Consider the following 139,828-nt stretch of genomic DNA (forward strand, 5'->3'; position numbering starts at 1 on the left):
CTCCTGCCTGAGGGGGATTTGCTGCAGCACTCAAGGGTTCTTTTCCCTAGTAACTTTTCCGTGGTAGCTTTTCCTGCTGCCTTAGATTAAAGTGCTTGGCAAAATCAAGTTGGACACCCTGGAGTGGAACCTGCAGCAGGTTCTCCTGTCCAGCTCCTTCAGTTGTTCTGAAGACCAAAGGAATTGTTTGTGTGTTCACACTCAGAAAAGGAGTTCCCCAGTGTAAGAGAACAGCAACATTTTAAATTATAAAGGTAAAGAAATCATTGCTTGGGAAAATTTTATAACTTATAGGCCGATTCCTGCTTAGTAGCACCAATTTTTCTCCTGCTCTGTTTGCTCCAGTGTGAGATTTATTCAAAATTGTGCTTTGAGGTTTAGCTTGAGGTACAGAGAGTCCATGCAGTACAGAGAGGCCATGCCTTCCTTGTTGTCCTCACTTGTTTTCCCTGCTTATTTCCACAGGCCTGCCACCTCCAGGTCCAATTCCAGGTAGGTGTTACCTTGTTCTTAGTAACAGCAGCAATTTTGATCACACAGGTTCAGAGCATTTAGACTAAGTAACATGAAATAGGATGTCACCAGTTTAGAGCACAGCTAATTTAAGATCAATAAACTCCAACTGAGCATTGTACCTGAGCTGCTTATCTTCTATTCTGACACAAATCTGTAGGTCAGAATAACTTGATTGTTACATTCTGATCAGAATGCAACATGTCTGCATCCCAAGGACCACTTTTTCTCCCTAGGGCTGTAAGAGTTAATTGTTCTTCCTTGATGAATCTTATGTTCAGTATTTATAAGCCAAAATATAAGGTAGCTTTTGCTTTGTTTTTCTTTCCATATCCCTACAAAACTAACAGAGCTTTAGGGTGTGAATTTGGGGAGAAGATCCTACCCTGAAGGAAAATTATTCCATTTTAAACAGGGCCTTGTTTAGAGTAAAAAGATGCTTTAATGGTTTTTAACTGTGAACAGCACTCATGAAGCTGCAAGATCTTGGTGCTCATTTACCCTTCTGTGTCTAGGGCTGTTCCCACCACCTCTGGCACCACCACCAGCTCTCCTCATCCCAACCTTGGATGGGTAAGACCACACCTGGGTAAGATCATGCCATGGGAGCAGCTGCCCTGGAGGGAGGAGGGAAGGAGAACAGATCCAAAATCAGTGCTGGGGATGCACGGTCTGGTCTTGAGTTGGGGTAGGGGAGAGCAGAGTCTGTCTGAATCCTCTGTGCATTCACCTGGATTTGTCATATTCAAGGCACAGGGAGGAGCCAGTAAAATCTAGGTAAAGTCTAGAGCAGTTCACAGCCTGATTTCTTACTGCAGATACTTTCTCCAAAGGTGCTCCAGATAGTTTGTGAGCAGTGGTGCTTTCCCAGGGCAAGCAGTGGGATTATGGCAGGTTTGGAAGCTGTGGCAAAACCCATGAGCTTTTCTGGTAGTGGGATTCCCATAAGAATGCTCCACAGACCTCCAGGAGAAACAGGGTGAAGCTGCAGCACAGCCAGAGCTGTGGGGGTCCCTGATGTCAGTAACTCACCCCCTTTTCTCTCCCAAAGGCAGCCAGCCAGCTACAGCAACAGGCAGCCACCTCCCTTTGGCTACAACTCTGCAGGTGAGCATGGGACAGGACACATCCCACTGCTGCTCTCTCTTCCCTGGCTCTTGGCAGCCCTGGCTTTTCTGAGGCTGACACTCACCATGTCTGCTCCAGCTCCAGGCTCTTGCTGTGTCCCAGATGATCCCAGTCAGGGGCACAGGCTGGGTGTGCTGCTCTGAGTGTTTTGCAGGTGTGGTGATGCAGTTTTGTGGCCCAGTGCTGAGGCCCAGGTCACTGTTCAGGGCAGATGCCCAGCACAGAGAAGCTTCCCTGGTGCCTCAGCAGTGTGTTCTGCCTGTTTGCACACACACATGCTCACCCTCTCTCACACTCTCCCTTTTCCCCACCCTCAGGGATTAGCACAAGCATCCACAACTACTGAGCTTGGCATCTCCTCCCCGAGCTTTTGAATCTCTCCCCCACTTCACCCTCTCCCTTGCCACAGGCACCATCTCCTGTGGTTTTGTAATGGGAGAGGCAGTGCCAGGATTTCAGCAGATCCCTTCCCTGGTGCAGCCCCAGTTCTCTCCCAGTCCTGTAGTGACCAGGAGTGGCTCCTGGCTGTGCTGAGCAGTGGAAGCACAGGCAGCCCTGCAGTGCCTCCCTGCAGGACAGGGCTGGAGGAGTGGCAGTGCCAGCCCTTCCCAAGGAGAGGAGCCTGCCGTGCTGCCAGATGTGGCACTGCTTTGGGATGTCACCTCACCAGTCCAGCTGGCCACCTCTGCCTGCGAAATGCTGGTGGCTCTGGGCTCCCCAGGTGACATCTTTCACTGGCAGGTGGTGCCCCTGGCCCTCCCCAGGTGCCACCCTAGAGCAGAAGGTACCTGGTGGGAGGTGGGACCTTGTAGAGGTGACCAAGAGCCCAGGGCTGACAGAGACTGTGCAGTGCTGCCTGCTCTTGGGCCTTCCCCAGGGAGGAGTTCCCTGTTCTTAGCAAACTGCTGGGAATGAAGGGGAAGCACAGCAGGGAGCTGGGCCGTTGTCTCCTTGGATCCAGCTCTGCTGCCAGAGGGGATCTTTGGAAAGGGCGGGACAGAGGGGGTGCTGGGCATGCTCTGGCTGACAGAGGATTCTGCTCTCTGGCTGCAGATTCAGGTTTCATCAGCTACCCCCCCATCTCCACGTCCCACACGCCCTGGGTGACCACGGTGGACAAGGGCACGAGCAGCTCCAGCAGCAGCCACTGGGAGTACTCGGGCTCCAGGCGGGACAGGGAGCGCGAGCGCGAGCGGGATCGGGACAGGGAGCGCGACCGCGACCGGGACCGCACCCCGACCACCAGTGAATACAACAAGTGAGTGCTGCCTCCTGCTGCTCCCTGGGCAGCCCTGGGCCACCTCAGGGTGTCTGGCCAGGGGCTGGGTATAGAGGACACCAGCTGAATTCTCTGGAATGTCTGGGGAAGAGCTCCTTTGGATCAGTAACTACAGCACAGACCAGGAGCTGTGCCACTGGCTGATTTCCTGTCTCTGGGTCTGGGATTTTTGTTTAAATCCAGCAGAACCAGTTCCTCTTGCTCTCCCATGGGGCCAGTCAATGAAATAGCCCCTCTCTGTTTACTCAGTGTTTCACAGCTCAGTGTGAAGCACTGGCTGGAGGAGCTGCTGCTTCTTGTCTTCTAAATGTCACTGTCAGATCAAAGCACAAACAGCCTGCTCTGCTCCGCTCTCCTGTGGGGCTGGGAGTGCCATTCCCTGGCAGTCAGCCAGGAAATGGGAGCAGGACTGGAGAGACCACCTTGGTGGGAGCTGATGTGGCCTCAGCTGACAGCAGTGCTGGGAGCACTTGGGAAAGAGCAGGAGGCTTGGAGCCTCCCTGTGTTCATCTAAGGTGGAGGCTGGGCTGCAGAGACTTCCCAAACCAATCCCTTTGGTGTTCAGTCAGCAGCAGTGTCGGAGTTTTGCAGACTCCAGGCTCAGAAATTCCAATAATCATTCAAAACATGATTAGAATGTGCATTCCTGGCACAGGGTACTTCCTGCTGGGGAGCTTCCCAGCCCAGGGAGGGAGCTAACAGGGCAGTGTGCTCCTAATATTTTTTTTTCCTTTATAAGCTTTTGGGTACTGTGGATGGAGCGGGGGAAAGAGAACAGAAGACAAACTTGCTAAAATTGGGAAGATCTCAGACTCCCCCACTTCCTGGTCCATGCTGGAGCCAAGGCCTGGGATCAGCACTCCTTGAGCACATTGCTGGCATTTCTGGGTGGTGTGGAGCACCCTGGTGCAGGTCAAAGCAGGTCAAGAGGCCGTGCAGTCCTTTGAAGCACTCCCAGCTGATTGATCCTGGACATTTATTTGTTTCCAGGAGTGTCAGAACAATGTCTCTGACATCCTGTCTCCCAAGCCTTGAGTATTGTTCCCACAGGGGGACTGTTAACCCTTCTGGTTTTGGCTTTCAGAAGTTGACCAGGGGGATGTAAAGGGGAGTGTGGGATGTGTCGCAGTTTGGGGTACACCCTGCCCACTCCTGGGGATTGAATGAGGTGCTTTGAGCAGGTAGAGGGGCACAGACAGAAAGCTGTGCTCACAGTTTGATGTTTTGAGCCCGTGGGGAAGAAAAGAGCCCCTTACAGCAAAGGATGGGAGGTTACCTGGGGTGTCTGTGCTGAGGGAAGCCAGCAGCAGGGAGGGAGCGCTGGAGGAGCGTGTGCGCTGTGCTCCTGCTGCCGGTGTTCCAGGAGCACCCCGCTCAGTTGCAGGTGCCAGATGTTGCCGGTGAGGGCGGCTCAGCTCTGCCCGGTGGCTCAGGCCCGGGGGCCGTGTCCCTGTGCCCACGTGTCCCTTGTCCCCCCAGTGACGACGAGCGGTACCGCTACTACAGCCGCGAGCGCAGCTACGACTTCGAGCGCGATTACCGGCGCAGCCGCGACCGCAGCCGCGAGCGCGAGGAGCGGCACCGCGAGCGCCGCCACCGCGACAAGGACGACGGCAGCAAACACAAATCCTCCCGCAGGTCAGTGGGGAATTCCTGTTCTCGGGGTGGAATGGCAGCATGGCTCATCCCAGCTCCCTCTGTGGGAGCTGTGGGTGGGAGGAACCTCTGGGGCAGGGAAAGGAGACCTTGGGGTTGAGTTGCCACTCGGTGGTGAAGGAGGGATTGAGCTGGGCTCAGCCTCCCAGCAGAGCTGCCATCTTAATGAAAGCACACACAAAGGAGATGCAAGGCCACGACAGAAGCATCAGCTTTTGGTCCTGCTGTTCCTGTGCACCAGGGCAGAGCCCAGAGAATCAATTAGGTTGGAAAAGACCTGTGAGATCGAGTCCAATCTGTGACCCAGCACCACCTTGTCACCCAGACCATGGCACTGAGTGCCACATCCAGCCTTTCCTTGAACATCTTCAGGGACAGTGACTCCATCACCTCCCTGGGCAGCCCATTCCAGTGCCCAGTCACTCCTTCTGTGAAGAACTTCCTTCTGCCTGCACTCAGAAATTGCTTCTTGAGCAGGAGCAGAGCTCTTGCCCAGAGCCTGATGGTGAGGGAAGTGATGATCTGATAAAACTTCTGGGGCAGAGTAGCACATCCTGAAATCACAGCTATTCTGCAGAAAATGGGTTTGCAACAGATGATCTTCCTGGAAGAGCAACCCCCAGCAGAGCAGCAGCCCTGCTCTCTGCGCTGAGGCAGGTTCTGTGCTCAGGTCCTGTGTCACTTCACATCCCATTAATGACTTGTTCTTGCTCTTTTTCCTTGATGTGTCAGCTCCCTTCTTTTAGGGGAAACTCCTGTCAGCTCTGTAGGTAATTACCCTTCTTTTGAAACTGGTATCAGAAAAACTCCTGTGTACTGACTGGAGGAAAAAATTTTTCCTTAAGGAGATGAGTAAGTTTTCAAGGAAGGACTGATTGCTAAAGGGTTGGAAGCAAAATGATAGGAAGAAAGACTAAGACCATAATAAAAACTTAATACAGACAACTGGAAGCTGAGCTGGTATCAGACAAACAAGCCATTGGCTTTAGGGTTATTTCTCAGCTTCCTCTACTCAGAATTGAAACCTTGGAGTAGATACCTCACTGTAAGAATCCCAGCCCATGGTCCCCTCCAACCCAGACCTTCTGGTATTCCCTGCTTGAGGCACACTGAGGTTTGAGCCTGTGTGAGGCACCTGCAGATGAAAGGGTTTCATTTCCAGCTTCCTGCAAACTGAGCAGTCTGCAGGAAATCACTGACGCTGGTTTCAGTATTAAAGGATAGTCACATTGTCCCAGCATAAACCACTGACACAGCGGCCACGAGGTGGCTGAAGGTGTTTTGTGGAGAGGCAGCAGCCTTTTATTTTTCCCTATTTTTCTTGCCTTTAATGGCTGTGAAACCATTTATTAAACCAGCCAGAAAATTACTTGAAGCCAGGAGCTTTTCAGCCAGGTTCAGCCAGTTCAGTGTCTGCTGCTAAACTGGAATTCCAGCTGTGCTAGGAATTGGTCTGTACACCTGATGCTGTCCCTGCTCATGGAGCTGTGCCTGCACAGTCACAGTTTATCCTGGGATAAATTTATCTGCTTGTTCCTGTACTCTGGGCTGTGCTTTAACTCTGCCACCTTCACACCACAGTCAGCTCCTTAGAGCTCCTGTGGTTTGAACCTGTGAGAGAAGCAGCAGAAAATCTTCTTCTGGGGGGGCCAAACCAGGACTCTGCCCTTTTCCTGGTGGGAGGCAGAGCTGCTCCTGGGGCTGTGCTGGCTGCATGGAGCAGCTGGCAGGGCACAGGCTCAGGGCATGCACAGCCTGCTCAGGCCTCTTCTGCCTGGGATTGCTCCCACATCACAGAAATCCTGGGTAAACATTCCCAGTTATCACCCACATCTGGAAAACTGGGGGAGATAAAGAAGTTCCAAAGCACGAAGCCAGTGAAAAGCCAGGTCAGGTGTGAGTCAGCAGAAGCAGAAACAGGATCTGCCTCCCAGATCATGGGGAACCCACTTTTCTCTCACTCCACTGATCCCTTTGCTGCCTCTACTCTAGGGATTTCCCCAAAACGTTAAGAGGAGTGAAAGTTTTAAACACGTCTCGGGTTTAGGACTCCTCCTCTTCTCAGCCTTGGTGCTGTGTCAGAATTGTTGGAGCTCGCTCAGGAGTGGAAGAACAGCAAGGTGTTGCCTGTGGGCACTGCCAGGAGTGGCTGGGCAGTGTGACCGTGGCAGTGTGTGTGTGACAGTGGCAGCGTGGCAGTGCTGATCCTTCCAAAAATCCCTACCGTGCCCTTGGCATTGCTGAGGTGGCTCCCTCAGGTGGGGATCGAAGCCCTGTGTCCATCACTGGGTCCCTGCTGTGGCAGAGCTGTGTCTGATGTCACTTTGTCCCCTCTGTTCCCTGCTCAGGAAGCAGCACGAGAGCGAGGAGGGCGAGAGCCACCGGCGCCACAAGCACAAAAAGAACAAGCGGAGCAAGGAGGAGAAGGAGGCCAGCGAGGACGGTGCCCAGGAGGGCGAGGAGCAGGACACCAAGGAGTGAGCCAGGCCCCCGTCAGCCCTCGGCAGGAACTCTCTCCTCTGGAACCAGCATGGAATTGGTGATGTTTTGTTTGGGGGGTGATTTTTTTTTATTATTATTTTTTACTTTTTTCCAAGGGAAGAGGCTGACTGGGCGAGCCGTGGCACAGCTGGAAGTGCTTCAGGAGCTGAGGCTGCACATGCCCTTAAACTTCCTTTTTTTGTTTGTTTTTGATACAAGACAATACAGCAGTACTAGTTACAAAGCACTGAGCTACTCTACTCATCCACATCCCTAGGGAGAACTTTGGTGTATCAGATCCTATGGTTTCTGATGGAAGATGGCTTCAGCTGAAAACTAATGCAATTAGGTCATAGTTCTTTTTGTCATCATCATTCCTTTTTGAGAACTAGGACAGTAAGTGCAACTTGAAATTTATTGTCCAAAGAACAGCGTGACTTAGATCCCAGGAGCCAGCTTAGAGTCTGGTGTCCAGTAGTGAAAAGTCTCATCCCTGAATAAATTTCTTTATAGCTACAAAAACAGCTTCTGATTTCTCCGTGGCCAGCTGGGCGTGTCAGGAGGAGCTGCAGGATCTGCTCCAGGTGGGCACAGAGGCCTGCCTGGATGTGACAGCTTCCAGAAGCTGCTGAGGGCATTCACACAGCGTGTGCAGAGACTCCAAAACTGGGTTTTTTTATCCATTGCAAAGGTAGTTCTGTCATGTTACACCCCTGTGTGGGGAATCAATGAAGATCCATAGCAAGAGCATGAATTTCTCTTTAATTCCTTTTGACTTAACTATTTTATTTCCTTTTTTTACTAAGAGTTGACTGAATAACCTAGAGTACAGTAGAGAACACCGAGTTCCAGTTAGCAATTTGCTCTCGTGGGACTGGTGTTTCTATTTGGGTATCACCAACACTCCTGTCCGATGCATTCCTTTCCCTTAGATCCCAAAATAAATTTAGTCAAATTCCAAAGTTTCTTTGGATTTAGTATTGGTTGGGGAAGGGGCAACAGAAATGTTTCTGGGTGGGAAGAACAGGGGAAATAATTTTGAGGGGTTTTTGTCTGTCTGGTCATTAGGATCCTGCCCTTCTGTTTGTGTGAGTCCACAGATGTCTCATTTTCCTTTGACTTGTTATTTAAAACTGTCTATTTGTCCTAAAATAATATGGTTCTGAAATGTTCTGTATTTTTTGGTACTGTAATCTTGGAAGTCTTGAGTGTGCCGGGAAGTGCCCAGCCTGTGCCAGGAGAGCCCTTTGGTTTGGGTTCAGCATTGTGACAGTGCAGTGACGGGTTTGTAGCTGCAGAGCCCAGGGGAGGAGGAGGAGAACTGGGACTTCTGCTGGTTTTGGTTTTCATGGAGGTTTTTTAATGTGCTTGAGCTCCTGGGAGATGTGTGTGCACTGAGCCAGGGTTAGCTGGGATCAGGCTGCAGGCTCTTCCTGCCTCTGCAGCCACGGTGGAGCCCAGATTTAGGAATATCACCCACTGCCCCCTGGGCAGCTCTGCGAGCTGCAGCACTCCCAGCTCCTGGCACTGGGTGTGCGAGGAACAAGGGAATGCTCCTGGCAGCTTCTGCTCAGGGCTGGGCTTCAGCTGGGAGTGCCCAAAAGCTTTTAGGAGAATGGGATGAACTTAGAGGAGAAATCCAAGCCAGAGTGGTGAGGAGGATTCAGGAGTGCTTGCTCTGTGCCCCTGGCACTGCTCACGAGAGAGGGGCCCCCCTCCCCTGCAGAGCCCAGGGCAGTGCCAGGGGAGAGGGGCCCAGAGCCCTGGCCAGCCGCCCTCGGGAGCCTGCAGTTGCTGAGGGTGAGACCTGCTGGCTTTCCCAGCACAGGAGCTCTGACCTTGCTGGGGCAGCCAGTGCCAGCGGGGGCCTGGCAGTGCCCCCAGCCCCCTCTGAGCTGGCTTTCCCTGCCTGGATCAGGAACGGTGCTCCACTGGAATGCTGCACCCAGGGGAGGAGGGGTTGGCCCCAAACAAGGATATTTCTCCCACCTTTGCATGCTCAGGTGTCCCTGGTGGCTCTCCGGGGGCGGCCAGGGCTGTTCCACACCCACTCCCTGACCTCCTGCAGAGTTAATGGTGATCACATCCAGTCTGCACCCCGGGTGGTGCTGTGGGACTGGGAACAGGGAATCCAGCATGGATTCAGTCAGGGCTGCACCTCCTCCTGTGTTACTTGAATGAGCTGGACCCCAGTCACAGAATATGCTGAGGTGGAGGGGACCTTCACAAACGGGGGCAGGCTTTTGGGGCCAGGAGCAGCTGTGAATTTGAGGTAAGTAGTTTTAAATTGGTTTATTTTCATTAAATAGAAGTAAAATGTTTGCCTTTACTATCAGAGAAATGTAAAGGTGGGGTGTTGGAAATAATCTGTACTTGGCAGCAGAAAGCTGCTGCAGGTTTAGTGGTGTTGGGATGTGGAGCTTACTGTTGTTGAGGGATTTTTCCCAGCCACGGTGTATTTCAGGATAGTCCAGCTCCTTTCCTGGGAGAAGCAAAGACAATTACACTGTTTCCTGCCACAGGGTCACTTTTTGGAGCAGTCTTGCTGAGGTGACCTGTTCTGGGGGCATTAGTTACTACATGGAAAGAAAGGGTAAAAACCACACTTCTAATGCATATTTTTCAGCAATATTACAATAATTTATAAAGGCATCAAAACAAACTCAACATCTATTAACAAGCTGATTTTGGAAACAAAATTTAAATTATGAGGACAGTTTGGTGAAGTTGAAGGCACCTTGAAAGGAGATGGTGTCAAAATGGTTCTGCAGCCTCCTCTCTTCACTGCCAGCCCAGCAGCGGCACAGCTCTTCCCTCCTGCCCTTTCCCCACATTTGGGGCAGGCAGTGGGAATCACCCTCTCTCTGTCCACATCAGTATTTACTGTTCCAGGCACAGATTCTGCACATTGATTGGAAAGAGATAAAAAATTGCTTCATGTTTTTGTGTCCCAGTGAGGTCGGTGATGAGTTTTCTTTGTGGATTATTTTGCTCTCAGCATTGCCCAGTAGGACAAGAGGAAAGCAGCCCTGGAGCCCAGGTAGCCCCAGCTGTGCTGTCAGAGTCCCCAGAGGTGTTGCTGAGCCCAGCCAGGGCTGCTGGGAGGATGGAGCTGAGGTTCCTGCTGTGTCCTGGGCTCTGGGACAGGCCCTGCTGTCCCTGCTGCAGCTCCCAGCGCAGGAAGTGAAGTCACTGTGTGTAAACAAGGCCCAGGGACAGCAAATGACAAATTGCCAGCCCAGGAGAAGCTTCAGCCAGGCCTGGGCTCTTTCCTGCAGGGCTGCTACAAGCAATTAAACATTCATTCTAGGCAGCATTTGGACAGGGGACAGACTTCTTGGATTCTTACAAAACTGGTCCTGCAAAAGGTGCAGCAGAGGCAGCACAGGAGGAAAGATCTCTCAGTGCAACCTGCTTTGAGAAAAACCCATCATCTCCACTGCTGCTGCTGCTAAAAAAGGGAATTGCTTCAGGTGGAGTTTGCAAGTAGGAACTTTCACAGTGTCAGAGGTCAAAGCACCCTGCCTGGGCTTCAGTTCTTTAATTGTGAATTTTAACTGCACAGTGGGTTTGAACTGAAGCCAGGCTGGGCACAGTCTCCTTCTGGAGGTGACTTTTCCTGCAGCCAAGGATTCTTTGAGCTTCCCCTGATCCCATAAGTTGATATTTTGCTCCAGCTGCAAGAGGGACATGAAGGGAACTGCAGGAGAAATCTCACCTGCCTGAGAGTACAGGTGCTTCTGCCCCTGCCTGAACTCTGCCCTTCATCACTGGAAACATAAAAATAAGACAGGCATCGGGCTGGGCCAGGGATGTCTGACACCAGCCCATTCCCTTCCTCATCTTCTTTCTGGGCAAAAAGCTGCTTTTATCAATCCTAAAACCAGGGAAACTGGTGTGCAAGTGAACCTTGCCCCTGACCTTTGGTAAAGTCACATTTTGCATCATATTTCAATGAAACCCCTCTTGCTGCTGCCTTTGAGAGTGGTTCTTTGAGCTGTTGAAATTGTCCCTTTGCAATGAATCAGTGGAGTTGAGAGGATCCTAAACTGGGATTTGTGCCAGGACCCTCATACAGGTAACACAGCTCCACCAGGCTGCCCCAGCAGCTCTGAGTTACCGTGGGCTTTTCATGTTTTAACACATCCCTTGGGTTACTGACACCTAAAAATGCTCCTGAAAATCCTGACAGACAGAAATGCCTAAATTGGGTCCCCATCCTTACAGATCTAGTAGCTGCTTCTAAAAGCCTCTGTTTTAACCTGTTCAAATACTCAGTGGAAAGCGGAGCCCTAAAATCAAGGCAAGCCTCAGCAGCCTCCAGGGCAGGTTGTGGAGAAACACTGGGAGGAACTTTCTGTGCACCGCCAATCCTAAGGAGCTTTAATGAGCCTGGGAAGCTCCAACAACTGTTGGATTAACCCTTACTTTGAATTCAACATCCAGATTTGTTGGTAAAATGTTTTCCATAAAAAGGAAGCAAGGAGTCTTCCATGGCAATGCACCGGGAGCAGGAGTGGAGCAGTCCCTGTTTTCCTGTCAGGTGTGGCTGGGTGGTGCCCAGCTGCTGTTGGATACCTGGAAGTGTTGGGGGTTTGTTGGAGCTGTCACACCAGGCTCCCTGGCCAGGACACCACGGTCAGGGTGACTTTGTTCCTCTGCTCCTTCAGCATTGGGATTAATTCCGAGTTGCTCATTCCTATTGCTGGCACTCCGTTCACTGCCACGATTTCATCTCCACACCTGCCCAAAGACAGGATCCAGTCAGGACTGGGTTCATTATTAAACCTGCACCAAACCATCAACTCCTCCTTGAAAGACTTTTTCCCTTGAGTCAGAGGGCAGGGAAGAGGAGAACACTGCTGGCCCCGGTCACTGCCACCAGCAGAGCTGTGGGAGGGACCTGCCCCTCTCTGGCACACCCAGCCCCTTCTGGGGCTGCAAGGGGCTGAGCCCCCACAGCCCCATCCCAGCACTCCAACAGGAGCCCAGCTGAGCCCAGCGCTCCCACTGCAGCTCTGGGAGCAAAGCCCAGCTCCCTGCACCCAGCTGTGTCCCCTCCCTCTGCCTGGCAGCCCTTGGTGCCCAGGAGCCAGCCCAGCCCCCCAGAGAAGCCTGTGGGGTCCTGCAGCCCCGTGCTGCTCCTCTCACTGGGATCTCACCAACAACCACCTCAGCCAAGATCGAGTTACAGTTCCTGCTCAGGAGGGCTTCTGTTGCTCGTGTTGGGATACTTTTCCTAATCCAAGAGGTTTTATAGTCTGGAACCTCCAAGATTCATCTCAAACATCCCCCTTCTACTTTTACCTAATGCCTCAATTAAACCCTTCACAGTTAGGTTTTAAAGGGCTGTAAATTTCTTTTCCTTACACCTTTATGGAGAAACCAAAACACTGCTTAACGCAGGCCTTAGTTTGTTACAAGTCTGGCAACAGTATCAACTTTCAAACGAGTGCAAGACCGACCGAGTCATTAAGTTGGAGCTGAGCTCCTTCCAAAGGTCAAGGTGTGGGAAATCCCCCAGCCCTGGTGGTGGTGATGGTTCCCCGGGTACCTCACACCTACTTGAGTTTCCTGTCGCGGAATGCAGGAGTCCCGGGCACGATGGTTTTGATGAAGAAGGGTTGGTTTCCTTTGCTTTCCTCAAAGCCTCCCACGATGCTGAAGCCCCAACTTTCCAGGTTTCCTTTACTAAGGACAATATCTTGACAGAAGTGAAGGTAGCTGTGTCAAAAACAGAGAAGTTATGAGGAAAATTGAGCAGGAATTTATGTTTTCCCTCATGGAAAGCACAGCTATGAACAGCCTAATTTTCTGTTTTTTAGGATCTGAGACACTCCTTTGCAAGGCGTGTCAGGGGGTTAATTCTCCAATGGGATGATGCCAGTCCTTTAGAAATTTTTTTTTGAGTATTAGTTTAAGAGGAAATCACCTGGCTCTAAAGGGGTTTGGGATCTTCAAGACTCCTGAGTAACTTCATGAATTCTGCTAATGAACACCCCCAGCACCAGAGACAAACCCAAATTACCAGTGAGCAGCAGCTACACCCATGCAAGCGATGAGAGCAGAGGATTTTTATCCCCTCTGTGCACTGCACTGGCACAAGGGAGGCTTTCAGCATCACTGGCAGCAAATGTGAGGTGCAGCAGCTGCCAGATCAGAGCAGGGAACGGCTTTCCTGTAGGATCCAGGATGTCCAGTTCCAATACTGGGCTCCTTGGAGAGAGCTCCCTGCTTCTGGATGGCAGCCAGTGCAGTTTGTGTCCTCAGGGAGCCTGGGCACTGAGCTGGCAGTGCCAGCAGCGCTGCCCGAGCTGGTGGCACACAGCCCCTCCAGGTGACACGGAGGGTGTGGCAGGAGCTCTCCTGTGCCCTGGCTCCAGCTCAGGTTGTATCCTGGCACCGGAGCTGTGAAACTGCTGCTCATCATCACCCGCTGAGCTATTCCAGCAGCTAAACTTTTCCTAATAAACGTTTTTGCCTCAAGGGCTTTGCTTGAGCAGTTTGCCGAGCAGTTTCAGATTTCAAAAGCCTTCCCAGTTAACTTCTCACCAGGAGAAAGATCCAATTATCTACTTTCAAACTGTAATTTACTTTTGTAGGAGTTTTTCACACATTAACACCAGGAGACCCAGCTCGAGCGCACTGATTCCTCCATGGTTTCCTTCCCCCGGTACCACACAAGTGCAAAAACACAGCTCTGAGCCATGGCTGTGGCAGCTTCTGCAAATGAATAGCCCCAAGAGCAACAGTGGCTACGTCAGCACAGAACATAAATAAAAACATCAGGCACCGTCTCCAGGAGCTGGAAAGGGCTGTTCGCTAGGAATCCGTTTTCCATATTAAAAAGGGGTTCTAGGAAGAGAAACTTTAATTTACCACAATCAAAAATGACTGTGGGAAAAGAATTGGAGAGTTTAGGGAAGGTCGAGGTGCAGGTTTTATGGTGCCAAGCACGCTGCTGAGCTGGCAGTTCCTGGTCCCTGCTGGAGCTGCAGGGGCCGGCACTGGGAGCTCCACAGGGTTCTTGTGGGAAGAGTCAGACTGGAGTCAGATAAACTCCAGGGAAGAGGGAGGCAGGAAAACTGCTTTTCCACCCCTAAGACTTCTCCATGACCCACACAGTGCACCGTTTTCAAGAAACAAAGGTTTTAGAGATAAAAGATAATCAATCTAAACTTTTGTTTCTAGTACCTTTGGGATCCAGGGTGTGTTGGATTAGAACATGGGCCCAGTCCAAACCAGCTGTTGAGATGGTATTTTATACTATCAGTGGTGTGGATTTAACACAATGCTAGGAAGAAATCAAAGTTTCTGTTTGACAGAAACAGAAATCACAGGCACAAGAATCAAGGCCTCAATGAAACACTGGGGGCTTAAGTGTTGCAAGGATCAAATTCACTTCCCTAGCCCTGAGCACTCATTTCAACTCAGACCTTTCAGCATCAAATCTGAGTTCAAACTACACATACATTTCTCTAAAAGGAAAAGGATATTTCTGCTGGAGCAGAGGAATAACTGGGAAAAAAAAGAGGGAAAGGAGCTGAACAAAAAAGAGGGGGGAAAAAAGATACCAAACCCAAAACTGCACATGGAATTAGCTTTGAGCTTTCATGCTGCAGGACATATCCACACAGTGCGGCCAGGGCAGCCACAAGGAGCAGATCCCAGTGGAACAGCTGGTGCTGGGTCCAGTGTGGGCCCATTTCTGGGGTTTTCTGTGCCAGAGTGGTGCACACGGGGTCTGTCAGGGCCACAGTGCAATGGACACTCCCCTGCAGCACTGGGGGTTTGGGCCTGTGCAAAGGAAACCAGTTTGGGTGGGTCAGGAGCTCCCTGCAGTGGGATCCACACCACAGCAGGTGATGGCACTGGGATGTCACTGCAGCTGCACCTCCCTGAGCCAGCCTGAACACGGCCAGGTGACAAACACGGGTTCTGTGCGTGACCAGCCAGCGGCCACCAAATCTCACTGGGAGCAGGTGGGAAAAGCAGGGAGGAAGCACAGGAATTACAGCCCCTTTCAGTGCTGGAAACAGGAGGAAGGTTCTGCCAGATCCCAAAGTGGAATAACCTTGCTGTGTGCCTCCTACCAACCCTCACAGCCAGAACTGCAGACACATTCCAAGGCCAGAATTCAGGCTGGAGTAAAAAGAATCTGGAATCACTTCTTGCTTCAGGAGTCAAAAGAAGGGGGAGCATCAGTACCAGCAGCAAAGGAATTTCCAGCAATGCATTAAATGCAGGTGATGTCAGGACACTGCTGAAATGAAGGCAGGAGATCCAGGAGCAGAGAAGACTCCAGTCCCTGCAGCAGAGCTTGGGGAAGCTGCAAGTCACCTGTCAGCCAGAAAAATTGGGAAAGGAAGAAAAGCTTTGCCTTGCTGTGGTTCACTGCAGCAGCACTCATGGAACAACACCGGGCAGCATCTGAGGGTTTGTGCCCTAGTTTGGGCTCTCCAGGTGCAGCTCAGGGCCAGCTCACACCAGACCTGCCTGGAGCAGCCCGGCCAGTGCCTGGGGAGCAGAGGGAGATGGGAGGAGGTGCTGAGCACAGGCCAAGTACAGGAGACACAAAAGCTGCCTTTCCTTGGGCTGGTTTGTTGAGCATTTATTTACAGGCTGCTAAGTAACACAACAGAGGCTTTGTAAGTGGTTCTTCTTTAGGTGTTTTGATGAACAAGGCTGTAAATGATCCAAGCTTCCCACAGCAGGTTTGGCTTTATGTTCCACCTGCAGATGCTCCTGCAGTCAGCTGGGATGGCAACTGACTCTGCTTTTCACAGTGTTTTGATATAACTCCTAAAGGGAAGGAGCCAAAGATTCACCTCTCCAGGAAGGAGAGGGAAATTCAAGCTTCTCTTGGAACTTACCAGGTTAAAACCTGTGCTGTAAAGCTTGGCACAGGAAAACTCAACTGTGAAGAATCATTTCTGTTTCATGCTGAAGGTGACACAGTTACAACAGCCAAGAAGAGTTAGACTGAAAGAATGTCTGCCCCTAAGTGAGATGATCAGATTAGAAACTCCCAGACAGGCCAGGTGTCTCTTGGCTTGTGTTAGGGGATGCAGAAAGAGCCACAGAGGGATTTCAGTCAGTACTTTAGCAAGGACTGTATCTACCACTGACTATTTCTCTTTGAAAAAGGGGGTTTCATGGCCTCCAAAGCATGGTTACTGTCCAGCAGGAGTGTGGGAATGATGGGTCACTCCATAAAAACAGTGGAATTTCCTTATGTACTTGTTATTCTATGATCTCACTGGCAAATTAGGCTTTCCACTGCCTTTCAGCTAAACGGGAATACTAGGAATGCTTCCAAGTTCATCAACAAAGTAATTAATTTCTAGTGTTTGAGTGAAAGTCAACCCTGTAATTAACAGCTCTCCAGTCCCTGACAAACATACCTGGGCAATCCGAGCCACGTGATCCAGAGGGGAGACCAGCTGAATCCCTGCTCCCTGATGTCCAGGGGTGGCTCTGGGGAGTTCAGGGAGACGATTTCCAAGGCTTTCAGTGTGACTGAGTGGGAAGCTGCATTGGATTTCAGAGCTGAGACAGCTTCATAGTAGTTCAGATGAGTCAAATCGATGCCATTTATGCTCAGAAGTACATCCCCTGTTGATGAAATAAAATGGGATTATTACAGACCTTGGGCTGTGGAGCCCATTTCAGCCTCAGGGGTCATGGGAACCCTGTTCCCAGCCTCTCTCAGTGTCCAAGTCCAGCTTCCATTGAAAATACCCACAGTTCCTAAAGGATAAAGGGTCTGAGAGCCTCCCTTACCTCTCTTGATTCTGCCATCCCTGAAGAGGCATCCAATGGGCTGCACACTTGTCACATAGATAGGGAGCTTGTTTTTGTTATCCCTTCCACCTCCAATTGTGATTCCCAAAGATTCCTTTGGCTCCTTTTTTATTGCAACTGTCTTCTCATGACTTACATATCCCTGAGGCAAATCCTACAAAGCAATGACAGCACAAAATGCAGCTTCATTAATGCATTTAACAGGAGAAGCCCAGTTCTGGAAGACAACAACATTTGTCTCCTCCATCCAGAGCATTCCAGCAATGTTGCTGGAGGGCAAAGTCAGCTTCCCATGTCCTTGCTGTGGGTGGGAATACAGAGCAGCATTTCTAAAGTGAACGTCAGTGCTGTCCTAATGATCCCAAATCCATTTGCTGCAGGGAGATGCTCCCTCCAAGGAGGGGCATTTTGCACTGAGGAACAAGCTGTGAGCTCATCTCAAGGCTGCTCATGCCAAGCAGTGAAACCCTCCCTGACTGAACGTTTAGGTTGCAGTGAAGGCACACATTAGAGCACAGGCTGTACAACAGGGGGTAAATGCTCCTCAGGGATTTAAATGAAGGAACCACAGGCCAGCCAGGCAGGACAGCAACTCCCTGAGCTCCAGGGACAGTGAAACACACCACTCTGAGCAGCTGCAGCAGGTCTGTCACTCAGCTGGAAGTTCTACACACAGATTATCCCTCTGGGTTCAGCACACTGGGGATTGTCCTCTTGCCCCTGCTGTTTGTTGTGCCCCACACTGACACTGCAGTCACAGCAGCACCACGGGGCCACCTGGGGATTCTTCTCCTGGACCATAAAGGGCTCTGGCTCCACACCAGCTCAGCTGGGTGGCACTGCAACACCCTCAGGGGCCTGATGGATGTCAAGAAGCAAATCCCAAAATGTCTCATGGATGGCAAATTTCTTATTGCCCTTTCCAGACACCAAATGATTAAACACCAGCTCTGCATCAACACTGAAGAAATTCTGTCATCTTTTTCCCTTAAAATTATGTTTCCCTATAGATGACAAAGTGGTTCTTCAGTACCAAAAGCCCCAAACCTGCCCAAGCAGAAATGGAGCTGCTGATCAGCCTTCTGTGATAAAACACCAACCCAGAACAACACAATGCATTTGCTAAATGAGGAAGAAGCAACACCTTGGCCTCATTTCCCAGCCCCACCTTCTGGTAGTTGGATTTTCTCCTGTAGTGGTTCTGGTCTGGTCGTCTCCGATGGTGCACTGGGCTGCCCCCATTGCTGCTGCTGCTGCTGTTGGAGGTGCTGCCATCCTCCCCTGGCTCCCCCAGCTGTAGCCCAGACTGCCTCAGGATCACAAAGTTCACTCTGGATTCTGTGGTCTGCCCACAGAAACAAGGAGTGGAAATTAAAAAGACAGAGAAATGGGTTAGTGTCACTCTAGGACATGAACTAGAAAGACGTGGACACTGGATTCTCCAAGGTGAAAAAGAGGGCAGTTTAATTCTGACTCCAACATTTACAGATTTCCAAAAGTGACAGTGGATTGGAGGGTGAAAGTGCCACCTCTCCAATGACACTGGACAAACCAACAGTCCATCAAATTTCTCCTCCTCCAGAAAAGAATGCAAAACAATTAACTATTTACATAAAGTCTGTGAGAAAGTTCGTTACAAGAATGTAAACATCAGAAGGCTTAGAAAAACTCAAAAGAACAGGGTGACAGGTTAGAAATGAGGGACAGCCCTCATTGCCTTGGGGAGAGAGAAGGGCTGGCATCAGTTCCTACAGAGGTTCTCCAACAGGTCCTCATGTGATGCAAAGTCTTTTGTGATGAGCCAGAGAATGTGATTGGAAAAAGAAAAAGGGAATTAGCAAACATGAGTCAGAAGGAACAGGAGTAGAGGCAGGCTTCACTCGTGCCTCCCTCCCCCACAAATGCCAAACAAAAGAAGGTGGAAAGGGATGATTAATTCCTGCACTTGGGTACAAACAACCAAAATAGCATCTTGTGTTGTGCCACAGAGTGAAGAGAGCCTGAACCCTGGCTGGTCCACACACAGTGACCACGACAAGCACTGGATGCTTTTATTGCACAGGAAGTTGTTAAAGTTCTTTCCCTCCCAGCTTTGTTCATCTATTGTTCACCATCTCCCATCCATTTTTTCCCCAGGGTACCTCTGGTTAAACACTTCACCAGCTGCTTGTCTGGCCTTGGCAGGGCTGCAGGGGAAGTGCTCCCATTGTTCCTGCTGCCCTCATTGGGTTTGTTCCTTCAGATCACCCGACAGAACCTCATTGTGAGGGACTCACTGGGGGAAGGCCCACGTGCTCACTCGGGGCGTTTCCTGCCCTGCATGGCAGAAATGCAGTTGCTGCTCTCACTCCTTGCCACAGGACCCTGCTTCCCTGGTGCCAGAGTGAATTCCCTGGCCTTGGAAGAGGGATTTTTAAAGTTACATTTAAGCAAGGATTTCAATTAGCCCTCAGAGGAACGGAAAACTGTCACAGTTTTACACAAATGTCACTTCCAAAGAGATTCAACCCCCAAACTTCAAGAAGCCAGTTCTGAGACTTTGGTTGCTGGTTCCAGTGGGATCAAAAGAGTTCCTCATAGGGGAGTTGTGTGTGCACATTGCAACAGGAATGCAGCAGCACTTGTGGGATGCAAACAGATTCCAAGAGGCCACAGAACGGAAGCACAACATGAAAAAGGACCTCAGTGCTGGAACTCTGCTCTTTCTCCCATGGCACTGCACTCCTCTGATAACTGTGAAGAGAATTGGCTCTCCCTCCCGCTGACCTCACATCCTTTCTAGGATATAAACAGAATGGGATGAGGTGCATTGTGTCAGGATCTGTAGATAAAAACACAAACTGGAGGCACTCGCCTGGGGAGATAAAGAATTTCAACTGATCTGTGTGATGTCTGCTGCACATGCAGCAATCCTTAATCCTTTAACTAAAATTCCTTGCCCACTCCTTCCACCAAAACGTCTGGCATGCTGCAACAGGAGCACATTCCACAGGGAAAGACCACCCCTCTTCTACCCATTCAGTACCTTGGAATGCTTTTAGCCTGAAGTGCTCCGTGTTTTCCAGTCTCTACACAAATACAGGTGAAATGGGGAGAAATGGCTTCAAATCAGTCCAAAGGGATCTGTTCCGTGCTGCCAGCCCATCCCATCTCCCAGCCAGCACCTTCAGTATGACTGTTGGAAGCACAAGAGGCTGCCCTGATCCCTCCCTGTCTGCTGCATGAATCCACACAGCGCATCCCAACATTCCCTGTGCAAGGCTGAGAGGCTGCAAACACCAGACAGGAGCTGCAATCTCCTCAGATGAACTCCCGTGCCATGAGCCACTGCTTCCCTCAGACCTGTCAGGGCTGACTCACCACAGACTCCCACTCCTGGTGTTTATCTTCATTTGGAAGTGGTGCTTCCCACACATCCAGAGGGGAGTCACTTTCCATGACAGAGATTTGGGGGAATGCAGTTTGTCCTGGTGTGTTCTGTTAGCCCTGGCTCAGAACAGGAGCCCTGCCACCAGCCACTCACAGCCATTTCCACACAGCCTCTCCATGTCTGAACTCACCTGGATTATCTGGGCAGCAGCCTCAGGAGTTCCTTGCCTCAAATCCTGACCATTTATTGAAAGGACTCTGTCATTCCGGCTCAGCTTCCCATTCTTGGCTGCCAAGCCCCCCTCTAAGAGATCCAGAATGAAAATCCCTGCCTCGTCAGTCTTCCTGATCAGTTTGATTCCCAGCGGTTCCGATCGGTCTCTCTTCACCAAGGTGACATGGATCACCTCCCGGGCTGTGGAAGTGGAATCCTGCTGTGCAGTCCTGTTGGAAAATCCCTTCTCCTGCAGGACCATGAGGTGGAGAACAGGGCCTGGGTGGCGCAGGAAGGAGACAGCCTGGCAGTGAGTCACGCTGCTGATGTTGACGCCATTCACCTACAAAGACAAAGCACTCACTAATCAGAGCCCACATTAATTAGGCACTGTCCACAGTGTGGGGCATGGCCAGGCTGGAGCAGGATGGAAAACTCCCTGTGCAATCTCTGACTCTGATGCACATTAGGGAGCAAAGTTTTCTAAAAAAGAATGAAGAAAGCTGATGGAATTAGACTGTAATTGGTGAATAACTGAGGACAGGGACAAGACAGTACAACCCACACAGCTAACAAGCTTAAAATGTTCCGTCATCCCTTCCATGCCGTGTAAATGCAGATCTGCTTTTCCTTAATTTCCAGCATTCAGTACAGGCGTGGAGAAGACCCAAATCTCCACTTTTGAGTGGTCCATAGTCTACAAGTTTCTGGAATCATCCACTTAATTATGCTTTTACCAGGGTGACTGAGAAGGCAATGTTTTGCTTTGCTTGTTGTCACATAAGATTCTGTGCAGTCTTTTAGGATGTCAGTAGAGCTCCTAAGTGTGGGACCTGCCCTGCTTGCTGAGACTGAGACATGGACAATCCAGCTGGGTAAAACAGGAGTCACTCCATTGGTCTGCCTGAGAAACCAAACTCAGAGATCTCATCAGCCACTTGTGTGGGGGATGCCAGCCCTTCCTGATGCCCAATCCCATGGGACAGGGAGGATTTATGGCTTGGCAGATGATTGGGCCGCCATGGCTGGAGGTGCTAACAGCTGCCACCATGTGTACAAGGTGTCACCTCAGTCACCCAGGGCCACACAGCCCTGCCGGTGTGGGCAGAGCCCTGGCTGTGGGTCAGGCAGGAGCTCTGCATTTACTCACATTTTGGAGCTGATACTCACTGCCAGTCAGCAGCTCTCACCCTGGACCTGCCCATGGAGAATATGCAGCTTAAGCAACACAGTGGAGCAAGCAATTATGAGACTTCCTAACTAGAGCAGAGAAATGGGGCTGCTGTGTGAAATTTATCAGGTAGGAATCTTTTACTTTATCCAAAACAGCCTACATTTCAAAAAGTTGTCAAATATGCAAGAGAAATATGCGTCTGACTGGAAGGAATGCCAAAAGGGTTCCTGAGCCCCAGCAGACACACAATGCTGCTGACACAGAGGTCTGAGCAGTGCTCTAAAACCCTCAGCTGCAGAGATTTCCCAGTTTTTCCAGGCACTCTCCTCCCCCAGTCAAGGGAAGCAATGGGGCTACCAGGGGGGTTTCCCTACCTCAAGGATGTGGTCTCCAGGAGCAATTCTTCCATCAGCAGCAACCACAGAGTCCCGCAGCACTTCCTGAACAACGATGTTCCCTAGGGGGGTGTCCTTACCCCCAACTATCCTCATCCCCAATTCTTCCTCTGGATCTTCCCGGTGGATTTCAATGGTGGTAGTTTCAGCCACAAGACTGGTTCTCTGAGGAAGGTCTGGTTGTGGAAATTGAAGAGAAAAAACAACACATTAACAGTATTTTCCTTTACAGAGCACCCCAAGATTCCAACCCGTGGCAGGTTGTGTTCAATATAGCATCTGGAGGGAAAGCACCTATCAGGAGACCTAAGGTCACATAAAAAGTTTAAAACCCCTCTGTTTCCTCAGAGTTTCTCCAGAATTTTTCCCATTTTCTCCTAGCTTTTGGTGAATCAAACTCTTTATTGTTGTTGCTTGAGATTTATTAAAAGGCATTCAGAATGCTTGGGCTATATTTAGGGATTTGTTTTTCTCCTGTGATAGCTGGCCTGCTAGAAGCACGCACATAACAAATTCCAGTTTCCATGATGCCCATGAGGGAAAGGGACTACCCAGCTATAATTACTGCTCTGCAACTTCCTTCCTCTAATTTCCTTTGCTCCCCTTTTCCCATCCCCCCTGTAAAACAGGAGGAATGTTTGGCTGTTTCACAGCATACTGGAGATGAAGCAATGCTGCACTTTGAAGATGAAAGTTGCTGTTAGCAAGTGGGCAGGGATCTCCCAGCACGGGGACACTCAGGCAGGCCCAGCACTGCCTGGCAGGGTGAAGGGCAGGTGTCACACCAGGATGCAAAACCTGCTCCAGGTGTGCTTTGGGAAAAAGCCAACAGGGAACTGAACTGACCTGTGAGTTACCCGTGTCCCAGGCACAGGGGCTGGAAGTTGAGCCTAACTTTGAGACAAGGCACTGAGGTTTCCACGCTGCTGCCTCCTACCAAGCTGAGACAAGTGCTGCTACACTGGAGATGGTGATTTGATCTGCAAGGCTTCCAGAGCTGCCTGTTAATCAAAACCTAACTTATGCTAGAAAAACACCAGGAGGGAGGTACTGACCACTCCAGGAAACTGACTGTATATTTAACTTTCTTAACAAGATTAACAAGAACCTGGAACACTTCCTAGTTACTAATTATCTGGCTTCTGCAAAGGCTTTAAGTGCTCCACGTTCACATTGACAGGGACTGCCTTTGTTTCTCCACAGAATACTGAAAATACTCACTGCAGTCTCCCAGAGTTTCTCCAAATGGTTTTGTACAGTTTTGTGCCTGTGAGCAGACTCTGCCACCCCTGAGGCAAATGAATGCATCCCCCTTCTGAAGGAAGGGATGCCTCTGATGATTACTAATGGCTGAGTAGCATTAAGGATGTCTGACAGTGCTGGGGACACTTAAAAATTGAATTTTCTGAGATAATTGCCTCATTTGTGTACCATGAAAGATAAATACATAGTTCCACTTCTGTACCAAACTCTCACCTTCTTCAGTCTCCTCAAAAGCTGGATTAACCAGTCCAGGCTCTGCAGTCCCTAGTGACACCACAGCAGCTCCAGAGCTTTCTGCCACCAGTGAGGAGCCTCCACTTGAGAGCTCTGGATCCTTGGGCGTGTTCGTGTCCCCCTTGGCAGGAGGCTCTTCCTTCCCTTTGGAAATGGGATTCCTTTTCCGCTGAAGTTCAGATTTGTATTTCTTAAACCCAGGACACCTGGAGAGAGATTGGCAGGGACTGTCAGTGACTGTCTCTGCCTGGGCAGGTGACCCAGCACAGGAAAGCTCTGACAAACCTGTGGGAAGAAGCTGGTTCCAGATCTTACCAGTGCAGTCCTGGTTTCTCAGATGATCAAACTGATTCTCATTTGACCTTCAGTTTCTACTTATACAAGTATCAGCTTAAGTGCAGGCTTGTTATTTCACCACTTTTGAAATTATTAAGCAAATTATTTGAAAAATAAGAATGTAATAGAAACAGCAGTCTCCTTTGCTAAATATTCACCTGGCAAACAATCCATAAAGAAAACAATCCTTAAATATAAGCAAACACTGAGCTCTGACGTTGTAGAGATCACTATGAACTGTACCTTGATACAAAGAAAGTGGCTCAAGTTTCAAGCTCAGCTTTGAATTAGGCTTTGTTTTAACACACAAGAGCAGCAAGGGAGGATTGGGCATTTTCTGTTGTGGAATGAGAGCTGACCCTGGACCTGGTGCACTCCCAGGCCATGCAGGTGATGGCTCTACCTGAATGGGAGTAGTTGAATTCCTAATCCTACTGACTGCTCCCCACAGAGGTCCCAGAACTGGGATATAACTGTACACACAAAATGTGCCCTGGATGCAGATACATCCCCAGCCTGTCTCAGCACTAATGGGTGAGGAAGAACAGCTCTTTTATCACAGGTATTTATAAAAAAAGGTGAGGAGGTGATAAATGCAAAAACACCACTTTCAGAGACATGAGTAGTATTGGGTGTTTATCAGAGTCACTTTTCAAATTAAACTGAACTAATTACACTCTGGCTAAAGAAGTCTCATCCCAGTATTACTTCCTCTGGTTTAATCCTATTCATTCATTCTCCAAGCAGTAAAATAACCCTGAACTTAATGACAGAAGCTGAATGATCCACTTGTGCACATGTCCCTCTTAAGATATCAAAACACAAATTCAATTTGCAAAAGGCATGGAAATCCCCCAAGAAAATAAGTAACTATGTGCTTCTTATTTCCTTAAATCTTCTCCTATCAGTTAATCTCACTTAAAACAAAAAAGCACCCAAATCCCAGTACAATTTTCTTATCTGTTTTTTTTTTTTTTCCTTCCTATTTTTCAGTCTGATGATCCACTTGCACCCATATCCCAGGCGAAAGAGCCTCGAATCTTAGAATAGTCTGTCCCCAAGAAAGATACAAACTGTGGAATATAGAAGAGAATGATAGAGTTTCCAGGCAGGTCTCTAATGTAAACATTTGAGGTGCCTCCCTCCCTCCCCTATGTGTAACTCCTGTGCTAGAGCGATTACAGAGTGACAGGAGTTTACTGATAGCCGGGCAGATTTGCAGAGCAGAGGAAGGCCCAGCCCTGGTGTGAGCCGTGGCCTCAGCCCGAGCAGCCAGGACAAAGGGCTGCTTCAAGAAAAAGGAGATTATAAACTTTCACTGAAGGGAAAAGGGGCACCCAAGCACCTTCCATCCTTTCCCCTGGCTCTAACACGAGCTCTCAGCTCGTGGGGACTGAAGACAAATGAAAATCACAAGGGTACATAGTTGGCTGGAGCTGCAAAGATATCCTAAGTGTACCTGTTCCCTGGTTGGCTTATTTTAAAATATGTCACTGCCACAACAAACTACAACACAGCTGAATGAAACAAGCCTGTGGCATTTCCCATTGCTGACGAATACACCCTACCAAGCAAGGTCTGTTCCACCTGCAGCAGGGCTTGCACTTAGCTCCCCTCCCTGCAAATCATTAACCAGGTAGGAACAAAGGTTCTCCAAGCACCATGGCAAGATCTCAGTCACCTGCGCTCCTTTTAAAGCGACAATGTCCTGCCTGCCATCACTCAGCCAGCAGGGAAGCACCAAAAAGTCTCCCTTCCTCTACAGAAGTGGAACAGAAAAAACATAGTAATTTTCATTTGCTTCTCCTTCTCAGCAAAAGAATGAGAGAAGATAATGGAATTATAAGTGGGTGTTTCAGCAAGTGCATAATGTGCAGCTTGGAGGGACTTGTACTATTTGAATCAAAGACAGACGTATTGCATATCTTAATTGGACCAATTAAACAGCACTGCACCTTGCTTTCAGAGCCTTGACTTTGTGCCTTTCTTCTCTGCACAAGGGAAACAAGAATAAGCTTGTTTGCAACAACTCCAGAGCTGGTGGCCCAGTTCAGGACCCACAGATGTCTGGGTGTTTGACAGGTTTAGCATCTGCAGACAGGCTGAAGGTGAGCAGCTCAGAGCACACACACAATTACACTGTCCTCACCCACCCACCTCTGCAGCCTCACCCTGGCTTCTCTAGTGTCCCACCTTGCCCCAGTTTAGGAAGCTGCTCTGAGAATGGATGGTTCTGATAAGAGCACAGCAGCCCTGGAATAACAGGATGGAAAGGGGAATGCACCTGTTCTGCAGGTGAGCTTCCAGCTCACAGCGCTGCATGGTCTGCTGGCACTCAGCCTTGAAAGGACACAGCACAACCAGCTTATCCAGCAGGTTCCTCACCAGCAGGCTGGACTTGTGGCACTGCTGGAAGGAGAGCTTCTTGCGATCCATGGGACAGAAGTTATACTCCTGCATGAAGTTCTCAAGGCACTTGAAACAGTACGTGTGCCCACAGGGCGTGTCCATGGGCTGCAGCAGGGGCTGCAGGCAGATGTGGCAGATGAGCTCATCATCCACCTCGTCCTGGAAGTTGTACAGGTGATTGTCCAGCAAGGGGTGGGCCTGGCCACACTCACAGCACAGCTCGGGCACTTGGGACACACTTTCCTCAGTGACGGGGTCAGCCATGGCAGCCAGCACCAGGGAGGAGATTGTCACACAGCAGCTCTTCCACAGACCTTTAGGGAAAGGGAGAGAGAGAGATTTCCAGCCAACTGCCCGCTTTAAATGCAGCCGATTAAAAATTAAGCTGTGTTCCTGCCTTGAGATTCCTCCCCCTGAATCTGCACCCCCACCCGACCCCCACAGGGCTCTTCCTTCCAGAGCCACCCTGGGAATGAACAGCCCAGGGACCAGAGGATGCAAGGACCTCATTCACAGCACAGGGTTTAAGCACGTGGATAAACTGAGGCTTAAACTTTACACACGCACACCAGAGGCAGACTAAATAAATCCTGCCCAACATAGGGACTAGAAAAGCTGAGACAAAAACTGCATGTTCTTGAAGGAGAACAACCCAGAGAGGGAAGGGAAAGGAAGGATACACAAGACAGTGATTTTTAAACTTCTTCTAGCTTTCCAGATTATACCAAATCTTTTAAAGATGTGTGTGGTGAAAAGCCAATTTGGATACTTCTGGTTGTTAGAATTTTTGTTTTGCATTTTGGGGGGCGGGGAGGATGAGGCAAAAGAAGAGGAATAAATTTCAAAAGAAACTTAAATCTAAACCACATTTCCTTCCTTTCAAGCCCACTCCCTTCAAAAAAATTTGTTTTAACAAACAATGCATTGTTCCCCACTCATCCATGCCTAAGTTCCCCCATGGAAACAAATTTCCTATAAAAAGACTAAAGCTTCCTAAGTGGAAAAAAATGTAAAGAATAGTCCACATCATTTGTTGCAAGGTTAGAGAGAGGATTGAGCCTCAACTCCTTTCAGCCAGGGAGAGCAGGATAAGGGACAAACTGAGTCCTTGTAGCTGCTGCTCTGATTTTAACAGAAATGTCTTCAGTCACATCCATTTTGAATCTTGCCTGTTGTAATTAAATATAAAAATCACTTGAGTTTCCTAGCAGATTACAGGCACAGAGATGACTGCAGGGAGGATTTTTTAAACCTGGCAGTTATTTTAATGAAGTAGGAAATGTGGTATTAAAGGAAGCAAACTACATTACACAGAGGGGGGGGTTGTGGTGATGTTTTGATGAGTTTGTGATTGGTGGGGTTTTTTTAAGTAAAGAATCCCAGACTCTGAAAACAAAAAAATTGCAAAACTGTGATGAAATGGAAAATTTCTGAAAGATGATGTGGAAAATGCCTGAAAACAATGACTTTATCTGGAACAGGTAAGCAAGAGGGAACACTGGTCTGCACCAGTGCCTGGAGGACACAGCTGGCACGCAGCAGAACTTGGGAGGAGGGGAGACAAGAACAATAAGATAGCAGGAACGGCAAGAAAAAATTAGTCATGGGTTTCTAATAAAAATCATACATCACTCCAATTAATTGTCAAGGTAAGTCAGCTATTTAATTAAAGGAAGAACGTATCACCAACAGAATCAGCCATTTCACAGGCGAATTCTTACCCAGCCATAGGAACTTGTTCACTTCAAAAGATTAAAACATCACTGTCACGGTTCCAGGTGGGTACAACAGGAGTTATTTGCTCCTCTCTCCCTCCCTGCAGAGCCAAGAAAGCATCTTCCCCTTGAGGGAAGCACTCCGGCTGGGTGAACATCCCTGACTCTTCTGTTTGCATTCCCCCCTTAACCCCTGCATGGCTGACTCGGTGCTCCCAAAACAAAGCACAGCTCTCAGACAGCTCCCATGGAAATGAAAGCTGATGTGCCCATGGCTCCTCTCAGAAATCCTCCTGCTGTTTGGTGCTTGCCTCCACCTGAAATGGGCAGCCCTTCTGTTTGCCTTATTGGCCTTCAGCTGATCTTGAATGATCTTACAGGTGCAAAAGGAACATTTCAACATCAGACCATCATTTAACATCTCCTCAATTCTAATCAATCAGCTCAGCACCACCAGTTAATGAAACAAGGAGCTTCCAAGGCAAACACCACCAATCAGAAATACTTGTGCTTCGGGTTGGACTATTTGCATAAAACTTTGGCAGGTGATGAAACAAATCCACTTTCATAGCAAAAACAAACCTCACAGTAATTTTGCTGATAAATTACTTTTATTGGGGTTTTTTTCAGATTATTTATCAAATTCATTCTCTGCCCTGTGTTTAAAGGTTATATAAGATGAATACCATTAATGAGTAATTTCTGAGTAATAACTTGTGGAAGATAAAAGTCACCAAAATTTTGCTGCTCCAAGCTGATCTGTTGTCCCATTTCCAGATCCTTGAAAACAAGGGGGTAAGATTTCATTTAAAGGTGCCCAGGTGAATTTTACTTTTACACCATTGTCCCTTCAGCAAGGAGGATACTCCAGGGAACACCAGGGAACCCAAGGCTGACACCTCTGTGATGAAACCCAGCTCAGAGCCTTGGGCAAGGCAGGGCTGAGTGAGCAGCACGGGGAGGGCAGCAGGCTCAAACAAGCCTCCCTTGCTCAGGGACTCAGGCACTAAGCAGGGCTTCTGCAAGGGAAGAATTGCTAAAATCTCATCCAGCACAGACGGTGCTGCAGCCCAACAAGGCACAGCTGAAGTCTGTAGAAAATCACTGTTTCATCATAACAGGCCTGGCTCCCCTCAGCTTCAATGAGCCACTCTCAGAGGTCAGTCCAGAGAGCCCACAGGATTCCAGCTTTGGAGGGGAGCTTGATACAAATTCAATCCTTTGCAATCCAATCTCAGCTCCTTGTTCTAACCTCCAAAGGCCAGACCAACCCAACTGACCCCTCCATCCTTGTGCTGCTTTTTTTGTTCCATCATTCCCCACTCTCCAGCTTTCTTCCAGCAAAGGTTCCTTCCTTTGCTGGAAGGAAGCTAGAGAGTGGGGAATGATGGAACATGTTTCCCTGCTGCTGCCTTTCCCCAAAGTACTGGAATCTCTCTGTGCCTTTTCACCCACATCACAAGGGAATCACAACATCAGGATCCAGCTTGGTCCCCAGTTACCACACACTGACTGCTTGGAATTGTTAAAGCCTGACACGTACACGTGCTGCTCTAATGGTCTCTGCTGCTCTAAAATGGTAAGACAAGAAATGCCTCTGGAGCCAGAATTATTTGGAGAGATGCACACCCCACCCTTATGCCTAACAAAAAAACTGAAGGAAATAGACCACCAGAAATCTCTTTATATTTCCTGATTTCTTATCCCATAAGGATTTCTTTGGGATCACCTTTATATTTACTGTATTAAAAAAAAAAAAAATCAGTGTTGGCTTTTTAATTTTTTTAAGTAGGATTCCTGGTACTGTAACACTGACTCAAAGACTAGACATTTTTTTTTAAGATGACTTATCAGGTAGTCTAATCTGTATTCCCGCCAAAGCAAGACTATTCCTGACAATATTAGCACATTGCCTATTCTTGTTTTAGCTCTGCCAGGGCCCAGAGCCTCAGACCTGCCCCCCCCTGCACAACTACAACACTGTTAACAGCTCTGGGAGGGGTCTGCCAAGAACCACACCAGCACTGAAAACCCTGGCACCGTTCCTGGTGGGCAAACTGCTCATTCCCTGCTCAGCAGCCCAGACTTGGAAATAGAATTGATGATTCACAGCTTGGAGGGCAAAAAAAAAAAAAAAAAAAAAAATAAAAGCGTTTTGAAAAAAGCGTGATTATCTAAGAAATCTTCCCAACCCGTGTCTCCACTTGTGCTGTGACTGAGCAGGAGCTGTGCCTGTGGTACCTGGCTACACAAGAGCAGCATTCCAGCTTCCCAGCTTATCACCAGCATTCCCAAGACAGCTCTGGCTCCTGCTTTCAAGACATTTCACTGTGCCACTGTTGGTGTGGAGCACAAATTAAAGTTCTGTTCCACCCAGGCCTGTCTGCTCACATAATTCCAGCCTTTGGTACAAGTGAATTTTGGCCATAACGTATCTACCTGAATTTCATTTCTCTGAGGGGTAACACTGCTGCTATTCCCATTTAAAAACTGAGAAATTACATCACCAGAAGCTAAGACAGACCCACAGAGGCAGCAGCCCCTGGGAATTTAACATAACTTTGTTATGGCTCTGAAGAGGATCTCGAGGGACCTACCTAAGGCCACAGAGGAAACTCCCAGGGAAGAACAACCCAAACAAAAAAGAATAAAGTCAAGCCTGTTTGTATTAACTAACTGATTTCTAAAACCACAAATATGGTGAGTAAGCAGATCACATTCCATATTGCAAAACACAGAACCATGCAGCCAGTCTGCAGCAAGGACACAAAACAGAAGTGTAAAATTCTTCCTGAAGGATATGGGTGACTAGAGAATGTCTCAAACAGCTGAAGTTAAGAAATAATTTTCAAAAAAATCATCAAATGATTGGTTCTCAATATTAAAAAGAGAGTTGTGTCGTGGGAAATATTTTAGAAATGCCATGGCTTGTGCTTTGGGGCAGCTGTAGGTTAGCACTGACATAGTGATAAAGAAATATTGGGCTGAAAAACCAAATAAAAGCTGGTTTGGGGACTGTGGGGCATGTGCCCCACATCTCCTGCTTTGTAACATTTCACTGCAATAATTACGTCAGTTATTATATTTATAACAACATTTCCCTGGGAGACTGGAATTGCAACATTCCAACTAAAGGCTAAACAATTAATTAATTTTTTTGGGGGTGGACAAAACAAGCCAGCACAATCTGGATGAAGAAGGCTGAGGGCACACACCAGCAGGGCACTGACCAAACCTAAAGGCAAGTTCCAGATGGATTCTGATGGAGCAAACCCAATCCTCTAGAAATAAAACATTAGAAAAAGGGGCAGAGCTTTTCCTCAACTTTCTTCAAACAGTTTTCACTCAGATAAGAAGTTTTGTGTTTCACAGAATGGCATTTTTTTTCCATTCCAGAGACTAAAAATGTGTTCTGTAACAGGGGGGCTTTTGCTGAATTTCATCACTGCTGTGAAGAAGGGTTCATGAAATGGGACAGGTTTTATAGGACAGGCACTCCAGTGTTCCTGACTGAACACTTCCATGTGTCACCACAGCATTTCACAACCATCACTGAGCTGCCCTTGGTTTACAACAGTGGCACAGAAAAGTGTTGAAATAGCAGAGGATTTTTATAAACAATGTTGAAGGAGGTCAATTTTACAAAAAAACACAACCCCAAACCCACAAATGGTTTCAGGTGTTGATACAATTTCCTACTATCTTTATTATTTTCTGATATGGCTGAAGATCAGGCCACTGAATGTAAAAATCTTCTGGGAATGCTGCACTTACACAGCTAAATAAGAAGCAACCTTTTCAGTGATTGAGCTTGCCTTGATGCCAGAGGATTTTTAATGAGCCACCTCCAAGAGTCACTGCCCAGCACTTGTGTGAACATTTTGACTCAGAAACTCTAAATCAAAGCTGCTTTACCATAATCAATACAATGAAAATGGAAATTTCTATTTCCATTGTCCCTACCATTTTTTATACCCATTCTTCAATCATAAATGTGAAAATAAGTTGTATTTAAACTCCCTGGTGTTTCTGTGCTCATTAAACAATTTGGTATTTTATCTGCCTCAGCTTCTGGGCAAGTATCTGTTTTCTCCACCAGAAAACAGAAAGCCAATTGTATTTCCATTAATTATAATCAGAATCATTATCCTGTTAGACCAGGATAACAACCTACCCCAGGAAACCCTATCCTGAGAGATGAGCTGAAAGGCTTGAGTAGAGTAGGACAATCCCAAGGAGTTTTCTGCTGAGCAACTTGTGCAGGATCAGCCCTGCAGCATTGATGGGTTTCCATTTTTAACATAACTCATTTCCAGACAGATTTTTTAAAAATCTAAATTTTATAAAAATCTTCCAGACTTTTATAAAAAACCTGTCTGGTTAGTATATCTGAAAGTTCAACACAAAGAAAGGTTTGTAACCCTCAGTTTTAAAATCTTGCTAGCAATCAACAGTTTAAATAGTGAGCATTTTTAATTTGAGCAGAATGAGAAGCTGCCATGAAAACTTAAGAAGTTGGTACTTACACTTTCCTTCTCTCACTACCAAATGCTCAGAACGTTAGTTTCTCTCTGTTACTGATTGCACAGAACAGTAACTGTCTCACAGGACCCAGAGTGTTAAAGTAGCAGGGCTAAACAAGTGTAATCTTAAAAATTAATCCCAGTTCTTTCTGCAGAGCAGGAGGTTCTGGTGTTATCATTCTGTTAATATCATCAGGGTAACAAGAGCCAATAAATTTCCTTTCTCCTCCCTTCTTTAGGAATTGAGCTTTCCACCTACTCTCTTCTTCCAAAGGGGATCCAACAGTGACTATTTTAACATAGTGCTCAGAAAAAAAAAAAAAGGATACATTAAATGCCATCAGATTGAAGACAAGTGCTGCAGAAAAAGCTGTTTTATTGATGTATTTCTCCCTGCTTTCTCACCCTTGCAAGATGCTTCCACTATATCCCTCCTCCTTTCTACAGCACATTCCACACAAACATGCATGTTGCTCATTTTGTGCTCACAGGAATTCTTCAATCACTTAAACCAATGTGCTTCTTTGCAGAATTTGATCCAAATATTCCCATGGAAGTTTTACCACCACAGGAGTGGATTGTCTTTTTTTTTTTTTTTTTTTTTTTTTTTTTTTTTTTTTTTTTTTTTTTTTTTTTTTTTTTTTTTTTCCTATTGTATCTATCATCTTCTCTCTCCAGGAAATTAAATACTCCCACCTCCACCCTCACCTACATTTTCAATTTGGCAGCTATCTGCAACTCTATCCCTAAAAATCAGTTTGATGTTTGTGGGAGAAGCTTTCTACAAAGAAAGAAGAAACCCAGTGCTATTATTTAAGGATTTAATCAGTAATTAATAACCAAAGCTTCTCCAGCAACTCAAACAAGCAGCCCAAAACCAAACAAAGAGGGATTAGGAGATGTGATGTTAAGATTTGGGTTCATCTGAATATCTGGGAGCACGCTCACTTTCCTAAGAGCTGTGTTTGCTCCTGGGAACATGAGGTAAAAATCGAGTGTCTAATGGCTACAAATGAGTATCAGATGCTGTTAGCTCATCCCTGTCTGTGTGTCTACCTCCAAATTCCCTCTTTTAGAGAGAGAGATGAAAGCAAACCTGCACACCACTGTCCATCTGTGATCTCTATTTGTCACACAGGTCAGGAACAGGCAATGCTTTCTCAGCACAGCACTTCCAAAGGATACAGGGGAAGAAGCAGACTGTGCACAGTATTTAATTTAACTGAATGTTGTTAAAGCCCCTGTGTGAATAATCTCACCAGGGTGGTCACATCAGAGATATTTAAATGTAATGTGAGAAGGGAGGAGGCGGGAAGAGAGACTTGCTTTTGGGAGACAAAAGGTATTTCTGTAGCTCTAAGCTTTGCTGTCTTGTGAGAAACTCCTACAGAGCTTTAATCTTTATCACATTCTATCAAAGTGCTACTTTAAAATTAATTTCAGTTAAAAGAAATTAATCTTGGCTACTCTCAGCCTTAAGCACAAAATAACTCATTTTCTAAGTTTGTTAAAACACAAACAAGGAACTCTTGTTTTCTACAAAACTTTACCACAAGCAATCCAGCAGCATGAAAGCAGTTTTGCACCTGGAGATGAAGTATTTCCTATCAACAGTCACAGTTTTTAACATCAGAAGCACCAGATTAGGGCTTTGCTGCAGGATAAAGTAGCACAGAACTCCTCATTACCTGGTCCAAGTCCCAGTTTCAGTAGCATTATTTTTTTTTAAAGATGTTCTGTTTAAAGCGTTGGGCACTTGAAATCTCAGCTCCACAAAATAAACCCAAGGCAGGATGGCTGAGAGTCATTCCAGAGGGTCCAGCACATTTCCCCTGCTGGCTCTTCTTTCCCAACAGCTCCTGTGCCCGATGCCATGGGTGACAGCAGGACACATTACCCTGCTCAGACTTCCTTTCCCGGGGTAAGAGGACTTTTTATGCAAAGTACTTTCCAGCCCAAGCTTGTTCACACTAACTAAAAAAGCTGAATTAAGAGCTAATTAAGTCTGTAATTCCCCTTTACATTCCATCTCACCCTCAGATCGTGGTAAAGGGAAAAGAAAGAGAGAAAACAAGTTAGCTTCATTTAAACAAAACGAAACCTTCTCAAACTGTGGCTCCCCAGGGCAGCTGCAGCTGAGTTTGAAGTGAACTTAAACTCTGCCAGTGCCTCTGGGGAGGCAGAGCTGCTGCAACCAGTAGTGTTATGCCCTTCACCACAGGTGACAGCTCCTAAGTAAACAATGAACTAGCAGAAGTCAAAAAAATAAAAAATAAAGGTCTCTGGATTAAGAATACCTTACCCTAGAGACAGACAGAACAGTATTATATCTCATTTTTAGAAGACTTGAGACATGTTCTGCTGCTTAAGACCTCTGTGTTAATGGTTCATGAGCTTACACAGTTGCACATGGAATTGAAGGTGCCTTTTCCTCCAATTTCATACAGTTTCTCCGGGTGTATCTTATTGACTTCAAACCTTCACAGCTGGGGGAAGCAAAACTGCAAGAGGCATTTTGGGATGTATTTCTTTCTTTTCAAATCTTACCCCAATTTAAGGCCGTGTCCAAGCTGGTACCAGCAGCAGGACTTTAAAACCCATTGTTATCTTGCCGTATGGGCACATATTTGCAATATGCGTGAATCGACAATTATATTTTCTCTCGTTCTAAAAATAAATTTAAAATGGGAGTGGCTGCCCCATCAGCTACGAGAGCTGAAGCAACAGAGCAAAGTCCTTGAGCTGCTCCCAAATCAGCGCAGCAGCCACATTCCTCCTGAGCCAGCCGTGAAGGACCTGCGCTGCGGCTGTGGGGAGGGAAGGGGGAGGAATCGCCTTTCTCTGCTCGGTTTTCACCTCCCGGAGATTCGGGCTAAAGTAGCCCAGGTGTTGCTCTCACAGGGAACTGGGTTTTAGCCTAAGAACTAAAAGGCCCAGGAGAGCCATTATGTTTATTTTTATGTATCCTCCTCGAAATAATCACGCGGCAATTTTTGTTCCCGGTCAGTTGTGACCATGTTCAAGAGGAAATCCTCAGCTCTCAGTTCCCAGGGCAGGGACTGCTGCCGTTATTTATTTGCTGTGTAGGGATCTGCAACAGCATTTATTAGGTGAGAAGAATTTCTCTGTTATCAACCCCCCATCCCCAGATAAGTCTGGGAACTTTACAAATAGGGCTGCTTATGATTTACTGGGCTTTCAGCAACGGCCACACGGATGCCACAGGTAAATCCCTTGAACCCTCAGGGGAACAGGGCAAGTTTTATTTCAACTCCTTTTTAACTGTCAGAAAATCAGCTTTTAAAGAGGCTCTGCTGCAGCTGTTTACAAAACTTGCATGATTTAGGTACAGGCAAAAAGTAGTATTTAAGGTACAGGCAAAGTTAGACAACATATTTAAAAAACACATAATCCCTTCTAGTGCTTCCCTTGGAGAATATTCAAAAAAGGAACACTGCAGTCTCCAAACAAAATTTGCACAGGGACCCTCTAAACTTAGGGGATCACTATATATATGAAAAAATTTTTAAAGCCTTTGGCTGTAAGCTGCTGATTGTCTCTCCAAATTAATCCAGCTTTATTCCATTTCCCTCCTTCCAGCCTTAAGTGCTTTTTCCTGGACCAGCACAATAATTCTTACTGCTCATTCATCTAAATCCCCTCTAACCCTTTAGATGGCTTGTGAGATACTGACTCATGGGCAATTTCTTATCTGAAATATCAGAAAAACTGCCAGATATTTTCCTGTTTTCAAACTCCATTGGTGTCAAGAAATTTCTAAGCCAAGAGCAACGTTTTATGTGCTATAAATCAGGGACCATAAACTGATGAGGGACTGTCAAATGCAATTCCTAACAACTGTACCAGCAGCACCACTAAAGTAAACTGAGAAGGAAAAGCCAAACAAGAGGGTTTTGTATCAAACCAGCAAAACATATTCAGGCCTGTGAGTAAGGCAACAGCTGCAACTCCTCTGGGGAGATCCACACGAGCAGAATAAAATGATGCAGCTTCATTTTCAAAGTGAAATCAATAGAGCTGTTACAGCAGGAAGTTTTTATTTTAATGCAGAAAATAAGATATATATGGCAGTGCAAGGAGAAGAGAAAATACAGCAGGGATGTTTCATGAGCTACAAGTACTTTATTATGCAGTGATATTTATTCTTTTAGGTATGGAAGTCTAAGACTCTACAATCCCATAAATGAGTAAATTCTTTTATTAACCGCATTTGGGGAAGTACTGCACTACTATAGTTTACAAACCCTTTAATTAAAATTTCTAGGAGTTACTGGAATTGCCATTCAGGGAGCACTAAATTTATCCAGAATCAATCTCAACCTATTTAATCAGCTATTTTCAAACCTCAGGGGGTTTTTTAGAGGTCACGTAGCTGCCAGGTCCCTTCTGGAGCTGCTTCTTCCACCTTTTAGAGCCCTCATTCCCCAGGCCATATGGCTGCGTTGGTTTCTTAACTCTTACTCACCTCCCTCAGTAATGATTTGGTTAAAAACCTGAAATTTGTCATTCAACAGATGGTCCTTTTTGCTGCACACCACAGGTCCTCCTCTCCCGTTCATCCCCTGGGGTTTATCCCAGTGAATCCCCGTTATTTAAATGAATCCCATCTGCACCCAGCTTGCATGATAACACTTAGACAGGGAGAGTGAAGGTGTGGATTTCCAGCACGGCTGAGTTTTCCAGCTGGGGAGTCCCCAGAGAAGGCTGGCCTCCTGTTTATCATTTCCCTGCTCCATCCCCAGCCGTATGACCCCTTTGTTTTGCCCTGCACAAGCACTGGTGCTGTTCTGACTTCATAAACTGGTCCAGGGAGCAAATCCCTTTGGGGGAGGGAATAAATATTCCCACTGCCTTAGGCCCTTTCAGCAGCAGACACACTACATCTGCTCAGGGAAATTGTGAAAGACGACTTGGAGTGTGCAACTTCAGAGAAAGAAGTTTTGTTTTGAAGGAGCCATGTGTGCAATCTCTTCTCCCTTGGCTGGAGAGCTGCCAAAAGAGCTCCGGCATCAAGGACAAACGTCAGCGCTGTCCCTCAAAGGCACAGCACACAACTGGTGCGGCTGCAGGAGAGCTCCAGCTCTCTACACCACCCAAACCTTGGGCTGCTGGAGCCCCCAGGGGCTTAAGGATTACACAGGACAACTCTGGGGTTCTGTGACAGGGACAGAAACTTCTCTGGGCTGCCAATTATCTCCACTGTGCCCCTGCTGCGACACACTCTGCAACAGCAGAGACCTCCCCTACCACTCACATCTGCACCTGAGCTGTAATAGTTTTTCCTATGGAAACTTTATGTTCTGGTCCTTTCACCTTGGCTAAAAAATTGGAGCAGAAGTTTCAACATGACACTTTTTCAGCTTGGTAAGCAGCAGGGAAGCACTTATTTTGCGTTTCTTACTTTCCGGAGGTAAAGTAGGTACCAAAAGCCGCTCAAGGAGTTGAAAGTGCCGTTTCAAGCGGGGCTTAAAGCAAACTAAGCCTGCAGTGCCACCGAAAGGGGCAGTCCCGCTGTCCCTGCCACCTCCTGCGCTGGCATCAGCTGGCTGCTGCCTGGTCTGCTCCTTCTCCATCAGATCTCTCTCGTTCTGACATTATCCTCGAGATAACAAGTGCACCCAGCCGAGCAGAGCAGAACCAGCCCTTCAGCAGCACACAGTCCCACCCCGCTTTACACCCCTAATAAAAAACCCTTCTTAAATAAAAATCTTTACAGATAGATGGTTAGCCTTTGGGTTAAACTAAGCCTTATCATCAGCTGTACTTCTTACCTTTAAGGTATTTCCAAAAGGTCCACAATTGCTGTGTTTTGCTTATCTCAATTTCTATTTATAGGCATTTTTCTCCCTGCATTAATTACCAGCAAACTCGCCGACTTTGCCGCTCTCCGTCTCCTAGCAAAGACATTTTTGCCCCGCTGCCTCCCTGCGAGCCCCACAAGCAGAAAACCGCCGGGTTTGGTGGGTCCTGCCCAGGCACCAGCTGTGAAGAGTTAAACCCTGCCGCCGGCAGCCTTCACCTGCGCTGCCCGTGTCACTGATAAGGGACACTGGCCGCGGTCACGGCCGAGCCCTCCGCTAGGAGAACGGGAGCTTCGGGGACCCGCCATCCCCGACCTCAGCCCGGCGGGACCCTCAGGGAACCTCGCATCCCCTCAGCCCCGGTGGGACCCCCTCCGAGCCCGTCAGGGAACCCCTCAGCCCCAGTGGGACCCCCCGAGCCCCTCAAGGGACTCCGCATCCCCTCAGCCCCGGTGGGAGCCCCCGAACCCCTCCAGGGACTCCCGCGCTCAGCCGGCCGGGACCCCCCGAGTCCCTCAGGGAAGCTCAGCCCGGTGGGAGCCCCGTGCCTCCTCAGGGACTCCCACGTCCCTCAGTCCCGGCGGGACCCCCTCACACCCCCCCACACCGTCCCCGCTCACCTGGTGCCGCCGGAGCGGGAAAGGGCTCGCTCAACCCCGGGATGGGGAGGGAAGAGGCGCTGCAAGCCCAGCGCCAAGCCGGCCTGCGACGGCGGCGAGCGCGGCGCCTCCACCAAGTTTCCGGGCGGGGAAGAAAGTCGAAACCTACGTGAGAGGAGGAGGAGGCAGCGCAGCCGCCCAGGTGTCACTCGCCCGCCCGCCCGGCACGGCTCAACCCAGCCCTGCCCTCCCCTCACCGCCTCCGCCTCCTCCGCCGCCGCCACCGCCTCCCCGGGCCGCGCACACCCGGCGGCCTGGGCCCGCCCCGCCGGAGGAGCCGCGGCGCGTCCCGGGCCTCGACCGCCCGCCGCCCTCAGGGCATCCCCACTGCCCTCGGGGCACGTCCCGGGCCTCGGCTTCCAGCTCCCCTCAGGGCGTCCTCGGGGCACATCCCGGGCCTCGGCTTCCAGCTCCCCTCAGGGCATCCCCACTCCCTCGGGGCACATCCCGGGCCTTGACCGCCCGCTGCCCTCAGGGCATCCCTCCTGCCCTCAGCGCAGTTCCCCCTCGAGGTAGTCCCACTCCCCTCAGAGCATTCCTCCTTCCCTCAGGGCATCCCGGCTCTCTTTGGGGCATCCCTGCTGCCCTCAAGGCAATCCCCATCCCCTGGGGGTATCCCTGCTTCCCTCACGTCAATTTCCCTTCCCTTCCAGCAATTCCCACGGCCCTCGGCACAATCCCTGCTCCCCTCAAAGCATCCCTGCTCCCCTCAGGGACAATTCCTGCTCCCGTCAGAGGAAAAGATGGCACTGGATACCAGGGAGTGCTGATTTACCTGTCATTTCTATAAACTCCAAGTAGTTCCAGGTTCCAGTGTTCCTATTGAGGCAACTCCCTGGAACTTTCCTGCTTCAAACCAGCAAAATGACAAACCAGGCACATGGGGTTTAAAAGTTTCCAAGCTGTTTTAGCCCTATGTCCAAGCTTGGAATTCCTCCCAAAGAAAGAGACCAACCCCGCAAGACCTAGCCCATCGTAGCCTCTGGGTTATAATTTCTTTCTCTTGTTCACCACACAGCCTTGGAATTGCTCTTTCTGCAGACAAGAGGGTCATGGAGTAATAAACAAGATGACGTTGTGACAATAAAGAAAAGAAAATAGAACTTTGAACCAGCGGTTTAGAGGAGGATTTATTAGGAAGGGAACTTTTGTACACTGAGAGGTAATGTAATGTAGATGGAACTAGCACACGCCTGTCTGCATTTGATCATTTAGGATGTGAGAGTTGCTGATATAGACCTAAATGGAGGCAGGAGAAAGTCCTTTCCATGTCCTGAAAACACCTTCTCTGCTTTAATAGGGCTGGGGATCTGTGTTATTCATTCATATTCAATAAATGAGAGAAGAGACCATCTTTTATTTGGAGACTGGAACTAAATGATATTTAAGGTCCTTTCCAAGCCAAGCCATTCTATGATTTTATATCAGTTTTTAAATTCAGTTTGTCTCTTTTGTGTCAGATTTTCTATGGAGTTTTTCTGGTTCATCGCTACCTCATTAATTCATTCTGTTCTCTGTTTTTGTCTGTTGAAGTCTTACAATGAGGGACTGTGAGCTGTGCTTGGGAGTGAGTGGGGGCTCTTTGTGTTGCACAGGTGAGGATGTAGGAGGTACACCATGTACTGAAAAAGCAGCAAGGTGCTTTCATTATTTTATTTACATAATTCTTGGAAATCTAACGGAATTGAGGCATGCCAACAATCCATCTTTGCCCACATGAGATCCATGTTTCCACAGGACATGAAGTGTAAGGTGATTTTGTAGGGCTCAGCTGAGAATTATGATCCAGATTTGCAAACCCATCGATTTTGTTTTGGTTAGGATAAATGTCAGATAGGATTGCCTCTGAAGCACCAAGGCTTAGGAGGCTGGGTAGCATCCATCCGATCATTGTGAACAAAAAATATTTTAGGAATAAACCTGGAAGTGCATTGCCAGCTCAGACATGAGCACCAGAACCTGGTGCAGAGACATCAGGCTGGGTGTGCACCCCAGCCTCACACCTGAGCCTGAACTCATTAATCCAGAGCTCATGTCTACTGAACAGCCCGGCCTGTAAACAGGCAAAGCTTAAACTGAGCTCTGTAGGGCTGGAGAACTCCCAAGGGCAGAGGTTTAAACCTTAGCACAGAACCATTCCCTCTTCCGTGCAGCTCCAGGGTGAGGACAGGAAATGTGTGGGTGAACTTGGGGTACTGGGGAGACAAACCCCAGGGAAATCTCAAATGGATGCAAATCTTCAGAATGAGGAATTCTGTCAAGTTAGCACTCGCTGGAGATTTTTATCAGGTCTTTCTGAGTGGACAGTGTGACCATACATAATTAAGACCTGGTGAAAGTTTATTGTATAAGCGTGCTGGAATTCTGGTTTGGTTTTGTAATAAAGGAATCCCACTGAGTCATAGCTGCTAAATGGACTCACAGAGGACACAGGTCTCTTCTGCAGAGCTAACACAAATGTAAGGAACTGAAATTAATTTATTTTTTAGCCCAGGCAAAAGCAGACACCTCTTAAATAAGGCTTGTCTTAATGACACAAAGACTTTGCTGTATTACTGGTTCCTACCTGCTCCTGTTCCTGCCCTGGCAACAAGGCACACCAATGCTCAGCTCTGCACTGTGAGCCAGAGCAGGACACTGATCCAGCTGAAAAACAAACCAGGTGAAAATCTCTATAAATATATTTTACGTTAAATATATAAACACATTTAAAATAGATGGATATATTTCTAAAGCCAAATGGAGCTCCCCAATCTAGTTTATAATTCAGAGGTGGAATGGATGGATGGGATTCTTCCCTAGAAATGCTAAAGAAGTAGTCAGAAGGGTGAAGTGGCGAAATATGAAACTGATCCTGGTGAAGAAGGATCCCAAACCACAGCTGAATATTCAGTTTGCGAAGTGTAAATTAATTGCTCCACTGGATTGTTGTGCTGGCAGTTAATGTGTTGTGTAAACCTGAAGAGGAGGCTCAGATGTAAGTGTTTTGCATGGAAAGCATCTCAATATTTGGGAGAGAAATAGTTTCTGGGATAACACTCAAATGTTGACTTTGGTTAAATTGGTGTTGGTGGGAATCTCAGTCAGCTGTGCTTTCTCTGGCACCTCTCACAAACCCCACACTCTGGTCTATTGATTTTGAAATGCCAAAGTTCTGCACAACTCAAGGAGTTTTTATTTACTAGCACTTCTGCTGAATTACTTGTGTAGCTTTTGAGAGCTGCAAAGACTCTCTATCACAAAACCCAGCAATCTCGGGTTGAGTTTTATCTGGTTGCACTGCTGATAATTTCCTGTGTGTGATTTGTACGGTAACCACTGTGTGGGAAAGACTAATGTCCACAATCCTGTGCAGTGCATGTGTCAGGATTAAAATGCAGCTTTCTGGCAAACAGAATTTAAATATCAACTGAATAAATTTGTGTGGTTACAGATTATGAATTCTTTTATTTCAGAAGATTCAGGCAGCTTTTTTTTTTTTTTTTAATCGGAAAAATGGTGTTCAATAAGCAAAATAATTGGAAAAATAACAGCAAGAAAATTGGAGGAGAAAGCAAAAACACATCATGCAAAGATTTGCAGATTAGTTTAATTCCATTAAATTTGCATAAAACTTGTTAGCTCTGTGTGTGTGGCTGTCCTCTTGTGGGAAGGTGCAAGGAATATACAACTGCACAGCATTAATCTGGGATTCAACTTTGATGTTTCATCACAAACAAAACAAAATTCCCAACCCACACACAAGAATGTAAACACAATTAAAAAACAAATCCCACAAGCATGGAGAGAGAGTCATCCCAGGAATTTATGATCAAATGCCCTGGAATCTCCCTTTTGTGGAAAGCAGTGATGGAAGCACGTGTGCATGAGGACCGAGGGCATTCTGGTGAACCCAAGGCTCCAAACATTTTGTTTGGATTCATTCTGCCAGATTCTATCACTTTCTTTGTTGCTTTCACAGTATTTTGTTATGTTTGCTGTAAATTAGTGCTACCTGTGCATTGCACACTGTGTTTTATAGGGAGTAGTGGAAGTCCAAGTGTTTGGAATTTTAAAATGGGAGCAAACAGACTATTAAAAAATAAAACACAAGAATCTTGGATGTATTAGTAATGATTTAGGACTATTTTACATTATTTATCCTTGTGGTGTTTTTTTAACAGTGGGCAGTTACTAACAATGTTGGAGTACTTTATTTGATGGATCTGTAGGATGTTTTCATTAGATGTAAACAGACTGATTCCCTGCTTCCAGAAAAGTGCCTGTTGGCAGATATAAAGAAGGCATCTGGCTTTTCTTAGGAGGGGAAAAACCCATCTGGCTTTTTGCAGCAGAGCAGATATGATAATATGAGGATAAAAAAAATATATGAAGAAAATCACTTCCTGGGTTTGCTGTTGTGAATAATATTGATGCCTGTCCCTTCATTTTTAAATTATACTGTTGAAATGCTGCAGCTTCTTTGTAACCAACTCACATTTCTTTTTGTCATAATGCTCTGTTGCAGTATTTTCAACGAGAGTTCAGAAATACTTCATCCACCACAAAATGATTCTGTAGCAGTAAATAAAATAATATTTCATTAGGCCAATTTTCGGTCCCACTGAATTCTCCTTTATTATTTTACAGGAATGAACTTATCTTTGTGGTGCTTAGCCCAAAAGCTTGACTCCCCTTCCTTATTAATTTCTTGAAGAAAAGAGATAAGGTACCGTGTTTCCAGCAATTATTTCTATATAGCAAGAATGGTGCTCAATTTACTTTATAGCCTGTAATTACAACACTATTCTCTTAGTTAAAACTGATAACAGATACTGAGGAGACTTGATCCAATTCAGGAATATTATCTATACAGCTTTGTGCCTGGGAGGTACTGCTGCTCTCTGATACAGAGTCTGTAGTAAATAACGTGCTCCTGCAGGATTTAGAATTTGACCTCCAGCCACTTTTGTTCTGCTAACTGGTTAAAAACAAACTTGATTTTCTGTGTTTATGAGCTTCTTGGGCAGCTGTGCCAGAGGAAAGGGCTGTGTGTGTCCAGGGGTGTTATCCTGTCTCTGACAGGAAACACTTCCCCTTGGGTCCCAAGTGGGGCTGTGCAGCTCTGATCTTCCTGGAGAGGCAGGAGCCACGGGAAGTCTGCAGCCCTGCTCCTGGGGGAGCAAACTCCCTGCCACGAGTGTGGGAGCAGCAGCAGTGACTGTGGAGCACAGAGCACAGTGGGGCATCCCTGCAGTGTGTTCAGGGCTTGCTCTGTCACTGCTGCAAGGTAATAGAGCACCTTTATTTCTCCAGCATAAATGCAAAATCCTTGGTAGGTATGAGTTTGGGGATTTGATCACCTTTCATCTGGACTTGTCTGCCAGAGGATAATGCTTGGCCCAGGCTTCTTCCACTTTTCTGCTTCAGCAAGGGCTGCTTGGCCATACAGTGTGTTGAAGACACCTCTATTTGGAAAATTAAACCAGAGATCCTCTTGGTTCATGCCACCACAACACCTTTGAAACCATTTTCAAAAGCAGAATCTCTCAAGGTGTCTCTTTTTTGTGATATTTCACCCAGCAATACATTTACAGCCCACACCTGGGCTCAAGAAATGACTGCAAGTCCTGAGTGTCAAAGCAGCCATCAGCAGTGGGACCAGGAACTGTGACAGCTATGTAAAGAATGGTAAAGGACAATGATCCCAAAACTCATAAAAACGGACAGGTTCCTCTCATCACTTCTTCATCCACAGCTTGCTGCAATCCCTTCAGCACAGCAGGTGCCAGAGGAATTTAAACATGCATATAGAAAATATCTTCATAGGGATTATTCCTTTGGTGCCTGATTTTCACTTACTTCTGGAACAGAAGAGAGGCTCAGTGTCCATTTATTTCACTGTGTTTAGCACCATCCTCCAACAGCGTGAAGAAGCATCTCAAAATCAGGAAATGTCAAGATGTTTGTTAGAGAGGCAAAATGTACTGAAATAATTTGACATTTCTTTTCTCCCTGGAGTTTCCAGTTACTAGCGTTGCCCTGGAATACCTTAGGTATTTACAAATCAATTCTTAATAACAGTAATATACATCCCAAAGGAATGTGGGATGGCTGCAAGTCTCATCAAGCTGTAACACAGATCTGGAGCCATACTAGTTAAACACATTTTTCTTCAAAACTTTGTTCAGGCAAAGTGACATATTTCCAGCAAGACTGCTCAGTCTACACCAAAAAAATAGACATATCCTGAGGAAAAACAAGATCCATCCAAATAATTGCTATGTGCTGCAGCTGGAGCTCAGTTTCCAGAAAATAGCTAAATATAAACATTCCAGACTGGATGGGTGGGAAGCCAAGGCTGCCTTGCAGCACAGATACCCACTAAATAGGATTGTCTATTAACAAGCTAATCCACAAGAATTCATTCTGCACTGAGAGAAGATCAGAGAAAGAAGCAATACAGCTGCTTCAAGTACAGTTATATAATTAATAGAACTTCTCTGAAAATGCTACTGTGGCCTCTGCTAGGAGTTATTTCTCACATTCCTGGACCAAGCTGCTTCATTTCCAAATCCAGAGGTTACATTCTGTTAGCTGTCAGTCAGGAACTCTGCACCATCCCATCCCTGCAGCTCTGGTTTTCCTCTGCTTGCTGCAGTGCCACTGGAGATGATGTGAGAAGGAGCCACCACTTGGGTGCTGCTGTCCCAGATTCCTTGGAAAACACACTGCAACCCCAGCTGTAGGACTTTACATAATCTTTGTACTTGTACATCACTTCTGCTTCTCTAGGTGACCTCTAAAATAGAAATCTGAAGAGTCATAAAAGTAATACAGCTGTAAAAATAGAATAAACCTTTCATAGGAATACTTCAACACAGTTCTGTCACAGCTTGGAGCTGGGTTTTGGCAGACCCAGTCATTAAACCCTGTATACTTCTGTACTTTAGGCTCTTTTCTGGAGAAATGGGATTCTGCAGAGCTGCCACCAGAAATTCTGGACCAGATGCCACAGATTTTCTGAGGGTTTTCATGGATGTATGACATCCAGTTTGCTGGCCATAATTATGGATCGTTGCAGTAATGAAAGTCTTCTGTGCTTCCCCATTAAGCTGAATTCAGATGCAAAGGATGGTGGTAAGTCCAGTCACAAACAAAGGTGCTGCATGTGACACAGGACATTCCAACAGTGATTCTCTTCCTGCCACTTCTCCCCATGAACCTCAAGTCGCCATCTGCTGAAACCAAGGGTTTTGTGCTTTTGTCCACAAGACTGTTTGAGGGTATTTTATAGGTATTTTATAGGTCTTGTCAAACGATGAGAGCAGCCTTCAGAGACTGTTCTGACCAGTTTTAGCGGCCTGCCCTGAATTTAAGCTATGCATGACTTAGGAAGAACGAGCTCGTTAAATACATTCCAGAGGTGACTTAGCATAAGAAAAAAAACACACCTCTTCCGTGCAGTGCTAGCAAATGTGCTATGAAGTCAGGTGGGGTTTGCCTGTGAATAATTTGCTTGGCTCAAGTTAAGATTCTGCTGTCTGAACATAATAAAAGAGGTTGGGATGAGGCACATCTGCCTCCAGCCCAGTCATCCACACTTGTAATGTCTTCAAAATACTGAAGTAAAAATAGTTTTACAGGAAAAATGAAGGGATCTGGTATGAAAGAGTTACTTTCAGAAATGGAACATGTCTGTGACTGCAGGTATTTTAAATAGATCTTCACCAGAAGGGCCTCCATTTGTGTTTTGACCAAGGTGCTCCTATGGTGGACCTGGAAAGAGCCTGCTCCACACCAATTCTCTCCTCCTTATTGTACATTAAAACAAGAAATGTACTCAAGAAATGAATAATAATTTTAATAACAACTCAATTGATGTCGGGTGAAATGGAACACATCTGTCATATAATATTCACTGAAGTACATAAATTAAATCTGCTATTTTGGTCATAACCCCCTTTAACTTCCCCTTTTGGTTGAAATGTGGAGCCCAGCTCTGAATTCAGAAGAAATGCAACAGCTACAGCGTGTATCCTCCTCAGGGGTGTTTAGGAACCAGCTGCTCTGGGAATATCACCTGCTACATCCCAGTGTGTTTGCTGACAGGAAGTGATTTGACATTAAATCTATTCAAGATCAGAAATCACTGCTCACTTCTAGTGTTATCCTTTCTACATTTTTCAGAAGATTCAATGGTCAAAGTAATGATCATTATATATTAAAAACTGGGGGGAAAAAACCCAAACAAATAAACAAACAACCAAGCAAAAAGGCCAAACCCACAAATTCTACAGCCCAGCTTAAGTGAGGGAAATCCAAACTATTAATCTGCATACCAAGGTTTAGCTGGTTAAGAATTTCTTCAGCTGTGGGACTGAAATATATCCCCAAAAAATGAATCACCCAAACAATATTATCAACTGCCTACTCCATCTCATGGATCCAGCAATTCTCTCCTGCGGCTGAAGGTGCTGTTTTTTGGTTGTGCAGCTCACAGGACATCTTTTGTCACACGACATCTTTTGATTTCTGGCCCAGCTGCATTCCTCACCAGCCATGGCAGCTCCCCTCTGCTGATGAGGCCACTGGCAAGTTTGTCTTCTTTACTCATAACCCTTGGTCTTTCTTAATCTCTTTTCCCCCAATCATCAAAAAGCACTTTGCAGATATTAATGTGCAGATTTGCCTGCTGGCAGACTCCCAGTTTCCAGTTCAGGTTACTGATTTAGAAAGTGTAGTTTAGTCGCTACAGGACAACAAAGAACGCGTTTAATAGAACTCAAGAAGAGTTCTCAAGAACTCAATTTTATTCTTATTTACATCCGCTTCTGTTTGTCTTTATTCTTTTGCTAATTGTGGAAATTAGCTCAGCACTCCTCTTGCTTTCTGGAAGAAGGAAGCTTCCTGAGTGGCTTAATTTGCTGCGGGGGAGAGGAAAGCTCATGTGTGGAATTTTGGGAAGAATTTGCCAGATAAGGCCCCAAGTCCAAGCCAGGCATGCTATTTTTATCCCTGATATGGCTGAGCTGCAGTAGTGATGTTACAGTAGCAGTTAATTTAGGGTTCAAAGCAAGGTAAAAAGCAACTTGATACTCCGTAATTTTGTGTTATTAAACATTGGTTATGAAATGTTACTTCTGAAAAGGCTATTTTGTAAGTACATCACAAGAAAATTCCTTTTTCTTGGCACGGAGATGTTGCTTCCATGGACCTTGGCACAGAGTAGTGTAAATCTATCACATTGTTGCAATCCAAAGCAAAGTTTGGTTCAAATAAGATAATAATAAAATGAAATAGGGGGAATAATCTGTGTTAATTAGGGTTAGTTGTCCATGCACAAACAAAAATGCTGACACCAACACAGATTTTCAGTTCAGCAAAACCTCTGCAAACAGGAGTGTTCTCTGCCTGACTACAACAACACTGCAGGTGAGGGTGTGAGTAAAGGAGGAGGTCAAAAACCTGTCCCTGGATGACACCGAGCTCAGTTCCCCGAGCCCTTGTCCTGTGTGGTCACAGGGCAGCAATCCAGATGAGGTTACTCTGAGCACTGCAGCTAAACTTTAAGCTGCTCTTAAAGCAGTAGATCATGAGGTAGCTGAGGCATGAACTTTTTTGCTGCTTTCAGGCTGCCTTTATTATCAAAAAATCTCACTGCCTACTTTCCCTTTTCCCTGAGGAATGGTTGGGGTTTGGGCTTTTCTGCTGGATATCCTGGCTACTCCAAGCTCAGCTCTGTGATGGAAGCAGGATCTGATGGAGAATGAGCCCTGCTCAAACCCCAGGTTTTATAGTGGTTTCAGTGCTTCAGCAAAGAGATTTGTGGATTTATTTTTCAAATCAATGCATGCCTACATTATTTTCTTATTGATTTCATATCAATTAATGCCTGCAAGCATAGGTAAAGTGCTTATATTCAGTTTTTTCCAATCTGCCTTGCTATGAGCACATACACTGATAATATTACTTACACTTGGACTTTTATTCCTTTGCCTGTAACAATTTGGCTACAAAGCATTAAAAAATCCATTAGGATAATTCCATCAATCCAGCTGTTTTTAACAGTTGTGACCTTCTACTTGTTCTGGAAGCCTGAGGGTTAAAGAGCAGCTTTTTGGAAACAACCTATAGATCATTGTGTTTGGCAACAAAGATTTGTGTTCTTTCCCTTGCTCCATTACTAACGAAGCTCCTTAGCGACAGGAGAGCCGTGAGCATCCCTTCAGCCGCTTCCCTTGTCCCTGAAGGTCCTCTGCTGTCCCCGGGGCTGTCCCTTCCTTGGGAGCACTGCAGAGGTAAAGTAGGAGTACCCTCTGCTGGCACGTTTTGTGCTGGGCTCTGTCCCACAGCTCTCCAGCCTCTTTCTGTTAGTCCATAGCACATTTCCCAGTTATCCTTACCTCCATGTGTTCATTGCCAGATTTCCCTTCAGAGGCATTTTTATACTTTAGTAACTTTTACTATTCTACCCAAATTGTCTATTTTTTCATCATAGTGTGATGTTGTTGTAAATAATTTCTTTCCCTGCTTGGCTTTCAGGTTCTTGAGTTAAATATTTTTTCCAACAATCAGCACCTGGACAAAACATATTATAATCTGTTTTTAAATGCTGATACACTTGTACTATACATTAAACATGGGATGCAGATGGGAATCCAGATCACATTCCAGAGATCACAGATAAACAGTAAGAGTCTTGAGGAAGTTTCTACAACAGAAATCCAAGGGGGAGAAGAGTTTTGGTTTCTTTTCAACCACAAAAGTAAATAGCAGAGAAGAATCGCTCTTCTGGGACTGGGAAATAAAAATTGTTTTGGGCTAGAGGTGAATCCAGGCCCTGTTTAGCCACTCTTAGCTGGAATTCAGAGAGGAAATCCTGGGATATGAGCCCTTTGGTGGGTCTGAATACAATGGACATGGAGCATAGCTGGGAGAGAGGAGTAGCTGCAAACCAAGATTAGAAATCCCCTCGGGGCAAGAAAGAAGGAACAGATTGTGCTGCCTGTGGTTTGCCCCAGGGCTGGTTCTGAGCATTCCCTCTCCCAAACGCCTCAGCAGATTTTTAGGAAATCAAAGCCCCAGTTCCCTCCGGCCCCTCATTGTCCTGCCGTGTTTAACGCTGCTCTCTGCCCATCTCTGGCGCAGAGGAACACCTGCCTGCTCTGGGGCCCCTCACAGATGTTTGTAGGCTGCTTTATAACGGGGCAGCTGCCGTACATTCATGGAAACCAACAGAAAGCCACAGCAGTTGTTCTTTCAGCTTCTTCAGGGACAAGTGTCTAAAGCAAAACCTGGTGCTTCTGGCTCGGCAACAGCATCAGACCCATCCGGAACATCAAAGCTGTCACCGAGCAAGCAACACAGAAGACATGACAAAATCACACAATAGGCTGCACATAAAATAGTAAATTACTGTATTTATTTTCTATGTTTACCTCAAATAATCCTTTGGAGGTCTGAAACAAAATCAAGGCAGTGTTGGATAGGTGTCAGTCCTTTGAGAGCGATTCCACAGCACCAGCACCGCACCCATCAATTGGGTAACAGCTGAGCTGGGGAGGAAAACAGCACAGCTGGGTTTCCTTTCCTGCCCGTGACACCTGGGGATCTCTGGTGAGTGGCACGGCCCTGCTTGGATGTGTCACCTTGTGAGACAGCACTTCTTGGGACAGCACCTTCCAGAGGTGTTGCATCAAAGAGGAATTCACTTTGGAATGTCTGTGTTTCTACTGGTTGGTATTGGCTATGAATTATTAATCACAGCTTTGCAGTTTACACTGCAGCCCAAAAATCCCATTGTATTCCCAGTTCTGACCAAAAAAAAAAAAAAAAAAAAAAAAAAAAATCAAAATGCTTTGACATCTGCTTTTCTGGAGAAATGGGATCTGCTTTCTTTCCCTGATAGCTCTGTCACACTGTGAAAGGTACCTGGGAAATACCTGGTGATTTACAAATCCAACACAACTGCAAGAATTTGCAAGTCTGAAGCTGTGTGATTACCACAGATTGAGAAAAGTCTGTTAAATTAATAGATTAGGATTTTCTCTTTCCGGGAGGGAAGTTGTGCAGTTGGTTTTGCTTGCTGCTCTGATTCATATTTAGAGTCAGACATAGGTAGAGCTCACCTCTACCCCTTCTCTCTTGGATTCAAAATCTTAGCAAGGTTGCAGATTTTTGACTTGAGATCACTTGGCTTCTTTTCTAGGGTCTTCTGATTTGAACGATTTGTTTTCGGGAGGCTTATCTGTCTTTAACGGTGCTTTGTAAACTGAGGGCCCAGATCCAGCTGAGATCAAAAGGTTCGCACCAGATTAAGGGAGGGAGGTAAATGAGACCCCTTTCAGAATTCGGAGACACAGACAGAGCTGTCATTAGCAAAGCAGACAGTGGGATTTCTCTTCTCCAGCCATAGCTATTGGCCCTCTCATGCTCTTATGAGGTTATCAAACCTTGTACCATATTAGGATATTGATATCTCCTCCAGTATCCCACTCTGAGTTATGCTGGATAACTGTTCATCTGAAGAACAGAAAACAGAAATGGCAAATACCTGTTAAGGTATTGGTCCAATAATGCACTCATTTGGGGCTTGTCAGATGAGGGTGGAAAAAGGTTTAGTGTTTCTTGGCCTGACACTTTCTAAATCTTCTTCAATCTCCCTCTTCCTCCTCATCCTCTTAAAAACAATGCTCACATCAATGTGCTCTGGCTTCAAAACTTCAATCTTGAAATACAGTTCCATGATTTTCACATCTCCATGCCCAAAAGTCTCACCCAGATCACCTAAGCTATTTCCTGAGTATATGTGTTGAAAATGATACAACTTTTAAAATTTTTTGAACTAACTTTAGTCATGGGTTTGTTTGCAGTTTCTGTGACATCTGCAGACTCCCTTAAAGTAAATGAATACGGCAAACTTCCAGCAAATTTAGAGATTTGGGTCCTGTCCTTGCCCACAATATAGTGTCAACAGCACACTCAATATTTATCATTTTCAGCTATCAAAAAGCAGTCAAAATATTTGCCAAACTTCTTGAAATGACCAGAAATCCTTCAACGAATTAAGTCTAGGTATAAAATACCTCCTGTAGCTGGGTAAGTGGTAATTGAAATAGGTGCAAGTGCACGGCACGGTGTCCAAGAGCCTGCCACGAGCGCCCTGCCATTCCCGAGGACTCAGCCGAGAGACAGCGAGCGTGTGCGCGTCTGCGAGAGGGTGGGGTGGAATATTCATGCCATTGAAAAGACTCACGTCGTTACTTAACAACTACATTAACCTCCTGTCACAAGTCATGACCTTGTGCTGACCCTGGCCAGCAGAACAGCCCAGCTCTGAAGTACAAAACATGAAAGTGGGAGAAGGAAGGAGCAGAGGAGGAGGAAAGCGCAGCTCTTCATGGAAGAGGCTTCCAAAGGCATTCAGACAAACGCGGAACAAAAGCCGCTGTGCGCGGGCCATCCCCACCCAGGCGCTCACTCGCAGGAAGGGCTTTCCTGGGGAGCCTTTCAGAGCCAGCTGCAGCCTCACACGACCTTTCACAGGGCGCACACACGGCAGCCTTTCCATCTCGTTTCTGTCCTGCTTTGCTCTGCAGCACAGCCCTGTTTGCACAAGTGCTGCTGGAAGCTCATCCCAACTGAATTTCAAAAATTCGGGGAAGGGAAAAGCTTCACTATCCAAAGATGTTTCTTCTGTAGCTTTTTGGTGCCTGGAGTAGTTTTGATAGCAGTGGTGGGAATTAAAAGCCCAACCCTGCAATGTCAGTATCAGGAAATGGGCAAAGTGACCCCAGTTTTAAGCAAGAAAGAAGATGGTGGGATTTGATTGGTACAGGTGGAAGGGCAGCAGGAATTTGTTTTGCAAAGAACAGCTGGAAAAGTTCTGTGGAGCTGTAAAATGGTACTTTGAAGGCAGGCTGGGAATCTCAGTGAGGGCTATGGAGAGAGATGATGAGAAGTTCCTCTTGGTGAAGAGCTCTGGGTGGAAATAATAACTCACAGAAGCTCAGGCAAAGTGGGTTTTTTCCCTCTTATTCTCTAACACAGTAGCAACAAAAGTGGTGACATCTTGGGGTGGCTTTAGTGAGCCTTGAGGAATTATTCACATGTTTTGCTGAGCACAGATTTTGGTCAGCAGGCACCTCATTGCTTGGGGAAGTGCTGACCCATCTGACCAGGGGTCATTTATTCATTTGCCCTCTCCAGCAGACATCAGGACAGGATGTTTTAGAGGAATTTCCATAAAGGGCCTTTCTAAAATAACCTACTTCAAAAAGAGGCTCTTGGTGCAAGCAGAGATTGGCTTCTGTTCTGAAGCTTGAGGTTTATGAAAATTGCTGTTTCTCTTTGATTTTCCAGTAGTAAATAATTATAGGTTTGACATCCTCAAGCTTTTAAGTATCATGAGTCAGACATCCAGCTATGAGATGGTTCATAAAATTCTCACTAACCTAAAAATAATAAACACTGGGTTATTTTTGCTTTCTTCCTGGATTTGCATCCTTTAGGGTTGCAGGTTTTTGGTTTTCTCCTGTGGCTGTTTAAAGTGTCCTCCTTATTCCAAAGGCTGAGGACTACATGTGCACAGCAAGTTCCAGGAGTGAGGTCATCCAGAGAAGCTGGACAGCTCTCAGGAGCTGCAACAAAACCCGGACAGCAAGCAGAGGAGACCTGGCACAAAATGCTCCAGGGTAACCATGTGCCAGGCCAGGAAGTTCCCAGATGTATAAAGCCATATATTCTCCAGGCTGTATGTGCTGTTTGATCTCCAGGAGCCAGCAGCAGAGAGCCCTTCCCGTCTGACCACAGCCAGGCCAGGCCAGCTGGGCCCTGCTCCCCTCCCACTTCCCTCTGCAGCTCCTGCCTTCAGCTCAAAGCTGCTGGCCCAGCTCTCCCTGTTTACATGTTTCCAAATTCAAGGAGGGAAAGGGAATATCAAACAGACCTGGGCTCTTTTGAAGTGGCTGGAGGATGCTATCAGGTCCAGGGGGTGTGTTGTGCCTTTGAGGCTTGTTTGTCTTTCCCTGCCCCTTGTGTGCAGGCCTTTAACCATTCCAGCCTCCAAACCATCCCCATCCCAAAGGAGCTTTAACCATTCCAGCTTCCAAAGCCATCCCAATCCCAGTGGAGCAGCCCTGGCTCTATTACAAGGCTGGGGTGGGCTGTGTTGAAACACTTCTCTGTGTGGTTTTCAGGCTTGGAAGTTTCTTTATTCTTTTGAATTAAATGATTGCGCTGAAACAAGTTATTGTCTGCCAGGAAGAAGATCAGGGATTAGATTTGTTTTTTGAGGAGGAGGTTTTGTCCTTTGGCAGGAAACTTCCTCCTTTAATGTCAGCTGAAACGTTTGCCATTTGGAGACCTTCAATCATACGCACACACCATTAAATAATGGCCTTAAAATCATCCTACTCCTTTTCTCAGCTTTAGCACTTAAACCAGGAGCTCGCCGCGACTTTGGGCTGCATCCTCAAACCCTTGTCTGTGCCTGCTCTCTCCTGGTCGGTGGCTGGAATTGCTGCTTGAGCACTCAAGGTCGTTTTGAAAGGTGAAACTCAAAGCACCTGGGATTTGTTGAGGCTTATTTCAGGACCGCCCCACTTTGCCAAATCTCCTTTCATGTGAGAAACCTTTTATAGGTGAAAAGGGGTGCTTTTATCAATTAGAAAGTAGCGAGGCAGATAAAATTTTGAAACTCCAAATTCTTGAAGTGAGTTACTGTTTTGAATATCAATACTAGGAAAAAAAAAACCAACAAAATTATTTTCAATTCATTACTATGAGCTTTTTAAAATGCAGGCTCTGATTCATCGAGTATTTTTATAGATTTTCCAGGAACTGGACTAAAAGCAGTTCAGATGTAGAATCTCAGAATAATTGAGGTTGGAAAAGACCTTTAAGATCATCAAGTCCAGCAGTGCCAAGGCCACCACTAACCCATGTCCCCAAGTGCCACATTTACACATCTTTTAAATCCCTCCAGGGATGGGGACTTCCCTATCTAGCCTGTTCCCTCCTTCTGGTACAAATTTGTGCTCTGGCCATATGCAGCCAGCAACAGGTTGAAATATCCTTACTTTGATTCCATGTACTCCTGTATTGTGCTACTTGCATTAAAAAAAAAAAGAAAAAAAAAAGTTTAAATTAATTTTAGAAATTGTTGGAAAGCCAAAATGATTAATGTCTCTGAAAAAAAAAAAACCCAAAAATATGAAAACATTTCTTGACTTTTTTTCAGGTTTAATTTTTCCCTTTGTTTTCACTTTAAAAATATGAAAAGTATCAGTTCTGTTTATATGAAAAAATTTACGTATTTTGGGTTTTAGGCAGCTGCTTAACTGCTATTTCTGTTCATAGATAATTAGTTATGCCCTAAATGGAAAGCAGCAGGAATTTTTTATTCTTTAGTGTTCTAGCCAGTGAGTCCAGGTAACCAGGAAAGGGAGCAGGGTTGCTGTTTTAGCACAAGCTGGATTCTTTGTTATCTGGGCTATAATCTTTCTGTGATCAGCCTTTTTTTCTCACCTCCCAAGGCCTGGTGAAGGCAAAGTTGGGTTCTACAGGATCCTCCTCCTTCTTTGCTTCCCAGATTCCTGGGACACCTTTGCAGAGCTTAGAGTGCAGCAACAGGAGGAAAGTATCTTTTCTCTTCAGCTAAAATTGTTTTTCACATCCCTTTCCTTACCTGGGAAGAGTTTCTTCTGCTGTTGAAAATCACTGTTGGGTGATTTTTATGTAGGAGCAATTTTCAAAGGTTTGGAGACCTGGTGATTGCACAGGGTGTCTATACCTGAAAAAGTCTGCAAGATTCAGATTAAAATGATCAGAAATCTTCCTGAGAACCTTATGTTCTGGTGTGGTTTGTTCTTAGGTTTTGGGATGTGATGCTTAGGAAAAAAGGTTGGAAGCAGCCTGAGGTGTCCTGGCCAATCTTCCCTGGATGATATAGAGGGATTGCATTGAATCCTGCAAAAAAGTATCTCCTGCAGATTGGTAGACTTTGTACTTGACTGGTTATAAAGCATGGGCAGAGATTAAAGAGTCATCTTTAATTGGATGCCTTTTTAGGGTCCAAAAACATGTGATTTCTTTTTCTTCTAAGTATTCTTATGCCAAAATATTCTCCTCTATCTCCTGTAATTTGTCAAAAAATGCTATCCTAGTCTTAGGGACGTGGTGATAATTTCCATGACAACACAGAAAGCTTCCAGAAACAGAGATTTCTGACTAAATATATGAAGGCTGTTGAAAAGCACAACTGTGAGAGTTCTGCCTACCCACTGTAAATAACAGACAGAAAAGTTAAGGTTACATGATCTCATCTTTTGAAACTGAAATGTTCTTCACATCATGTTGATTTACTGAATGTCAGATTTTTTTTTTTAATTGGGTGAACAAGCATCTCTCCAAACAATAGCAATAAGCCCTTAATATGCTGATCCACAAAGCTTTGCTCTGTGTCATGGTCTTAAATAAAAATACACAGAACAAATACCCAGAACTGAGGCTGTCTGACAAGATGGATGGAAACCATTGAAACACTTCTAATCCAGCATTTGATCTGAATGTAAAACTCTGTGAAAGTGCAAATGTAATTGAAAAATGTGCTCATATCTCAGCCTGCAGTTTAAACCTATGATAAATTAAATCCTAAAGCCTTATGTTTGGAAATGTTCAAAAACAGACTCCATCCCTGAGTTGTGGTTTTCCTTGTTGGCTGGTCTACCTTTGATGGAATATCCAGTTGTCTGGGTGTCAAATGGGTTTTTGTAGCAGTTTTCCAGGATTTTAACCACCATTCCTTGTTACATGAACAGCACCCCTGTGTTTGATGCTTTCAGAGGCAGGATCAAGCCACTCCTTCAGCAATATAAAAAGACAAGAAGCCACTGGGCCTTGCCCAGGGGTGCAGCAGGATCAGTTCCATGGAGTTCCATGTCGGGGAAGGAGTCAACGTTTTAATAAATGTATTTATGGGTTTAGAAAAGCTCTCCCTGAAAGCCATGCTGATCATTGCCTGTGCTGCACCCGCACTCTGCAGTGACTAAAGGTTCCTAATTAATGGAAAATGGGAATGCTTGGCCTTTCACCCTGCCTTGCTCTTTTATTGTGGTTCCTCGTTACACATTTTAAGCCATGCAATTTAACCTGGTGAGAGAACTGGCCGTTCCCACCTTTCTTGATAAATGCTCCATTTGCATGGAAAATCATGCAAATCAGCTGTTGAATTTTTGTCTTATTTAATTGTAAAGCTCCGTGTAAACAAGCTGATGGTGTTTTGTTTGCTGACAGGAAAAAAAAAAACCCAGAATTGGGACAGTTTATATTTGGCAATGCTTGGTTTTTGTGGGTGGCTTATGGCCTAATCCTGATGGAGACATTTGGTTTCTATTGTATGCTAGAAAATAACAAGATTTTAGAAAAGAAATCCTGACTCTTCTTGGTGTGAAGTGTTTGATTCAGCCCTGATCCATTCTTTTCCCTTCTGTTATATTAATAAAATCTGAAGTAGCAAATGAAAAGGGATTAATTGCATACTGGCATCCAGCAGCTTTGGTTCTGTTTTTCCAAATTTTCTGTTGCTGCTTTCATTGCTAGAAGGCTGTAAAATGTTACGATGCTCTGTGGGTGAAATTACATTTGTTTCCCCTTTCTTTGCAAAGGTAGAAATAATTCCAAAGGGGGAGGAAAAGAGACTTTTACATGTTAGCTTTTCTGTGTCAAGCCTTGTACCCTGGGAAAGTGCAGGAACTATATCCCTGTGTGTGGCAGCATGCAGAGACACCACCCCTCTGCACACAGCAAGAGGATAATGCTCAGGATTGGGGCTTGAGGGAGAAAAAAAATCCCTCACCCTGTGAGACACTGGCCTTTGCCAAGCACTCTGAGGTTCTCCAGAATCAATTCCCACCTTTCCTGGCTTGCTGTCACGGTGTGGCTCAGGATGCTCTGAGTGTTGCCTCTGAGCAGACTTTTCAGAGAGCTCCTTTGGAGGTGTCTGCCACATTGCAGGGAATCATGCAATGAAAACCACCCTCATTTCCCCTGCAGACTGTGTGAGACTCATGAGATAAATCCAGGAGATTCCCATTGTCTGGTTATCCCAGACATCCACAGAAATGGGAGCTGGACACCTCCACTCGAGTGCTTCAGGAGCTGATCCACAGAGAAACACCTGGCTGGACAAGTATTCATGATGATGTGGTTTGGGGGAAAAAGGAAATCCATCTTTTCATAAAACAGAATCTTAAATTGGATCAGCCTGTGGGTTTCCAATGATCCAAAGGACATTGGCTTAGCCCCATGACTCCTTTTCGTTCCACAACAGCCTGTGGTATTTTGGTGATAGGAACTGTGGGGAGCTACATAAGCCTTGTTGTTCTGGGCCAAAAATAGTTTCACAAGAAGTGACTCCTGCCAAAGAATTGGTTCTCTTAAGTCGCAGACTTTGGCCTCAAAGTGTTGTGGAATGCCATGAGCTCTAAATGCAGGAGGAAAAACATATTTGCAGGCAGAGTTTTTATTTGATTCTATCAGTGGGGACGCCGAGTAGTATAAATAAATGAATTTCAGGAACAGACTGTATCTAGCTCTAATTAAAGGAAGATTTCAAAAATTGCCAGATTAAGTAAATACTGTATTAGTTCTGTCTCTTACAGCCATGGCAAAGCAGCCCATTTGGAAGCTGAATTGTTTCCTGGAGGCACATAAGAGAGTGTGTTCTACATGTTATTTTAGCACAGAAAGTCTGGGATGAGCAAAACACTCCTTATGCCCAAATTAAGAGCCCAAATACTGCTCTGCAGGCTATAGTGGTTTTCTGTGCTGGGCAGGAATTGCCCCTCAGTTACTGTAGTAACAGCTCCCAGAAACATTTAATGTGAGGGAAAACTCCTGGAAACTGCTGTAGGAAATTTCACCTCCAGCTCATTTTGCTTCTGGTGTCTCAAACATAAGAGACTCTGAACCATGGGGAGATTTGATAGAAAAACAAGAGAAATATGATGCAGTAGTAGCCCTCACCCCTCATCTGTGACGGGTACTCCTTGGTACAGCCTTGGCTCAGAGGTTTTGTGCCACAGGAAGAGCCACTGGAGCTCTGTGTGCCCAGTCCTTGTGGGTGTCATTTGTCCCACTTGAATTTTTCAAAGAGCTAATGGTAAGCATTAAAATATGTGAGCTAATGAGATCATATCAAGCCTATTTCAGCTGAAAATTTAGTTTAAAAAATTGTGATCTCTTCATAAAAGGAATTAGCAGAGCCTCTCTTTAGGTCTTTGCAGTAGAAGTTCATGCAATGTACAGCAAAGGCTGAGGCAAGAAAATCTCTCTTGCAACATGAAGGCAGAGCTCATCTCTCCACACTAAATATTTGCCACACCAGAGAGTTGTCCAGACTCTCCTTACACGATCTTTTAGACCAGGTTTCATATCTGTTGTGTAAGGTTGATATATATGGTGTGTCCAAATAAGGGAAAAATAGGTTCCTCTCTGAGGCACGATTCATCTCATCCTGGCAGAGATATTTCCAGATGTCCAGGATAAGACAAAGTGTGCCCTTCAAATGCTTACTTCTCCCAGTTGTAGAGAGAAGTTGGAAAACTGACCCTCAGACATATTTATGTGTGCTCTGGAGAGATCCAGAGGTACTGACATTAATCTGGGCTGCGTGCTCTTCAGGGGTGCCAGCAGATAATCCCTCTGTCCAGCTCTTTACCTACTAACAAATACAGAACATTCTCACCCTGGATTTTCTTTAATGTAAATGAATAACTTCAAGTGTTACAGTCTTAGAAATAATTTAGGGAACCTTCATTATTTGTTCATGGTTGTAGTGTCACACAGAAATATGTTAGAAAAAGACAAAGGAGATAATTTAAAATTTGGGACAAATCTGAGGAATTCAGTAAGAAACACTCCACTGGGATTCCTGAGACTAATTTCTCTGCTTGGATTTCTCCTGTAATTTATGGCAGCCTGTCCAAGCAGAAATCATTCTGGCAGTGTTCCAGCAGACTGACAGGATACAGGTTAAAACCCATCCAGCTTCCAAAGAGATGGTTCCTCCCTTCCCACTCCCTTTCTTTCCACATTATGTCTTCAAAATGAGCAAGCCCAGTGCCAAATCTGAGCTGAGGACTGAGATTTTGTATAGTCTGGCCGCATCTCCTGCTTTCCCCTGCCTGCTGAAGTGCTCGGTGCACCACCAGTCCTCCACAGATTTGGTCAAAGTCTTCTTAAGGTGGGAAAAAAAGAGAATTTTAGGGAAATTTTATCACTGGCTCTGGGACTTTCCAGTGTAAGATCAGCACCCTTGTTTTCCACTGCTCTCTGCATTAGGATGTTTTACTGGAAGTGCTGCTTGCTTCACGTCACCAGTTCAGGGGTGATCTGGGTGTTATCTGTGGCAGCTGCAGATACAGAGGGTCGCCTTCCAAGGCTTTCAGGGAGCAGGTGTGCTAAGAAGGAAGTTTATGGGTAACTCGTGTTCTGTAGGATAACAGAACCATTGGTGTGGAGACACAGGGTGGTGCAGGAGATGTCCATGCCATCCACATCTGGCTGGGCTGGTGGAGAGGAGCGCTGGGTTCCCAGTGCCCACACTGGGCACACACTGACGACTCCAATATGGATTTTTCAGCTCAGACCAGGAGACAGAAATTGAAAATGAGTGGTGTGGAAATGTGGCTAAGCAGAGCACAGCTTCCTGTGCTAGGATGCACAACAGCACTGTGGGAAACCTCGGTGCTGGAAAGCCGGGGTATGAAATGAATCCCTTCGGTTTGGAAGGAAGCAGGCTCGGTTTGCTCGCAGGAACATCTCTGGTTACCAGTAGGTGTCATTGCAGGTTTGCAGTCACTGGGGCCCCAGCACTTGTGACAAGCACCCAAACCATGGCCCTGCTTCTTGGAGCTTCACCTGCTGCCATGGATGGAGCCAGCTTCTAATTCCCACACCACTGGGAATCCATGGCCACTTTCCTCAGGAATTCCTGCTCAGTGTTCTTCCTTAGCTAACAAATTTGTCCCCAGCACTCCAAGGGGTGTGGAGCAAGCAGCTTTGTTTCTTCTGGGCATACATTCCACACACCCAAAGAGGGCATCTTTGGGACCCTCTCTCTACAATGGAAATAAGACTTGGCCAGGATTCCCAAATCACCATCCACTGAGCCATCTCAGGTTTCAAAGAAGCCCAGGCTGCTTGACTGTCTGGAGACTGGATCTAGAAAAACAACCTCTGCGTTGCTGCTGTATTGTTCTCTGGATGGATCAGTGTTCTGCCTCCCTTGCCAGGTGGCTGCAGCATGTTTGTGTCAGCAGGAGGGAGATGAGCAGCCTGTGAGGCAGAACAAGCAGGTGGAGGTTGCAGTGGGGCCCTAAATCCCACCTGAGCTCCTATTTCCATGTGCTATCTCACACGGACATGAACCCACACTTGTACCCTCTCCAGGCTCTTTGGATGTCACAGATAAAAAATTACAATCACAGCTTCAGCCTCTTGTGGTGGGACAGGTTTCCTGCCCCCAGTTATTCCTGTCCTGCACTGAGTATGGGTGGCCAGGGCTGGGGCGGGAGCAGGGAAGGTCTCTGGCACTCTGTGAGTGCCACTCCCAGCCCCAGCTCTGCTGTAATTATTTTACCCTCAGATTCCATTTCCTTTTTCAGAGCTGTAGCACAATGACATCCATACATGTGTGTAATATACTCTGGCCTCTCTCTTCCTGTGTTGCTCCTGACTGATTAGAGGAGAAATTCTTGTTCTCAGTCCCAAGGCATTTGTTCTTGCTTCCCATTACCATGATCCAGCTCTCCAGAGGAATGCCATTCTTCCTGTAAGGTGCTGTATATTAATGATGCCTCTCAGCTGTACAGCATCAGCAAGTTTCACTCACCTGTTCTGACAGTCCTGGCAGGGTCCTGCAGAAAAATATCTTACAAGTCTGATCCTTCAGCAATATGAGTAACTGGCCAACACCAGTCCAGTCCTTTTTGGTCCGTTCTGTTACCATTTATTTTTTTAATAGTTTTCTATCTACAGCAAAATTCTTACAGCAAGCCTTGTTTTCTGTGGTTTAACTATGATGTCCAGCTGATATTTTGCCAAATTCTGCCCTGATGTCCACATGGATCAGTTACACACCGTGGACATCTGGTGAGCTGCCATTCCCTTCCATTCCATCCCCAGATGCTTGTGTGGATGCCTGAGTGGGAGCAGTCAAAGCACATCGTTTGGGATTTTGGTAGTGGAAAAAGTTGCCCCTAAACTCTGGTGTAAAGAACCCCCCTTCACACAGCCCTTCTGTCCCTCACAAGTGGCACAACAAAAACCTGAGTGACACAGAAAACAAAAACCTCAAAAAAAACCCTCAGTGACAGAGAAAAGCCTCCATGGAAAATGTAAGGAGGACATTACAGAAATGAGGGACAAATGAAGAATAATAACTTATAGACTTAATAGAATGCAAAACTTACTTGCTGTTATCCTTTCTTTAAAGCCTAATCTAGCCTAGACTCCCAATTCTCAGATTTGTTGGTGTTATAAAGTGCTTTTAGCCAGAAAGAAAGGACTGTCATGCACCTGTCCAGCATTTTCAGCTGAAAGATTGAAAGAGAGAGTACAGTTCTGCAGGGCAGCTGCAGGTCTTTTCTCATGGCCTTGTAAAAAATCAGTGATCTGGGAATCACAACTGTAGCACCCTCTACATGTTCAAGCTCCTTTTTTCTACTTAGAATTCAGGTTAAATGATTTTTCTTAAAAGAGGGTGGACTTTCAAGGCAAAAAATTATTCAAGAAGCTAATCTACTGAAATCAAGTGGAAGATCTCATGCACACAGAAGTACGAATAGAAAAACAGGTTGACAGCGGCAAGGGGTTTTTTATGGGTTTGGGTGTTTTGTTTGTTTGGGGTTTTTTGTTTTGTTTTGTTTTTGTTTTTCTTTTTGCTATTGCTCCACAATTGCTTGAAATAAGATGGTACTAAATTTATGTTTTTAAAATTTTTGGCTGCCATGGAACTCACGTAATGAACTGGGCCAAGTGGCTCCTTATAGTTCATTTTATTTCCTGCTCTTTTCTTCACAGGTAGTGCTGATCTCTTTTTGGAGTATCTGGACTCACTGCAACACCGAGAGGTAAATTTGGTGTGAAGAGTCAGAAGAGCACTCAAAGATCTTGGTGCTTCTGTAGCTGCCTTCAGCATCTGAAACAGCAGAGGGAGGGAGACACACCAAAGAAGGAACATAACCAGAAAACTGAATTTAAATAGTATGACCCAAATTTTCCATGACCATTTTAATCAGTATCTCCTCAGCTGCTTTTATGCCCTGCTAAGTAACAGCCCAAGCGAGTCCTGTTTATTTTTATGTGAGCTCTTTCTGAGACCTGGATTTCTGGGCAGGCACAGCTCCTGCCATCACTGATGTTGTAATAAATGAAGATGTTTGGTGAGCTGGGATGTTCCCAGGACACTGCCACATGTCCAGCTCATGGCACAGCAAGTGTGCAGCACTTGGAAAGCTGCTCATAGCAGAGAGCATCTTTTAAACACTGCTTGAGCTTTAAAGACAGGGAGATGCTGCTGCTGCTGCTGGGTTCAGGCTTTGTTTGGCTCCCTGAATTCTTGTGGTCAGATTATTTACTTTATTGTGCCATTCAAAAGCAGTGGGGAGGTAATTCTTTGTCTGTGTATTTTTCCATTGATGTTGAGCAGGGCTGGATGATTACACGGGTTGTGCTTTGTTAATTATGAGCACTTAGGGACAAATCCCATTGCATTGTTGCTGCGGCGGGCGGGTGAGCGTGCAGCCTTTCCAGAACAAATTCCCAGCTGTGCAGCTCCAAGGGCAGACCACATCACACAATGGAGTGTGGGGCAGTGAGTCGCCCGGGAATTCTGACCAAACCAGCTCCCAAAGTGGGAGCAGCAGGCCTGTGTTAGCACAGGGCTGCATTTTGCAGCCAGAATTGTTAATTAGAATGCAGCTCTCTGCTAAGGGAGCTCTGCAGCTTGCAGGGCTGGGCCTGGCGTGGCTGCGCTCCCTGGATGCACCAGCAGGACCCCATGACCTTCTGTACCATATAGAACCTATATGCACCTATAAATAGTCCATTTGGCTGTTGCTGCAGTATCAGATTTGTTATGTGATAGTCCTGTGGCCCACAGGTGGATCAGAGCTCCCACATCCCTTGTAGCCATCTGGTGCTGCACAAAAGGGAATTGGATATCCCAAAGATATCAATCCCAGTCACCAGGAATTCTTGGGCCAGGGTGAATCTCACTGGGCTATTCCTGGAAAGTGAATGCAAAATATGCACAAGGAGTTCAGAGCAAATCAGCGAGGCCACTGAACAGGCAGAGTTTTGTTTACACAGCTCTGAAACTTTTTCCGTGTGATTTCATGGAGATGCCCAGAAGATTCCAAGGCTACCCTGCACAGCTCTTCCTGAAATTGCAGCTGTACCCTGGGCTTTGGGAGATGGGTGCCCTGCTTCACCTGCAGGGTGGAACTGCCTCCCCAGCCTCAGAGATGGCTTTTGCTAGGGATGATTTTCAGTCTGGATTAAACCCTCAACTAACAAAAGCCAGGATTTCTTTTGATCCCCAAAACTCACCTGGTGCTATGGCAATTTACACCACTCAAAAATGTGGCTTAGGCACATATTAACAAAAATCCCAGGCCGCAGAGAGCATTTGCAACAGGAAACCCTGCATCAGAGCAGTTATATTCCAGATCCCTCCCTTGGAGAATATTCACAAGGTGAAGAGGAGGCAGCCTGCCAACCCAACCTTGTTTTAATTCAGCTCCCTGTGAGACATCAATCTGGGTTTCTGCTTCTGGGATTCACTTGCCTTAGAAACAGTTGCTCATTCCTAGGTTTATCCAGAAGCTACAGAGCTCTTCTAGCTTTTGTTTGTAATTAGAGAGCAAAGTTTAATCCCCACTTCCTACCCTATTAATAACAAACCACCAGCTCTTCTGCACGAGGGAGCAGCAATTGAATATTAAAAACACTCTGACACCTGGCTTGCACACAGGGGTTTTGATCAATAGGTCTCAAAACACTTTGCAAAGGAAGGAAAAAATCATTTTAATTTCACTGGAACTGAAGCATGGTGGGGGGGGGGACAACCAGCTGTGCTCCTGGCCCCTTGGATTACACTGTACCAGCAGGAAAACATGCCCAGCACAAAGGGAATGTGAAGACATGGGATCAGAGGAACTGCTAGCGTCCCATAAAGGACATTCCAAAATACACAGAGAAGCACTAAAAAAGAGATTTAAATTAGGATCTTCCAGTTCTGTTCGAAGGCTGAAGCTGGATGCTGAAAACTGGCAGGTCTGGCCTAGGGAATTTTTATGTGGCCCATTTTAGAAATAGAATGTTTGGAGCTGTGGGCAGGAGTTTGACCTTTTCCTAAATCACTCCTAAAAGGAGTTCTAGAATCCTACTGCATCTTTAGCCTGCATCTTTATCCTGAAAGCATTAGAACCCACGTCTATCTTAAAAATAGGATTTGTACCTCTCAGGCCACAGAAATGCTTGCTGTCCAGCTTTTCTGGCTGTATCATTCACCACTCAAAATCCACTGTTAGCAGGTCTGTTATTTAATCTGTCTGAATCCTGGTGACAAACTGGCCTGAGGATTTCCTGCCATGAAAGGAGTTTGTTTTTTTCATGCAGCTTAGGGACGAGTGGTGTTGAGCAAGAGGATTTGTCAGCTGATTCCCTTCAGACGTTTGTTATCATTTGGTGGGAAGATGCAGAATTTACTATTCTCAGCAGCAGGCTGATCTACTGAGCGTCCCTGTGTTCCTGCCATGGGCTGGGGAGGGGATGTCCTTACCTTTGCTCCTTGTGGGGAGTGAATTGGGCAGAAATTGTGGGGTCACTGCACTGATGTGCAAGCAGCCAGTCAGGGCAGCTGGGGGCTGCAGAGGTGACCTCTGGGGGAGACCATGATCCTGTCACACTCCATCACATGCCAAAACATCAGCCCCACAAAGGAGCACGTGGTGCTCTTGCTCGGATGTGTTTAAGGAAGAAAAAAAAGGATTTGGGGTGGGCTGAGTAACCCAGGGTGAAAACAGGGAGGTCGAGACTGTTGTGCTTGGCTTAACACAGAGGGCATGTAATGCATTTAATTAAGTGTTTGTGTAATTGTTTATGTTTTCCTTTACTCTCAATCCTTGTATCAGCAATTAAAAGTTTATGTTGATGGGCACAATATTCAATAATTCTCCAAATGAAAACTTCTTCCCCTGGCAAAGTAGGTGAGAACTACAAGGAAAAAGATGATTGTGGTGCAGTGATCTGTAGAAATGTATTTTGACATGGAGACAGCCATGACTGAGTGTTTTGTCCTTGTAGGAGGGCCTGCAAAGGAAATCAAACCAGGCCACTTTTGGTGTAAGAAGTGATGGTTGGTTCAAAAAACCAAATGAATTTGAAATCTGCTTTAAATTGAAGTTTTCTGCACTGGGCAGAGCGCTTTGGTGCACGGAACAGACCTGGCTGCATAGGAAAGGTCCACACAGGAAGGGAAAATAAATACAGCCAGTAGTATCCCCAGAGGAATCCCATCTCCTGCATGTGCAGGGTGCAGGAAGGACTGGAGCTGCACTTTGTGTCCAGGCAGAGCCACTGTGAGAAACTCGAGGCACGTTTTGCAACGTGGCGTGGGAACGGTGCCCGGAGCCGAGCAGGAGCACAAGGGACGAGCAGAGGGAGCCCAGAGCAGGAAGTCCTTAAAGTCCCACACATTTAGCCATGGCTCCATCACAGCCATCCCAGATGGGTTGAGGCTGCTGGAGAATCCATCTTTTTTATTTCTCTGGATGTGTCTCTCTGGATTTAGCAGCTCACCACTCCATGCTCCCCCTCTCCTCTCCCCATCTCTCCCACACTTTGACCTCACACCATGAAACTGTCAGAGTGAGGAAACAGTTTGAGCTGAAACATTCATTCCACATTACGTGATTCTAGATTAAAGGCAGGAAGCATTTAACCCTTTGAGAGCCTTTCCCCTCATCCTGGGATGCCTTGGCTTTCAAACTCCTTGCAAACCACGTGTAAGTGGGTGCTGAGCATTGATGGGTTTTAGATGTCTGTTGTTGTCTTACCAGCAGCTCTTCCCAGAAGCCACAGCACTGGAATTCAGGAGTGTCTGGACTTTGCAAACTGAACGTATTCTCCCAGCCCTACTCAAGATTTTTGATTCTTCCAGTGCTGAGATGTATTTGCAGTGTGGTGAAAATGTCATTTCCAAATGTATAAAGAGATGAACCTCTGGCTCCATGTGTTTCACTTCATTCCATGGTTTGAGGTTCAGAAGTGCAAATGGCTAAAATTAAAGCTACAAAAACAGATAAAATGAGGACTTTCAATGATTAGCACTCAGGATTTAGAAACAAAACTTCTTGCTCTCTTTAAAGCTGCCTAATAAATAACTCTCACAGAACAGCACTTACATATAAAATGTATCATTTCACAGGCCTGACACAAGTATGTATTCTGGGCTTTAAAAGCTGCTCTTTTGGCAGATGAGGACTCTCCTGAGAGCCAGCTCCTGCTCTCCAGCACAGACTGATGAACACTTGTCAGATATATTTGGTATCTGGTGCTAACTCTTGGGTTCTGCACTTCATAGGTGGTCTTGGCAGATGAAAGGGTGAAGGAGAAGGGCAACTCCAACCCTCCATTCCCAGTGTTTGCACTGGGAACAGCAGCACCATGGCAGTCCTTCAGGAGCAGAAGTGACTTTGACATTGGCCTGATGGGACCATGTGTGCTGGAAGGTGATGAAGACGTGGGGTTTTCACCGCTGCTCCCAAGGGATGTGGATGGGAAACACTCATGGCCTCCAGGCCTGGATTCTGGGTTTCCTTTTCAGCAGAGCATCTCCAGATGTACAGTTCACAGAAAGAACCTTTTGGTTCAGCCTCAGAGAGCTGACAGTTCCCAGTAACCTTTCTTGGGGCATTTGAGAGGTTCCTACAGATGTTGACCTCTGCCATCATTCCCAGATGGAGGGATTGGAGCACAGACTGCCAAGGCAGAATTGCCACCATCACCTCCTTTATATCCAGCAGCACCACCAGCCTGTCACCTTTCCCAGAGCTTGAGGGAGGGTCAGTCTCCCTTGTGGAAAATCAAAGGCAGACAAGAGAGTAATTCAAAGATTGGATTCCTCTTTTATTGCCTGATCCCACTGCTCTTTGCTGACAGTCACAGAACTGCTGGGGTGTGCCTTGTCCTGCTGCGTAAAGAATGAAGAGTCTTGTTCATTCAAAACCACAGAGTCATGGAAGGGTTTGGGTTAGAAGAGACCTTAAATCCCATCCAGTCACACCCCCTACCCTGGGCAGGGACAGTTCCCACTATCCCAGGCTGCTCCAAGCCCTGTCCAGCCTGGCCTGGGACACTGCCAGGGATCCAGGGGCAGCCACAGCTGCTCTGGGCACCCTGGCCAAACACCTTTGCTGACAGAGCATGAGTTTCAGTTCAGGTCCTCAATAAATGCAAAGACATGACCTTCATCAAAAACAGGGAATCAGGAGAATAGGCTGTTACATTATTAATGTGAGGTTCCAAATTAGTTTTTTCATCATGGCATAGGAAAATATTGGGTTTTGAAGTGAAATACAATGCACAACAGCAAAGAGTGGTGGCTTCTGCAAGCATCTGGAAACCTGGATCACAACCAAAAGTGAAATAATTCAGCTCTCTCTGTGAGAGTTCAAAGGCAGACTCAGAAAAAACCCAACCTCTGCTTATCTGGTGAGCTTTCTAACCATCAGAGAAGGTACAGAGTGTCTCCAGATTCAGCACAAACCCCCCTCGTATCTTTTCCAAATGACCAGTTACTGATTGTGAGTGTTCTGCATTACTGGCCAGAGAGCAGAAAAACGTCCTTAGGAACAGTCTCCACAATCATCCCTCATAACAGCACAGACACGCATAGTTTCACCCATCAGCCCTGGAAAATGTGCAGCTTCCCCTGACCTGCTGGAGGGGACGGGAAGTGTCTGTGTGATGAGATGCAGAGGCTCCGTCTTGAAACCCTTTTGGATAAGAGGGAAAATGTAAAAAATGTATCTTCTAAAGAAGAGAAGATTGGTGTGACAGCTCCTGAATGAATTGGATCCCAGGGTTTGCAGTCTATCAGCTCAGCTCTCTGCTTCATATTTGGTGTTTTTCCATCTGTAGGAGAAAACATTATCATTTAGGATGAACTTTGTCCACTTCATGACAGATAAAATTATTGCACCAGCTACAGATGAAGGGAGATGAGAGGTAGGTTTGCTGCATCATTTTCCATGCTCATGTGTATTCCAAAATCTTCAATAATGGCCTAAAATCTGACAGAGCAGAAAACCACCAGCTGTTCTGAGCTCCTTTTCCAGTTGCACAGCTGCTTAGAGAAGAGAATCTGTCTGATTAAACGGAAGGGATTTCAGAGAGAGCAGCAAAATTTAAGAACTGAACAGGTTTAAGTAAGCAATGACTGCAACATTAATAAGTCCAACACTGTAAACACAAAACAAGGGGAGGAAATATTGGGCTAAGCTCTCTCTAAGTGAGAGCTCTTGGGGAGAAGTGGCAGGAATTCAAAGCATAGAGCTGTAGCTGTGCTTTAAAATGCTTTAGGTAAATAAGGTCAAAAGACTAAGCAGACATTCTTCTTTTGTTATAAACCGTGCTTGGAGCTCAAATATTTGGAAATAAATTTTAAACTAGCCAGCAAAAGTATGTTTCTAAGGCAAAGAAAGAAGAATTGCAGAAGTTTTTGCTTGCTAAGTGAAATGAGAACAAAGGCATGAATGGAAAGGGGCAAGGAGGGCAGAGTCAGTGAGAAATTATCAAAGGAAGAGTCTTGCTTTGTCTCCATTAGTGATAGATTGGATCATCTTCTCTACCCCATTGTCCCTGCTTTTGAGCTTTTAAAGTGAAGCTGGAGATCTTTTTTAACTTTAATTCCGTGGTTTTCCTGTGTGAGCCCCAGAGGAGACAGGCACAGCTCAGCAGAGCTCTGAGAATCCATGAACATGAAATATTAGCAAGTATTTCATTGTGTTCTGCTGCCTCAGGGCCTGTGCAGGCTCTGCAAACTCTGCAGTGGGATTTTGACCCCAAATCTACTTTGCCAGTAGGCTGAGGGAAATCCAGCAGTAACAATCCGCTGGCAGCCACCCAGCTTGCCTTGGAAAACAATTAGACAGCTCTTTTCTGGTACCGAGCAAGTTTCTTTTGATGTCTCAGAAAATTATTCCTTCTTCATTTGTACACCTGACACAAATCCTGGGAGCAGCCATGTGTCCTGGATACAAATATTTCTGTCTGAGTCGTTGCCTGGAATCAGGACTTGAATTTTCTGGTTTTATCCTCTGTTCCAGGTGCAAATGTGGGATCCAAACAACAGTGGAGTTTTAAAGGAATGCAGAAGCAAGATGTGAGTTCAGATGTAAATATTTCAGCCATCCCTATGCAAATAGGGGCAATTCCTTTCTTTCTCCTTGGTGATTCTGTCCCAGGGATGCTCAAGCGTGTCACAGATATCTGTGACCTATGGGCAGAGTAACTCAGATTAAGGCATCTGCCAAGATGCAGCTGACAGGAACACAGAAACAACCATTAGGAAATCTCTCCAGTGGCTCCCAAGCCTGCCTTGCTGTAATTGTGAGCTGCCAGCCTGCCACTGAGACTTTGCTCAGTCCCCAACACAGGTGAAATCTCAGAGACTTTTCCCAGCTTTTAATTACATTGCTGTGCAACACAACTCACTGTGCTTTGTGCATACCTTGAGGGAGGTGTAAGGTCTGAGAGTTGTCGTAGAGAGTTGGGAATTAATTACAAAGGACACAGAGCTGGAGTTCCTCTCAAGTACTTGCTCAGCTGTGTAACCTTGGGGCAAATCACTCAACTGCTTTGTGCCCAAGTAAACCCAGCTGTAAAACCATCTTGAAAACCAGATGGTGCACAAAGATTTAAAATGCTCAGGAGAATGATGAGGGATGAGAAAAAATAACATTTGAAAGATGGAATTCTACAGTTCACTGCTGTTGGTATTGATTCCAGCAGAGTTAATCTGGACTAAATCAATAGAACTGAGAGGAGAATTTTCTTTGATATCCAAAAATCACCCCACACTCTCAAATCTTTGCTTTCCCTCTCCCCTCTTGACTTTGTGGCAGTACTTTCTCTCTAGAGGGTTAATTTTAAACCTTCAGTAGAATACATGTTTTCCCCTGGCAGCCTGAAGTTTCTAATTCAGGATCAGGTTCTACATGACTAAACTTTGATCTCCTACAGGATTATTTTTAGGCACTTAATTCTATAGCATTCTTTTCTCCCTGCTTTTTGTGCTGCCCTTCAGCCTTGCCTCTGGGGCACAGTGAGGTGTCCTGGAGCTCAGCTGCTGCACCCCAAATAAAAATACTGAGCTTTACTGCCTTCTGTGGATGGTTAGTCCTGGCTTAAAACCAGTATTCGTACTCCTGGTCAATGAACAAAGGAAATACTAAAGTTTCTGTAGCAGAATAAATGTTTGCCACGTGTTAGTACCTAAGAGAAGACTTAAATGTTTCAATCTTTTTTGGTTTTAGCCAAAATGTAGATTTTTTTTTCCTCCCCCCAGGAATGTGGGAATACTTATTTGCATAAGGAGTATTTCCTTACATAAGGAATATTTCCAAAGCAGGGTGTCTTAGGCTGTAAGAAGGGAAAACAATAGATTTCAGTGTAAACAAGGAATATTTAAATATGTGACACATAAAGAAGCCATTTTATTCACTACTCAGGGAAGACCTGACATGTTTTTATTAACCACTAATGAAACTAAAACATTGACAGGTTTGAATTTTGGTGACCTTTCTTCCCAAATTAGAAAGGATTTGAGCTGAAGGAAGTTGCAAACAAATCAATGTCAGCAAAATGTCTTCAGCAAATTTAGCCCTTGTTATGCAGTACTGGAGTGGCAAAATTGTTAATTGCTACTCAAAATTGGTGATCATTTTTTCAACACAAAAATACTTCAGCTTCTGTGTGTCTTGCAAACTGCTCTATTTCTTGTTATTGAATCTTTAGACTCAATATTTGAACCATTGAATCTCTAGATTCAATATTTGAGTTATTGAATTTCACATTCAATATTTGAGCTGTGCTATTATTAATTTAAAATGTTGAAATTCCATGCCATAAATACCAAAGTGCCTGGGATGATTAATGACACTGCTCAAACATTAAATCGTTAATTAAGCACAAGCCAAAGTAAAAATTCCCTGATATAATTTGAGTCCCTTTTTGGATGATCCAACTTTTCCCCTCCTAATACCACTTGAAACTGTGTTTAAAACGAGGTGCAGAGCATTTGTGGGAACGAAAGACTCTTAAATGAATCAGAACACAAGACACTCTCAGATGAGCAGCTGTGGAAAACAATAAATAAAACAGAAAGTGAGCTGGAGATAAGGCAAATCCAGGTGATAAAATCATGGCTAGAGCTGTCTAATATAGGGAAATGAAAAATACAAAGTATATTTTAAAGCCCTGAGCTATACAAATACTCATCAGACTCCATTTCCATTTTTGCTGCTCCTAATGAGGAAAAGGTTGATTTAGCTCAGTCTTGCAGATGAAACTGCAGCTGGGAGTGTTTTTCCATATCCATCAAACTCGGGTTTCCCTCCAGTGTCCCTGAGTATAAATCACTGAGCTTGACTTCATTTCATGGTCCTTGAATTGCTCATCTGCTCTGTTTGAAGAAGAGTTGGTGCATCATGAATTTCACATGGTCCAAGCCCGTTCCTCCCCACTCTCACTGAGCACGGGGTGCTGGGAGCTCCCTGCTGTTGTTATTGGTTCCATAAATCAGTTCATGGGATGCAGCCCCAAATCCTTGGACGTGCTGAGGCACAACCAGACGCTGCCACTGGGATGTGTCCTGACAGGCTGGGATGCTCTGGGAGCTGTTCAGGGAAGCCTGGGTTTAGCAACAAACACTCAACAAAATAATGAATTCCCAAAGCCAAAAATTTCAGGCGTCATAAAACCTTTTCTTCTTAAAAAAATCCCGGACAACCTAATGATGTAAATATGTTTTGTGTGAAGGCTTTTTTTCTCTAAAAGCATTTTGAACTTGAAGTCTAACTAGTTTGGGGAAAAAAAAAATTAAGAGTTTTAGGTGACCTCATTGCTCTTGATCAGTGCAATCCATTTTTTGGCAGGTTTTATACCACTCTGATCTATTTTTCCCTTTTGCCATGCAAGAAACCTTCAGAAAAGTGAGAAATGCCATGGAGGAACTGACAACAGAACGCTGCCACAAGTTTGTATTTAGCCCAAATAATCACTTTCAGAAGCAGTCACTGTGCTTTTAAACAAAAATAATCTGAAAAAATAGTGATTTTTTAAAAAACCTCCCTTTAAGGAGACACCATAAGGCTTAAATTTGCATATAAACAAATCTGTCCCCATTGCTCAGAACTCTTTCTTTCAATTAATACTTTTCATTATTTATGCTCTTCATTTAAATGAATCAATTCATTTATTTTCCAGTCTTGTACTGAAGCAGATCTGGTCCATTTTTCTTGCTCAGTACAGCTCCCATCATTCCCCTCATGTTCTGCTGTAGTTCACTGCCTGTGTTTGGGAACACAACCATCCCCAAGGGAAGTCACATCTCTTAAAAATATGATTTCATTATTCTCATTAACAAAACCCACTTTTTAACACCAAGATATTTGACTGCACTCCTTTCCAAATTAAAAAAAAAAAGAAATTACTTGGGATGATCTCTTTTTTAAACCAGAGTTTCGAAATCCTTGCCCCAGAGAGCAAATTCTATGAGTTCCTTTGCTGAACGAGCAGGGGCTTTTTGAGGAAGATGTGAAGACCCAACAAAAGAGTCTCTCACAGGACCTGAGAGTCTCCACACAACCTGATGGCTGAACTGCTGCCCCTTTTTCCCCGCTTGTTGCCTTTTTATCCAAGGCTCCAGAACACAATTCCCAGGCGGCCGCATCAAAGCGTGGTGCCAGATTTGCCTTTGGAAGTCAGAGCCTGCTTCAAGCGCCTCTTCAAGTCCTGCATGTTGGGTGACTTGGGCCGCACCAGGTGCAGACCTCTCCTCTTCTCGCCGTTGCAGCTGCCGCTGCTCCTGCTGAGCTCCTGGCACAGCTGCTGGAAGGCCTCGCGCACGCCCTCGCAGTTCTCCCGCGCCGACACCTCGCAGTAGGTGCCGCCCAGCTCGGAGGCCAGCTGCAGCCCCTCCTTGGAGGACACCTGCCTGGCCCGCAGCAGGTCGCCCTTGTTGGCCATGAGCAGCAGGGGGATGTTGGCGTTGGGGTGGATCCTGCGGATGTGCTGGTGCAGCGGCCGCAGCGCGCGGAAGCTCTCGTAGTCCGTGATGGAGTACACGAACACGAAGCCGTCGGCCCAGTAGATCGAGCGGTTTATCTGCTCCTGGCAGCAGATGCTGTCTGTGTCATCCTGCAAAACAACAGCATTTGCACATCAGCAATCAGCCCCAGACAGAGCTGGATTTGAACACAGGCCTGTTTGTTAATGGACTCCCAGAAACCTCTCTGGAGGTACCAGGGAAATTCCCACTGTGCCAGCTTCTCCAGCCTGGAGAAAAGGAGATCCTGGGGGGACCTGGTTGTTGCTGTTGAGCCAGAAATGACACAAATTCACTCGAAGGCTGGTTTGCAGGAGAAGAGCGTTTAATATGAAAAATGCTCTCTTTTATGGACAGATTCGACACATTCTACTTGATTGGCTAACTAACAAAAACATCTTTCTCACAAACCGTCCTTGAGAAGAACAGAAAAACAGAGTAGAAAAACACAACCTTCAGGTTGTTTATGCTAACAAGTTATCATGATTTCTACGACTCCCTAAAAAGTCTCACAAGTTCACTGTGAGAAAATGAAACCTGTTTTCTCACTCTCTGACCAGGCTGTTGCATCCACACCTGGTCACTGTAGCCAAGTGTGGGCCAGGCTCTGCTCCCAGGGACAGGACAAGAGGAAACAGCCTCAGGCTGCACCAGGGGAGGTTTAGGTTGGATGTCAGGAGGAGTTTTTCCATAGAAAGGGTGGTCAGGCATTGGCAGGGTCTGCCCAGGGAGGTTTGGGGTCCCGATCCCTGGAGGTGTCCAAGGAATGACTGGATGTGGCATTCAGTGCATGGTGGGGATCAATCATGGCTTGGACTCATTCCTATTCCAGCCTCACTGATTCCATGATTCTCTCATCCCATACTGCAGGAAAGCAGTACTGTCGAGTGGAGAGGGGTCAGAGCAAATTGGTTGAAGAGAAAAGCCAAAATACTGCTTTGGAAAGTTGGTTCTGAATTCTCTTGTACCCAACAAGTCAGAAACTCTCTCTCTTATTGTGGATAAAACTGTGATGGGCACAGTAAGAGCACTAAAAATCCATCAGGTTTGTCACAGCGTGACAAATGAACAGTTATCTCCCCAGGTGACTTTTAGGGCTTTTTCCAATTCTTTTTTCAATGTCTCCATGGACAGAGGCTCTCACTAACTCTGTTTGGTGAAGGCTGCCAGGTTTTCCTGCTTTGCAAGTCTCCAGATAGTCAGAGGTAAAGTTCTTTTGAAAAAAAGCAATTGGTTACCAAGAACCAATGACTGGAACTGAAAATCAGCTAAAATCTCATTGGTAATTTGTGGAGCAGTGATGGGTTTATATAATTTTTTTCTGTCACACATTTCTTGAGTCCATTACCACTCCTATTTAGAGCCCCAACAACCACCAGCTCTGGAATACAAAGCTGAATACAGCGCTGTGGGCTTGAAAAGAGATCAGCTCGCTTGTCAGGATGAAGTCATGATATTTAATGATATTTCATGATATTTCCAGCTAATCCTCTCCTCTTTGTTATCCTTGCTGGGATAGGATCACCCAGCCAGAGAGGGAGATCCCTGCTGCAGCCTGCTTGCTTTGGAAGAACTGACTCTCTTGTCAATATTACATTTCTGCAATGTTGTAATTTGTTTAAATATCCTTTATCCTCACCTTTTAAAGTATCCTTTATTTATATTTTATATAACAAGCATATTCTTTGTACAGCTCTTCATGAAGCTGGTAGAAATTGTGTATCTTAAGGGGAGTTCAACATCACAAATAGAGTGTTCAATTTTTTTATTATTGTTGCTAAATTCTACCCAAGAAACTTTCATCATCTTCAGTAAGACTGATAGAAAACACATTCCATTATCTATTAATCTATGGAATACATATCTGCCATTCACATTAATTCTAACAGAATTTAGTGCTCAGCACGCTCCCCAAACAGATCACTTTTATTTAGACCTAAATATGAACGATAAAGCCTAACTTCAGAGAGCAGAGATTGAAAAGAATGAGTAAAACTGATCAGTTTTATTCTGGTAGATCAGACAGTAAAAGAACTACTGATAAGCTGTGAGGAGGAGGAAGCAGAATTTCTGAAGGGTCAGAGTGTGATTTAGGCTTAAAGCTTTCCCCAGGAGTTCTACCAGCCAAGTGCCCTTTGTAAATATTTCATTATTGCCCTCAGAGACACTGGCTCATCACACCTTGAGGTTCTTTGCCCTTGCCAGCTCACAGCTAAATCCTGTGAGCAGTGACATTGGTTATCAGCTGCTCTTATCACTCCTCCCCAATCACCTCAAAGCCCAAAACAGAAAGATGCAGAGGGATCCTCCTCAGCAGCCTTGTTGGAAAGGTTAATGAGAGTGAACTCCAGCCAGGCCGGGGCAGGCTGTGGGAAGTAGGGCAATTTGCACTGTTGGGGTCTGGGCTGTAGCCAGTCTGGGGATAATTAGCCACTCTCCATGTCCTGGAAGTCTCTTTTCACCAGCAAAACCCTTTCATGACAAAAAAAAAAAAAAAAAAAAAAAAAAAAAAAAAAAAAAAAAAAAAAAAAATAAGAAGAACTAATTGCAATGGCAAGCTTTGAAAACGGGTTTGAAGAAGGTGCACATTCAGAGTGCCCTAAGAGCAGAAATTCTCCCTCACTCCAGCTAGGCCCACCCAGTAGTGAGATGGATGGATGGATGGATGGATGGATGGATAATCCCAAGTGGAATGCTTTATTCAGGAAATCAAAGGTTAATGGGCTACTTTTTAAATGGAAATCTCTGCTCCAGAATGAATTTTGAAACACACAGGCTTTTGCAGTGTATAGGCCAAGCAGCAATGAATCACCCAACAAAACCTCTCATCTGCTTCTGTTTCTGTCTTACAATTTCACAGTTCTGGGGGCTTGAATCCTGAGGGTTTCCACATGATTTCCTCCTGAAACACTGTTTCCACTGATTTCCTCCTGAGAGTTTCCTGTACTCAGCCTGCAGAGTGCAGGAAACTCTCTTCCTTAAGGATTTTAGTAAAAATTACAGCATTTTCTCAGTCTTAACCTGTTCTGTCACAGTCCCTTCAATTATTGCAAATTTATAATTTGAAGCAAAGAGACACAGGGTGAGATAAGGGTGTCTGTGGAAGATCTTGGAACAGCACAGACCTTGGACTGGGACAAAGAAAATGGAACTCCTTCCTAACTAATTTAAAATAATTTCTGACTAGGCAACCTGAGCTGTAGGCTTGACTAAATTTTGTGCAGCTCCGGAGTCACTGGACTGTAGTTCACAGCTTTAAATAGTAAAATAGCACCTATGTGGTCTGAAAACAAGAGTTAAATTATTCCAATCCCTCCTTTCTCCATGGGACAGAAGAGAGAGGGGATTCCCTTTGTTAAGTGTTTATCAGGCAGTCCCAGTTGTGCCCAATCCCCCCCCCAGCTCCTCTCTGCAGAGCAAGATGGCAAAGGCCTTTGTGTTGGTAAATCCCACTTGAATATTTGGAGAGCTTCCACTGCAGCTTTTGTTTGCTCCTGAGTGTCCAGAGCAATGAGGGCTCCTGCACTCTGCTCTGTGCACCCAGCACAGCAGAGTGGGATTGCATCAAAGCTTTCCCCTTGGACCCACTCCCAGTCAGAGAAGCTGGGAGCTGTGGGAGCTTTGCTTATTCCCTTCTGGGAACTCAGGGTGGAAGAGTCCCGTGGCACAGAGATGCACAGGTGGCTCTGTGCAGGTGAAGCAAGGGTGCAGAGCTGTTCAGGGCAGCCTGACACACAAGGAGAGAGGTGGTGTTCCCATCCCAACATATATTGGCCAAAGCTAAGTCTAGTCTGAGATTAAGGCCACACCTAGAAGTTTAAGCTTGGTGGTGCAGTGACAGTGCTTGATTTTATCATGAAATCTCTGCTGTTCTTTAGGAATTATTACTCATGAGATCTCCACTATTCATGTAACCCCAACTTTCACTACATTTCCTGTTGCTTTGACACTATTTTCATCCTCTTGTTCTGCAGGTGAAGCAGATTTTCAAGGAGAGACGGCGTAAAGCCTGCTTGGAAAAATATTTCTAGAAAGAGGTTCCTGGTAGAATATTAAATCTAGACTATAAAAGAATCATCAAATCATTAAGATTGGAAAAGGTCTTCAATATCATCAAGTCCAACTGTCTAGAACACTGATAGAAAAAGGAGTGTGATAAATGCTAACAACTTTAAAAAAAAGGAATTAATTACATTTAAAACCAGAGTAAGGAAAGCAGGGCAAAGCACCATAGCTGGAAATGACAGCTGCTGTGAAGCATGGCCCCCTGGAAAGAAACACTTCTCTAAATCTGAGAGACTTTGGGTGTGGAGGAAAGTCCAAGCTGCGCCAGCTGGGTCTCTGGGCAGGTGAGTTTTCTGCCATGCAGGGACAGAAACCACTTGACAGAAAATAAAGCAATCAAACTGTTGGCAGGAGGGAATCAGATTGTGATTTTACTGCTGTTTAGTAATGTGTTGGAAATAAAATTGTTTTACTTTTGGCTTACTCCTGAAGGAGCCTGATTTAACACCTTCAAGAGCTCATTTAGGTGGAGTTTAATGTACCTTGATTAGTCTTGGGTTTGAGCCCAGGTATTTTCCTGCTGCTAAGCAGAGTTAATTACAGATGGAAGTGCTGGCAATAAACATAAGACAGAAGTGTGTGGAAAAGCACAGAGCAGTTGTTTTACCTCCAATGAGACAAAGGGAGTGTCCTGCACCTGCAGAGAGATCTGCTCCCCATCTATGGTGAACTTCCTGGAATACAAAGCACCTGGGGGAGAAGGAAGATGTCAGTCAGGGACTATACCAGGGAACCAAAATGACAAAGGAAAGGTAAAATGGGACTGTTGAAATCCAGAGCTTTGAGGTTTAGGATGTGAAGGTGCCTGTAGAAAAGTGACTGGCCTGGAGTGTTTGTGTGGCTGTTTGCTCAGCAGAGTGGGGCTGTGGTTGCTGTGTGGGGACACGTTCTGAATGCACAGCCAGCCCGGGGCTGGGAAGGGGCCACTCAGGATTGAGTCACATGCTCAAAGTGGACACATAAATCCCACTCAGGTTTCCAGTCCATACTGTCAACTTTAAATAGAAGTGCAGTTCACTTTTAATGATCACAAACGAAGACATCCAGGTGTGGCTGGTGAAAGGAGTGAGTATTTCCTGCTGCTTTTTTCTGAAAGCCTTTAAAAAAGGAAGGTGCTCCAGTTTTGGACACAGAGTGAGTGACTGTATACAAACCCCCCAGGTGCTCTTTGGGGTTTGTTGATTTAGAGTTTGGTTGAAGTCCCCAAAGGCTGGACACTTTAAACCTGACTTTAGTTAATCTGGAGGACACATTGACAGGCAAGTGCCAGTTCTACCCACCTAGGCCTGATCTAACCACTGCTATCCTGGGCTTGAATTTTATTTTGTTACTGCAGCTGAGTTAAATGACAATGAAAATTTAAGTCTTGATCTTGTGAACTCTCCGTGGTTGTGACAAGGACAGCTTCAGTGGCTGATGTCATCATCATTTTTCTTTAGAACTTAACACAAGTCATGTGGGGCTGTGAGGAAATGCTAATCCACAGCTGTTGTGTACAGCCCTTCTGCCCTGCCCCAGTACAATTGTCGCTGCTGCCTCCAGAACAATGTCAGATGTGGAGAAATCCACCCACTGGAGAGCAAGGAATGCACATTAACAGGGAGCCCAGCTAGTTACAGTAATGCACTCACTTCTGAAAATCAGCTTTGTTTCAAGGAAACAAGTGATTTTATTCCAGTGGAAAAGAGCCTGAGCTCACAGAGCATTTTGAACACAAGGAAATTCAGCACTGAATCCCACATTATGATATTGTGGTTTAATACTGTGAGGGGATCCAGCCCTGGCAGGATTTAGTTTGTATTTAAAAACAGCCCTGATTTAAAGCTGTAAAGGTGGTTTTATGAGAAGACACTGCACCCCTGAACCAGAGAGCCCCATGTTCTCATTCCAAGATGCTCTGTAGAACAAAGATCAGGTACTACCCCTGCTCTGCCCAACCATGCCTGGCACAAGGATAAGCAGGGCTGGGTGATCCCAAGGGCAATCACTGCCACCTGTTCCTTATTGCTGGAATATTCACCTCTCCTGCAGCATGGCCATGGGCCTGGGAGCTTAATGGGAAAAGCATGTGGCTCCCAGCACTGCTCTGGCAGCAATCACTGCACAGTTCCCAGCTCTCACTTGATGTACAACCTCCCAGAGAAGAGGTGACAGAAGAAAAGGAGCAAAAGTGCAGCCAACCATCGGGGTTACTCGGGGTCAGGGAGGGGGAGCTGGAAGGAGGAGCTTTCAGAGTGCATTTCCTCAGATCAAAGGTGTCTTGTGCTGCTCCCTCCTCATCCTGAGCTCAGCAAGCATCTCCAAAGTCTCCAAAGTGAAGCATTTTCTGAATTCTGCCCACTTTCATCCCCAAACTGTGAGGTGGCCAATGCATGGGGTGTGCAGTAGGGGTGAGCATGGGGGGTACATGGATCCATTCTACAACACTGGTCAAATCAGTCAGTGTTTTCCTGGAACAGTCCACATGAACACACCCTCTGGATTAAACAAGGAATGAATGGTTGCTTTGCTTGTCTTATGGAGAGGTTTCAGTTTCAAGGTTTCCTTGGTTATAATAGCCCCTTAAATAAAGGGAATGCACAGGAAAGGTTCTGAGCTGCGTTCACACTCCTCAGAATTCCTCTGCCTTCCCTGGGGTTGCAGGGGGAGCAGCATTGGTTTTCCGTGGTTTAGTTGGTGTGTAGGTTGTTCCTTGTTTCACTATAGACATGTCCCCAAGCAAACGTTTTACTCTGATCCTTTTCCATCAGCTTGGGGAAAAACAGCTGAAAGGATCATAAATAATGAGCCTTTGATTTATTGCTTTCATAGCTCGAGGCTATTAACTGAAAATATGCACCTTATGGACATCTAACACCACTTGGCTTCCCTGCAACGTGCACCAGTCACAAAACAGAGAGGATTTCTTTTCCAGCTCCCTGCAGTGCTGCTGGGGAGAGCAGAACTCACCAGTGTTGGCTTCGTAGTCGCCAATGAATCTCTTTGTGAGGAAGCGCACCACCAGGGCTGCAAAACAATGACAGAAAGGTGGGTCCTTAGTGAGAGCCCTGATCCCTCCTGGCACAGCTCCTGGGGCATCTTCCTGCAGGAAGGAGTCTCCCATGAAACCAGGTTAATCTCTGGATTGCTCACATATTCTTCTGCAAGTGCTGCTCTCAGCACTCACAGACAAAGATCTGGGGCCAGCCTGGGATACCCAACACAGAGTTTTTCACAGCTTGTGTTGGAAATAAACCCTGAGATTCAGGGTGGCAGCTCAGCATGGGATAGGGAGGTTGTTTCCCTGTGTTTGCAGGTGAAACAATCTGTCCTTTGCTCTGAAATAATTTAGGAGAAGAGTAACAAGCCAGTAGACTGCAGCTAATCCAAATGTAAGCATTTTCTGTCATGCAAGAAGTGAGGCTGATGGACGGAATGATTCTTTCCAGCCTTAAGACCTCTCAAAAAACCCATTAGGGATATCTAATCACACCCAGCAAACAAACTCCATGTGCTCTGCACCCTTGGGTCACGCTGGAGTACCCTGGGCCTTCTTATTCACCTTAACCTGAACTACTTTCTTAAACTCATTGATAAGAACATTTTCCTTTTCTGCATAAAACATTTAAATCCCATCATGGCAACAGTAACTTATATTCCTGTGGTGCTTTGATCTCAGTAGATTCCTAGTAACTTGCAACATCACTTAATTAAGAATTAAATGAAATGTCTTATTCTGCAAGCAACATTATTTTATAATAGATTTCATTTCAAGCAATAATTTTTCTCACAGTGATACTGGGTCATCCTTTAGCACCCTTAAATGAAATTGCCTGTGCAGCTGTCTTCAAGAAACTATTTTAAAAAATAATATGAAGATGTGGCTGCTTCAAAGCCAAAACAAACATTTTGCTGAATCCCACGGAACCACAGATGTAATAAATCAATCTGCTTTTAATAATTCCTGAAATCAGGGACCAGATATTCAAATGCAACAACGCTCTCTCTACCCTCTTTTCTTCCCCTCTCCTTTGGAGAATAATAAAGGCACATCTTGTAGGCTGTGATTTGTCTGCAGAGCATAAAACACTTACAGCAGGAGGCTAAAAGCCACCTTGTGGGGTGTGGAAATTTAGCTACAGTTAAATAATTTGCACAAGAGCATCTAGAAGCATTTGTGAGTACAAAACTCACTGCCGGCTCACGTTGGCTCTTCACGCATCTACAGCAAATCTGCCTCACAAACTCTCCTGGCTTTTTTTCTTTAAAAAGAAAATAATAAAAAAGCAAATTGAAATAGTTAAGCTGCGATAAATGCCACTAGTTTGGGGGTGTGCGGGCAGCGAAGGAGCTGGGAAGGAAAGCAGGGCGCACACCTGTGCCTTACCTGTCTTGCCCACGCCGCTGCCGCCCAGCACCACCAGCTTGATGATCTTGGTGGGCGCGCAGTCCAGCACGGGGTACTCCGGGATGGGCAGCAGCAGGAAGTTCGTGGAGTACTGAGACATCGTGTCCTCAGGGATGAGAAGCATGCCAGAAGGGATGGCTGCTCAGCCCGGGCTGCGGGAGAAAAGCGGGAGCGCGGCTCCGCGGCGCCCGTCCTCGCCCGACTTTCCCGGCAGCGGGAAGCGCGCTCATCCCACCGCAGGCGTTCTCCCGAGGAATGCGAGAGAGAGAGAGAGAGAGCCCGGCCTCCTCCGGCCGATGCCTCAGCTCAGACAGCGACTTCGGAGAGCCGAAGGGAACTTTTTGATCGGCCCCCGTGAAAACTGACTCCGGCAGCCCGCAGCCAATCACGAGGGGAGCGGGACATTCCTGCAGCCGGCACCCCGCGCCCCTCAGCCCTCAGCCCTCCCCGCGGCCCAGAGCCGGCACCCAGCGCTCCTCGCCCCTCAGCCCTCCCCACGGCCCGCACCCAGCGCTCCTCGCCCCTCAGCCCTCCCCACGGCCTGCTCCGTGCTCTGCCCTTGGCTGGCTGCTAAAATCCGGATTTTGGGACTTTACAGCCGGCACGGGAGCGCTTGGAGCGCGGTGCAGTCACGGCCATGCTCCGCTCTAATTCGGCTGTGAATAATCCGGTTCTGCCTGTCCGGTTCCTTCGCCCTCTCAATGGCCCCTGCCCCGCGCTGTTGTTCTCTCTCCATTCATTGTGTGCTGCCCCTCCAGAGCCCCGCAGCCCATGGGACCCCGCTCTTCAGGATAATAAACACTTCCATCCCCCCCTCAGAGCTTTCGGGCGGCTGTGGGATATTCCAAAATCCCAGCTGACATCCCGTGAATGCTCCGGGATACATTTGATCTGCTGCTTTGTGAGTCCTAAAGGGCCGCTGGAACGTGGGGCAGCGCTGGGGTGGGAACTGCAGGCTCTCCGAACGTGGGGAAGGGAATTTGGGGCTGCTGACAGACTTGGGCTGGGTGGCATTCAGAGGGAATGAGGACAGAATGGCTTCTCTAGGAAAACTGAGTGGAGTTTTAGGACAGCTGGCAGGGTCTGTGGGATGACAGCCTGGAACTGAACACTGGCTACAATCAGCCCTCAGCTCTCTGGGATGGCAGGGAGGGAAGAACACTGGAAAGGGAGTGACCCAGATAAAGCAGAACTGCAAATAATACGAAACAGATGTAAATTAAACTTAAAAAAATAATATAGTTGGAGCATACATCTTTGGAAGGCTTCTCAGAGGGGAGCAGAGGCAAGGCTGGGACATGGACTCTGTCAGGCTGTGTGGGAGATGTGGATGGGAATGGAGAGCAAGATAAGCCCCCCGAGCTCATGGAGACCTGGGGAAGATGATGTTCTGCAGGCAGGAGATGGGCTTGGCTCACTCTGGAGAGGCTGCAGCCACCAAAAGCCTCTCTGTGCCCAGCTGCTCTCACAGCTCAGCCCTGACCCACAGCACACACCTGAGCCCTCCCCAAGAGGCTCCAGAGGCAGGCTGGGGGATCAGGGCAGGGCTCCGAATTACTGCCCCTTCCCAAAGATCCCAGCTTCCACACCAGCACCTCACAGGATGTGCTGGGCGTGAGCTGCCCTGAGGAAAATCCAGCTCTGGGACTCAGCAGTGCAGTGAAATCAGCACAAGAATGCCAAGATTTATGGACATGTCCCTTTCCCAAGGTTCTGTTTCCCCTCTGAAAGCTCCTTGTGCAGCAGTATTTGTGCAGTGATGCTCTGCAAGCTCCCAGCATTGTTCCTTTGACCATCCTGGCAGCTGAAGAAGAGGAGGAAGAAAGGTTTGGATGCTGATGCAGCTCATGGAACTGGGAGAGAGCTGCTGGATCCTGTGTCTTTTGGGACATGGCTCCTGTGGGAATGATTTGCAAATCTTCCAGTGTCAATTTGCTTCCAGATTTTTGCAAAGCCCCAAACAGTGAGGAAAAAAAAAATCTTTTCCAGGAAATTTCTTTACCGGGATGCTTTAATCTCACACTAGTTTTGTAAGAAGAGGCAAAATGAGAGGAGGAATAGGAAAAAAGCTCAAAATCTTGTGGTCAATTAATAGGGCAGCACTTTGAAATGTGTTATTGAGCAGGACAGTGATAAATTTGGGATTAGTTAGCAGCAGTTAGTCACTGTCTGCCTCTCTGAGTGCTGGAACCTTTGTTCCCATTTGCTATTAAAAGCATATGTTAGTGAGTAATATAAAACCATTCATCACAATAGTCCTCCTCCAAAACCAAACAGTCATAGATCTGTCAGCTTCTAGGTGGCCAGAAGAGCTCCAGCCCAGGAAAAAAAAAGCCAGATAAGTTCAGAAAGACCATGAAGAATATTCTATACAAGCAAAGACATTCCTGGAAGAAAACAGCTCTGCTGGCTTGCTCCAAGAGGGAGGCACGTTCAACTGAAAAAAAGTTAAAATCGTTTTGGGTAACCAAATGTGGTGCTGAGGAACAAAAAAGGGAGTCAGAGGCACATGGAGGGTGAGTTTTGGCCTGGATGAATGTGAGGCAGACACAAAGAATGCAAACTGTGCTCAAAGGATGCTGAGCTCGGATGTGGCACTCAAAAAATCAGGAGTCCCAAGAAGGGGCAAGGAGCAGCTGCTGCTGTGTGAGGAGGGACAGGGAAGCTGCTCCATGTGCTTGCAGGGCTGGATCTGCTGCTGACACGGGAGAGGGGATGTGTGGGGGCAGGAATGAGACAGCAGTGCTGCAGGAAATGTCAAACTGCTGCTTTTGGCAGCTCTGAGGGCTTCTGGTTGCTTAAAACAAATGTGAAAGCAGTTTCAGGCTGCATGTTGGAAGCAGAGCAGTGGAGTTGGAGTTCCTTTGCTGATGTGGTTCAATATTAATTTCTTCTGCACCAGCCCTGGCTTCTTGTGCTTCTCCCCAGATCTCGTTCCACCACGTGCAGGAATTTCTGTGCAGAGAGAAGGGCTTTTAGTACAAATAAAAAAAATGTGCATTCTCCCAAAGTTTTCAACCTACTCTCAAGCTCCCCTCTCCTCTCAGCTTGGAGGCTTTAATTCTGAAAGAATTCAAGTAAAATACAGAATCAAACCCAGAGATTTTCAGATGTGGTCCTTGTCTGATTTTCTAGATTGCCTTTTCATGGAGTGAAGCCATGCAGAAGGATTCACACTCTGAGATTGTGTAACCCTTGGCATGTGGAATAACAATTGTTTTTAAAGGAGATGTTCATTGTTTGTGTACAATGAACTTATATTTAGCTAAGAAACCCATGTTTTAAATTCTAATTCTCTTGGAAAAACAATAGCTTAAATTAGAGGGGGAATGTTTGCAAAACTGAGAGCGACTTTGGAAACGCTTGGATGGTTCTGGAGGTTTCACTTTACCACCCCTTGGGTTGCTCATGCAAAAGTCTGTGCCTTTGCATGGTGCACAGAGATTGTTATTTCCACAACGAATTTTTTACAGATTTATTTACTGCTCTGTGTTGCCTTTGGCTCTGTTTGTTAGAAGATTTTCTATTTATATTGTTGTTGGCCCTCCTACACATTTTCAGAGACGAAGCTTGCTAAAAATAAAAGTATTTGCCATGACCACAGTGCCCGTCACAGGAGGATGTCAGAGTGCTTTAAAACTGGCTGCAATTATTCCTCATGCATTGTATAGAAGGAGTAAGAGATGAGCAGAGCCAGAGAGACCTTGCTAAGGTCCCAGCATGTTGGGAAAATGTTTCTCCTTCTGCCTAGCTCTGGCAGAAATTATTTTTCCTCCAGAAGTCTATTTGTAACCGTTACATTTGCCTCTGGTACATCTTTTATAGAATATATTGGTGTTAGGGAGACTTGGGAGGAGAAACAGGGCTGGTTTTGGAGCAGAAATGGGAAATGTGGCTGTGGGGAAGTGCCAGGGGCTGTGGCAGGTGCTGAGACAGAACTCGTGGCTGGCGATTTGTGCACACACTCCTGAATTTACTCCAACCAACAAGAATTGATCCCTGCATCTCTCTCTGCCCCTCTTTGTGGCAAACTTGGGGCTCAAAGGTCACTTCTGACACTGCACTCAACAGAAATTGTCTTTGAACCACCTTTCTGCTCCCAGCAACTAAATACCTCCAAACTGGGAAAGGTAAAAGAGGAGGAGATAAGAAAGGATCAAAAATGAGTGTGGTGTGCTCAGGGAAGCAGCCTTGGCCTGTATGCTCAGAATTCCACCTTGCTGAGTTTAGATGAATTAAAAGTGCATCTCTGTGCTCCAGCAGTGACCTCTGGATACATTCTGGGACAAGACCACAATTTTAGCCCCATAATTCTACTCAGCACCAAGTTGTTCTTATCCTGAGGCCAAAGGGCAAGGAAATGTCCTCAGATGCTGCTGCAGCAGCTGTGATAAATCATCTTTGACTCTATTTTGGGATGTAAGAGAGACGAACATTTAAATAAACACTTCAATCTGGTCAAACACTGTACAGCTTCTATAATTCCTGCATTTCCTCTCTCTAATTTTAAAGCACTGCCATTCATGGCAACCCTGTGAGGAGCACGTGTACCTTTTTACTTTGGGGGTATTTGCTAAGGGTTGGGGTTTTTGTGCTCCTGAGGAGGCTGTGTCCCTGGGGAGGCTGGAGCAGATGACGTGGGAAGCCCAACATGTGTAGGAGCAGATCGCTGCAGGCCAGCAGCTCAAACAGAATGGAAACATCTCAACCTCATAAAAAAGTTTCTGCTTTGGAAACAGAACCATTCTCCCTTCCCCACAGATATTCCCACAAGGTCAGGGCTGGAGAGTGGAAACAGCCCTGGCCCAGCGGGGACTGTGAGCAGGGAGCCCCCAGTGCCCTCAGCAGCACTCCCACAGCTCTGGGGGATGAGGAGAGGCTGCAGCCTCCAGGCTGGGCACAGCTCTGGGTCAGGATCAGCCCCATCCCAAACTTCTGCCCGTTCCTCACTGTTTCCTGAGGCTGTTCCTTCTGAGGTGTGTTTGCTCATCCTTGCCCTGCAGGACGAGCTTGTGGTGTCTCAGGAACGCTTCCCACTCCTTCTCCCACAGGATTGACAGTGGATTGACAATGGGCACTGTTGTCATTGCAGGCTGAGCTCTCAAAGAGCCCTTTTGTCACCGTGCTGGAGTGGGATGTGTGGTGTGGAACAGCAGAGGATCCCCGGGCTGCACCACTGTCCCACCCCAAAATTCTGATTCCCAAGGAGTCTTGGGAATCATAGAGTTCCACAGGCACCTCTGAGAGTTCTGGTGCTCTGGGCTGGCCATGGTGTCCCTTGGGGTTTTGTGACACCCCCCAGTTCCCAGCCCTGTGGGGACAGTGCCTTCCTCCAGTGTCACAGAGACCCCACAGTGCCCATCCCAGTGGGGCCTCCAGCCTCCTCCCCGAGCCCCGGGAACCACGGGATATCCTGAGGGACGGGGAACACAAGGGTCATGGGATCACAGACCCACAGAATGTTGCGGGTGGGGAGGGACCGTAAAGCCCATCCAGTGCCACCCCTGGCACCAGGGACACCTCCCACTGTCCCAGGCTGCTCCCAGCCCTGTCCAGCCTGGCCTTGGGCACTGGGATCCAGGGGCAGCCACAGCTGCTCTGGGAAAACTGTTCCCCATAACGATCCCAATTCCATTCTGATCCTTTTCCCATCCCATTCCCCTTCCAGTCCTGGTCCCATTCCCATACTGATCCCAATCCCATACCGATGCCATTCCCATTCCCAACCCATTCCCATCCTGATCCTTTTCCCATCCCTGTCCCATTCCCATTCTCATTCCAATTCCCCATTCCCAATCCCAATTCCATTCCAATTTCCATTCCCAATCCCTATTCCCATTCCCAATCCCACTCCCATTCCCCATTCCCATTCCCATCCCTAATCCCATTCCCGTTCCCGATCCCTATTCCCATTCCCAATCCCACTACCATTCCCCATTCCCATTCCCATCCCTAATCCCATTCCCGTTCCCCATTCCCAAACCCAATCCCATTCCAATTTCCATTCCCATTCCTATCCCCATTCCCCATTCCCATTCCCGTTCCCATTCCAGTCCTTTTCCCATTCCTGTCCAATTCCTAATCCCATTCCCCATTCCCAATCCCAGTCCCATTCCAATTTCCATTCCCAATCCCAATCCCAATCCCAGTCCCATTCCAGTTTCCATTCCCAATCCCAATCCCAATCCCAATCCCAGTCCCGTTCCCATTCCAGATCCCGTTCCCAATCCCAATCCCATTCCCGTTCCCATTCCAAATCCCGTTCCCAATCCCAATCCCATTCCCATTCCCATTCCCGATCCCGTTCCCCAGCCCGTTCCCTCCGGACCCAGAACGCCTCGGAACGGTGGTTGCGCGGCGCCGGCGGCGCGATTCGGCGGCGCACAGGCCGGGCCGGTTAGCGGGTGCGCAGCTGGCGCTGTCAGTCGCGGCCCAAGATGGCGGCGGCCGGGGGCGGATGGAGGCGCTGGTGACGGTGCGGAGACTCGCCGCCGTCTGTACCATGGTGAGAGCCCTCGCGGCCGCACGGCCCGCACGGCCGCTCCTCAGGGGCTCCCGGCCTTGTGCCCCGCGCTGAGCGGCGGGGAGAGCCCGCCCTCCGCGCCCCGGCGCCGGGCGGGCAGTCCAGACCCATCGCTGCGGGAGGCCCCGCCGCCGGCACCGGGGGCTGAGGGGCCGGGGCGGAGCGGCTGTGCCGGGGCAGGGCGAGGGGAGCGCGGGGAGCCGCGGCCGGGCTGAGCGCGGGTGGCAGGCTGGCCGGGGCTCGCAGGGGTTTGGGATAATCGGGCTGAAATCCCGCTGGGAAAGGTGCTGGAGACTCGGCAGAAACGCGAACTCGGCTCCCGGTGGGTGTGTCTGCGGCCGCCTGTGCCCTGAAATGTTTTTCGGGCTGGTGGGTGCTGCCTTTCGCAGAGAAAAGGAGTTATCGAGCATTAATTGGCCTTGTGCCCAGGTCGTAGTGAGTTGTTGTGATAACTGAGTTCATTTTAAAGCTCGTTCTACTCGTTTGTCAAAGCTCTGCAGTCGCTCCACGTGCATGCGTGTACCGGGACCGTCCCTGCCGCCAGGGAGAGAGGCAGGCTGGTAATTGCATGATTATGCAGAATTTTTAATGAAGTTCCGCTGCCGTGTAAATAGAGCCCGGAGTGGCTCCGAGCAGGGCTGACTCGCAGGGAAATATCTGAGCCCGGCCGTGAGAGACCAGAGCTGCGCTCGGAGAACCTCCGGGGAGGAGCACCGTGCCCTGAGCCGGGGCTGCAGCTCCCGGAGCGGCAGGGAGCGGCCTGGGGGTGCCCCCGTGGAGCAGGTTGGCTCTCACAATCCCACCTTTTCATTGCTCAGCCTTCCATCTCCCTCTGCAGCTCAGCAGGGGCTGTTCCACACCAGGTCACTGGCTCTGTTTTCACCTGTGTGGAACAGGACTTTCCTCCTGTTCCATGCAGGTGCTGACTGCCAGTGTGAGTCCAGGCCCAGCTGAACTGAGCCAGTACAAACTGGGCATTTGCAGCTTCACATCCCTAACAAGAGACATTAATCTTTGCTTTTCAAGTCCCTGGCCACGGAGACCTCCCTGGAAGTCTTTGGGAGAAGACTTCCCACGACTTTATCCTTCCCTAATCTCATCAATTGGGGTTTTTTCCTGCATAATTTGTATTTTTGAATTGCCATCACAGACACAGGTGAGATGAAGGCCTTGAGAGGTGAGTCAGGAATCTGCTGAGGAGTTCTGCACCCAGAGGCAGAGATTGACTCAGTCCCTGGAATATTTTGGGTGCATTCCTGAGAGCAGCTGGCTGAGTCTGGGACTGAGAGGGCAGAGGGAAGGCAGAGCATTTCCCTGGGACTGTGCAGCCAGACCTCAGCACATCCCAGTGGGGTTTTGGCAGTTTTGCTCCTGGATTTTGGTGGGAATGGTGGATGGAAGCTGGGCAGGTTCCTCCCGTTCCCCTCCTGAGGTGCTGGGGGTGTTCTTTTCCAAGAACTGCAGCAGCTCTGGGGAGGCAGATTCTCCCCATTGTGTTTCAGGTGGAGAATTTGCTGTTTCAGTTCTGTGCAGAAATTCTAGAGCAGTGCTGGTAGCACTAAATAATTGTATGGAAATGGCTTCCAGATTTCTTAATTAGTTGTTTAATCAAATGCTGTGGGATCTGTTAGCATCAGTGTTTTAGGTGCAGGTGTAGCTTGGCTAAACTTACTGTCAATATTAACATTTATTCCTTCATCTAGCCCAGGAAATTAAGGTCTGGGTCCTGTGTTTCAAAACTGGATCAGTTTATTTGCATGTCCAGCAAGTAAAAATACTGTTTGGTTTGTCATAAAGGTAGATGAAAAAGCTGAGCCTTCTTTTTAAAAACATTGAAATATATGAACAAAGTCCCTTTGGGAGCTGCTTTCTTCAGGATTATGCTAAACTGTAGTGATTGTACAGGACTTCACATATTTTTTTAGTAAAATATGCAATTTTTACCAGCATTTCTAGTCATCATCTGTGCTCCAGGCTGGAAAAGTGAAACCCAGGTTTGTGACATTGTCAGACCCTTCAGCATCACAGGTACTGCTGTTCCTGACTGTTCTCAGCCACTTCATTCCTCTCCAATGTCTCTTTAAAAATAAAACTCCAAGCTTGAGCTCGTTAGCAGTCAGTAATGAGGTTGAACTTGGATCATCTCCCCCTCCCTGAAATCACTTGCCCGTGGATCAGCTCTGCTGGGCCTCAGGGTAGTGCCATTTCCTTGGTGGGAGCACCATCCCTTTTCCAGGATTTTGTTGCCTCAGGTTTCAAACAAGGCATCAGTTTCATCACATCCCTGTGGCAGCTCCAGCCTGGCCAGCACTGGGAGCAGGGATTGTTCATTTGGATGTGATTCATTGCTTGGGGAGGCTGCTGGCACCACGTGGAAAGCACAGCCATGGCCAGGAGGCACTGCCCCAGCTCTGCTTCCCTGGCACCAGCTTTGTGTCCCAGCCCTTCCCTTTGCTCTGGGCTTTGGGGGTCTTTCCTTTCCTTTGCAGGCAACTGCAGGATTGAGGGAAATGGAAACAGAGAGCACTGCTGAGGCATGTTGCTAAAAAAATCTAAGTTGCTGTTTCAGAAGTTTAAAGGGGGTCTGTGGGTCTGGGGTGAGCAGGTAGGAATCCTCTCTTGGCTGAGAGTGGGGAGAGCAGAATTCCGTGGGTCTGACTGCATCCTCTGACCCAGGATGTGTTTTCTGTGCTCTGAGGCAGTAGTAGAACTGAGCTTTTGAGTCAGAACTTGAGGATTTTGTTGAATTGATAGAACTTCTGGAAGAGGAGACCAGAACTTGAGAAGGGAGCAAGCTGCAAAGCCCAGAGCTGGGCTTTTCCTCTCTGGCAGCTTGTGAGGAGTCTGTAGTAAGCTATGAGCAGAATATTGTTTCTTGTAGGCAATTAGGGCCACTTCCTCTAGATTCATGTTTAATTGTTGGTTAAACCAGTAGGACATGCCTGAAGAACTCCAATCCAGGCTACAAATTGGGGGTAGTCTTACAAACACTGAATCAGGACATAATTATTGACTTCAGTGCTGGAGGGGAGGTGGCTGCAGCATTTGTAAGTCCCACATTTCCATTTGCCACCTGAATCATTTACACTGGGCAGCTCAAGCAGAGCTGTGGTGTCCCTGGTGTGTAATGTCACCTCCCTGCTGTCACCTGTACCTGTAGGACTTTGGTTTGGCTCTATCAGAGAATTAACATTTATAGCTTTTATTTTTATCACTGGAAGAAGGGAGGGTGGAAGTAGAGCTGGCTAAGCAGATTTCTGTCTCTAGCAGTGCTTTGCTTCTTGACTGACTTGTTTAGCTGAAAGAAACCAAATATTCATCTTTGCACTTAAAATCCAGCCTGAGAATAACTGAGAATAATTGTTTTGGGGGGAAAAGAAATACATAACCCTGTGCAAAGCAGGGCGGAGGTCACTTCAAGGTTTTCCCACGTTGTTTGTGTTCTGGTTTAATGCTGTGTGTGGTGGCTGTTTATTGCTGCAGATTTGGGGTTTCTGACAGTTTGGGGCTGGAAGCAAAGGCAGGCTGCAGTTCAGGTGGACCACACAGGCTCCCTTGGAATGACCTTTGGGATTTTACAGGAGTCCTGAACACATGAAGGAGCTTTTGTGCTGTTCTGGTGTCCATAAGCTTTTAAAATGTCATGCTTTAATTGTCCTCAGGAAAATGAGAGATCCCAGCTGTGTTGTGCCATGGAGTTGAGGAAAGTGGGCACTCCATGGTCCATTTGTTCAAAGTAGACACTGATTATATTAGAGGACTTCTACTTCATAGCTGCTACCATTTAAAAATGAAGTGTGACTGCCTGGGCAAGGATGCAAAAATAACAGAGTGTAGCTTGTTCAAGGTGTGCTCTGTTACTGAATCTCTGTTGTTTGGTTCTTTAATCAGGATTTAGAGCAAATGCTTTTATTGCCTTGGAACTCATCTGTTTACATGCACATCACTTGCTGTCTTGTTGCCATTAAAAAAGAAATGGCTTCCAGTGCTTGCTCCAGCAGATGCCAGTTTGGGGGCGTCCTGCACTTGCTGCCAAAATAAAGGGAAGCACTGTGCATCGTTGTGGTTTGTTTGTATGTTGTATTTTCTATTTTCAGCTCCTTTTATAGTGAATACTTAAAGTGGGCTTGTAGAACAGATGGGGATAAACTTTGTTATGAAAGGACAAGAGGGAATGGTTTTAAACTAAAAGTGGGTTAATTTAGACTAGAAAGGAAGGAATTTTTTCCATTAAGGTTGGTAAGGCCCTGGCACAGGGTGCCCAGAGCAGCTGTGGCTGTCCCTGGATCCCTAGAAGTGTCCAAGGCCAGGCTGGATAGGGCTTGGAGCAGCCTGGGACAGTGGAAGGTGTCCCACCCTGGCAAGGGGTGGCAGTGGTGAGCTCTGAGGTCTCTTCCACCCTAAGAAGCAGACTGGGATAGTGGAAGGTGTTCCACCCTGGCAAGGGGTGGCAGTGGATGGGCTCTAAGGTCCCTTCCAACCTAAACTATTCCATGGTTTTTCCACTTAACCTCTCATGCACTGAGTTGTGAATATATTTCCCCATCCAAGTCCATTGATTGGTCTCACAGCTGAATTTTACTGCTCTGTGCCTGTGTAATGTCTGAAGTTATAAATGAAATATTAACCTATTTATAAATCTTTGCTCTCCCTCAGCATCCACTTCCTCACTCTCCACAGCATTGTCCCTGCCCTGTTTGATGTGTGAGGCTCCTGATAAAATCTCAGTGCCAGCTCACAAAAGAACAATGCTGGTAAACACTGGGCCTTGCACAGCTGGGAGCTGTTTGTGTTTGTTCTCCAAGAGAGCTGCAGAATCCCTGAGAGCTGAGCTGGCAAAGCCTCCACGCCTGTGTGTTACTGGGTCACTGCGAGAAGCACGAGGTCACCAGGACTCCTGTGGGTGGAGAAATCAGGGGGTGAGCTGGGAGCACTGGTGATGTGGGAGGCAGTGGCTGAGGAAACTGGGAGGGACTGGGAGCAGTGATGATTTGGGAAGCAGTGGCTGAGGAAACTGGGATGGACTGGGAGCAGTGGTGATTTGAGAGCCTGGGATGGACTGGGAGCAGTGGTGGTGTGGGAGGCAGGGGCTGAGGAGGGAAAGGAGCTGCTGACAAAGCTCAGCCCTGAGCAGTGGTTCTGTTTTTCCTGCCCTTTCTGCAGCATCCTTTCCACGTGTTCTTTTCACTGGAGCCCAGCTTTGCTGTCTCTCTTACAGAGCATAAAGTGAGAGGGTTTTCCAGGAGTGTGGGCCCTGCTTTGCCTTTGGGAGGTGTGGATCCTGTGGACCTTGCAGGACCAGCTCCTCACAGAATAAACATGTGCTTGGAGGAGTTTACAAAGCACCCTGCTTTCACTGATTTAAAACCACTCCAATTAAGGCTTCATAGGAGAAACTCCTTTGGAAATACAGCACTTTGGAATTTCTCTGGGTGCCATGGCAGCAGTCAGGGTGCTCTGTGAGCTGTCCTCCCTGCTGGGAATGGGCACAGCCTTTCCAGGAGGAAGATTCCGTGGCATTGGGAAGCGTGGAGCCTTGGATAGTCTGACACTGCTCCTTTCAGGATTATCAGTTTGTTTGGAGTGCTTATGCAGGCAAAGTGCTGCAATCCAGGGCTCAATTTACAGTAATTTGTTATGCCTGGAGCACAGACAGCCTTCCTGGATCCATGAAAAGGGATCCTTTCAAACCTGAGCTGACAACTCTTTTTATCTGACTTCAGTGCTCCACAGCCAAGGAGTTTTAAAGGATGGGGAAAGCAACATCTAATCTGTGTTTACAAAACCATGACAGTGTGTTCTATAAACTTGCAGCAATACAACCCCAACCTGCTCCATTTCCACTTCCCCCCAGGGTAATTTTAATAGTCCTGAAGCTGGAACTATTATCTCAGCAAATACAGCAAGTGCAGGCAGACTTCTGCATCAGCTCATGCAGATTTCTTTCCTGCAAGGTTTTAAGTAGCTCTGGCCTGGCCTACTTGTTCTTTTCCCCCTTTTTGTTTTGATTTGTTTATTCACTCTTAAAACAGCTCCTCAGCAGTGGGTTTAAGCAGCTCCTCTAATCTGGAGTGCTGCATGATGGTGTCCCTGGGAGCTTTTCTGTACAACCTGAAAGCTGCTTCCCAGCTTGGTTTAAACCCTGAATCTTCTCTACTCTCATTTATTCAAAGCCAAATGAGTAACTAGAGAGCAAGACTTGTGCACCAGGCATGTTCTGGACACTGAAATCCTGTAGGTTATTTTCCCTTTTTTACCTTTCTTTAAGGGAAATGCCTTTTGCAGGCAGATGCTCCGTGGGAAGCAGCTGGTTCTAGTCCAGGAGTTAGGATGGTGTGGAGTCCAAGCCAAATATCCTCAGGGATTTTATTTCATCAGGTTTTTTCTCCAGTGATGTTATACAGCTCCTGGGTGTGCATCCAGCTGCAGGGAAAGGTTAGAGATCCCCTGAGTTATGAGCCTTTAATTCTTTCACTTGAACTGAATTAGATTTATTGCAAAGAGAGAAATGCATAAAAATAAGGTAATTTGAAATTAATATTTTGTACTGAGCTAAAATAATTGTAATTATCCTTAAAAAAAGGCTGAATCTTCCAATTTGCATGTATGGAGAGGGCTTTAAATTGATTGTTAAAAGTGAGCTAATGGAATTGATTTAGTCTTGGCTGTGTTTTAGACAGGCCTGAAGCAGCTGAAGGGTGGAGGCCAGCATAGAGAACTGTGGTTTTAAAAGGATACAGTGAACAGATAGAAAGTTTCTGGAATTTTGGGACACACATCCACATTTTTAAAGTTCTCTTCTGACAATCTGCAACTGTCCACAAATGAACTGTAAATGGGGCATCTCTTGGGGTGTGTATATTTATGTGTGTCCATCTAAAGTAGTGGAGTGCCCAAAATAAGCACAGCAGACTTTAAAAAAAAAAAATTTTACTTCTTGTAGATTTTGACAGAATCAATTTTGAAAAAAGACCAAACTGTAAGTTTGTAGTTGTATTTTTGAAAAGGTTGGAAGAACTTCACCATTTTACTTAATTCCCTTGTACTTTAAGCAGCTGCTTCATCCCTGTTAAAAACCATCAATTAAAACCTCATGAGGCATTTGTTTGACAAGTCTTTCTGAATTTCTGTGTCTGTTAATGGCACCAAAGAAATCTTGAGTATTTTTGTCATTACACTGAGCCAGTGGTGGTTCTGGAATGGCTCTAAACCCACTGGCAATTCAAAACCTGATTAATTAGAGCCCCTCAGAACTTGTCAGGGGTGAATGCCATGAACTCTGAGGGCAGCGGGATCTCCCCACTCGTGGCTCCTTCCCTGCTTTGTGGGTTTTCCCCTCATTTCCCAGCTCCAGTGCTCACTCTGCTGAGCAGCAGCACAGCACTGACCTGATTATTTTGACAAGAGCTCAGAATAGCAGTGAGGGTCCTGCCCCAGAGTTGTGCTAATTTTGGTCCTTTTTTTCCCTGGAGCTGCAGCAGCAGCTGCTCCATGCTCTGGTCTCCTCACATCCTTCTTTCTACTTTTCTAACCATGCCCACATGTGCAGAGTTGCCTCCAGAGCAGCAAAAGCAGGTATTTGGAATGGAATTGAGGATTCCAGCAAAGTGGGAAAGTATTGGTGTGATTTTTTCCCAACTTGCGGGAAGAATGATGAGCAGGACTCTATGATATTAGAAGGTTAATTAATTACTTTATTGTACTATAGGCTTTTATACTGTATTACACTATATTACATGACAGCTAAACTGAAACTGAACAAGAGCTGAACCAAATCTCATGACTGTTTCTTGACCTTCTGTCTGGACACAGCTTGCAGATATTGGTTAAGAAAACAAAATACTCACTCTAGAATCTAATTACTAAATTCCTTCAGGTAAGCAATCTTCCATGCATTCTACTTGGGCAAAAACACAGGAGCAGCAAATGAGATAAGAATTGTTTTGATCATTCTTTTCTCTGCTTCTCCAGGAACTTGAGAGAGAGAATTGTCTCTCTCTGTTCAGAGGATGTGAATCTCACAGGAAAGTGTTAGTTCAGGGTAAAAAAATGGGTAGTCTGTAATAACAGTCCACTAATTGTCAGCCAAGGTTTGTGATGGATCAGGATTTCATTGAAACTCAGTAAAACTCATATTGCTGAAAAGGAAAAGAGGTACCTTGAAGTAGGAGCCACAAGGATGCTGGAAATGTGGAATTTTCAGCTGACAGCAGCTCCTGTTCTGAGCCGTGGGGTTGTTCTTAATCACTCCCAGCTTTTATTCATCCACAGCTTCACCAAAACTCTTCAACTCAGAGCCTGATTGCAATTTCTGCCATAAAGCTAATTAAGTATAATACAGACAAAACTGAGCACTCCTCTGATTCCTGTCAGATAAGTGAATGCAAGCTATGAGCCTTTTGTCTGTAAGAATAATTGCAAATCCAGTAAGTTTAAGGTCACCAAGTATTGAAGACCCTGTTGTTTGATACATTTCCAGTTTCTGAAATCAGTTAAATCTAGGCTATGCAAAATACTCATTTTCTTTGCAGGAATAGGATTTTTTTTTTTTTTTTTTTTTTTTTTTTTTTTTTTTTTTTTTTTTTTTTAGAATAAATTATTTTTTTTTTTTTTTTTTTTTTTTTTTGCTAAGAAGAGGCAATAATGCCTAATTATCCTTCTCTGTGATCTCCTTTTAGTGCTGGAGTGAGTTACCACTGGCTAAGAAACAAAAGTCTACTACTGTTTATTCCACTTGCATAGTGCATTGAACTGGAAATAAATCTTTAAGACTTCTCTAGTGAGCAAAAATCACTCATAGCTTACAAGCTGGAAGAATTGATAGATCTCTCTTCTGGTTTTGATGGGTTTTTCAGTTAAAATTTCAGGAATACTGTGGGATCACTGCCTCAGTATGGCTTGGTTAAACAGCTCCCTCAGGTAAGGGGGTTGGAAACTGCTCTTTTCACATCCCTTTTCTTTGAAAAATTCAACAAAACTTGCCTTGGGTGTTCTCTGGGTAGATATTAGTTTACCCCCATGCTACTTTCTCTATATCTCATCCAGCTCTGAGCATGGAATAGAATACCAGAATCCTTTAGGTTGGAAAATACCTCCAGGATCATCGAGCCCAGCATGACAATCCCCACCTTGTCACCAGCCCAGAGCACTGAGTGCCACATCCAGCCTTTTCTTGCATTTTTAAATCAAGATATTGGTGTGATGTCCCTCACTGTGTTGGTATGAAAAAGTGAGGAAAACTTGAATATTAACAATTCCCTGTGCTGTGTTTGGTACTTCAGTATTTGGTATGTAGATTTTTTTAAGGCTGTTCTATGTCTTTTCAGACATGAAATGTTCTTGGATAGACTCTTCTTCTAATTAGCTGATACTCATAAAGTAAAACAACTGCAGCTATGACAGGAAATATTTTATTGTTGTTCTTTGGGGGCTTTCTTGGCCATTTTTAGCTGTGTGTATTCCTGCTGAGGTGGTGATAGTTGAGATGGGCCAGGCAGTTTTTCATTTTCCTATTTAGCTGATAATTCCAGAACTGTGGAAGCACAGCCAGTTCTGTGAGTGGGCTGTGAGCAGAAAAGGGGAGCTCTGAGACAACACTTGAAGTCCCAGGAATTTCCAGAAAATGGAAAATTCTGCTTACAAGTGTGACTTCCCTTGTCACCTCCCCCACCACTAAATTCACATCTCATTATGTAAGTCAATTATGATTACCACGTGGTCAAACGAGGGGAAGTTTTCCTCCTGGGGTAATTGTGTGTTGGAGAAATCTGGCTTTATTCCCGTTCACAACACTGAGTTTGATAGTCCTGGAGCAGAGGAGCAGAACAGCCCCTGGAGAGCATTTCCTTGCACCTCCCAGAAGTCAGGGATGTACTCTGGGCTTGTTAAAACATTCATTTATTTGCCTTGCACTAGCAGTGAGAAGTCATTAATCTTTATATTCAGCTGTATTTTAGTTTTTGCTGTTTTAGCTTAGATGCTTTATGCCAAGCAAACTCAATTGCTATGGATGAGGGATTTTTTTCATGGCATTTCTTGTTGCTCCCACAATGTGTGACATAGTTTAGCAAAACTTGTGATGGTTTTAGGTGTGCAAAGTACCACAAGATGCAGAACACTTCGGCTGTGGCACCCCAAATAGGAGCATTTAATTAATTCCCCAAATAACAAAATAAATGTTCATATTATGTACACTTGCAACTTCGGTTACATTTTTATTTCTAGACAAAATGTGACTTTTATATTTCCAAAATGTTGAAGTGTGGATTGTTTCTTGTGAGGAAATATTCCTGTGATCTGTGGCAGATGGAAAAACTTTTAGCTGGGTGGGCAGAGGGATGTGACACCTGTCAGTGTGACAGCAAAGCCTCATTGCAGCAGGACGTGGCTCAGGCTGGACCAGGTTTCAGCTGCACTGGGTTAATTGGCTAATTGTTAATTGAGTTGCAGAGATCCCTGATTGGGAGGAGCTGGACTTTGGCTGCAGTTCTGGACCTTAGCCCAAAATGTGACCGAGGCCAGGTGCTGCCCTCCCCATAAAGTGGATTTCCCCCCATATCCCATATCCTTGTTCAGTGCAGTTCTCCTGGACATTGACTCCGTGGTGAATCATCTGTGATTCTGCAAGGGAGTTCTTTTTCCATGGAACACTGGGCATTGCATTTCCTGGAGCTTTTTCACTATTTAATTTGCAAGTTTGCATCTTCAGAACTATTTATGATTCATCTCTGATTTTTTTTTTTATTCCTCCCACAAGTGCTTTGAGTTCTGTTTTGGTTTTTTTTTTTTATGATTTTATGAATTTAAAATACTCTCTGGCAAGAAACTTGAGAATCCTCACAGAATCCCAGAATGATTTGGGTTGGAAGGGACCTCAAAGCTCATCCCATTCCATGGGCAGGGACGCCTTCCACTATCCCAGGTTGCTCCAACCTGGCCTTGAACACTCCCAGGGATGAGGCACCTACAACTTCAGTTGTAAATAATACATTAAATATAATTTAATTTATTAAGGAAACCTTAATTTTTTTAATCTGCCTCTGCAGTTAGTTTACCCAAATTTATAAATTTGGGCAATAAATACAAGAAAACACTTGGAAAAAAACTCACCTGTAACCTGTCAGGTTAAATGGATACAAGTTGGTGGCTTGGTTAACAACCCTGGTTTATGGTAGGTTATTCCAATTCTTCAATAGCTTTATTAAAAATTACGGTTCTTACGGTTTTATTTATTTGTTCAGATATTTATTCCATGTGTTGCTTTCTAGCTGGAGCATTTTGGGCTGTCAGGTTTCACTGGTTCTGTGAGGTTTGGTACCTCCTTTAATGGACTTTTCTCCTAATGAAATACTGGAGATCATGGAGGGGGTGAGGAAACTCCAGAGGAATTGAAACTGCACTTCACAAGTTCACAGGATTTACAAATCTTCCTTTCCTAATCTCCAAACGTGCAGCATGGATGAGCAAAACAGCCTCAGCAGGAGCCAGTTCTGATTTCCAGGCTGAAAATTCTGGAATTTTCCCCTCCCTATGCATTTCCATGAATTTTGATGCTCATCTCCAGTTACAGGATTTCCCAAAGGCAGTGTGGATCAAAGCAGTGGAAGTGGAGAGCTGAGGTAGCCCAGGAGAGACCCCTGCCAGCAAATCCTCCTTGCTGATGGTTCTCCTTTTTTTTTGGGTTTGATCTGGGTTTTATTGAGGGGAGATATTGGAGGAAAAAGAGCTCCTTGAAAGCAGGGAATGGCTGCAAGGAAACAAATGAAAGGAGCTGCCTGAACTGGCACTGATGCCTCAAAAATGTTGTGTGTAATTGCTGCTTGAGCAGAGCTCTGCTTGTAAATCTGTCAGCACCCTGTGAATGTTTTGTGGGGTTTGGAGTACCCAGTTCTGAGCCTGCCTCGTTTTATCTGCTTTGAGAAATGTAACTCACTGTAAATCTGATGGGAGACATCCAACTACAGCTGTTAAGCCAGATTGTTTCTTGGTTTCTCTCCTGTTTTTTTAGGAAATTTTTATTTTTCTGTTAAAGACAATCTGGATAGAACTGTCCTTACTCTGCTTGTGATTTATATTAATAGGGAGATGATGGAAATGTTTGCTCAGCAATTGAAAAGCATTGGTTGCTTCAGGAGAATAAATAAATAAATTGGGTTTTGCTGGACTGTAATGTTTGGTTTAATGTTTTTCTGAGGTGTCTGAAGGTGGCTCACCTGTGCAGGAGGATTTCTGTTTGGGCAAGGTTAGACTTGGAGTGACTTGGGCATTTAAAGCAGAATTAGGAATCCAAAGTGTTTGGATTCTGCACAAAGGAGCTCAGGAATGTTGGAATATCAGCAAGAAGCATTAAAGAACAAGGTGGAGAGGGATGAGGGAAGGTACCAACCCCTGATATTCCCATCAATAAGGGGCTGGTGAATTGAAAATGGAAAGAGATGAAGAAACCACTTGGAATATGAAGTGGACCAAATTAAAATTCAAAATATAACATTGGAATGCTTTAGTTGTTGCTTTATGTGCCACATAAGGGCAGTGGTGGTTTTCAGTTGTGTCTAAAACAGCAAATTCCATCCTCAGTGTACTGCTGGAAATTCAAGGATGTGTCAAAATGCACTGTGAGCTTCATACATCACCTTGAAATTAAAGGTAACCAAGCCAAAGCACTTTCAGGTGATCTGAGATGTGATAAAACTCTTCCTTCCATTCTTCTGGGGGTTTGTAATCAAAAACTTCACTTGTCCATAGTATTTTGCAAAATAAAGCTAGAAAAATACAGAATAAGTTTCTTTATTTTTACAGTGCATTCTTGACTAAACTGAGTTGCTGTTTCTAGATCACTGTGGCCAACCTGGTGTTTTAAGTGAGAACAGCTGGTTGTGGTAATTTCCAAATAAACTCAAATGTAGAAAACCCCTCTGTTAGATCAGATTACTAATTTTGGCTGAGGGAGTTGGGATTTTAAATGAGACCTTGGTACATTTATGATAATAAAGCATCACATTCATTTAATTCTGACAAAATACTGATTTTCAATGGAAGTAAATTATTTCCTAAGCTTTGGGGTTTTTTTGGGAAATTTCTATTTTCTCTAACATAAATATTGTTTTTTGTAGGGCGCCAATGCTTTTCAATGGAAGTAAATGATTTCCTAAGCTTTGGGTTTTCTTGGGAAATTTCTATTTTCTCTAACATAAATACTGTTTTTTGTAGGGCGCCAATGCCTCTGCTTTGGAGAAAGAGATTGGTCCTGAGCAGTTCCCTGTGAATGAGCATTATTTTGGCTTGGTCAATGTAAGTGAATTTTCTATGCTTAAAATGCTGGGTTTTAATTCACATCCTAATTTGGAGCTTAGCAGGATTCTCTGAGAACTTGATTGATGAGACTTCTCACTTAGAGTGGGACTGAGCACAGACACCACATCCTGCAGTGTGCTCATTAACCAAGATAGCATTTCATCTGAAACACAGAGAAATAAAGTATTTCTTGTAGAGTCTGTGAGAGAACTCTTCCTCCTCTAGTTCATTTCCACTTCTAAGATTTAATATTTAGCTGGAAAATTAGAAATAATAAAGTGTGTCCATTGTTCATATGCTGTTCCAGAGAAGATTTTCCACTGATGCTGCAGTGCAGGGGAGGCTTTAAAATTAAAATGTGTTACTTTTTAGTTCTAAAAACACCCATCTCGTGGGAGAAGTGGAAGTTTTGTGCAGGAGATGAATGATATGGAGTGGGTGGATAATTCCTTCGTGTTGTAATACTCCTTCTGGATTTTTGGTGTAGCCATGAGCCCTCCAAAAAGCTGGGTTTTTGCAGTTTGTGTGGCTGTGGGGCAGCAGAGCTGTCTGCCAGCATTAGCTGTGCAGAGCATGTTGATCCTGGTGAGTTCAGAGCAGCAGAAGTTCTGTGGCATCCTATTCATGATGGGAAAATGCAATTTTGGCAGAACTCACTAGAAACAATTGTTCCTGTGTTCTGATCATCAGGGTTGTGTTGAGAGCTGGGAGATGCTCCATGTCTTCACACACCAAGTATGGCCAACTAAATAGTATTTATTGAGCTCATTAGAGACCCAGTTAATTGAGTTTGTGTGGGTTTCTAACAGTTCATATTTCAGACACCCAGCTACCCAAACACCCAGAATTCTGTTCCCTACGTGGGGTGTTGGTGGCCATTCCAGAGCTGCTGAGGTTTGCACCATAATGGCAAAAATGGAATTGTAACAGAAATAGCAAAGCACTGAATGGTGTGAGGAGGAAAAACATCATCCTAAAAATAACCAGAGTTATTAGAACCCCATCCATTCTCTGTTTTGAAGGACAAACATGACTAACACTGTTGGGCTTCATTTCTTGCAACTGGTTTCTTGAGGGTGGTGTTTTCACACTGTTGTTCTGCTGATCTTTTTCTGAAGTTATTTCTGGTTCTTTCATGATTTGGAATTAATTGGAGCATTTTAAAGAGGTCAGTTTCATGGCTTCAGCTTCAGTGCTGTTAAATGTGTGATGGCACTGCAAATACAATCAGGTGTTGAACTCGTGGGCAATGGAGGCCAAAGCTTTGGGTTGAATAGTTATTTAATTTTTGGATCAGTAAGCTAAAGCAACCTGACTCTGTTAAACTGTGTCTAAAGCCACTGCAGAATATGTGGGAAACTGTTAAAATAGTTTATATTTACTAAAGCCCAAGAGGATGGAACAGTGGTGAAACAATTCATTCCAGAATTTCATCTCAATTTTCATTTTAAGAAGCTCCTATCTTCAAATAAGCTTTCAGACTTAGGATGCATATTTTGTGTTGTGTGCAGCTTTATTTAGCATGATGCTTCTTTGTTTTTGTAGGTCACTAACAAGCATGTGAGTGATTCTCTCTTGTAATTCATGTGTTTGTTTAGTTTTCATATTTATTTTCCTCATGTCAGTAAGTTTTAACTGTTGTTCCCTGTTGTTTGCACATGGTGTAAATCAATGTCACTGTAGCTATAATCTGTGACCTTTTGAGCTGTATGAATGAAGCTATTCATTTTCTGTTTCAGTCAAAGTGATTGTTACCTTGAAACCATTCTGCTGCAGTAGTCACACCAAATTTGGGTGAACAGTGGCCATGTCTCAGTGTATCACCTAAAACCATTCTGCTCTGCCGACAGATTTTTATGCTTTTTTTGGTTTATTTAAAATATATTGCTCTTGGGGTGCAGAATCTCATTACTGGAATATCTGGGGACTGGCAAACCCAGAATTTGTGTCCCTTTTATGAAGCAGCAGCACAGTAGATTGCAGAGCAGCAGCTCTGAAGCCATGGTATGTGGTTGTGGGTGATAAGCTGATATCCTGGTGTCCTCCTTGTTCAGCCACGGGGAGCAGCCTCTGCAAGGCCTTATCTGTCCCTGACACTGCCTTCACACAGGCCAGATGCAAACCAGCTGCTCTGTGCATGGCCCTGCATCATGTGCTGCTCAAAACATTCTGTTATAAGCAGAAAATACTGATTTTATTATTAATTTGTAATAGGTTTTGCCACTGAGATTGGCTCAGTTGGTCAGAGCAGGGTGCTGGAAGTGCCAAAGCTGTGGGTTTGATCCCTGTGTGGGTTGTTCACCTAAGAGTTGGACTCAGTGATCCTCGGGGGTCCCTCCCAAATTAAAATATTCTGTGGAATTTATTATTTATTTATTTAGTGTCCTTGCTACCTCTCCCCTCTCAGGATGATGAGTTGTGCTGTGTCTCCACAAATTTGGATTCTTTGCTGAACCCTTAATTACTTTTTGTGTGTATTCCCAGTATCCTGTGAGTGTTGTCTCCGCTCCCTTCCCTTGCTGTCACAAGGTGCAGCCTTTCCCCTTATTCCAACCAGTGTTTCCCCCATCCCAACCAGGGTTTCCCCTTACTCCAAGCAGTGTTTCTTCCCATTCCAACCCCACTGGGATTGGCTCAGTTGGTCAGAGCAGGGTGCTGGAAGTGCCAAAGCTGTGGGTTTGATCCCTGTGTGGGTTGTTCACCTAAGAGTTGGACTCAGTGATCCTCGGGGGTCCCTCCCAAATTAAAATATTCTGTGGAATTTATTATTTATTTATTTAGTGTCCTTGCTACCTCTCCCCTCTCAGGATGATGAGTTGTGCTGTGTCTCCACAAATTTGGATTCTTTGCTGAACCCTTAATTACTTTTTGTGTGTATTCCCAGTATCCTGTGAGTGTTGTCTCCGCTCCCTTCCCTTGCTGTCACAAGGTGCAGCCTTTCCCCTGTTCCAACCAGTGTTTCCCCTTATTCCAACCAGTGTTTCCCCCATCCCAACCAGGGTTTCCCCTTACTCCAAGCAGTGTTTCTTCCCATTCCAACCTGTGTTTCTTCCCCCCATCTCAACCAGTTTCCCACCACTCCAAGCAGTGTTTCCCCTCATTGCAACTTGTGTTCCCTCCATTCCAAGCAGTGTTTCCCCCATTCCTCCCATCCCAACCAGTGTTTCTTCCCCCATCCCAACCAGTGTTTCCCCCATCCCACAAGTGGTGTTTCTCCCCATTCCAACCAGTTTCCCCACCATTCCAGCCAGTATTTCCCCCATCCCACAAGCAGTGTTTCCCCCCATCCCAACCAGCATTTCTTCCCCCCACTCCAACCAGTGTTTCCCCCCACTCCAACCAGTGTTTCCCAGTAAATGAGCTCTGCCAGGTGACTCCTCCAGTTTCACTGTGTGACATTCTTGAACTCTCTTCCTGTCATTCCTTTTTGGCAGCCCTAATCCAAAGGCCTTTGTTTTCCCTCTGTTCTGTTTTTTGACCAGTTCGGCAATACCTGCTACTGCAACTCGGTCTTACAGGCACTTTATTTTTGTCGGCCATTTCGGGAAAAGGTTTTGGCATACAAGGTGCAGCCTCGAAAGAAGGAAAGCCTCCTGACCTGCCTCTCTGATCTCTTCAACAGTATTGCCACACAAAAGAAGAAGGTGGGAGTCATCCCACCCAAGAAATTTATTTCCCGCTTGAGGAAGGAAAATGGTAAATGAAGAAATTATTTTTAATGCATTTTTAAGCATGTAAAATGTGAAATTTGGGTTTCTTTTGGAGTCTGAATTGTCAAGTTTTAACAGGTTTCTTGGAGATTTTTGTGGTGTGAAGTTCACCACCTGTGTGCTTGTCCTGTGAGTTGTTCTTATCTTAGTCTCTGTGTTTCTGGACTTGAAATGTCCAGATATTCCACACTGGTATGGTGCTCCCTAGAGGAACAAAACACACTCCAGGTCATTGCTCCAGGCTCTCATGAATTCTCACAGGAGACTCAGCCACTCATAACCTGTTCTCTTGCATTTGTGGCAGGATTAATTCCTTAGGATCAGAACTGGTGGTTATTTCCCAGGGCTGTTTGGTGAGGTGATTTCTGTCTGTTGATTGCTCCTCTGTGCTTGAACTTGAAAAGATAACAAACTTCCAGTAGGGGATTTTTGCCCCTTGCTGCTGAATTTAATGAACCAGTGGCTCAAGGCAACACATTTGAATTTCTTTATTTATCTCACTTTCCAAAGAAAAGAAGGAAAAAAAACTACAAAACCCCCAAACCAATAATGGTTTTCTTCAGTTCTGAGAAATGGCCAAACTAAGTTTCCTTAAAGGTATTTTTCAGCTGTTTGTTTCTTGCAACCTGAAAATAATCATTGAGAGAACAACAAAGTGCAATTCTTCCCAAACTCACCAGTGCCACCAGAGCTGTGTAACAGGGGAGAAGAGGGAAGGGAAAAAACCACAGTGACCTGGTGTTGGGAAGTGTCTGTAGTTGTTCATTCTCCTCCCTGTCTTCCTTTCCAGAATTATTTGATAATTACATGCAGCAGGATGCACACGAATTCCTAAACTACCTACTGAACACTATTGCTGACTTATTGCAAGAGGAGAAGAAGCAGGAGAAGCAGAATGGGAAGCTCCAGAATGGCAGCATTGAGAGTGAAGAAGGAGACAAGCCTGATCTGACGTGGGTCCATGAAATCTTCCAAGGAACACTAACCAATGAAACCAGATGTCTTAACTGTGAGGCTGTACGTGCACCACCAAACCACTCCTCTTTAGCTTTCTCCCAGCCTCTGGATTGGTTTCCCTAACACTGAGCACCCTTTTTCATTCATTAGGGTAGATGAAATTGCACTGTCTCTGTTAAAATATGAAGCATAGCCTATTTTAGGACTCTATGTTCAAACCAGTGCTCATTAAGGTATGTTGCCCAGAAAAAGCCTAGTGTTTTCCCTGTTTCTCCTCCCTGTTTCCATCGAGGCAGCTGCACCTGGCTGATCCAAGCTGCCTTTTTGTCTCCATGTTATTCCCTGTGTCAGTGACTGAGAGTTTATGTTGTGTTCCTACATGAGTTGCTCTTAATTTAACTCTGGCATGAACTGAGTTGCTTGAACTGGAATTCTTGGATAGAATTAGAATAGAGTGGTCCTTGGCCACTCTATTTGGCACCAAAAAAAGTGGCATGAAGTCTAGAATTAGAACCACAGCACCTTCAGGCCAGGGATTTGTAGTTCGTCATATCCTCTGATTTAATAGTGCTAAAAAAAAAAGAAAACCCAGATGGGGAGAGAAATAAAAAACCCAAGAAGTGATTACAACAGAAAAGACTGCTCTTGGCAATTAAAATCTAAAGTTATGGCTATGTGGTGAGGAGAAGCTCTAAAAATGACATTAATAGGATTCTGTCTCAAGGTTTTTGCAGTGAAATGTGACTGTTCCACAAATGGAAAGATGGTTTTCCTCCCTGCTAACCCATTTAATTGAGGAGCCATCTGCCTGTTTCTGCCTTGCCTCTGAGTATTGACTGTTACACCCTGAAATGCAGCAGAAAGCTGCAGCAGGCTGCAGAGAAAATGGAATTGTGGTTAAAACCTCTCCAGTGAGAGCTGTGAGTGTTTAAAACCTGGTTTTGCCAGTGAAATAATCAGAAGTGCCTTGAAGTCTCAGGGGGGAGAGATGTTTCATGAGAAAGTGTTTGGGGTTTTGTGCTTTTCTCCATGGGTTTTTGGCTTTGTTTTGTTGTTGATTTTTTTTTTAATGCTCCTCTTCAGATTTTAACACCACATCAGATTATTTAATCACTTTTAGTTTACCTCAAGAAAAGGCCTCTTTGTGTGTGTGTACATTTATTTTTAATCACGTTGCACCACTCCAGAATTGGATAAAAGAAATCTTCCGGCTCTAAATTGTTACCAAATATCTCTTCTTACTATTTTTTTTTCAAGGTTAGTAGCAAAGATGAGGACTTCCTGGACCTCTCGGTTGATGTGGAACAAAATACATCAATTACACATTGTCTAAGGTAAACAGAATTCTTTGGGAATGGAAAAAATACCTGCCCTGCTCAGAAGGAAAGAGCCTGGATTAGTTATTCTCTGTAGGCTTTGACATGAGGTAAAATATTGTGAGTTTTGGAAGGTTTCTAAGTGGGTTTTAGTAGTTAATAAATAGTAGTGGTAGCTAAGATTGATTTTCACTTTCTTTTATGGGGATTTGAATTTGTTAACATCACACAGCCAGGCTTTATCAAAAATAAACATGCAGTGTTTGGTTTTACAATAAATTCTTTATTATTTTCATATTCTTATTGAATTTCAGTTGCCTGGCCCTGATGTTAAGGGTCAGTTTGGCTCCATGTAGAGATTTGCTCCATGTGTTTGTCTGTTGGATCCAAGGCTTATCAGCTGCTTGGATATTTAATTTGCATCCAGCATCTGGCTATTTAATAGCTGATAATGGATCTCTAATTGCTGGGAGCTGAAGGATCATCCAGACTTTGCTACTTAATGGCTGGAGATGTGAACATTTAATTTCTGCCACTAAAGAAAACATGGGATGGCTACTGATGGAAACAAAACTCAGTCACTTTCTTGCTGTTTATTACTTTTCCTGGCCAGAAAACAGGCAGTTAATAGTGCAAATTCCAGATTTTTCCAGCTGAACATTGATGCTGCATCCCAGGAACGAGACAAATACACATCAAATGGGTCTGGGAGCACCATGAATGAAAGGAGCTTCATCCTCTGTGTGTTGTTTGGGGTTTTTTTCAGCATTTTCAGCCTGGATGCTCTGGAATATCCCTGCTCATGCCACTCTCTGATTTCCACAGGGGATTTAGTAACACTGAAACTCTATGCAGTGAATACAAATACTATTGTGAGCAGTGCCGCAGCAAACAGGAGGCACAGAAGAGGTAAGGGCCAAATATTCAGGCTGAGGGAGATGTTCTCTTTAAATTTCTGGGTGAATACACCTGGTGAATTCAGGCAAAGAAAAGGTGAGGTTGTCTAGGTCTGTGTTTGTGAAGGAGAAGTGGAGAGACCAAGTAACTTCATGGCAGCCTCGTCGTGAGGAGATTCATTCTGTGTTTTTCCCTGAAGAGTTTTCTATCTGGTGTTTCCAGACATCCACATTTACCCCAGTTAGCATTAATCAGCTTAAAGCCACTGGAAAACATTCCATCTGCTTTGTCTGGGAGCACTGGGTACAAAAAATCTTATTTCTCCCCTCAGACTTGGTCGCAGCTAGAGCAGCAACACAGATTTATTCCAGCTCTTTCTTCCCACTGATGGGTGAAAAATTGATGTTTTCTTGCAGTTGTCTTGCATTCAGATGTCAGTTGTGCTGTTAATAATTTGGAATAAATATTGCCTGTTCTCACTAAGAGAGAAAAAAAAAGATTTTTTTATTCTATCAGTATTTTGGATTCCTTTTACGGCGCTTCCTCATAATGAAGCCGTTGTTGAACAAATCTTTCTTTGGGGTGATTTGCTAATCCTTACCCTTTATTTCCCACATTTTTGTGCTTCAGAATGAGGGTGAAGAAGCTGCCCATGATCCTGGCTCTGCACTTGAAGAGGTTCAAGTACATGGACCAGCTGCACCGCTACACCAAGCTGTCCTACAGGGTGGTGTTCCCGCTGGAGCTGCGGCTCTTCAACACCTCGGGGGATGCCACCAACCCCGACAGGATGTACGACCTGGTGGCCGTGGTGGTGCACTGTGGCAGGTACTGCTGCACATCCCCTGCCTTCCCCTGCAGTTCTGAGGGAATCTCTCATCCCTGTGCTGTTTTATAACGCTGCTTGGCAGCGCAGGAGCACTGTCAGAGCTGGTTGGCTGGAAGTATTTGGTTTTTTAAAAAAAATGTCTTTTTTACTAGGTTTTTTGCTATTTTGATTTTTTTTAAAAAATGCCTGGTTTTTTTACTAGGTTTTTTGCTATTTTAAGTTTTACTTTAAATCTTTTACTGTCGGTTTCTCTGGGTCTGGATTGAAAGCACTTGAGAAGGTAGTTCATGTTCAGACTCAGGTGTTTATTATTTCTTAACAGTGAAACAGCCTCACAACCATGAGTTCTGCAGCCTTTCATTAGCAAGGCACAAAAATGGCTAAAAATCTCTTGTTAAAAGATCTTTTAAGACTAAACTAGCCAATTAAGAACTGACACCCAGATTATTTTCCCTTTTAACCCAATCACTAATCCCTCAAAGCCTGCAATGTGGACTTTCGTGCCCAATTACAAAATGCCACCCAAACCCATGAAAAAGGAAGAAGAAGGTAAAGAAGAACAACCTGCCTCCACCCTAAAACCTCCATCTTGCTTCATATTTATTTCTGTAGTCTAAAACCCCAAACTTTAAGTTTTCCACCCTGTGACATTACACACTTCTAACCAACTCCACACCCACAATCCCAGTGCTGTTAATCAATTTTGGAAGCCTTCTCCACAGCCTCAGGTCAGATGCTGTGTTCTCTTGTGGGTCTGTGCCTTTAAGCACAGGAAGTTTAAAATTCTCAGCATCCAGGATTCCAACATTTTACTATTTTAAATTTTCCTTTACAGGCTCAGATTTGTCCTTTTGTGTCATTTTGTGTCATTTGTGTCATCAGCACAGTGACACATCAGACTAGTTCTTTCTTTGAGCTGTAGCAAAGAGCAGTCATTAAAAAACTCCAAAACAATAAAAACCCCCACCTCTAACCCTGCTTTCCAGGAAGTCTAAATGGAAGAAAAAGAAGTCTTGGAAAAACACCTACTGAAATAGAATTAAATTATATTTTTCATCTCGCTGCTGCCCAAACCCTTGGAAGTTTCTTTAGAAGCTGGTGCCATCATGTGGAATAAACTGTGCACTGCTGGGTTTCTAAAATATCCTTATTTTCTTCATTAAATTTTGGTTTTAGCAGCTTCAGTTCTGGTTTTAAAAGCAAAGAGGAAAGAACTTCTAAGCATTTTAGGAAAGAAAGCCCTCTTGGAAGGGAAAAAATATTTCTAACTGCCTGCAGGAAGTGTGAGTTTTAAAGTAACCAGTTATGACAGCACATAAATGCTTTGAAATATCTTTGTGAGGGAAAAAACTGCTAGTAATGCATAGATTTAGTATAAATAAACTTCATATAATTCTAGAAGATTTTTGTTGTGGTGCAGTTATATAGAATTGTTACCATTTTAGGATCTCATGCAATCCATTTTCTTGTGTAGTTTTTATTTGCCATACCTGTGCCTCCACTTACATGTTTGGATAATGGTGATTAATTATTCAGATTATTAAATTATTTTCTTTTTTTTTCCTCAAACATTTTATCCTATGTGGAGCTTTTAGGATTCCTGTAACTCACCTGCTCTCAGTTCTTACTGGGAGTTTACCAAAGGCTTGAGATAAATGAGATTTTCTGAATATTTTGAGTTCTCAAAACTTGTTTGAAATATTTTGCACTTAGGGTTTTATTACGGTTTAAATTTAAATTAGGTTTAAGTTTAAATTTAGTTCTATGTAGTTGCCCTAAACAAAGGAATTCCACTCTGTGAATTGGAAACTTCCACCAGAAAAGTGGAAAGAGCTCTCCCAGAAGATCTGGCTGTGGTCGGGTTAATCCACACTGAGAAATAAAGGAATTCCTGCTGTGAAATAAAATATTTCGGAGCTGATTTAATTCAAAACTTCAATTTTAATCAAAGTACTCAGCAGTGGTGAATACAACAAAACAGAGATTGAAATATTTTTAATTTTGGTTTTTAAAGTCTATGAGTGATGATATGAAATATTTACAGCATTGTGTGTTTTTAATATTTTGTATTTTCAAGTAGCCAACAGTGACATTTTAATTGAAGCAATTAGGCAAAAATCAAAAAACCTCCCCAGGGGAAAGCTGGGAAGTGGAGCTGGGACAGCAGAGGTGATTTTGGGGAGGGCAGTGGCTCCTGGCTGATAAATGTGATATCCCTTTTCCTGCAGTGGCCCAAACCGTGGGCATTACATCACCATCGTGAAGAGCCACGGCTTCTGGCTGCTCTTTGATGATGACATTGTGGAGGTGGGTAAGGAAAACAAAACACCAAAACCCATTGCAGCCCATTTTTGGGCTCCTTTCCATTGCTAACTTGCATTTCACTGCTGCACTTAAGAGCTTCTCACTTTTTTTTGGGTCACTTTTCGCCAACAAATTGTAGAAAAAAAATTATTTTTAGTGATGATGTTGAAACAGCTCAAGCAAATTTTTCCTTTTCTGCCAACATATCTGTAAAGGCTGGTATCCACAATATTTATACATCCATGGATTTCACTTAATTATTAAGCAAATATCAAACAGCAGAACAAATGCCACAGCAGAGCTGCTTTTTGTAAAGATGAAAATGCTTTGTTTGTCTTGGAGGTCCCGTGGTCAAGGCTTGATTAAGTGTCTCAATAGCAAAATCCATGCTTGTGTTGAAATAAAAATGTAGGACATTCCCCATTTTTAATTTTTTTCAATCTTTGCATGGCTTTGAGCATCAGGGGTGGCTCCCCAGTGTGTGTGGCTGTCAGCAGTTCCCTTTTCCCCATTTTTATGTTATTGGGGTCATTTTCCTCTGTTTCTGTCATAGTCCAAGTACAAAATTGTGTCACCAAATTTGGAAATAGTGTTCACCCCAATATTTTGAAATGCAAGTATTCTCTGTCTTTTCCATCCAGGAGATGAACTTCACATTTTAAAAGATGGAAAATATTTTTTCCATCCTCTTACTATGTATTTGTTTTCTATCAGTCACTTCTGTTATATCTTCACTTTTAGGGCAAAACCAAATTTCTGTTTATCTGCAAGCACTGTTGACACTTTCATAGATGTGCCAAAAATGGCTTTTAAATTGTGCTGTCTGTTATTGGGCAGTAAATCCAAGGAGCTGTCGTGTAGTTCCTCTCTTCTGGGAAAAAACACACATTTTTTTCCTTTATGTTGCTTTTCTGTCTTTAATTCTGGCTTGCTTTTGGTTTTCAAGGTCATCTTCTTTTATATATTTTTTTAAATGCTGTAAAAACAAAGCTCTTTGGAGGGTTTAAATTCTAGGTGTGGCCACCTAACAAAACAGGTTTGAAAAGGTGAGTGCAAAGCTCTTGTTCACAGATATTGCATCTGAAAGCCAGGAAAAGCCTTTTCCCCCTGAAATACAGAAAGCTTTCTTGCATTTTTGGCAAGTGATGTGAGTGAACAGCTCCAAACTGAAAATAGGAAGGAGTTTGTCCTCATTACCCACTAAATGTCAGCAGTGGGGAAGGCAGATTTATTTGTCTGTTACGATTTCATGGGAGGGCCAACTCTCAATTAAATTGGAGATTGATGATCCCCAAACATCCTGCAGCATATGGGGAAACAACAAATCCAGGGGACAACTCAGTCCAAGGGGGATCCTGAGCCAAGCAAAGTGGATTGAAAACCTGAGCCAGTGATCTGTGGCTGATCTGAGTTTGACATTTGTCACCAGAGCAGCCAGGGGATGCACCCAGTGCCAGAGTTTACCTGGACACATCCAGGGAGCTCTCCACTCTGAGGGGAGGCACAGAATGGCTCTGCCTCAAAAACACCTCAGGCATTTGAGTGCTGGCACTGGGATTGCAGAACTGCATTTGGTTTGGAGAACCAGAATAGATGTCTGGAAATGAGCAAATCTCAGTTCACAAGAAACATCATTTTTAATGCCAGGTGAGGTTGCAGAATCCTAAGAGTTGTAGCTTTAGAGTAACAGCCATCCACTGGTTGTTGCTCTGCAGTTACAACTGGGTTAAACTATATCTGGTCAATAAGAATGGGAAGAACAGAATCTATATAATCCCCTTTCAGTTCCACTCTGTTTTCTGTGCATAGTGAAATTAAAGAAGGAAGTCAGTTTTTCTGTGCTGAAACTAAAAATATCTGAGGCATGAATTAATATGGATCAAATGTTTGAGTTGCATTCAGGATGAGTAGTGGAAATAGGCTTGATTGCATGGCAAGTGAGCTGGCACTTAAAATAAAACATGTTTGACTTGTCTGCTAAATATACTGCAGGAGCTGAGGAGTGTTCTTTCACTGTATTTCTGTTAAAATGTGCCTCTAACAGTCTGGAGTAATGTTATGTTAATAAATGGTGTGAAAATGCACCAGTCTCGGCAGGGGCTTTCAGCTTCCCTTCACTCCTTCAATGGAGAAAAGACAATATCTGTTTGGGGGATTTTTTCCCCCTCTAATTTTTTAAGAGAAGGTGTTTAACAAAACCCTTCAAGAGAGAATTTCTGCAGTTGATGCATCCTCTGAAAACTCCTGTCTGTTTTTTCTTGTGCTGGGAAAAGGCTGCTCCCAGCTCAGTGCTGTTTGGCAGTGCCACAGGGAGAAGCCAGTGCTGCTGAGCTCGTGGTGATGCCAAAATCTGCTCAAGGAGCAGAGATTTCACCTTCTCCAAGTGGGTTCTGCAGCTGAGGAGGGTCCCTTTCTTTTAAGGTGTAATCACAGGTTGGTCTCTGCTCCTCCTCAGCAGGGCAGGTGTTCCACCCAGAGCTTCTTGTGTTTGCAACATTCCTTTACTTCCTCAACTTTATTCCTTGGGAATAAAAGGAAACTTGAGGTTCATCTCCTCCTCAGCCTCTCATTTCTGGGGATCCAGAGTCCTAAAGGGATTGAAAAACTCCATCTCAGTGGAGTGCTGAGCAGCACAGGTGCCTGGGAATGTTTTATTCCAATCCCTGGGCTGCAGGATCCAGCTCACTGGTGGGAAGCCAGTTGTGCTCAGGACCTGGACCAGGACATCTTAAAAAACCCTTTAAAATTCCCTCCAGTTGCTGCTTGGAGTATGAGAGCAAAGCAGCTTTTCTGCACAGAGGTCACAACTTGAAATACAAGCAGATTTTCTTAAGACACAAACCTTGTGGTAATACTCCAGAAGGCTTTGCTTGGTAGAAAAGCTCTTTTATGACCAAAGATCATAATTAGATGATACCCACAGAACTCAGGAAGCACTTGCAGGATTTTTCTCCTTAAAAGGGTCACAATAACTTTGAAATGTGGAGTTATTTTAGCTGAATTTTCAATCTACACATCTGTACAAAAACCTTCTTGCCTGAATAGTGACTGATTTTTTTTCTTTAATTATAAAATACTCAGGCAAGGTACCAGCATGAGAAAAGCAAATATAAGAATATCATGTAGTCCTTTAAGGATCCATTTTCATGGATCACTTGTTTTGTAGTCCAGCTTAGGACTGCATCCCTTCTGAGAAGTTTATTATTTCATCCTCATTTCCTGTTTTTTCAATAGTCAGTAAGTCATTAAGAGGGAAAAAAAATGTTTTGTTGGATTGAATGATGGTGGAGTGTCACCATGTCAGCACTGCTTGGCTTTCCAGATCACCTCCAAGAGCTGGGAATAATGTTTTATCTGGGAAAAGGCTTTTAGGGTGGTGATGTGATTGAAGCTAATTAAAACTTCCATTAATTTTCAGAAAATTGACGCCCAGGCCATTGAAGAATTCTATGGGTTAACATCAGACATTTCCAAAAACTCTGAGTCTGGATATATCCTCTTCTACCAGTCCAGGGACTGAGACAAGAGACACAGAGGATGGACACAAGGAAAAGGGATCAAGCTTTGTCCGAGTGGAACACGTTTGTGCCAGCAGAGCAGTTCCTCGCTGCTGCTGTAGGACCAGGACAGACCCAGGGGGAGGGGAGAGCTCCCTCCTGCCCTCTTTGGAGGATTAGTGCTGAACTGCCCTAACAAGAAGAGCTTTTGTTCCAGTTTTCTTTCTGGGCTTTTTTTTTTTTTTATGTGCTATCTTCCAAAATCTGTGTTACCTCTACTTGAAACCCGGCTGCTTATTTGTTCATGAACTCAAGAAGAGATTTCAAAGTAGCATTGTAGGATTTTTACCATTTAAAGTTGGCCTGAGGCTATACCTTGGTTTCTGCCATCGTTTTTCTGTATTTTAGCAGAACGATTTCAATATTCAGTGTCAGCTGAAGGCATATTTTAGGATATGAGCAGCAGCTGGTTGCTGGATATTTTTGGTGACTCAGACTTGAGAAGCAGTACAAAGCTAAGACATATTGGAAATGTCAAGTCTGTAATTTTTATAAAGAAAAAGCAGACAAACCCTTCTCTCTGCAGCACTGTAAACCTCCCCATTCTGCATTCTCTTGGGTTTAGAGAACACAAACAGCACTGCTTCTTTTTGTACTCTTATTTGTGCTGTTCTGTTTCTCCTGCAGAAGGCAGAGAACTGTCTCCACATCCAGCCTCTCCTGCTGTGCATTTTCCTTTGGGAGCAGCAGTTTTGCCTCCAGGCCCCGTTGCTGCAGGTTCCAGGGGAGCAGAGCAGCCCTGACCTGTCAAAGACCATCTCTGCTGTAGAAAAGTTGGGAATTCCAGCCTTTCTTGGAGCTGTTGCATAAACCAAAAGTGCCCTCATTCTGAAGCAGGATCTGTTCCACATTTCACTCAATTCCAAGTAAACTGATGCAGGTTGCATTTTGAATATATGCTAATCCACAGAAACAGCACCAGTTGGGAAGGTTGGCCAGGGGTGTTTAGGGAACTAATCCAGGGGTTCTGAGTCTTCAGGGTAATGAACAGGTGAGAAGGAAAACCAACCAACCCAGCAGACATTACCTGGTCAGTGTTGCAGCCATTGTTGGTGATGTTTGTCTCCATCTGGGAATCATAACCCCCTAAAATGCTTCTGATTGTTTTACCTCTCTAGGCCTTGTTTCCCAGGGGAAATGGTTGGTCTGCTGAAGACTGAAATGAAGCAATTATCTCTTATGTGTATATATTCTAATCTCAAGGATAACTAGGAAGAAAGGACTAAGGAAGTTGGTGAGAAATCTCAGAAAATCTTGTGCAAGTTTCTTTTGGAGAAGTCCTGTTGCTGTGCCAAAGCCTGTCACAGCTGGTTCCAGCCTCCCAGTGGGAATGAGTGTTCTGCTGGGGCCCTGAGCTCTGTGTCCTCAGTGTGGCTGTCACAGCCCCTCATCTGTCCCCAGTGCTTGTTGTTCTTGAGGATCTTTAACTTATGCAATTCTGTGGCTTGTGCAGGATATTCAATATTTTACCAAAACACTGTCCTCAGGAAAGCAGCATCTCACAGCTCCTCGTGCTGCCTGTGTCTGTTCCTTCCTCTCATGACCACAAAGGTGATGTTTAGCAATTAACTCCTGCCTTCAAAATGCAAATGAACCATTGCCATTGTATTCCAGCTGGGTACAGCTTCTATTCTCCTGGTACATCTCTTCCAGAAGATAAAATATGGACATTGGGTTTTTTAATTCTTTTTTATTATACGGAGTACTGTCATTTTAAGAGACACATTCAACAGCAGCAAATGTTCTTGTCATCTTGTTCCTGTTGTGTGACAATTGTTCCTGGCTAAGAGTCTTCTCCCCTTCTCCACACACAAGCTGTGAGTCCTCTCCTGGTGATGCCACCAGAAGACTCTCATCACTGAGTCTTGCAAAAAATAAAAAAAAAAAAAAAAAAGAGAGCACTGAGTTAAAAATAATCTAAACAGTAAATACAAAAAGTAATGTAGTACACTAGACATGTATTTTGTATATCTGGTGATACCTTTTTACAAATAAAATACCTGACTGAGAGATAATATTGAAAGATATATACTATAGATTAAAAACTGTTCAATGTGCACTTTTGCTACAGATTTATAAGGAGACTAAAAGGAATTAAATGGGAAGAGAATGGTGTGATGTTACTTCTGTATAATAAATGACCCCACCTGTCTCCAATAAAGGTCATTATGATCAAACTCGCAGCACCCAGAGGCTTTTCCTTGAATTTCACTCCTTAACTTCTCCCAGCCTGCTGGCTGGCTGAGGATGCTGATCCTGCTGTGTTTGCATCCCTACAACCTGTGCAGGAACGGGTCAGAGCAGGAGAATTGAATAATTCAGTGTCAGAGATTGTAACTGCTGCGCTGGTGCAGCAGGGAGAGGTTACCCAGGGCCTCTGTTCCTCCATCCTTCCATCACCCCTGGAGCTCTGCTGCCGCCTTTCCCTGGGATTTCTCCTCCCTCTTCCCCCTTGTTTTGGGCTTCCTGAGACTTTGTTGCAAATACCATCTGACTGATCTGGAACAGAGACATTTAAAGGCAAAACCAGGAGCCTGTGCTTGGAGCTGTTGAGGTTCATTGCAGGACAGGTTTTCATTTCGTTGTGGTTCTCTGCAGTTCACCTTTGCACAGGAAAATGGGATCCTGTGAGTAGGAATTTATGGGAATACAATGCAGTAGGAGCAGGGGAGATTGGAAGATGGCAGCTGCTCTGTAAAACCACGTTGTAAATCCCAAATGCTGTCTGGCCCTTGTCCTGCTGGGTCACACCTTAGCAGGAAATAAGTAAGTGAGCTAATTTTAACTCCAGTGAACATGAGTTGGACCTGCAGGAAGAGCATTCCCTGGAAACTGGGAGAAAACAACCAAATCCAGAAGGGCTGAAAGCAAAGTGGTTCAAGCTGAGTGCCACTGGGGCAGGACTGATGCTGGAATCTGGGAGCTGGCTTGGTCCCTGCAGCTCCTCTCCAGGCCCTCTACTGGAGTGAGGGTGGAGACCATCCCATGGTTATTATTTCTCTATGAAATGATATTTTGCTTCAGATTCCACGGATCCTGCAGTGTTGGTGGAGAGGTTCTGCCCTTGGCTCTGCAGCACAGAGGTGCTCTCTGACCTGCTGGTGGTGCTCAGCACGTTCTGGGTACCAGCAGGAGCTTTTAAAGTCCCTGTGCCAGCTCAGTTTTGGAGATACTTAAAACAAATCCTGTTTGATGGGTACAAGAAATAAAATGGACTGAGAAAGGCCCCTGAGACAATTCAGACCTTCCCATTGTGGGCTCGGCATTTAGCAAAAGGAAACAATCTCTGAAACGTAATTAATTCCCAACGTGTAAAGTGCTGTACTAATTAACCTCGGGGCTGCTGCTGCTCTGCTTCCCTCTTGCTCCTGCAAACCCCGGCCTGGCTGGGCAATCTCTGCGGTGCCAGAGCAGAATCCGGGTGGGATGAGGTGTCTGGGAGGGAGAGCTCAGGGTAGGGAGGGTTAGAGAGGAAGCAGTGGCACTGGGGTGGTGCCAGTGTCACCCTGTCCTTGTGCTCTGCAGCCAAAGCTGCAAGGGAAATGCTTTGATCTTTACACATCATTTGTGGCAGAATGAATGGCCTCAAAGTGACACTGGGGCAGTTTAGGTGGGATATTGGGAGGGCATTCCTCCCTGGCAGGGTGGGCAGGCCCTGGCACAGGGTGCCCAGAGCAGCTGTGGCTGCCCCTGGATCCCTGGCAGTGCCCAAGGCCAGGCTGGATGGGATTTGGAGCAGCCTGGGATAGGGGAAGGTGTCCCTGCCATAGCAAGGATGGACTGGGATGATCCTTAAGGTCCCTTCCAATCCCTCCCCTTCCTCGTGGTGCTTGTTTGGATCTGCTGGAGTGTGGGGGATGTTTCTGCACCCGCAGGAGAGGGAAAGCTGGGAAGGGAAGCATGAATTAATTACACAGCAGCAGCAGCTGTTAAATATTTGAGTTGCTAATAATGAGTGCATTTAGTGGTTGTCAGTTGTTTTAAAAGCTCCTAAATACAAATAACAAACACAAATACAAAACACTGCAGCGCTTGCAACACTTCAGCTTGTGTAAAATCAATTAAAAATATTCATATAGTCTCAACTGGGTCTTCCCTGGTGATTTCCAAGTCCCAGGCAGTGTGAAGGAAGGGCAGAAGGGCAAGGATGGAGTTTGGGAGCTGCGTTTGGGGTTGGGAACATCCCAGGGTTCATTTTGTTTTCCAAGTGTTTTTTAACTGGGGTGAGCTGCTTCAACAGAACGTGTTCTCTGAGGAATTTTGGTGTAGAAAAGATTTAACATTTACTCGGATTTAAGGCCTGGAATTAGCAGGGCCAAGCCATCAAGAGTGAACTGAATCTGGGGCTGCTGCTGCCACCAGCCCATGGGAGGCTGAGGCCAAATGCAGCTGAAGTTTGTGAGTCCCTGAAATCGCAGGTGGAGTTCAGCAGGAGCTGAGCGAGTTTGGTAGTGATTAAGTGCCCTAATTAGCACTCAATGAAGTGTTTTTGTTTCCTTCTCTGAGGAGCAGCCACAACTACTCCAGCAAATCACTGCCAGGCAGAAGGCAGGGAAGTGCTGTGGGGGATGGGATGGGATGGGATGGGATTGGATTGGGATTGGGATTGGGATTGGGATTGGGATGGGATGCCCCAAAGGAAGGGAAATCCCGTCTGTCAGTGCAGACCCAGCTGTGTCCAGAGGCACTTGGGATCACAGGGTTGCTCTCTTGGAGATCTTTGTGGGATAAACCCACTCAAAGCCAGCAGGGAAATGTGTTTAGCCAGGAATCTCATGTTGATGACAACTCAGAGACCTCCTTGTCTGGGCTCCTTTGCATCCCCCCCAGTTTGGGTCTGTTGGTCCTTGTGGATGGTTTGAAATGCTCTGGATTTTTTTGGAAGCATCAGCTGCACAGCAGTGTCCTGGCAGTACATGGGGACTGTGGCAAATGGGAAGTTCCATCCCTGCATCCCAGAGAATCCCTGGATGGTGAAACCCGTGTAGGTCCAACCCACACCTGTAAAAGTCCTCCCTTTCCCATCAGCTGGACAAGCTGAGGTAAAATATTTCAGTATTCTGCTCAATTTGGAAGCTGCTCCAGGTCCCTTTGCTCCCACCCTCAGCTCCTCCTCAGCCAATTCTCTGGGCATTGCAGGAGGCAGCACTGGGGGTGATCAGGGAAAGGGTTATTCTTTGCCATCCTCCCCAGGTCCTCTTCTTTTCATTTTTCTTTTTTTAAGCATTTAGCTGCTCATTTTGAGACTTTGAGTCACAATGTTTCTCCAAGCAAAAGGCCACAAGTCTGGAAAAAATCCAGTTTATTCCTTCAGAATTCTCTGCCATCATTTCAGCACAGAAGAGCCAAAGCTGAGCTGGGACCTGCTGCCGCTGGGGATGGAGGGACAGCCCCGACACCTCCAGATGCTGAGGGTGCTCATCTCCTGCCAGAGCCTCCTGCCAGGTGTCCCCTGAGATGTGGGGACAGGTCTGGTGAGCATCAGGAAGGGGCATTATGGGATGTCTGAAGCAAGCAGACAGAGGAAAATGGAATTATTTTATTAACTCACCTCTAGGGAGTAGTAAAGTGAAAAAATGAATGGAGATTTTACTTTTTTTTCTCCTGGTTTCTCATGGATGGTACAAAACCGAGCCTAAACCCAGGTTTAAATGGAATTTCTTGAACCTCAGACCCAGCAGAAAAGCCAAGCTTTGGTTTTATTCAAGTTTCCACGGGAGGAGGTTGCTGGATTTGGGAAAACCAATTTCTCCATGCTGTTTCCTCCCAGTCTAAGCCAAGTGCTCTGAGAGAGTGACTCGGGGACAGAAGGATTCCTGGGAGAGCTGGTACCACGTTACCTCCTAAAAATATCTCCACCCAAGCTCAAACCTCTCTGAAACAACGCGAGGAAGGAGCAGGGCGCGATCCTGGCAGGAATTGGAGCAGGGAGCAGGAACTGTGTCCGTGCTCGGAGCAGAGAGGGGACAAAGCCGAGGGACAGAAGGGCTGTGCTGGGAGGCAGCGGCTGCAGGAGCATCCTCTGGGAGCGGTAGGATGGAGCAAAACACTGAAGGAAGAGGGAAGGGAAAACCAGGAGCTTGGGGGACTGTGTGTGGTGACATCCCAGCGGTGATCTGGGGGATGCCATCTCCGGCAGTGGCTCCCAGCACCGGCACTGGGAGGAGCCGTGGCTGACTGGGAGGCGGCTCCCTCAGCCCTCCTCGAGCTCTGCCGAGTGTCCTCTGCTCCCCGAGGCTGCAGAGTGGCTCCTGGAGTTGTCTTTTTCCCTTCCCAGGGAGGAAAGGAAATTTTTGCTCTGCCCTGCACCTTCCCCGGGCGTGTTTCAAGGTTTGCCTGTTAGTCCCTGGGGTCTGAGTGACAGCTCCTGTCACCGATTTCAGCTCAGCACTGAGCAGAACAGCGCTGCTGGATCTGCTGGGAGGGAGCGGCTCTGCTCCGAGTATTCCTGTTCCAAAACGTCGGAGCAGCCGCTCTGCAGACCCACAGACCCCTCCTCCATCCCTGCAGCGTTGATTATCATCAGGGAATCGTCATGGAGTGGTTTGGAAAGAACCTTAAAGACCATCTCGTTCCACCCTGTGCCAGGGACACCTTTCCCTCTCCCAGGTTGTTCCAAGCCCCATCCAGCCACTTCCACGGATGGGGAGTCATCTTGCTTTGGGTTTCAACCCATCTATTTCCACCAAGCTTGCTGGGAGCTGTTCAGGGAGGTCTCCCTTGCCATTGTGCATCTTTGGTGGATTTGAGCTCTGCTCTCCCCTTGGCAGCCAGAGGGGCACCGTCAGCAGCTGTTCCCCTGTGGCAGGTGGGAAGTTCCATCCCTGCATCCCAGAGAATCCCTGGATGGTGAAACCCATGTAGGTCCAACCCACACCTGTAAAAATCCTCCCTTTCCCATCGGCTGGACAAACTGAGGTGAAATACTTCAGTATTCTGCTCAGATTGGAAGCTCCTGAGCAGTCCCCAGCACTGCTCCAGGGCATCTCCTCTCCCTCAGGTGCTGGGAGAAGCTGAGCTGCTTCTTTTCCCCTTTTCCCTCGCTCCAGCCTGACTTGGGCTGTCTCCAGAGCCGTGCAGAGCCAGCAGCAGCAGCTGGGGCTCTGGGCTGGCTCGGGGGTTTTCCAGCGGCTCTTGCTGTGCATTAATTCTCTTTTATTTACCCTGCTGAGCAAATTGCCCTACCCAGGCACAGCCCTGCTCCCAGGCAGGGTTTTGCCCCTTGCCAGGGCACCCGCGGTAGCCCAAACTCCCTGCTTTGGGGTCATTTCTCCGGGCACGCCCTCCTGGCAGAGGCAGGCACGGCACCCAGCCCTGCAGGGCACGGGGGAGGTGAGGCCCGGGCTGTGCCACCCCGCTGCTGCTCTGGCTGCCGGGTTGTGTCACCTGGAAGGGTTTAGAGGATGAAAGTGCTGTCATTAGAGGGGAAAATACCCCTGGATTTGCCTGGCCCAGGCAGGAAGGGGCTCCCAGGGACACCTTGGGGTGCCCCTGCTGGGGCACACGGACAGAGCCCAGCCCTGGGGATGCTCCAAGCCCAAAACAGCCCCGAGGGCCGGGCCAGGCTGCTGGGGGGATTCTGGCCGTGGCCCCACCTGCCCTGGATGCTCCGCAAACCAACCCCGCTGCCTTCACCTCCCTCCCCTTCCCCACGCACTAATTGAGCTGAGGCACTAATTAATGCCACAGCACCCAGCTGTGCGCCGGGAGGATGCTCTGATCTGCCTGTTCCCGGTTTAACAAGAGCCAGGAAATGCCGACACCCTGTGCCTTGGGGTAAATCTCTGACATTTTCCTACTAAATTTGCCGTGAGCCAGGGCTGGGGGTCGGGCTGCGAGCCCCCGAGGACTCGGGGATGCTCCAGCGAGCGCTCCCAAGGACCGGCAACGCGGGCTTGGTTTATTTCTCCCATATCCCCGCTATGTTTTTCCTGGATGGGGTTTTGTTCTCTTAAAAAGCCACGCAGCTAAAAATAGCCGTGCTCTCGGCGGCCCGCGGTGTCCCGGCGTGAATCCGTGTGCGGAGCTGACCCGGGAGCTGCGCTTGTGCTGCGCTCTTTAAAAAACCTCTGGTGTGCCTCAAGAAACACCTGACGGGGAAAACGAGGGGTTTTCCTCCTTGAAAGAACCACCTGGCCTCAGATGATCCCAAGGTGGATGATTTCGAGTCGGATTTCATTAAGCACAGGGCTGTGATAATTTTGTTGGGTGGCCGTGGAGAATCTCTCCCTTCCCCAGGGTTGGGCTTGTGCACCTTGGGGTGCAGGGAGACAGCAGGATGGGATTTGGGGGCCAGGGACTCGCTGAGAAAGGATCTGGGGGTTGGCACTCAACAAGGGGGATGTGATGGGAAGGGACTCAATAGGGGGGATTTGGGATGCAGGAACCCAGCAGGGCAGGATTTGGGGAATTCAGGTACCCAGCGAGGCAGATTGGGGCACAGACACTCCGTGGAGCACGAGGGGATTCGTGGAGCAGAGGGAATTCCAGTGCTCCCTCCTCCATGGGCGTGGTGCTCCAGCGTGAGGAGCTCCCAAAATGCCTGAGGAATTTGTCAGGCTGGGTTTGGCGGGGCTGTGGTGGCTTGGAGGGGATGGAGGTGGGGGGACAGAGCCTTCCCCAGTGCTGGCAGTGTCACCGTGACATCAGAGCACCCAAAACCATCATGCCCCCACGGAGGTCTGGGTCTCCCCAGTGCCATTTTCTCATTTTTCCCACCTTTTATTTTTCCCAGTGGATTTGTGGAAGGGTGAAGCTGCTCCTCTCTGAAACCCAGAGCTGCTGGGAACACAATGAGGATCTCTTAAACCCCCTCATGCAGGAGGGATCGAATGCAAACACTTTTGCAGAGCACAGCTGAAGGCTGGAGGTTTCTTCCCTCTCTACTCCCTGTCATGAGGAGGCACCAAATTCTCCTGATCCACAGGAAAAAGTGCGAGTGGGCAAACTGCATCCCTGCCAGGAGCAGCGGAGCTCAACTCAGCCACAAAAAGCGTCGAGGATCAATGGCGAGGTAATTAGCGATTCCCTAATGAGGAGCTGGGGCTGTCCCGGGAACGGCAGCATCTGGGGCTTCCCGAGGCTCTGCAGGGATGGACCTGGCAGAATCCCCCCACCGTGTCCCTGTAAGAGCAGCCAGGAGCCTCCTCGGGTCTGAATGCGGGGATGGATCCCAGGGAAGGGGGAACGAGGCGGGCAGGGAGGGGCGGAGCAGCCCCGGGAGGAGCCTGGCTGCGGGCTGGGGGTGCTGCCAGCCGGGGATGAAGGGAGGAGACGGGTCACGGGTGACACTGGCGGGTGTCCTCGGTGAGCCGGTGGCCTCATTGCGAAGGTGACAGCAGGCACGGCTCCCCAGCCCGGCGCGGACATCACCTTTCCAGCAGCTCCGTGGCAGAGGGATCAGGCGCTCCCGGAGTGCTGTGATTCCCTTCCACAGAGGGAAAAGCCTTTAAGAGCTCAGCAGGGTCCCCATCTGTCACCCCAAAACTCCTGGAGCTCCAAACCCAAGCCCAGCGCTCATCCAGACCTCTCCCTCGACTTTTCCCAGCCCTGTGATGTCCCCAGACTCCAGGATGTCCCGTGCTCAGGGACCTGCCTGGCCATCCCTGCAGCCAGGGTACCAAACTGTGCCAAAAAGTTCCAGCAAAGGGGAGTTCAGGCCGGAATTGTTGCGTTTTTCTGTTTGATCGGGGTAAGGGAGGGATCCTCTCCCCTCTGCTGCCATCCCTATAGCAACCAGCAGCCTCTTCCTGTTAAACAAGTGACTCATCAAACACGATTGCACTCGTGTCAGGGATGCTGCTTGTGACTTCGAGCTCTGACAAGAAGAGCTGACCTTTCAGGAGGAAAAAAAAAAAAAAAACCATAAAAACCCCAGGGGAACAGCTCAAAACTGGGTGGGAAGGTGCAGTTCTGGTCTCATCCTCCCCATCTGTCCTGCTGCTTTCATCTCCCCCAAACCCTTCAAATTCAGTAGTTTTAAAGAATTTGGAGGGTTTTCCCTATTGCTGCTTTTCCCATTTCCTGCTCCAGGTGCCTTTTTGCCATGAATTCATCCGTGGGGGTCTGGGGGGGGATGTTTCTCAGCCAAGCCACCTCCAGCATCACCAAGGGGAGAGGCCCAGCTCAGCTCTGGGTGAAACCCCCAGGGCAGAGGGAATTCCTGTGGGACCAGAGAACCCCCCCGCTTTAAACCCCAGCCTGGAGGATGGAGAAGGCAGATTCCCAGGATGTTTAGCAGCTCTACACTCTGGCTGGGTGTTCACATTCCTGGAAATTTCTCTTTTATCCTGGGGGAATCCCCAAGTGCTGAGACAACTCTGGACAGTGGTGCTGAAGGAGAAATTGCAATGCCCAGAGAGGGAAAAGCACTTCCACCCCCCAAAATCCAGGTGGGCACGGCTCAGGCTGAGGGCTGGGATGTGACCACGTTGCTGGCAAGCCCCACTCGTGGCTCTCTTTAAGTAAACAGATCTTTTCCAAGCCAAGCACTTGCTTTGTGGAAATGATTTCACTCCTAGCCAGCAGCTGTGGCCTTTTCTGGGTGATGTCCTAACCCACCCAGTCTTGGAGAGCAGGCTCTGGATCCAGGCATTGTGGTTCCCCAGGCTAATTCCCAGCAATGTGCCCGTGCTCAGGAGGGGAGCCCAGTGATGTGGCTCCACACAGGATCCTGTTTCAATGTCAGAAGCCCGAGTTAAAACCAATAAACAGAGGGGACCAGCATGGGGGTGTCAAGCTGCCTGGTGCTCTGCTTCAAAGCTGGGAATTTGTTCCCCAGGATTTCTGGAAGCCAAAGTCCTTCCTGCCCAGCGGGAAGGGAGCTGGGGAGGCTGGAGGTGCTTCCAGGGCCACCACAGGGGGGTTTCCCCATGGAAAACCTCATGTTCCGCCATGCCAGTCCCCCAGGGGGGATCACCAGGGGGTTCAGGGATTGAATGGAGCAGCAAATCCATCCCTGCATGGATTCCATGCTCAGTGCCTGTGGATTCCTGCTGGTGCTGGTGTGTCCTTGGCTCGGGGCAGCCGAGGGCTTTTCCACACAGAGCTGGGACCATCCTGGTGCTCAGAGCTGCTTCTCTGCTTTGGCTCCAGGGTTTGGTGCTCCAGAGCAGCTCACTCCAAGCCTGGTTTTGGAAAACTCGCATTGGTGGCAGCAGGTGGCAGGGGCACAGCAGGGAGGGACGGCTGCCCAGCACTCAGATGCAAAAACCTCCAGCTTTTCTATTTCTCTTAAGGATCTTTCCTATTTTTCCCCATCCAAACTCCTAGAAAACCTTCCTTACCTCCATGCCACATCAGGTAAATTGGGTTATTGTTAATTATTAATTATCACACTCATATTTTGCCTCATATTCTGCATGCTCCCAGTGTTCCCTATAGCTGAATGGCAGTTTAGGGAAACAGTCACTCCTGATGAGGCACCCAGCCAGAGCAGCACATACACCTTGGGAGAAGGAGTAAAACACAGTGCAAAACCCTTAATTTTGGGAAAAAAAAAAAACCCCTTTTCCCAGAAGCCCTGCTCAGTGACATATGGTGACACGGCATGTGCCAGCAAAGGTGCTCCAAAACATGTCCCTCTGGCTCAGGAAAGGACTTGGAGCAAAACCATTTGTGTGGGGATGATATCACTGATGGAAGGAGCAAAAATCCTCCCCCTGGCTTGGCCTGAGTGTTTGTTTGGTGGCAATCAGGAGGAGACGTGGGAGTGAGCCTTGGGATCACTCCTTCCCTGCCGGCACAGCCAGGCACTGTCCCCCCAAGTGGGGAGTGTTCCCTGCATGTGTAACAGCAACAGAGCAGTGGGACACGGTGTCCCCACTGTCCCCAGGCTGAACAGCCCAGAGGGAAGGGGGCAGGAAGGTTTTCCCTGCTGCTGGGAGAGCCAAAGTGCCTCTGCAAGAGGTGAAGTCAGGGTTGCAGCAGTGCTGCTGCAGGAGGGTGGCAGAGGTCACCCTTGCAAGTCAGGACGTGGAAGGGGCCCACTCCAGCTACCTGGAGAGAGGATCTTCAGGCAAATCAGCTGCTTTTCCACAGAGGTGGGTCATTTTACCAGCCACACTCCTGCCTGTCACCCTCCAGCTCCTCCAGTGCCTGCCTTTGGCACCGGCACCTCAACCACCCCAACCCACCACGGAGCCCTGGTTCTTCCCACCAGGCTGGGATGCTGCAGCTTGAGCAGCTCTAGGAGAATTCCCATCTTTCCAGTGGCAGCAGTGAGAAAATGGCCTCGTTTCCACCACGAATTATGCAAAGCCTTTGAATGTAGGGCTCCCAGCAGCGCAGCCCCCGACAGCCCCGTTTTGGGGAGGCTGACGGGCTCTGAGAGCTTGTTTGCCACCCTGATTAGTCAGCACTGCTAATTATAGCTGAGCTTTTCCTGCTTAGAGCTCCTCAAGCCGTTGGAGTAACAGGGAACAGCGGAGGTGCTGGAACGAGGCTGGATCCGCTCGCTGCGGAAAAGACGCCGGGAGAAATGAAATGTGGGGGAATGTTCCAGCAGCGTGGCTCTGAGCCTGGCACAAGGCAGGGAGCTCCTGGATTTGTCAGCTCAGCCACAGGATGCTCCCAGAGGAGTGGGAGCTGGGGTGGGTAAAGCTGATGGGATGCTGGGAGGTGATGACATTTCTCCGAAGAAAAGATGTAAAGCTGATTTTAATACTTGTGGAGGTAAAAATGATGGAGAATTGGAGTTGTGGTTATCCCTGTGTACCACCAGCGTGCCCTTGAACAGCAGCCCTTGTTCCAGCTTTGGTCCCCAGTGGGCTGGGCCTGGGACACCACGTCATTAGCGATTGCCACCCCGGTTTTGACTTGCCACCCACTTGTTTTAAGCAAAAAAGCACAAATTCTAAGGGAGGATGAGCTCCAGGTCAAGCCCTGCAGTGGGCTGGGAGCACCCAGCACCCCCACAGGGCAGTGCCACAGGAAAACCTGCCTTGTCCAGCACTGAGCTTTTTCCCAAGGGCCAAAATCCAAGGAGGATGATGAGGAATGAAGGTGGGAGACTTTTTCCATGCTGAACAGCATTCTCAGGTGAGGCTGGTGGCCTCTTGCTCTGTAATTACAGATCAGGCTTGTGTCTTTGCTTAGCTTTGATCTTTGCTCCTCTCTATTGAGTCTGTAATTTAAGTACAGATAAACTCCTATGTCTAATATAGGAATATTCCTATTCAATGTTCTGAGCTACTCAGGGAGCTCAGAACATTGAATACAACTTCAAAAAGTAGACTCTCAAGCCTTGAAAACAGGGTGTGCAGTGGCCTGTCCTCTCATGTGCAACAGGGCTGCTCTGGGGACAGCAAGCCCTGGTTTAAAAGGGGCCAGATAATGTCATTTTTGTCACCAGAAAATCTCAGCATTCTTGGGGTACCCCAGCGGGTGCTTTGCCAATGCACTGCACCCCCTTGCACAGGTGAAACCCCAAAAAATCTCATTGGAGACACAGGGCTGCTCTTCCCTGGGCAGGGGGACAAGCAGCTCCCAGCAGTGGCTGAAATCCACAGGGATGTGTGTCTGGAAAGGGGCACTTCTGGAGCCAAGAGGGGTAACACCTGCCAGGGACTGGTGTTCCTGTAGGACACAGAAAAAACATCACAGGATTGTGGCAAACTTGTGGTGGGATGTCGAGGGGAGGAGCTGGAGGTGGGAAGGAAGGGGCTGCCGTGGGAGTGCCGGGTGTTTGAGGGGCTCGGCAGGGAGAGGGCAGGAAGGGTGGGACGCTGCACGGAGCAGGAGGGCCAAGGCAGCTGCAGCGAGCCCAAGGGGTTTGGGATCAGCCGGGACCCTCTGGAGCGCGCGTGTCCCTGCCAGGGGCAGCTCCAGGGGACAAGGGCCGGGCCGGGTCACTGCCGTGTGCTGCGTGTGCCCATCCTCGCTCAGCCCTGGTGCCCGCGGGCTGGGGACAGCGGGGACATCCCTGCTCAGCCCCGCAGCGCTCGTGGCCCGTCCTGGGTGGGCTCTGACCGCACAGACCGCCACGCCCCGCCGGCGCATCCCCAGTGCCGCCAGCGCTGCCTGCAGCGCGTCCCTGCTCCGCCGCCTCCCCTTCCCCGGGCCGTGCGTAATTCCCGGGAGCGGGAGCGAATTCATTCAGCTCTCGCTCGGCTTTCCTCCGCCCCTTGTGCTGCCGCCCGGCGCTCGGTCACGCGGCCCCAGGTAAATGACGATTCACGTCCCTGGGATGGGGCTTGGCCCGATTAGCAACACAGATGCTCCAAATTGGGGCGGTTGAGTTCAGCCAGAATCACTGCTATTCACCTAAATATCTCTGCACATCGGGAGCTGGAAATCCTTCCCAGCGCTGAGCTGGCTGCTCCAGCCTGGAAGAGAGAGGGGGATGAAAGAGGGAAGCTGGAGTGTTATGAAACGAGTAGGAAAAAGGGGAGAAGGTGTAGCTGAAATCCTGTGGATCCAGGAGCTGAGCATCCCTTCTTTGATGATCCTGCTCCCAAGATGAATCACGGAGCCATTTATAGCTGGAAAAATAATCGTGTCTTTGGGATTTGTTCCTTTCCAGGCTGTTCCTTTCCCAAACAGTCGGGGAGGAAGCTCTGGGGTGGGTGGGTGCTGCGGTGAGGGGGACAGATCCCACACTCAGCGTCCTTGGGCAGGTCCCCATTCCGGCGAGCTCCTCCTCATCCTAGCTTTTCGCTGGCTGGAGGGAAGCCCGTGTGGGGCGAAGGCTGCGGGGTGCGGTGTTTCCCTGTGGAGGGATGCCCCTGGCCCAGGCTGGCCGCACAGGATCCCCGAGCAGCCTCAGCCGCCGCGTCGCGGCGCCGCTGTCCTGGACATTGTCCTTGAGGAGCGCGGCACCGGAGCCGCGCCACGCCGGATCGCCGCCCTCCCTTCGCATCCCCGCGTCCCTCGGCACAAGCGGTAAAAATAAACCCTGCCAGCAGCCCGGGCCTGGCCGGTGCCCAAGCTGCATCCGCAGGACGCAGGTGCAGCGGGCCCGACCTTGGGGAGGTGCGTCGGGGCGGCGGGAGGCTGAGGCTGATGAATGAACGATCGGCGGGGCGGGCGCGGCACCCCCCGCGTGCCTGCGGGTGTGGAAGGGGATGTGGAGCGGGGAGCCAGCCTTGTTGTTATTCTGATCACAGCGGCTCTGATTCACAGACTTGGATCATGAATATAAGTGAAGACTTTGACGTCAGAGTTGAGATTTATCAGCAGATCCAATGGGGCAGGAATATTAAGTGCAAGTCGATGCCAGCTCTCTGCCAACGCTATTAGCGATGCTCGCCGAGGAATGAGGCTTCGCACCAAGGGCTGGAAGGACCGGCAAGGAAAAAAATAAAAACGGGGTGGGGGGAGCAAGCTGATCCTCGAGCATTAAAACCAGGTAAAACAACAACCCCCGGCGTCGCGGCTGCATGCGGGAAGGGGCGATGGTGGCGGCGGGGGACGGCAGCGGGCTGCGGGCACAGCCCCGACCTTCACACCTCGGCTGGCTGCCCGCCCCGGGCGGGGGGATTCACTCCTCCGGGCACGGCAGGATGCTGCCGCCGGCCGGGAGCATCTCGCACCAGCCTTTTCCAAAGGAGGGAAAGGCGGGGAGGAAGGAGAAACTTAACGTAGGCTGTTCCTTGCCGCTGCCTTCTCCTGCCATCAGCGGCTCCGCATACAGGCGCTGGCCTATTAATAGTGTTTATTTTTACTCACTGCACGCAAAAAAGAAAGGGCTGCGGGAGGGGGGGCTGAGGGGTTGCGCTATAAATAGGTAGCAAAGGTGGCCGTGCCCCGGGGAGGGGAGGAGGAGGGGGCGGCCGGTTCCTCACCGGGTGCGCAGTGGCTGCGGACCCTGCACGGAGCCGAGCGCACGGAGGCGGCTGCGGGCGGCGGGGTGATGAGCTGTGCTCGGCCTCAGCCCGGCGGGAGATAGCGGCCAGGGGTGCGTGCGGGGCGGGGGGCGGCGAGCCGGGGATGGGAGGCTCGATCCCAGGGAAGCTGCAGTCGGGCTGGCCGGGAGCGGGCGGGGATGCGGCGGGCGGGGGCGGCCCGGTGCGGGGCGCGGTGTCCCGGGGCGGGGGGCTCCGGAACGCGGGGCGGGCTCGGCGAGGGTCTCCCCCGGCTCGGCGCGGCTCCGGGCGAGGGTCGAGGTGCGGGCTCGGCGCGGAGCTGCCCGGGCTGGGCGCGGAGCTCGGCGGCTCTCCGGGGGCTCGGGCTCCGTCCCTCACCGCCCCCTTCTCCCTCTCTCCCCAGCGATGCTGCACGGCCCCGCCGCCATGGGGGAGCCGTGGCCGCCGCAGCCGCAGCAGCAGCGGCTCCCGGGGCTCGGCAACGCCTCGGAGCCCCCCGCCTGGCCCTCGGCGGCGGCGGCCGGGCCGGGCACGGCGGCGCCGGGCGGCGGGGCCGCGGCCGCGGGGTCCGTGAGCCCCTGGGACATCGCGCTGTGCGCCACGGGCACGGCGGTGGCGGGCGAGAACGCGCTGGTGCTGGCCGTGCTGTTCTACACGCCGAGCCTGCGGGCGCCCATGTTCCTGCTGATCGGCAGCCTGGCGCTGGCCGACCTGCTGGCCGGGCTGGGGCTGGTGGCCAACTTCGCCGTGCGCTACCTGCTGCGGCCGCCCAGCGAGGCGGCGGAGCTGGCGGCGGCGGGGCTGCTGCTGGCCGCCTTCTCCGCCTCCGTCTGCAGCCTCCTGGCCATCACCGTGGACCGCTACCTGTCGCTGTACAACGCGCTCACCTACCACAGCGAGCGCACGCTGGGCTTCACCTGCGCCATGGTGCTGCTGATGTGGCTGCTGTGCCTGGGCGTGGGGCTGCTGCCCCTCCTGGGCTGGAACTGCCTGCGGGACCAGAGCTCCTGCAGCATCCTGCGGCCCGTCACCAAGGACAACGCGGCCGTGCTGGCCGTCACCTTCCTGCTCCTCTTCGCCCTCATGATGCAGCTCTACCTGCAGATCTGCAAGATCGCCTTCCGGCACGCCCAGCAGATCGCCGTGCAGCACCAGTTCATCGCCACGGCGCAGGCCACCTCCACCCGCAAAGGGCTCTCCACGCTGTCGCTCATCCTCGGCACCTTCGCCCTGTGCTGGATCCCCTTTGCCATCTACTCGCTGGTGGCCGATTCCAGCTACCCCGCGGTGTACACCTACTCGCTGGCGCTGCCCGCCACCTGCAACTCGCTCATCAACCCCATCATTTACGCCTTCAGAAACCCAGACATCCAGAAGTCGCTCTGGCTGGCCTGCTGCGGGTGCATCCCTTCCACGTTCTCCTCCAGACCAAGGACATCCAGCGACGTGTGAGGACTGAGCAAGAGCCAGAGGTGCTCCCTGGCTCTCCTGCTCCTTCTGTTTTTCCCCTCTGTCGTTATTGTCTCCTACCGGGAGGAGTCCCCTCCCCGGTCAGCACATCTCGTTCCATGGAAAGATGGCCAAAAAGAGAGAGAGAGGGAGAGAAAAAAAAAAAAAAAAAAAAAAAAAAAAAAAAAAAAAAAAAACAAAAGAGAAAAGGAAAGAGAGAGAGTAGAATGATAATGGTTTCCTTTAGAAATGTTATTTTCTTACACATTTTATTTTTTATTTAAAAACACAAAACACCAAAAAAAAAAAAAAAAAAAAAAAAAAAAAAAAAAAAAAAAAAAAAAAAAAAAAGAAAGAAAAAAGAAAGAAAGAAAAAAAAGGACAAAGCAAAGCAAAAGGATCCTCGCACGATGGCGTTTGTCTGCTCTCGGGGTAAGGAGCCAGGGGAGCAGCGGGCCCCATCCGGGGGGTCCCACGCCTCGGGGCACATCCCATGGGAAGGCCACAGGAGCGGGGGGCGGGCAGGGAGGTGTCGCGTCCCCCCCGGCGGGGCTGGTCCCCACGCGTGGGGTGGCTGTGCCCATCCCCCGAAATCAGGGCCTGCGATGCTATGCAATAATGGGGGAGGAGAGCTCGGGCCGGGGGCCGCGCGGGGCGGAGGGCCCGGGGGCTGGAGGAGCACTTTGAGAACCTGCGGCTGACAGACACTTTAGGTGTGGCTTCTTCGGGCTGTCGCAGGGGTGGGGGCACCCAGGGGATCTTTCCCTCTTTCCCCCCCCCACCTCCCCCCGAAAATGTGACTGGGGCAGCGCTGGTGAGGTGAGGGCAGCGGGGGTGCCCTGCACCCCAAAGTCTGGGAGGCCAAGGAAGGGCTCTCCTTGTCCAGCCGGGCAGTGGGGCACTGCTTTCCCCTCTTCCACGCGAGTTGTTTACAGGGGGTGGGGTTTTCATCCAAAGAGGGGTCCGGGCTTGCTGGAGTCCCCGAGAGAGAAGCCTCTGTCACCACACGTGTCATTGCTGATGCTGCCACTTTACCTCGCTTCGTCAGAGAAGCGCCAGCCCCGACATTCCCGTGCTGTGTGATGTGCTTTGTGGTGTTAGTGAGGCCGTGATGAAGTGTCCTTTATCCTGGGCTTTCTTTTGGCCGGGAGGTGGAATCGTGCATTCACTGATCAAGGAAGGGAGAACCCAACAACCCCCGGAGAGGGGGCAGGGCTGGGTGGGACATCCAGGGTGGCTCAGGGCACAGGGGGTGTGCTGCCCGGGCTCCTGGCATGGGGGGCTTGGGAGACCCTCCAGCAGCTGGGTCTGGTACCCAAATGTTCTGCTTTGCTGTAGAGAAATTGTTGTGATGTTGGAGAGGGATTTGGGCAAAGGTGAGCAGTGTCAGGACACAGGGAACAGCTCCCACTGCCAGGGGGCAGGGATGGGTGGGATATTGGGCAGGAATTGTTCCCTGTGAGGGTGGGCAGGCCCTGGCACAGGGTGCCCAGAGCAGCTGGGGCTGCCCCTGGATCCTGGCAGTGCCCAAGGCCAGGCTGGAGCAGCCTGGGACAGGGGAAGGTGTCCTTGCCATGGCAGGGGTGGCACTGAGTGGGCTTTGAGGTCCCTCCCAACCTGTAACATTCTGTGAGTCTGTGATAGTGGAAGAAATGTTCTTGCTTTGTGTGGCTGCAGAGGGTACAAAGTCACTTTCTGGCTGGGTACAGACAGATCCAGGTGGGTTTTGTCCCTGGATCTGGCAATGAATCTCTCGCTCCTCGGAGCTAAGTGCACAAGAGAAAGCTCTGAGGTTCCCAAGAGTGCCTGGGGCTTGGACTTATTGTCTGCCTGTGAGAGGTGGCCAGTCTTGGAGTTTTTATGTTTTGTGGGTTTGGGGTTTTTTTCCTTTCCTTTCTCTGATGAATACCTTGGAGAATGGGCAGTTGGCACAATGTGGAATCAATGTAAGTTTTAAAGTAAATATATATGTAAGACTAATATTTATACAAACACTTTACTCATTCTGTTTCTTCTGGTTTCTTAAGTGCAGCCAGGTCCCTGCAGCTCCTCAGTGTGAAAACATGATAACTTTAACCCTTTTTGAAACATTGTGAACATTTGAAATGTTTTTATACAACTACCCTAGCTAGAAGTCAGGATTTGTTTCTCTGGGCAGTCCATTTTGTATCTTTAGATGAAAGGTAGTTCAACTAATCAGCTCCAGAGAAACCTTGACACAAAATAAGTTGCATTTTCTTGGCTTTCCAGTAAATTCCCTGTTGCTGAAGAGCTTGATTTTAACAATGTTCTTTTTGGAGTTTAGTTGCTTACATAAAATGTGTCTCAGTTTGAGGGATGCGCTGGTAAACTTCACCAAAGTCAAATGAGGATCAATGAAAATTTTCTCCACAGCAAGAGGAGAAAGATTTGGGATGTGAGGAGCTAAAGCTGAGGACACAGCCCCTGCCAGAGTGAGGTTAAGAGCAGGTGGGGGTGTCCTCCCTGGGACACAGGGGGTCACCCAGGCACATTTGAGCCCCTTTGGCAAAGGCAAACTCTGAGTTCTGGTCCCTGAGTGACCCGACCCAGCTCACAGTCAGCACCAGGATGTGGCACGAGCTGTTCCATGCTCAGAATTACTGTGAAACAAGAACCTCGTTTCATTTTGTGTGATGGTCTAGCACCTCTCTCTTTGGGATGTTAAAGCTGCTAAAAACACTTGTTAGGTTTCAGGAAAAGTCTTAAGAAATCTCCTCTAAAAAAAACCCCCATTTTGATAAATTGGCATTTTTGCAGTCATTCCCCTAAATAAAAATAGTGCAATTTCCAGGTGTTGTTTTTGCTGTTTTTCCTCTCCTGTTTTATCAGAGGAAATGAGGGGAAGTGAAGAAGAGGATAAAGAGGTTTAGGTTCACCTGCCACGCGTTGCCTTTGGAAATCTCTGGCCATTTTACTGTACCTTTGTTTGCTGCAGTGCTTTGGCTTTGTTTTGGTTTTGTTTCCCACAGAGAAAACCTTTTACTGGGAAACTTTGGAGTGGCAATGTTGGGCATTGGGGGGGTGATGGATTTCGGAGCCTCCCCATGCTGAGCTCCAGGAAAGTTGATTTAAAACCTGAAATCACTCACTGAGGCAGCCTTGCTGTGTGCAGGGTGGGAATGTCCTGGTGCTTGGGGCTGGCTTTGGGATATGTTTGGGATGGAATTCAGGGCTTTAGGATGGGGTTCTGCTGCCACAAAGAGGGAGCAGCTCCCATGAATGTAATGGAATCCCATGTGGATGAGGCACCAATGGTAAGGGAACCACCAAAAGCCAAATGGGGTTTCCAGCTGGTGGATGCTCTGTGGATTTACTGAGGATCCAAAACTTGGTGAAAAGAACCCAGCAGCCCCTCTCCACCTCCTGGGCACCACCAGAAGGACACAGAGCAACCGGAGTACATCCAGTGCTCCGTGTTTCCTGGTGCTGGGTGTACTGGGAGGCCTCCTCCACCTGGGGTTCTGTATCTCTGTAAAACTGAGGGCTCTGAAAGCCTCTGATTTAATGATTGTGCTTTTCAGCTGAGACAAGGGGACAGTGGCAGTCCTGCAAAGCACGGGGTCTTTGGCTGGTTGGAAATTTGCAGATGTCCTCTGATGTCCACAGAGTCCCCCAGGTGGGAGCTGGAGCTGCCTGGAGAGGGCTGCTGGGTGTTTGGTTGGGAAGGACTCCCTGTCCTCACCCTGGCCAGGATCTTGCCACTGCATCTTCAAACTCTGAGCTTTGCAAATAGCTTTTGATAAAGGACGAGAGGCCAGAGCCAGGCTGGGATTGGACTCTTGTCACTTCTGGACTCCCCAGCAGCTGGTTTGGATCCACAGCAGCAGAAATGGGCAGAAAACTGGTCCTGAGTCATTACAGGTGGCATCACACCAGCCCTGAGCCTATGGCAGGGATCAACATAGCCAGGGAAATGAATCCGTGCTTATTTGCTGATTTATTTGCAGGTTTCTGGGTGCCTTTGGCTTTTCCACCACGAGCTGGTGGCCAACAGAATGTAGAGGTGAAAAGCTTTTGGTGCTGGTGCTTGGCTGGTTGAGCGGAGGGGACGAGGAAAGGGCGAGGAGGAAAGAAGGAGCAAACATTCCTCAAATACACTGTGACAAGGCCAGGGCCACCGTGGGGTGGGATGTAACCACAGCTGCCCTGAGGCTCGTGGAGATGTGCCAGGGTTGGGGGGAGCTTGTGCATTTACAACAAGCCCTTGTCCCTGCCCCAGCATGAGAAATTAAAAAAAAAATAATAAAGTACAAAAAACCCTATTAAAATGTACAGACTCTACCAACAAAGCTGCTTAGTTTTATTTTGGGCTTCGTTTTCTTTTTTCATTTTCCCTTTTGGTCAGTTTGGGACTCTGAGCAGTGAAAATGTCTCTCTTTAACCAGCTTCATGTCAGTAACCAGCAGTAAAGATTCCAAGGGTCTCAGTCCTGATGTGGCAGCCCCAGTCTGCTCACATCAAAGAGTTTTAATTGAACCTGGAATGAACCCCCAAGAAACCATTACTGTTCTCATTAGGTGATGAAGTATCTCTTTCTTGTAAAAGCATCAAATTTGGGGTGGGGAGACCTTTTAAAAGGCCATTGGTACTCACTTGTATTGGTGTGTCCTGACCAGCATCAAGACCCACATCATTGCTAACGAAGAATTAACAGTTCACTTCTAATTGTCAGGAATAATTGTTGGATGCACATGGTATTTCCTTGTAATTCCTCTCAGCCTTCCCTCGTGGCGAGGTGAGGCAGCTCCACTTGGACCCTTTGCAGCTCTTCTGTTGTCAGTGCAGCTGCCCACTGCAAAATCCCCCCCAGCACCCCAAACATCCCTGCAGCCCCGGGAACAGAGCTCTGCCATTCCCGCTGGAAAACTGCGGCACAGAGCAGCACAGAGGGAAAAGGGGCTTTCCAGCAGAGAACACCCCACTCTGCGGGTGGTGTGAAGCCCTTTAGTCCCTGCCTTGGAGGGGTGTGAGTGAGCTGTCTCCAGCTCCGGGGTGACAGTTCCTCCAGGAATTCTGCCCGGTGCCAGGAGCAGCTGAGTGGGCTCCGAGGTGATCCCTTCCCTGCTGAGGGGCACTGACAGCACCTCGTGTCCCTGGCCACTGAAACCACAAGCACAGGTTTATGGCCTTCCTGCAGGCTCTGGGAGGTGGAAAACAGCTGGCTCGTCCTAGGAAAAGCTTTTATTCCAGCTGGGCAGGGGCTGGCTGCGGCCCTGGGCGCTGCAGCACAGGGACAAGGACAGGGCTGGAGGCTGACATCCCTTGGGAGCAGGTCAGAGCACACCAGCCCCGGGATAAGGAGCGTCCTCTCGGGCAGGGAACCCTCCAGCCCGAGGCAGGGATGAGTTTCTGGCGGCCAAGCCCAGCAGGAACCCCCGGCAGAGGCAGAGCCTGCCCCGTGCTCACCCCTGGGGCTCCGAGCCCCCCGCCAGCCCTGCCAGCAGCACGGACCGGGGGAATCAACCACCCCATTCCCTGCTACCTGATCTCCCAGGAATGAGGCCATCCCACAGCAGTCAGGACAGCGCCTTGTTTGCTGTCAGCGCTGTCATGAGCCTTTAGACTTGACTGGGAAAGTTGATCTCAAAGGAAATGTACAGTTGTCATTCAGTTATGGTCAGATCAAGCCCCTTTGATGCACTTTATGACGAGTGAAAACAAATCAATGCTGTTATTGCACTGTATCTCTATTGTGTATAATATTATACATTCATCTGTAAGAGTAATTTATTTTTATTACTGTAAATAAAACTGTTAAAGTGATTTGTCAAGAGGATATCCAAAAATTTGGGGAGGGGCTGTGGGGTAAAATTAAAACCTTTGAAGATCTGGGCTGCTGCCCCAGGTATGTGCCATGCTCTGTGTGTCTGTGTTTTTATTTCAGAGTCCAGAACACATCTCTGCCTTCCCTCACCCGGGGTCTGTGTTTCCCCTGGGATCAGGAGGAGCTGGATGAGCACAAGAGCTGCTGGAGACACAGAGGGGTTGGGAAGGAGCAGCAGGAGCTGTCCAAGCACAGACAGGGCTTCCCCTGCCCTCTGACTACCCAGGCAGTCATGGATTAAATACCCTGAGGAATTAATTGATCTTTGAGGGCTTGATTCTCCAAACGAGGGGGTTTTAGAGAGATCACAGCTTTCTGCTGCTCCTTCCATGTCCTGGCCTCGAACAGAGGAGGGAGCATCACAGGGCTGATTAACTCACAGCAAAGCACAAGCCGACAAAAAGCCAAAGCCAAATCTACTGTAACCTCTTAAAATCTTTATTAATTCTTTTCCTTTTTTTTTTCTTTTAAATTTAATTAGCACATGCATAAAGTGTCAACAGTTTGGGGTTAAGATGACATTTCTTGAACAAATGTAG

At 47.0% G+C, this 139,828-nt stretch overlaps 6 protein-coding genes across 15 annotated transcripts in view; 3 read left to right on the forward strand and 3 right to left on the reverse strand.

Annotated features, from left to right (window-relative positions):
* Positions 1–8,234, forward strand: part of LOC121362844 (pre-mRNA 3'-end-processing factor FIP1-like) — a 21,529-nt gene extending 13,295 nt beyond the window's left edge. For 2 of the 6 annotated variants that reach the window (XM_041484718.1, XM_041484719.1), the window contains 6 exons: positions 466–492; positions 1,029–1,086; positions 1,565–1,620; positions 2,695–2,899; positions 4,400–4,558; positions 6,925–8,234. In XM_041484718.1, the coding sequence (XP_041340652.1) occupies positions 466–492; positions 1,029–1,086; positions 1,565–1,620; positions 2,695–2,899; positions 4,400–4,558; positions 6,925–7,057 (638 nt within the window). In that variant the 3' untranslated portion in view covers positions 7,058–8,234. The remainder of the gene's footprint in view (positions 1–465; positions 493–1,028; positions 1,087–1,564; positions 1,621–2,694; positions 2,900–4,399; positions 4,559–6,924) is intronic. The other 4 variants (XR_005956590.1, XR_005956588.1, XR_005956589.1 and 1 more) reach the window with 4 other exon arrangements.
* Positions 8,235–9,681: 1,447 nt separating this feature from the next.
* LOC121362850 (ligand of Numb protein X 2-like) lies at positions 9,682–39,181 on the reverse strand. Of its 2 annotated transcripts, none has more exons than XM_041484729.1 (10): positions 38,936–39,181; positions 26,131–26,569; positions 23,490–23,716; positions 21,993–22,189; positions 20,422–20,787; positions 18,030–18,206; positions 16,841–17,015; positions 16,462–16,672; positions 12,623–12,781; positions 9,682–11,800 (listed from the first exon to the last, which is right to left on the reverse strand). In XM_041484729.1, the coding sequence occupies exons 2-10, from the start codon at positions 26,517–26,519 to the stop codon at positions 11,665–11,667; spliced, it is 2,037 nt and encodes a 678-aa protein (XP_041340663.1). In that variant the 5' UTR covers positions 26,520–26,569; positions 38,936–39,181; the 3' UTR covers positions 9,682–11,664. The 2 variants fall into 2 exon arrangements, with proteins under 2 accessions (XP_041340663.1, XP_041340664.1); XM_041484730.1 differs by having other exon boundaries at positions 11,684–11,800; positions 12,612–12,781.
* A 32,302-nt stretch (positions 39,182–71,483) lies between these two features.
* LOC121362884 (ras-like protein family member 11A-like) lies at positions 71,484–83,218 on the reverse strand. The gene is made up of 4 exons (XM_041484797.1): positions 82,786–83,218; positions 81,369–81,425; positions 79,027–79,109; positions 71,484–74,446 (listed from the first exon to the last, which is right to left on the reverse strand). Exons 1-4 carry the CDS (start codon positions 82,928–82,930, stop codon positions 73,979–73,981), a joined length of 753 nt encoding a protein of 250 aa, XP_041340731.1. The 5' UTR covers positions 82,931–83,218; the 3' UTR covers positions 71,484–73,978.
* A 6,001-nt stretch (positions 83,219–89,219) lies between these two features.
* LOC121362816 (ubiquitin carboxyl-terminal hydrolase 12-like) lies at positions 89,220–118,369 on the forward strand. Of its 4 annotated transcripts, XM_041484661.1 has the most exons (10): positions 89,259–89,311; positions 101,906–101,974; positions 102,539–102,619; positions 106,245–106,318; positions 107,123–107,349; positions 108,547–108,623; positions 109,431–109,514; positions 110,133–110,330; positions 112,560–112,638; positions 116,054–118,369. In XM_041484661.1, exons 3-10 carry the CDS (start codon positions 102,594–102,596, stop codon positions 116,153–116,155), a joined length of 867 nt encoding a protein of 288 aa, XP_041340595.1. In that variant the 5' UTR covers positions 89,259–89,311; positions 101,906–101,974; positions 102,539–102,593; the 3' UTR covers positions 116,156–118,369. The 4 variants fall into 4 exon arrangements, with proteins under 4 accessions (XP_041340597.1, XP_041340593.1, XP_041340594.1 ...); XM_041484663.1 differs by lacking the exon at positions 101,906–101,974 and having other exon boundaries at positions 89,220–89,311; XM_041484659.1 differs by lacking the exon at positions 101,906–101,974 and having other exon boundaries at positions 89,226–89,311; positions 106,105–106,318.
* A 14,031-nt stretch (positions 118,370–132,400) lies between these two features.
* Positions 132,401–133,447, forward strand: LOC121362858 (G-protein coupled receptor 12-like). Its single transcript, XM_041484742.1, has one exon. The coding sequence runs from the start codon at positions 132,401–132,403 to the stop codon at positions 133,445–133,447; it is 1,047 nt and encodes a 348-aa protein (XP_041340676.1).
* Positions 133,448–139,711: 6,264 nt separating this feature from the next.
* LOC121362879 (wiskott-Aldrich syndrome protein family member 3-like) overlaps positions 139,712–139,828 on the reverse strand; it is a 17,742-nt gene continuing 17,625 nt past the window's right edge. The window contains exon 10 of the mRNA XM_041484781.1: positions 139,712–139,828. This exon is cut by the window's right edge and continues 42 nt beyond it. The gene's annotated coding sequence lies outside the window, so the exon portion shown is untranslated.

Source organism: Pyrgilauda ruficollis, unplaced genomic scaffold, assembly GCF_017590135.1.
Source record: "Pyrgilauda ruficollis isolate IOZ18807 unplaced genomic scaffold, ASM1759013v1 scaffold67, whole genome shotgun sequence".
NCBI lineage: Eukaryota > Metazoa > Chordata > Aves > Passeriformes > Passeridae > Pyrgilauda > Pyrgilauda ruficollis.

What these genes read in the sequence shown, in the direction of transcription:
- LOC121362850 (XM_041484729.1), bottom strand. Translation starts at nt 26,519, where the DNA reads ATGGCTGACCCCGTCACTGAGGAAAGTGTGTCCCAAGTGCCCGAGCTG. An exon ending in ACGTGGCTCGGATTGCCCAG is followed by an intron (nt 12,782 to 16,461) that starts GTATGTTTGTCA and finishes TTTTTGACACAG; the next exon opens with CTACCTTCACTTCTGTCAAG. An exon ending in TTCCGCGACAGGAAACTCAA is followed by an intron (nt 11,801 to 12,622) that starts GTAGGTGTGAGG and finishes GTCTTTGGGCAG; the next exon opens with GTGTGGAGATGAAATCGTGG.
- LOC121362884 (XM_041484797.1), bottom strand. Translation starts at nt 82,930, where the DNA reads ATGCTTCTCATCCCTGAGGACACGATGTCTCAGTACTCCACGAACTTC. An exon ending in CAGCGGCGTGGGCAAGACAG is followed by an intron (nt 81,426 to 82,785) that starts GTAAGGCACAGG and finishes ATTGTTTTGCAG; the next exon opens with CCCTGGTGGTGCGCTTCCTC. An exon ending in CGACTACGAAGCCAACACTG is followed by an intron (nt 79,110 to 81,368) that starts GTGAGTTCTGCT and finishes CTTCTCCCCCAG; the next exon opens with GTGCTTTGTATTCCAGGAAG.
- LOC121362816 (XM_041484659.1), top strand. Translation starts at nt 89,264, where the DNA reads ATGGAGGCGCTGGTGACGGTGCGGAGACTCGCCGCCGTCTGTACCATG. An exon ending in CCGCTTGAGGAAGGAAAATG is followed by an intron (nt 106,319 to 107,122) that starts GTAAATGAAGAA and finishes CTTCCTTTCCAG; the next exon opens with AATTATTTGATAATTACATG. An exon ending in TCAATTACACATTGTCTAAG is followed by an intron (nt 108,624 to 109,430) that starts GTAAACAGAATT and finishes TGATTTCCACAG; the next exon opens with GGGATTTAGTAACACTGAAA.
- LOC121362858 (XM_041484742.1), top strand. Translation starts at nt 132,401, where the DNA reads ATGCTGCACGGCCCCGCCGCCATGGGGGAGCCGTGGCCGCCGCAGCCG.